Raw genomic sequence first — 144179 nt, forward strand, 5'->3', positions numbered from 1 at the left:
TTGTGGCATCAGTGTGGATGTAAGTGCTTGGTCAAGTGCAGCTTTTACCACAGAGACAAAGATGTCTGCGTCAGTGTGATGTGTTGTAGTTTCAGGGGTCAGTATACAGCTACAAAGCTTTTTCTTCATGTTCTACAGTATAAATTTAACCTGTGCAGTTGCATGTAAAACAACAATTGTAGTTTTTGTAGATATTGTCATAGAAAGCTCTGCATCAACCCTCTGAGGTACCCAGGGGGAATCACAGTTACCGCTCAGCCTGTACCCAAAAGAATAGAATAGAATAGAAAAAAAAACCTTTATAATCCCACAGATGAGAAATTTCGGTGTTACAGAGCCTTTAAAGCAAAGGAAAATAAAATATAAAAGGGAGACACAGGGTGGTCCTATAAACATAAGCAACTGGAGTTCGTATATACAGGTAACAGTGTACAGAATATGTAAAGCAAAATTTTAGAAAATTGTTCGGAGATATGTGTAAAATGTACAGGGTAATGTATAAAATCTATAGAGCTATTTATAAAATGTACAGTAAACAAACAAGCTGGTGAGTAAGATGACCAAAAGAATGTTAAACTGTATTATAGAGTCTGACAGCTGCTGGTAAGAATGACCTGCGGTAGTGAGCACTTGACATATTTTACCTACATAACCCGCCAGGAGGTTACTGACGTCCATTCATTCATTTGCTGATCAGAGAATACAAATGATTGAATCAGTGGATTGATTAGTTATGATGCTTCCTGTGGAGAGAACAGAAACTGTGTACGTGGCGGTTCTGTTCTCCTAATCTTAAGGAGCTTCATTATTCCTTTATTGCGCAGTGTAGTACAGGGGCTATCAGTTGTTTATCAGACCATCTGTTCAGTTGTACGATACAGTTTGCATTAGTTATGGCCTTTGCTTTATTGATTATCATAAATTTATGTGTGTGTCTGTGTGTGTGTGTGTGTGTGTTTGGGGGGGTTACAGAAAAACATGCATCACAAATATATAGCAAATGAGCGCAACGCCCCCTGCTGGACATAGAATAGAATAAACCTTTAATATCTGACCTGCAGTCAGCTGAGACTGAAGAAGTCACTTGGATGAGTGACGAAACGTTTCTCCCACAAAACGCTACGTCCAGATGAACAGAATCAACTTTTGGAAAACCTTTAATATCCCACGAATGAGAAATTTGGCTGTCGCACAGCTCTTATAGCAAGATGAATATGACATTTAGAAGGAAGACACAAAGTGGTCTTATATAGATAAGCAACCGTATGCACAGATAAAAATGTACAGAGATTTGTACATGTAAGTGTGGTGGGTGTATGGATGCTCCTGGTGAAATAAACAGTGTACAAACAAGCTGCAAATAAGTAGCAGCAATAAAAAACATGGGATCCGTCAATTAAACAGGTGATGAGTAAGATAACAGTGTTAAACTGTGTTATAGAGTCTGACAGGTGCTGGTAAGAATGACCTGCAGCAGCGCTCCTTCCTACACTGTGGGTGTAAAAGTCTCCTGCTGAACAAGCTGCTCAGAGCTCGTACAGTCTCATGCAGGGGGTGGGAGGTGTTGTCCATGATGGATGTTAGCTTACACAACATCCTCTCTCCCCAACCTGCTCAATGGACTTCAGCGGAAAGTCCAGCACAGAGCTGGCCCTCCTGACCAGTTTTTTGAGTTTCCTCCCATCCCTCTCTGCCATTCCACCACCCCAGCAGCAGCATAGAAAATAGCAGACACCACCACAGTGTCCTAAGTGTCCTTAGGAGAGTCCTGTTCACCCCAAAGGATCTCAGCCGTAGCAGATGGAGATGACTTAGACCCTTTTTGTAAAGTGTATGTGTGCTTGTAGACCAGTCCAGTTTGTTATTGAGGTGAATACCCAGTTATTTGTACTCCTCTACCGTATCAAACCCTGGATGTTTACTGGTGTAATAGCGGGTGGCTCCTTGCTGAAGTCAATCACCAGCTCCTTCGTCTTGCTGGCATTGATGCGAAGATGGTTCTGTTCTGTTAATCTGGACGTAGCATTTATAGATGAACAGAATCAACCTTTTGGGATTTATTTACCTGGATGATTGAGCATCCTTCAAAACTCTCAGCCTGTGCTGTCAAAGTGTGACATTTTTGGCTTTTTAAAAAATGTTCTCCAAACTAACTAACAAAAATTCTTGCACGTAATTAAAAAAAAAAAGTAACTACAGGTTGTCCTTTAACAAGAAGAGAATACTTCACTGTCAACAGGACTACAGTATCAGCAGATCTGCTGATGCAAGGAGGTCGGGGTGCCTTTGCACTGCAATGCATTGGTAGCATTTGCCCTGATGCTGACAGTCACAATGAACAATTCACATTTTCTCCTCTTTCTACTTATTTCCAGTCTCGAGTCCTGGCACCTCCTCTTTATTACCTCACCATAGGCACACTCAGTGCCATCAACTATCTCATGCGTTAAAGAGAAAGCCTCCCAAATAAGTTAGAATTAAAAATAAATGATTAGTGATAACAGAGAAAAACATAGTCTGCAACTCTGCTTTTTGGTGTTTCCACCTTGTTCAGGTGAACAGTTGTACTTCGACCTTTCACCTCTCTGCTCTGTGTTGTTTCCTCTTTCAGAACAGAAACACATCAAAGCTGAGTCTGGACAGGACGTCACTCTGCCATGTCGAGCTCCAAACAACAACACCATAGTTGTGGAGTGGAGAAGAGCTGACTTGGATGAGTATGTCCTTTTGTACAGAGATGAGGGGTCTGTACTTGAAGAGCAGCATCCATCTTTTAAGAACCGGGTGGATCTGCCGGACAGATGGATGAAGGATGGAGACGTGTCTTTGATTGTGAAGGATGTGACGATTAATGACACTGGAACATACGAGTGTCGTGTCGTCCAGAGAGAACCCAGCCTCAAGAAGAGACTCATTAACAACAAGCCTATCTGTATCATGGACGTGAGAGTTGTTGATCCTCCAGGTGAGTGAGTAGAGTTGAGTGTGTGTGATCAGAGGTGAAGCTGCTTCCTGGTTGTTGGTGTTTGTTTCTAAAGATGTTGTTGATGAGACTTTGTAGAAAGCAGCTGGTCTGAGTGATGTGATCAGAGTGCAGTAGATAATGTCTGACAGCAGTTTGAAGAGGAAATGGATTCTGTTCTGTTCTTTACTCATCACCTACCTGACAGCTGACACCTCACACCTGTTTCTCACCTGCAGGTCAGACAGGAGGAGGCACAGAGGATGGAGGGAAGGAGGATGGAGGGAAGGAGGATGGAGGGAAGGAGGATGGAGGGAAGAAGGATGGAGGGAAGGAGGCTGGAGGGAAGGAGGATGGATCTGTTGGACTGGTCGTTGGTCTGTCAGTTTCTGCTGTGCTTCTTGTTGCTGCTGTTGTTGGTTTTCTCATCTACAGAAAACATAAACAACAGCAGAGTCAGGATTCATACCAGCCTCCAGTTGAAATGCAGCCTGTTTGAAATCTTTGGAGAAAATGGATCTGGTAACGTCTTTCAATTCTTATGATTATGGTGATCTGTGATGGTTTAAAAAACAAACAAATCAACAAGAAAAAAAATGGCAATGTGATTCAGAATGGCAAAAATCCAAAGTAATTAAAAAGAATACTATTGCCATAGTAACTAAGATATGTGACAGTCTAAATTAAGATCCAATAAAATAAGAATGTCTATAGGAGATATGGTTCATATTTGCTGGACTGACAATTTTTGCCCCAGTAATGTTTTTGAGTTTTAATCATTTTCACAGCAAAGAGTATGTTTACTATGTTTACTGTAAACCTTTAAAATAGATGATTGCTGACAGTTTTTATATCAGCAATAAAGAGAGATATCATCATGATCATATCACTGACTATTTTGATGAGTTTCTCATCCCTAAAATTAGTTTTGTCTAAATTAACATTTATTTCTTGACTCTCAACATTTTTTTGCAATTTGCTTCCTGCAAATTTGTGATTTATTCTCAGGAATCACCCCTCATTCCCTTTAAGTGCATCATATCAGTAAAGTCTTATCTAAAATAAAAGTGCTGTCTGCTACACACACACATATGTGTCAATTGATGCATTCAAATGAAATCGTACTAGCAGACTTAACAAAACTGGAGCAAAGAATCAGATTTAGTTGATTTTTTTCTGTTTAATCAAAACATGAAATTACATTTTCATGCAGCTTTCATGCTGAATTGAATTGTAACATAAAAAGAAAAAAATGGTATAGAAATATTATGGATTTTATGAATCAAATTCCTGATTTGAAAACAGTGAAAGCTGCACATATTAATCTCTGAAGGTTTTTGAATTATTATAAAATTATTTTTTTGTTATTTTTTTGTGGTACATCTATATTTGATCATTAAAGCATTGAAGAAAAACAAGTGAAAACACTCAAGCTCTTTGACAATTTTGTTATCGTGATTTTCTGCTGGCTGGGTGCAGCCATTAAAACAGAGAAGCAACACTGCCACCACGAGGTCAAACTTGAACATGACACCTGACAGCTCTTATCAAACAAACTGCCATTAAAAGAAGACATTCACACATTTTTTTAAACATTAAAAAAGACCAATATGTTTGATCTCATGCGTTTTATTGTAGCAGGAACTGAGAATTATTCATTCTTTAATCTACTCCCGTGCATTTTTTGTGAGTCAGTGAGAAATGTAACCTCAGCTTCCAGTTAGCTGACAGGAGTGGAACCTGCTGTGATCTACTGAAAGGCCACTCTGAGCTTAGAGTAAATGTATTATGCTTTGTAGTCAAAATCCTTTTGACTACACACTTCCACCATATACATATGTAATTTAGAATCACCAGTTAACCTAACATGCATACGTGTGAACTGTGGGCCGAAGATGAACACGTGAGGAAGCACACACAAAAAGACCCCAACTGACATTTTAACCATCGCTAACTACTCCACCAGCATCCCAACCAGTTACAGATCTTTTCTTTATGTCAGGGCCCTCTCTGACCTCTGCTAGTATGGCCTCTGCTCTTTCTATGGACAGCATATGATCACTCATATGCTGTTTAATTGTTTCACTGGCTGTGGATTCCCCCATGGTCCTCCATGTGCACGTAATACATTATTTTATATTTAAGTAAACTTTGTGTGTGGACTCCCTGCTTGTCACCTACTTTCAGACAGCTTGTTACACGCATTTAAGACTCAAACTATTGATTCTGGTCTCCAGCCAAGCCTTTCAACCCGGACTATGAAGTTTCACTATTTAAAAGTAGAAAATGTCATTTTCTGTACATTAACATGAAACAGTACATCTATAAGAGCTCATGTGGAAAATGGTGTTCAGAGAAACCACAATAAGGGATCAAACTCTTGTCTGGAAACAGAAAAAAAATGGAGAAAGTGTGTTTGCAACGTGAATCAACAGATTAAAAGTCTTGACTGTGTAGTGCCTCTACTCAGGATCAGTACAATATCAATTCAAATAGAGACCCCAGACATTTATTGAAGCTAGGTTCAGAAGGTTTTGATTTCACACAAGGGGCTTAAGTGAACAATTAAGGACCAATTTGTCTCAGTAAAACTCCTAAACACTCATAATTGCACAATCAATTGCAGTAAACAAACTTTGCACAGTAATAGTGCTTCTTTAAAAAAAAAAATACAATAAAATAAGAAGCTAATGAAAATACTTAAATTGGTGCTCCCTTAACTGAGTGCCAATAGAAGCAAATTAAAGTTTTCCTGTAGTATGAATTGTCCTTTAGAGAAAACACAAACTATTGTCTACTACCTGGGTAGGACTGATAGGGCTCATTTGATATCCAAGGTATGGCTTGAATCATTTCTTCAAAGACTTTCCGATTGCATGGTTGGCATGGTCACCTTCCGGATCAATTACTGCAAATCTCTTCTTTTTTGTCTTAGTCAAAAGTCCATCCATGAACTTCAAGGTGCCCACAACTCTGCTGCCTGTATTATCACCAGGACCCCTTCTATTCACCACGTCACCCCTGTACTGCAGCAGCTCCATTTACTTCCAGTCAAATATCACATCAATTTCAAGATACTTTTGTATACATTTAATGCTATTCATCATCCCTTCATACCTCGCTGATCTGGTTCAGATCACCATTACTTCTCAGTGTTTTAGATCCTCGTCCTCTCTTTCTTTTTCCATCCCGTCCCCTCATTTAGCCACCATGGGGTGCAGGACTTTCTGCTTCCTCAACTTTGGAATTCCCTTCCTCTTGATATAGGAAAATATCACTTCCCTCTCTCTTTTTAAGTCTAAACTCAAAACTCACCTGTTCATAATAACCTATTAATGACTGCCAGCCCTGGCAGTTGCCATTGTAGGGCCACTTCTTCGATGCACGTTCTCATAAAAAACTCGGCTATGTGAACTGGTGGTCTTCAGGGATGCTGCGGTGTATAAGGAGAAGCTGGATTTGGAGGAGTATACATCTGCTGTCCTAGGCTACATGAGTAAGTGTGTGGAGGATGTTACCATCATCAAGTCTGTGATGTGCTATCCAAACCAGAAACCCTGGCTGAATGCAGGAGTCTGTGCCCTGCTGAAGCCGGGGACGCCACCTTCAGGTCTGGTGATGCACAGAGACTCTGGTTAGCAGAGAACTGACTGCAGGTGTAATAAGAGCCAAAGCCACATACGCACGGAAGACTCACGGTCATCTTTCTTCCCAGGACCCACAGTATGTGGAGGGGTATCAAGTGCAACACTGACTACAAAACCAGGGACGTACAATGCCCCAGGACCCTTCTCTGCCTGAGACTCTCAACCGCTTCTACGCCCACTTTGAGGACCCTATCCCGCTTTAAATACAACTAACTTGTTGACAAATTACTAACCCTGGGACTGAGCTCCTCTCTTTGTAACTGAGTCCTGGACTTCCTGACTACAGACTGCAGTCTGTGAGGATCCACAATGTCTCCTCATCTTCCAGAGTCCTCAGCACTGGCTCCCCTCAGGGCTGTGTGCCAAGTCCCCTCCTGTTTACGCTGCTTACATATGACTGTTCGCCCAACCATCCAGGCTGTCATATTGTAAAGTTTGTGGACGTCACAGCTGTGGTTGGTTGCATCACAAACAATGATGAGACTGGCTTCAGGAAGGAAGTGGAACTCTTGGAGGACTGGTGCAACCAAAACGATCTCTGTTTAAATGAGAAGAACACAAAGGAGATGACTGTGGACTTCAGGAGGGGAAGACACACACACACACACACACACCCCTGCACGTCGGAGGATTTGTAGTCAAAGTAGTACCCAGCTAGAAGTACCTGAGTACGTACCTGGATAGCAGCCTCACCTGGAAAAATAACACTTTCAGCCTGATCAGTAAAGTTACTTCCTGAGGAGGTTGAAGCGTGCAGGAAATGAGAGCTCAGTCCTCATCTCCTTTTACAGCAGTGCGGTGGAGAGTGTTAATGTGTGGCACGGAAACTGCACAGTGGCAGAGAGGAAAGCTCTACAGAGGGTGCACAGAGAGTTGTCGGAGGCAGCCTCCCAACCGTCACATACATATACACCTCCAGATGCAGAAAGAGGGCAGCCTGTATCATGAAGGACCATTATTGACACTTATTATCACTTTATCAATGCAGGTCACCATGCCCTTTGCTGCTAAAGTCTTTCTTTACACCTATATTTATACCTACACTCTAAACCCATACTCCATACTGGTACTCAGGTTGTTACATTTACTTATAGTATTATTTATTGTATTGTTTTATTACTTGTCATTTCTGTTTGTTCAAAAAAAGAAAAAAAACAACCCAACTATTTATTTATTACTTAAAAAAAATCTTTTTCGTCATTATTTTTGTTTCTTTTCACTCCGGGACCATGTGTACACAATTTTGTTCCACCTCATGTTAACATGTGATGCGAATGTGTTGAATCCTTGAACCTTGTTTATGGGTGAAGCAAAAGCTGTAAAAAACTAGTTTACATAGTTTTAGCTATGTAGAATACACCAGGCACAGACACACGCACACACAGGTAGGTACAGCCAACTTCCACATTTATTCAAGTGTTGTTGTTTTGACAGCTGACTCAGTCACACAGTCCGACAGCTCACGAGCCCAGCTGATCTTCCTTCTGGCCGCTGCTCCTCGTCTCACTATAAACACAGCGGAGGGAGTCCATCATCAGTCCATAAACAACATCAGCTGTTCCTACCGGCCTCGCAGCGCCGCCCTGTTGAGCCTTCCGCTCCACTCCTCCCCTGCAGCTGCGCCCGGGGCCACGCCTCCGCCACAAGCTACTTGCAGGATGACATTTAAAGTCTGGAATGAAACACCTGAGTTACAAGTGAAACAACATTTTTCTCCACAGCCCTTAACCGACTCTAACCAGGAAACAGGCTATTCGTCTTTCTTAGTAAAGACACACATATGATCAAACTGAGTTCAGACAACACTATCAGCTTCCTCTGAGTGAGTCCAGCTAAAGGACAGAAAAGCAGAAAACTCCAACACTGCTGCTTGAAGCTGTTGACGGGAGAGGAGCCAGGACTGACTGTACTTCCTATCTGCTGTTTTCAGCTTTACTCACAGAATGGCTTCCAGATCAGAGGAGGATCTTTGCTGTCCAGTGTGTCAGGAGGTCTTTACAGATCCTGTTATTCTGTCATGTAGCCACAGCTTCTGTAAAGACTGTCTGAAGAGATGGTGGAAAGAGAGACCAACACACGAGTGTCCAATTTGTAAGAGAAGGTCTTCAAGGCCAGAACCTCCTTTAAACCGGGCTTTAAAAAACCTGTGTGAGTCATTCTTACAGGACAGAGATCAGAAAGCTCCAGAGGCTCTCTGCCGTCTGCACTCTGAAAAATTCAAACTCTTCTGTCTGGACCATCAGCAGCCAGTGTGCGTTGTCTGCTGTGCTTCAGACAAACACACCAATCACAGATTCAGACCCATCGATGAGACTGCACAACAACACAAGAAGGAACTTCAGGAAACTCTGGAGGCCTTAAAGGAGAAGTTAAAGGTTTGTGAAGAAGTTCAAGTGAAGTTTGATCAAACAGCAAAACACATTAAGGTCCAGGCCCGACACACAGAGAGGCAGATTAAGGAGCAGTTTAAGAAGCTTCAGCAGTTTCTAGCAGATGAAGAGGAGGCCAGGCTGGCTGCACTGAGGGAGGAAATAGAGCAGAAGAGTGGGATGATGAAGGAGAAGATGGAAGCTCTGAGAAGAGAGATAGCAGCTCTTTCAGACACAGTCAGAGCCGCAGAGGAGGAGCTGAGAGCTGAAGATGTTTCATTACTGCACAACTACAAGGCTGCAGTGGAAAGAGTCCAGCGCTGTTCACTGCTGGATGATCCACAGCTGCCCTCAGGAGCTCTGATAGACCAGGCCAAACACCTGGGCAACCTGACCTTCAACATCTGGAACAACATGAACGACATGGTCTCCTACACTCCTCTCATTCTGGACCCAAACACTGCTCATCCACAACTCATCCTGTCTAAAGATCTGACCAGTGTGAGACGACGAGAAGAGAGGCAGCAGTTTCCTGATAATCCAGAGAGGTTTGATTATTACATCTCTATCCTGGGCTCTGTGGGCTTTACCTCAGGGACTCACAGCTGGAATGTGGAAATTGGAGACAGTACAGGGTGGGTACTGGGTCTGTTAGCAGAATCTGATGAGAGGAAGGGAGATAAACTGTCTGGATTATGGGGAATACGGCACATATTAGATAAATACTACGCAGTCTCACCATTGGCTCCAAAAACCTCTCTCTCAGTTCAGAAGAAGTTCCAGAAAATCAGCGTGAATCTTGACTGGAACAATGGAAAGCTGTTGTTCTGTGATCCTGACACTAACACACACATACACACCTTCAATAACACTTTCACTCATAAAATAATTCCATACATTTACACTAATGGTAAAGTGAAGGTGTTGCCGTTGAAGGTGTCAGTGTCAGTGGAGCAGATGAGTTTAGGATGATTTTATTTCTAATCTTGTTTCCTGTCAGTGAATTGAATCTGGTAAAGTGCAGCTGTTGTCCTGCTGGTTCTGTCTGGGGGTTTGCTACGGAGGGGTTTCTTGGGTGATCGACGCAGGGCTGTTGTCATGACCTGTCCTGAACAGAGTAAAGCAGTGAAGGAATGGTACGCAGTAGGGGGCAGGTGACTGTCCAGGGTAGCTCCTTCAGCCCTGCCACTGACAGCCAATTCCAGCTGCAACTCCACTTCACAGTAATTATAATACTGCACATTCAGATTCCATTACTTGTTGAATACCTTCATAAATACCAGTCTGGAAATGTACAAAGCTCAGATAATAAAATCATATATTTCACATTTGTATTTGGAAATGTTGTCTTCATCGTCTTCGACATTTAATCTCTTTATCCCTGGAACATAAAGGCCTATTATTTTCTGTAAAATGACCTAAGCGAGTGAAATGTTTATGGCAACAGCTGTGTGCAGATCAAAAATGGATTATATAATGAGTGCGTGAGAGAGTATGACTGTGCAGGGTTTAAAGCGTGGAAGTACTGACCTTACTTTGAGTTTGATTCCTTAAAATGTGACAAAAAGATTAGCGTTTGCTGTTCACTGCGTGGGACGAAAACTACAGTGAAAAAACCCCTGAACTTCTGAGCAAGCATCGAGTACGCTGTCACAGGAATATAAAATTCACAGAGAAACTCCTGAATCCTGCCAATGGCCGCTGCAACACACCTCCACCAGGGCAAACCTCCACCGACCCTACCCCTGCTAAACAGGTGAAAATAGAGCAACAGGATCGCTGAGTCTTTGATTTTATTTATTTTTTACTGTGTTTTACTTGTATCTATTTGAAAGACTGAGTGTAAATACAAAAGAACTGTTCAGGGTGTAAATCATATTTTTAAAAAGTAACTAAGTAACTAGTTACTTTTAAAAATAAGTAATCAGTAAAGTTATCGGATTACTTTTTTGGGGAAGTAATCAGTAATTATTCGCTGATTCCTTTCAAGTTAGTTGTTGGTCAAGAAACTTGCCCAACACTGATTACAGCAGTAACTGTAACAATTATTTATTTTTACTTTATTCATCATTTTTGATGAATGACCAAAACAAAACTCCTATGTGGCACGTTAGTGACCAGAAATTGTCGTTTAAGGGCCAAATGACCACTAAAATGACCTAAATTTGTTTTTCATTTTGTGCGCGTGTGTGCATTCTTGTTAGCTGTGGGGTGCACTAAACACAGTAGAGTGGTTTTTGTAGGCACACTCTCCACAGCTGGAGCAAGTGGTTGCTGTTCTAATCCTGTATTCTACACCTTCTTCTCATTTTGTTGGTGAGGTGAGGGTCACACTGGCTCAGACTTCCAGGATCACTCTTCATTTGTAGGTTTTAGAGGAATCCCACTCCTGTTAAATGATTTCACGGGACAAAAGCATTGTATTCCAAGACACCCATGAGATTGTAGAAAAGAGGCAGCAGCCATCAGCAGGGGCAGATCTAGAACGGGGGCATGGGGTAGCATGTGCCACCCTAAAATGATGTCTTGCTACCCCTACTTCCACCCTAGTTTTGCATATGACAGTTGTTTAATAAAATAGCAGTAACACAGTAACAGTTCGAGCTTAGCTACAGGTAACACTGAATGTAAATTCTAAAACTGAATATGTTGCATATCCCCTTCCCCCTCCCCCCCAATTAATAAATTGTTCAGCCCATAGCATGGGCTATGCATAGCATCTTGTTTTCAGTTGCTACCCGATCTTTACCGGAAACATGATCTGTACCACGCATGCCCAAATCTTACATCACTTCCTGTCGTTGCCAACATTGCAGCAGTTAATATATTTGAATGACATGGTTAGTGCCCAGTTAGCTCCTAGCATTTCTCGACAGCTCTACCTCCTTTTCGATTCCCTGGGACATTAAACAATGGATACCTCCATATACAAACAAATTCACGCTTTTTTCCTAAATGGAGAACTTCAAAATATAGCCTATTGTGTATAAAAATAAAAAAAAATGTAATATGTCACGTGAAGATTCATCAGCCAGATTTAGTGTTTACTGACAATTGACAGTGATAGCGGACATCATCATCACAATTCCAATCAATCCTCTCCACACAGACAAGCATAAACACACTTGACTATCACTACATGATTTGTAATGACTCAAGTTCAGTTTACAATAGGTCTCATTCGCTCAGTCAGCAAGTGGCTTGTTTTTCAAGCCTGATACTTCTTTTCTCCTCCACTGGTTCATTTTTCTCTTTCTTAGTTCTTAAGGAAATCCTGCACACTATGCTGTGATAGTCTCTTCTCTTTGGGAGTCAACTTGTGCACCTTCCTGCCAAACTGTATGAAACATTCTTATGAAAATAGCTGGATACATGGATGGGACTGGAAAAAAGTGAAAAATCTGCTAATGTCCAAAGAAAAAACTGAAAAACCTTTAGAAAGCCTATAAATATCACTCAAGAGCACTTTAAAAAATTACAAAAATGCTGTTTGGAAGATGACAATTATGAAGTGACAGGAGGCTCAAGAGTTTTGCACAGCACTGTATGACTGTATGTGTTGTTTCTTGGCATCAAAACTACACGAGTTACAAGGAGTGGAACATCAGGCTCTGATTTGACTGATTTGTTTGCAGTGCAGCTGTTAACAGAACGACAACTACCATTGTAATAATTTTATGATTTGGCAGATTCTCCCTTTACATTGGCTTTATGCTGGCTAAGAGCTCCTAAGCAGCCACGATTGGCAAACTGCAGTTCTTGGTTAGTTCACACTGCAGTTCGACTTTTAACTTTATTTGCAATAGTGAAACCAAAGCCGTAGGACTCATGAACCTCATAAAGAGGCACAAACTGGTATTTGTAGCACAGTGTCTGTTGTGCCACAACCAGGCTGACAGATGGTTTGTTCCATATTCTTCGCTTTAAGTTCAATAAATACCACACATATATATTACACATACAGCAGGTGAAAAGCAGGGTTTATGCACACAGTGCTACTGCTCACTTTAGCACGAGTAAAAGGAATGCACCCCTGCTCCAGGAATCGTCGCTGACTTATCACTGAAGCATCTTCTGAGCGACAGAATGCTGCCGCTCAGGTCGTCACAGTGCTTGGCAGGTTAAACTTTTCATAATACGGGTAAGGGTTGGAAATCTGCCAAATCCCACTTTAACTGTGATTACACTGACGTCTGATGATGACTTGAGATCTGTGATCTGAGATGCCTCCACCCATCCCATCCTGGGCATGAACAAAGGCGAGGACTTACATAAACAGAGCTGTCCTCACAGACATTCCTGCCCAGCTGCACCAGGATCGCCTTCTGAACAGCAGCCTTCATCAGAGCCAAGGTAAGATGAGCTGCAATCTACTCCTTTGGTGGGAAGCTGGGACAGTCTTTGACTGTTAGCAGCAATATGACGGGAGATGAGTGGGGGTTGGTGGATCCTGCTAACTTCTTTTTTCTTTTCCCTTCTTTTTTTGATCGCCTCTGTCAGTAAGCCCCACGGCGGCTGTGGCTACAATCTTGTAGAGGAACATAGACACTTCAATCCATCCATCTTCGTCCGCTTTGTCCGGGGTCGGGTCACGGGGGCAGCAGCCTAAGCAAAGAGGCCCAGACCTCCCTCTCCCCAGCCACCTCCTCCAGCTTGTCCGGGGGAATACCAAGGCGTTCCCAGGCCAGCCGAGAGATATAATCTCTCCAGCGTGTCCTGGGTCTGCCCCGGGGCCTCCTCCCAGTGGGACATGACTGGAACACCTCACCCAGGAGGCGCCCAGGGGGCATCCTTGTCAGATGCCCGAACCACCTCAGCTGGCTCCTTTCGATGTGGAGCAGCAGCTGCTCTACTCTGAGCCCCTCGCGGACGGCCGAACTTCTCACCCTATCACTAAGGGAGAGGCCAGCCACCCTTCGGAGGAAGCTCATTTCTGCCGCTTGTATCCGCGATCTCGTTCTTTCGGTCACTACCCACAGCTCGTGGCCATAGGTGAGGGTAGGGACGTAGATCGACCGGTAAATTGAGAGCTTCGCTTTTACACTCAGCTCCCTCTTCACCACGACGGACCGGTGCAGCGTCCGCATTACTGCAGCTGCAGCCCCAATCCGTCTGTCGATCTCCGGCTCCCTTCTCCCATCACTCGCGAACAAGACCCCGAGATACTTGAACTCCTCCACTTGGGGCACGAACTCATCCCCGACCTGGAGTGGGCACTCCACCCTTTTCCGGCTGAGAACCATGGCCTCAGATTTGGAGGTGCTGATCCTCATTCCCGCTGCTTCACACTCGGCTGCGAACCGTTCCAGTGCGAGCTGGAGGCCCTCACCCGATGAAGCCAACAGAACCACATCATCTGCAAAAATCAGAGATGAGATTCTGAGGCCACCAAAGCGAAAGCCCTCCGCCACTTGGCTGCGCCTAGAAATCCTGTCCATAAAAATTATGAACAGAACCGGAGACAAAGGGCAGCCCTGGCGGAGCCCATCACCCACCAGGAACGAGTCCAGTGACCTCGCCCCCGGAAATTGGCGGGTCATTCCCCTCATCCCCAGACTCTGCTTCCTCTTCGGAAGACGTGTCAGTGGGATTAAGGAGGTCCTCGAAGTATTCCTTCCACCACCTGAATATTTTCTCAGTCGACATCAGCAGCGCTCCGCCAGCACTATACACAGTGCAGGTAGAGCACCGCTTTCCCCTCTTGAGACGCCTGACGGTTTGCCCGAATCTCTTCGAGGCAGTCCGAAAGTCTTTTTCCATGGCCTCTCCGAACTCCTCCCACACCCGAGTTTTTGCTTCAGCCACTGCCCGAGCCGCATTCCGCTTGGCCTGTCAATACCTGTCGGCTGCCTCCGGAGTCCCAAAGGCTAACCAAGCCCGATAGGACTCCTTCTTCAGCCTGGTGGCTCCCTTCACCTCTGGTGTCCACTATTTGGTTCAGGGATTACCACCACGGCAGGCACCAACCACCTTGCAGCCGCAGCTCAATGCAGCAGCTTCGGCAATGGAGACGCTGAACATGGTCCATTCGGACTCAATGTCCCCAGTCTCCCTCGGAATGCTGTTGAAGCTCTGCCGGAGGTGTGCGTTGAAGATCTCGCGGACTGGGGCCTCTGCTAGACGTTCCCAGCACACCCTCACTACGCGTTTAGGTGCACCAGGTCTGTCCAGCGTCCTCCCCCGCCACCTGATCCAACTCACCACCAGATGGTGATCAGTTGACAGCTCAGCCCCTCTCTTTACCCGAGTGTCCAGAACATTTGGTCGCAGGTCTGCTGATACGATTACAAAATCGATCATCGACCTACAGCCTAGAGCGTCCTAGTGCCACGTGCACTTATGACTTATGACACTTAGGACTATAGAGATAAAAAAAAAACCATTCAGTTAGTTTATTTCCTATTACAGGATTTTACAAACATGCAAGTGTAGTGAAAGTTAAAACATCAGAGTCTGGCAACAGCTTGCTGCTTGCTGCTTTTACACTGTGACTGTCACAACTGAATCCATGACACAGGCAAGTTCTGGTAGGTGAAGCCTCACACCTGCATTCTTTTTAATGACACTTATTAATGGCAGTAAAACATTCACGAAGGTTGTTTGGCTCAAACACACACATATGTGTGTTTGACTCAAACACACACTCAAACACACACATATGTGTGCTTGAGTCTGCGGTGGTTTTGGCTCAGGTGGTAGAGCAGATCAGCTACTGATTGGAAGGTTGGTGGTTTGATCCTTGGCTTCCCCGGTCTGCATGCCCCATATCCTTGGGCAAGATACAAACCCCAAGTTGCCCTCCGATGAGTTCATCGGAATGTATACAGTGTTTTGAGTACTCTGGGAGAGTAGAAAGTGCTATATAAGAATCAGTCCATCTACCATTCACTATGTCCTGACAACCCTAATAGATGAATGTTGGTTGTCAGGACATATTGTTGTCCATGGTCTCAGCCCCACTTTACAACTGTGATATTGTTAACTGGAGCTGCTTATGCTGGAGGGTGGGGCCTGGGTGCAGTACAAGCATTAAAAAAATAAAAAAGAATTAATTAAAAAAGAAGCTATCTTTCCAGCAGCTGGTGTGTACTGACCTCAGGACACTTACATTTCATTTCATGGTTCTCTTTGTTGTGTAGTGGGAGCTCAGTTGGATGTGTAGCAGTTCTCTGGGGCCTGGGGTCCCATCGTAGTCTCGCACTGGGGCCATCAACATCTGCCAGGTGTAACTTTTTAGATTGATAACAGTGGACAAATTCCAGCGATAAAGCTGCCGCTACTAACCATGTGGATATTTAAAATTAAACAACTTATTGTTGTTAAATAGAAATGAGATATAATATCCAAAAAGTTGGGTAATTGCTCTTTTTTGCTGAGTTCAATATAGTCTTCCGTCTTCTTTCAGTCCTATTTGTTTTTGTTGGGTTTTTTTTTTTACTTACTTCGACAGCTGAGTCTTAAGAGTCTTCACTCCACATTGGCAACTTTTGGTAGCTAAAACATATGAAGCGGCACATAAGGACGCTGTCAACAACTTTATTTAGCTGCATATATACGAATGTAAACCGCATTATTGGCTGGAGCAGCCAGCCAGTCACCGGTCACTTACTGACTCATACTGCATAACAGCACAGAAAGAATTGTTACGTATTTATTTTGATTTCAATGCAGGTTAGATTTTTTTGGTGTGCAGCACAGATTTTCTGTTCGCAGAGACCAGCACTGCGCAATTGCACACACTTAGAGGTTAGAGGGGACATTGTTGCAGTTATGCTCATAGTGTCTTTTACATTGCACATGGACTCTGACTTAAAAATTAGTGCCTAAAATAAAAACAGGGACTCTGGTCATCATTTCATTGATCATTTTGTGTATTATGATTGTGTTCTGGAACTTAAATGTGCATGTTTTTCACAGCACATGGTGAGTGTTTTAATGTTCTGTAATCCAATTTTTCACTGTTTAAGTTTACACTGAACACACAGAAATGGAAATATTAAAAAATGGAAAATAATATGATGCCTTTGATCCATTTAACGTTTTCCCTGGCACAATGGTGGTGCTCTTGAAGCATGCTGGTAATACTGCCTGGGCAAGCAAGAGGTTAAAGATGTCTGTATCAGGGGCGGAGCGTGGGGGTGGCTTACTGGGCTTAAGCCCAGGTTGTTTTGTCAGAAGCCCGGGGTATTTTGGAGTGCAATTTTTTCATAGTTAGATGCCTGGCTGACAACTGTATAAAACAAAAAGTACACACAATATTCGAAGCACATAGTGCACACTGTGGGAATTTACGACTGTGCGTGAATCCCCCCCTGATATTGGTATGATCCAAGCTCAGGCACTAAGCGACTGAGCGAGGGGGCGGGGCAGCTGCTGCCCGTCAGTGCGCTGTTGGAGAGACGGAGCCAGCCATACTAAGGAGAGCTTAAGTTTGACCAGGTACCAAAGCAAATCATTCGTACCGTACAAATAATGTAAATATGACGGTGCATCACGAAAGATTGATATCAAACTGATCACTTGACCAATATTACGTTACTTGCTCTTCAAGTGAATCAACAAATGGCGAAATGAAAAGCCGAACAAATGCTATTTTTTTTTTAGAGATTCTTAGCTTACGTGTGTTTATTTCATATTTTCAGTTCTTACCCTCCCCGACTAAATCGGTTTCAGTTATGTACTGAAATATAAGAATGGACATTAGAGGGTTCTTTCAAAGAAAAACTCAGGTAAATGTTATTTTATATATTATGCTTTGTATGTTGTTCAGTATATTTGTATGCAAAACAAGAGGAATTTCAGTACACAGCAGGATATTCACATTTGTAACCAGATATTTACACTTTAGGGAGAAAACATAAAACATTTTTACTGTACAACATCAATTTAGAGTAAACTTTTGTTTTAGATAAATATTGAAATATCTTTTGAATTAGTTAAATGTCACAATAAAGAGAGACAGAGCTTTCTGTTTTTTATCACTTTCATCAAATTTAGGAGTACATATACACTAAGTTTATTGTTAATTAATAAGAAAACTCCAGACGATTCCATTCTGAGCTGAAGAAGCTTCTGATAGGTTAGTAGAGTCCATGTGAGTAAACAGGTGGCACAGCTGTGGATGCATATAAGGCAAAACACAGAGCCTGTTTCTGTGACATGGGAAAATCAAGAGATGTCAACCAAAACACCAGGAAAAGAACTGTGGAGCTCCATAAGTGTGGCTCAATTTTGAATACAATTTGGTGCCATTTGCAATTAAGAAATACAGACGATTTCTCTCTTTACTCTTAAAGTTAACAAATATGTTTTTTATATTTATCAATCTAAAAAAATAAACATTTAGTCTGATTTGATGTTACAATTAAAAAGTGTTTGTGTTTTTATCTGAAGAGTTTGTAAATATCTGTATATTTGATGATTGTCAGCACAAAGAGGGAGAGAGGAACAGAGAGGGAGATGGAGAATGAGGACAGAACAGAGGTGGATCAAGAGCAGGTGAGACACACATGTTAGTCAAATGGTTGTTTACCAAAAGTATCACCGTATCATAGGTCCTCATGTATCTCATACCTAGTGTTTCTTTTTAGGTTTGTTATTTTTCAAATTCTATATTTATTAAGTTATGAAGGCTTGTTTGCACAACAAGGCTAAATAATTATATAAACCTTTCTCAATCTAAATATTGTACTTTGGTAAAATTAAAAAATAAATGTAGTGCAGGTCTATGATGATTTTTAGTGCTACTATCATCTAGTTCTGATTCTGGTTCTGTCTTGGTTAAGTCCCAAGTAGTGCTGATTTTGAACTGTTGTAGTCCTGTTTTAATTCTGGATCAGTTCTTGGTCTGGTTGAATTGGGGTTTAGTCCTCGTGTCTTGATACAGCCCTGATTTTGTTCTGCCTTGCTGCTTAATTAAAAAACTAGTTTAAGGTGTTCTGCACATGTGATATATATTTTTCCCTATATGAAGTCATTCTTTTTTGAACAAAACTCAAAACAGAGCCAATTAATCTTTCAGTCATTTCTACCCCCCCCCCCCCCCCCCCCCCCCCCCCAAGGGAAAAAAAATCCCACATGCATACTATCCTTTTGGGCTAAGCCCCGGGTGTTTCAAATGTCTGGCTCCGCCTCTGGTCTGTATAGACCCCCTGCTCAGCAAGTGCTCGAAGCACACGTCCAGGAATGTTGTCAGGGCCAGCACCTTTGCGAGTGTTGATTCTGCTCAGTGCATTATGGACATCTGTGATGGTAAGAGTGAGTTTTTTCACAGTTTTTTGGGGGTAGTGTTTTCAGGAAGTCAGTGGTGGTCAACTTGCCTGAAGCCTTTCAGCCATGACAGCACATCAGTGGTTAAAGCAGAGAGATGCAATCAATCAAACAGCATTCGTACCACCTCCAGCTCACTTCCTCTCAGCTGAACTGTGGTCAGCTACAGGAAGATGCAAGTTGTTTCCACGAATCAACAACATGATCAACACAACCAATGTCTAAGATAAAAATTAAATAAATCATTGATGATGATCATTATTGAGATAAGAATAGTTTGCCCTGTAATGACAAAGACATAATCCTGTCAGTGAAGGCACCATGCGGGCGATCTATAAATATCTTTTTTTTTGTTATTTACATGTTTTTGGTGGGGATTTGTGTGTGTGTGGTTTCCTAACTGACTTCAGCCACTCACAATGTTTTTTTTTTTTTAAGTCAGTGAAGGGATCTGTTCCCCTTTATGTCAACTAAATTTGTTGGGGCCCATGTCTACAGTCACTTAACAGTCAGTTTGACCAGTTTAAAGTTTTTTTTTCTCTTGTATTTGTTGCAGTCAGACAAAGAAACTTTGCTTCCTCTAAAAACCACAACACTTACATCCTGTCACAGAACAGAGGATTACGGTTTGACTTTATCTGACTGTGAACTGGTTAAAGTGTTGACCTGATATCACAGAGAGTAGGATGAAGAATGCATCTCTGCTGTGGCTGCTCAGTAAGTACACTGAAATGATTATATATGGAAATCTGTTATTTCTTCAGGAACATGCATTCAGGTTAGATTAGAATAGGAGAGCAGTAGATGAGTTTTTATCAAGGACACCAAAAAGAAGGAAGAGGGTCAACAGGAAATCAGAATATTTCATAATAAATTAATACAGTGCAGAAAATTGACATGGATACACTGATTTACAGTTTTGTGTACATCTGTCATACAGATGCATGACATTTAGTGTAGTTTAATGTGGTTTGTGTTCAACAGCAATTTAAAAAAATTCTAAAAGAAGCTACTTTCATAAATATCAGAAAGTATAAAGGTACAAAGATTTCACTATTTCACTAGATTTCACTTCCAAAAAGTAAAATTCCTCTGTTTAAATTTCTCAGCTTTTTGTGTATTTGTATCTTGGTTCTGTATTTTGCACTGTTGACATTTAGCTTGTTATTATTTCTTATAGTTCATTGGTCTTTATATCAGTTTACTTGATACTAGTTCCTTTTGCTGTTATTTCAGTTCTTTTGTCCTGATGCTCATTTATTCTGTGTGTCGTGGGTTTGTGGCTTCCTTTTTGGTTTTAAGATAGATGTTATGTTTGTGCTCCATAGTCTTTGTTCATGATGTTAGTTTTACTTCTCTGGTGCTTCTGAATTTCTTGTTATGCTTCTAGTTCCTTGACATTTTATGACGAGCCTTTTGTGTTCTTATTCTGTTCATTCCATGTTTGTCTTCTCTCTCTATGTTAAATTCACATATGTGAGCTTATTATCTGTTACTTGCTGTTGTATTTTATTTCATTTTGGTTGACTTTTGTCTCTTAAGTATCTAGTTAATTCACCCTGTTCTTGTTATTCCTGATTTATTCCCACCTTTATACTCTCCCCTTGTCTGTCACCATGCCTGCAATGCAGTGTGCTCCTGTTTTTTGTGTCTTTCCCTAGATTCCTAGTTTTGTACTCCTGGCTCCAGCACTGCCCTGTTTTGTTTTTTGTATTTTGAACAATTTCAGCATTAAAGCTGTTTTGAGTTTGTTTCCCTTGTTGTGAGTCCAGCATATGTGTCCAACCAACTGTTTTAATGAAAAATCGACTTAATATATACTGCTCGGTAAGTTTATCTATAATAATATAACAACATATGGTACTTAAATCTTTAAAATATCTGGTGTGCAATACAATGTTTTAATCCAAGATACAGCTGAGCTGAAGTTGAAAGGTGCAAAGCAAAGAAATGCTTAAACATAGTATAAAGTATGTAGAATTTCCATTAACTACTCGAGTAAATGTATTACTTTACACCGTGTCCCTGCTGATATTAACAGATTATCAGCACTATAGTCCAGCACACATGCCTCTGTGTAGGACACGAAAGAGAAAACTGTTTCATCCTTTCTATGCTTATCAGTGGACAACTCAGAAAAAACCCCGTCTGTCTCCACAGTCTGGTGGATTTGCTTTTACTCCTGTTTAGTTAAATGTCAAACTCAAATCAACCTGAGTGTCATTTCTCTTTAGTTCTGATCTCACTGCTGAGCTGCACAACAAACCAAGGTCAGTAACCTTCTTCTGTCACAGTTTAAAGCTGACATGAACTAAACCTCACTAAGTGTCCTTTTTTGAGCTTTCTTGTAGCATGACATGACAATCATGCAGAAACAGATCACTTCAGCCTGCTAAATATTTAACCCTCATAGGTATAAAGGAAGTAGAGTCACATCATTTATTTTATGTGATAGAAATTACTAAATATTCTCTTCACAGCTCGTCTGACTGTGAGTCCCAGCAGTTCTCAGTTTTTTATTAGAGACTTTGTGTCTCTGAGCTGTGAGGAGGACGACAGCTCTGCTGGATGGACTCTGAGGAGAAACACAAGCAAACAACAGAGGACTCAGTGTGGAGATGGGTGGGGAGAAGCAGCTGGTTCTTCCTGTAACATCAGCTACATTTACACATCTGACAGTGGAGTTTACTGGTGTGAGTCCAGAGAGGGTCCCATCAGTAACATGGTTAACCTGACAGTCACTGGTAAGCTGAGTGTGTGGAGTTAGTGTTGATGAAGCTGTGTGTAAATGGATGAAATGCTGTAGTTTGTCTCTGTGTTGAGGTGGATCAGTGATCCTGCAGAGTCCTGTCCTCCCTGTGATGGAGGGAGATGACGTCACTCTGCTCTGTAAAACAAAGACCACTCCCTCCAACCTCCCAGCTGCTTTCTATAAAGATGGCTCCCTCATCAGGAAGCAGCCTACAGGTCACATGACCATCCAGCATGTTTCCAGGTCTGATGAAGGCCTCTACAAGTGTGACATCAGCGGTCATGGAGAGTCTCCATCCAGCTGGATCACTGTCACAGGTGAGGATTTTCACTCTGGTTTCACCTCTTATTTTGTCCATATATTCACTGACCAGAACTCTCTGCAGGGAGACCTACAACCACAACCTCGCCCACCGCCTCTACAAATATGTACCCTACCTCTGCTTTGCCCCCTTCCTCCACCACCCTCCCTCTAGTGATCAGACTGGTCTGTCACCTGGTGGTGTTCTGTCCATACTTCATCTCCACTCTCCTCTCTGTGTCTTTATATCAACACAGAGCCAAAGGTAAGACTCTGAGTTTCCTTGATTATTTATCAAACTCAATTGCTTTTGCCTCAAAAATATCTGATGACCTCATGTTACAGGAAATGACCCCACCGTCATCTTGGCAACAGCAGCCAATGCTGAGCAGAGAATGTGTGAGGACTATGATGATATTGCGGCGGTGACCTCTGAGCATCAGTTCTGAGCTTATGCTCCATCAAATTGTGGTTTTGAGTGAATTTTATGTGACTGTGTGAATTTTATGTGACACCACAATGCGAGTCTTTGTTTGTCTGAACTTTATGAATACATTTTGATTGTTCTGTCAGCTTTTTTTTACATGTCAGTATAACAGAAAGAGCTTGTTGACATCCGGATGTTGCTGTGGCTGTTTTTATATTATAGGTTTTATGTTAGCACCAGGCAGGCTTGATCAACAACAACACAAGAACATGTCAGCAGTTAACATGACACCCGTATCTTTATACTGTGGTAGTAAATGCACACAACCTGTGTTGTTTTCTACAGACTCATGTACATCACAGCCTGCAGACTCTCGTTTGACACGTCTCTGTGTAACTGAAACTTTGACTGTGTCTCTATTTTAGCCATTTGTGGTGTGTTTGCTCTCAGCTTTTTCTGTAGCACCACCACTTACACCTAACCTCCTCTTGACCTGAAGCACCTTCCAAAGCTGTGACCTAGACTCCACTGGGACCCTAAAACATTTATATTTTAGTAAATCAAAATACAAAGCAGAAGTAGAAAACAGTGTTCTGTGGGAGAAAATGCCTTATTGATGTCATAGGTCTGACGTGAGTGATCTGATTGCTTTGATGGCACAGTAGGTTCATAATAACTCAGATAAGCACTTGTTACAATCAAAGTATGCAGGATAGCATCTATGACAACGTTTACACTATGAATCAGATGGGCTACAACAATGTTATAAAAGCATGGATCCATCCTTTTATCAGCAGTTCAGGTTGATGATGATCATGGTGTAGAGGTGTGGGCCATATTTTCTCGGCACACTTTGTACCCTAACTCTGGCAAAAATGTCAACCCCAGAGTTTTGCAGTCTGAGTATAAGATGAGTATAATTTTCTTTCAGATGGCGTCCATCATATTTTACACAAATTTGCATAATTTCGTGACTTTGTGGTGGCTCACGGTCTGTTTTGCATGAGCTCAAAGTGTGGTCATAAATATTTTGTAAATAACTGAGTGTAAAACTCTGCCTAACGCACCCCTCCAACAGCCAAACCCATCTGTTCTCGGACTGGATTGTTAAATTTCTGATTGACATGACATTGACCAATCAGCTGAAAGGAAGAAAAATCAAGTCAAAATTTGTACGTGTAAGTTGAAAGCCACACGCAGCCAGGAAACCTGAGTGCAGATGTTTTACATGCAGGTTTTTGCTTTGTATCTGTAAACAGACCTTAAGCAAAAAATGTGTAACTCGTGTAAATATTTTTTACAAACACACAAATTCTCATCTGTAGACACACAAACATTGAATTTTCACATATTTTGTTTTACGAGGTTACAAAACAAAAATATGCATTTGATTTACAAGTACAAAATATTTATGACCCAGTTTGAGCCCATAGTTTGTTTTCTGTGTAGTGCTGGCAGGAAGGCTGCTGCAGGTCAACCTGCATGAAGCGTTTCCTGTTTTCTGGCTAAAACAAAGACTTTAGAAATGTGTTTCTCCCACACTGATGGCAAGATCCTGTCACGGTTTTGGTCTTTGTCTCAGTGTCTCAGTTTTTCTAACAGCAAGTCTGTGGTTAAAGCAGACTGATTACTGATGCAGTCACTCATCAGTAATCAAACCATCTCCAGCTCACTTCCTCTGTGCTGAACCACAGTCAGGTAGAAAAAAAAATGTGTCAAAAATGTGCAACACTGTCACGGTGAGTGAGAGGAGCCGTGTGGAGGAAATGAAGGAGGATCCAAACGCAGGCAGTAGTGGGGAAGTGAGGGTGGTTTATTAAGCACGAAATAAATATGGACAAACAGCAAATGGAGCACGAACTAAACTAGACTGGAAACAACTAAACTACAGAGCACAAACCTGGACAAGAATGAGAACGAGCAGAGGAGATGGACAGCAGGGTGAACACACGAGCGAGACACGGTGGTTACACAGACGGACCAGCAACTACAATAACTTAAGGATACGACTTAAGGTGGTGGACACAGCTGGGAACAATCAGTAAGATGAGGCAGAGGTAAAACTGAACACACTCACATGAGACGCAGACCTTCACAATAAAACATCACACGCAGGCTCGACATCGAGAGACAGACAGGAAATGACATATGAAACTAAACCCGCATCTTAAACCCAGATAAACAGAAACATGGAACTCTAATAATAGACATCATAATCATCATCATTAACACAACAAGAGAACAAGAAAACAATCCCTGATGCAAAATTACACCAAAACATAATAAACTCAAAATACTGGGTCCCAGGGACCCAGAACCGCGACAAACACAAGAAAATACTAAGACAAAACTTAATCAAAGTAACTAATAAGTACTGTTGAAATTCTCTTATATTAAAACAGAAAGGTTTGCTATCAAATAGTGAACATAAAGAACTGCCAATGAAGGCATCTTATTGGTACTGACATGTTTTCATGTATTTAATTTTGTGTGCGGTCTCCCAACTGACTTCAGCCACTCACCCACAATGTGTTTTTTTTTTGTCTGGCAATAATTTATAATTTATAATACCTGGTGGCAGTCAGGTTATCTAACTTTTAGAGATCTGTTTGTCGCTCCACTGACTCACCACCAAATCTGTCACGTTGAGCAATCTTACAGGCATAAATTAGCTGTAATAAATCCTAAAGTTTGAAAACTTTACCTGCTTAACAAAATGGGATCCACCTTCAATAGACAAAGTCAAAAACATGGTGCAAAAGAGGTGTTTAGTCTACAAGTGTTTAATGTCTTCTTGCTGTAGAAACATATCTACTAACATTACTCCCACTTCTTTCTCTAACATTACTTAAAAAAAACAATGCAGGCACCTGATTAGTGGAAAAGAAGCAATACTGAGCACATAGTTTCTTACAGGACCCTATTCTCTGTTATTGAAAGAATTATTGAAAAAAATATCCAATTAATTGTGAAAGGCAAAAATTACACAGAGGTCCAAATGATTATTTTTTTAACCAACCTACAAATATGGTTATGTCTGCTGTGCATTTGGACAGTTTAACTCACTGGTGAGATCGCCTACTTAGATAACGAGTGAAATCTGAGTCTGTGTATTGAGGTGAGAACTATTACTGAAGACCACTTAAACAAATCTACTAGAACATCTGGCTGCTTGGAAAAAATTAGAAAGACACAAACATGAGCTTTAGACTTTTGTCTCCTGTTGTTCTCTTCAGGAAAATAGATCAAATGATGGCAAACTGGATGCCAGGAATGAGTTGTCCCCCCACTGACTTATCTCTGAGTGACTGAATGCTGCCACTCAGGTCTTGACAAAGTGTACAAGCTTGGCATGACATAGTTTGTGTTGCACTTTGTTTTGGTACATAGCACTGAAGTCAAATGTTTCACCAAGGAAGAATGTACAGCAAAGAAATGCACAGTAGTGTTCAGTGTTCTTGATCCACCCCTCACTTGTCACTTCTTCATCTTTTCCTACCAAGAAGCCAGACATTCTTCTCTATGTTTTCAAGTAGTGTTGATAAGCAGTTCCACCGGGTTTCTGGAGGTCTTTCAAAGTGTTTCTTTGGATATCGGCAGATTTATTTTATTAATTTTCCACATCATCCTTCTACTTGATCATATTCTTAATTTCTTTTTCTTCCTTTTCTGTTAAAGATTATATTATATATGCTCCTGAGAACCAGCCTACATTTGTATTTATTAAATTTGTTTTTCAAGCCTGACACTTCTTTTCTCCTCCACTGGTGAATTTTTCTCAAAGTTCTTAAGGAAATCCTGCACACTATGCTGTGATAGTCTTCTCTTTGGGAGTCAACTTGTGCACCTTCCTGCCAAACTGTATGAAACACTCTTCTGAAAATAGCTGGATACATGAATGGGACTGCAGCAAAGTGAAAAACCTGCTAATGTCCAAAGAAAAAACTGAAAAACCTTTAGAAAGCCTAGAAATATCACTCAAGAGCACTTTACAAGTTACAAAAATGCTGTTTATGCTTTATGCTGGTTACGGGTTCCTAAGCAGCCATGACTGGCCGTGCAACCAATTTCATACCACTTTAACCCATGATCACACCCACATCAAGTGCAACATTAGAGTTTGGGGGGGGGGGTTGGCACACTAGTGTGCGTCACTTAACTACGTTTAACTTTAGTTGCAATAGTGACACCAAGGCTGTAGGACTCATGAACCTCATAAAGAGGCACAAACTGGCATTTGTAGCACAGTGTCTGTTGTGCTACAGCCAGGCTGACAGATGGTTTGTCAGCCTGGCTTTATTAAACTTAAAGCCTTTGCTTTAAGTTCAATAAATACCACACATATATATTACACATACAGCAGGTGAAAAGCAGGGTTTATGCACACAGTGCTACTGCTCACTTTAGCACGAGTAAAAGGAATGCACCCCTGCTCCAGGAATGAGCTCTGTCATCGCTGACTTATCACTGAAGCATCTTCAGAGCGACAGAATGCTGCCGCTCAGGTCGTCACAGTACTTGGCAGGTTAAAGTTTTCATAATACAGGTAAGGGTTGGAAATCTGCCAAATCCCACTTTAACAGTGATGACACCGACATCAGACGTAACTTATAAAGCAGATGTTTTTTTTATTTTATTTTGACTTTACATATTACAAAATCTTAATGGCTTTAGTGACACTTAAGCCACATTCTTACAATTACCTAAAAGTAATTTTAAAGGCCTCTCATGTCCCAAAGCCTGCCCGCCCACCCATATTATTACCTTTTTAAGTTTTTCAGGATCTGTTGATTGCTATGAAGTCTGGCGATGTGCGATGTGTAATTAATATCACACATAAACCAGTCACAGCCATCAATTTAGAGGCGTTTATCTACAGCCATCAGTTGTATATGCTTCAGTCAGTCACCAGCTGATCGGTAAAAATGGAAACTGAGGCACTAAAACAGAAAAATGAAGGTGCAATATTTGCAGGAAACACTGGCAAGACTCACAGTACTGTGAGTTATAGAAGTTATCCAGCTAACTCTGTTGCTACCATTTCAGGCAGAGGTGCCATTAATTATGCTCTCTGATTGGATCAGTCAAGGCCTCGTTTTTACATAATGAATCATCAGTGGGAGGTTCCCATCAGGCAGCTCAACTGTGAACTACACCTCCACCCATCCTATCCTGGGCATGAACAAAGGCGAGGACTCACATAAACAGAGCTGTCCTCAGAGACAAATCTGTCCAGCTGCACCAGGATCACCTTCTGAACAGCAGCCTTCATCAGAGCCAAGGTAAGATGAGCCGCAATGTACTCCTCAGCACGCCGGTACCTGTACTTTATTTATTCTAATTCAGTTTTAACATGAATCTCTTTTCAATATTGTCTTTTAATTTGACACTTTTATATGTGAAATATGTGAAAAGCATTATTTAAATAAACTTTACCTACTTACTGACATCCACATTGCAAAGTTTTACTTGAAACACATCAGGACTGTAAACAAGCTGCACAAGCAAAACAATAAAAACACAGAGATCCAAAGGCAGCTCTGTGGTGTCATCCGGAGAAATAACATGAAGTGACTTTTTAAAAACCCTTTTAAATAATGAAAATATTTTACTGAACTCCATCCCTCTGTGTAAAAGTATATTTTAATGATTGTCTGGAATTAATCTGTGACTTTTAACAGAGTCAGTCAAGGTATATGTAGATCTTACAAAAACATACAGCCAGTTTAGCATTTTAGTCCAAACACAAGTAGAGCAGATAATAATGGTTCTTTTATGCATTGTTGCCTTAATGTTAACGTAGTTAACCATGTCATGATAATGATGTAAAGTTGGGTGAATGTAAAATATAATGTTATTAAATGTACAACCTTCAAATGTAACATATTCAAAATGTCATTTTATAATGTTCCTGTAAAAGGAGCCTCGGGCTGCTTACATCTTTATGTTAGTTTTCATAATTTGTTTATAATTGCTTAATTATAAGCAAATTATAATTTTTCATAATTGCTTAATCCCAGTTTTGTTTGTAAGGAAGGATGGCATTAAAAAGAATTGTTTGCTCTGCAAAGACTGAAACTTCAGGAGATTTGCAAATGAGAAGTGACCCATTTAAAAAATGCAATTTGTTTTTTATCCATGTTGTTTTAGGCAGAATCAAGAAGTGACTTCTTTACCCACATCACAAGTGTGTTTATCACAGACACACAGCTGGTTGTGTTTGAGGTAAACTCCAAACTCTACATCCCAGAAATGAAACATGCCTGGTATTTATTGAAAAAAATCAAGTGACTGTGTGACAGAGAATTTATAGTAAATATGCTGGGCGAGGAACACTTGAAACTTTTGGATTTGATTATGAAATAAAAACAAAAATAGCAAACTGAGTTCTCTTCCAGTCTAGAGAAATGTGTGAAATATAAGTGTGAGGAATCAGATTTTAGAGATGAATTACAATCATTACACTTTCTTTGTTCAAACACTGAGTCTGTTCGCATGTTATGATTTTTTTTTAATAATGTGCACTGTTCAGACTGTGGCTTTGACTTTCTGTTTAGTGGTTTCGATCTTTGTTGTCTTATAGTTCCCTATCTGCTAGATGGCTCCCTACAAGATGCTCCACCCCCTGCTCTTCCTGTCTGCTCTCATTGCACTTTCAGGTAAACACATGCATCAGTCGTTTTGAATGTGTCCTTACAGAGGAAAGAGGAAAAGCGAATCAGGAGGGTTGGATTATGATTTAACTTTCCATTGAGTTACATGACGACTGTTATTAGATGTTGGTTTTACATGTAATTCAAATAAGTAATTCTTTGTAAATATCCTTTTTTACTTTTTATGTTGAATCTTGATGCTGCAGTTATTCAGTTTCATTTTCTCTTAATAATCTACTCTCAGTATCTCATGATGACAAACTGTAATCAAAATGAAATAAATGAATTGATCATTGCTATAAGATGCTTCCAAAGCTTGACTGGAGTACACCTGTTGACCAAAACTGATTAGACATGATGTGGAAAAGCATACACCTCTTTATAGAAGGCTTCACACCTGATTATCCACATCAGAGCAAAAATAAGGCCATAAAGTCAAAGGAACTCTCTGCAGAGGTCAGAGATGAGGTTTTACAATGCAAAGCTCTGTGCAAGGCTGCAGAAAATGTTCTGCTCTACTGACGGTTCCCAAGAGTGTAGTGAGCTCCATAATTTTCAAATGGAAGAGGTTCAGCACAAATAGGACCCTTGTGAGAACTATTCAGCTGCCCAAACTGAGCAGTTGACATAGACTAGCTTTAGTGAGAACGCTGACCAAGAACCCGATGACCACTCTGAAATCCAAAGATCCTGTGTGGAGATGAGAACAAGAACCCACTGTGACTACAGCCCTCCAGCTGTTCTTCAAACAAGAAAAAAGCTTTTGTAAAACAAGAGTAATTTTTTTTTCTTTATTTTCATAAAATTTTTGAATATATTTTGATTTACATATTTTAGGGTTATGTTTAGCAAAAGCAGATTTTTGTTATCAAAATACTGCTGTTCCAGTAACACAGTTATGTCAAAGGTGTATTTATGTTAATGAGGTGGGATTTAATAAATGGCATCATTGTCCCTTTAAAGTCCTTATAAACTGCTTATTTTGACCTTATGAAAGACATATTTGCCCAAATTCAAAGTGTCCAGTTGGTGTGTTTTAGATTTTATTGACTTCCATACACAGTGTAAGAGGTCTGAAGTGACCCATTTTTTTCCCCATACTTTTTAGAACAGCGCAGCCATCCGTTCAGGAGTCCAGGACCTGTGCAAAGACTACTCCGTCTAGACCAACAATTAGCAGGGTTTGAGAAAAGGGCAAAGCATACAACCCATACCAGTATGTGTGTGTGTGTGTGTGTGTGTGTGTGTGTGTGTGTGTGTGTGTGTGTGTGTGTGTGTGTGTGTGTGGCAGGCAATCTTTTGTAAAGTTTCCTTTTTCCCATCGTTTAATGATTTTGATAGTCTGCTAATTTGATAATGCCCTAATTTAATCTTTGCTACAGAGCTTGCAGCACTTTTCTCTGACGATGCTCAAGGTAAGAAGTTGTTTTCTTTCTCTTTTATAATATATAAACTATCCGCACTCTAAGTTACAATTAAAGTTACATTTTCTCTGTATTTATATTTTACATATGTAACAGTTAATTCTATGTACCTGCACTGTAAGATGAGTTGCTTGTCTCAAATTGCAGTTGCATGAAGAGTATTTTTAATACTGGCTAAAGTGTCCTATTATCACGAAGACACCTAAAGCCGCTGGAAAGACCTCTACCTGTCAGATAAAAACTACTATTGGGCAGGGGAAATATGACAACAAAAAAAGAAACCTAGTACAAAATAAAGACTTTAAATTTAAGTTGTCTTAAAAACAGTAAGACAACAACACATGCAAAAATAGTGACCCAGCTAGCTGTCTTGCATTTATTCGTATGTTATAAAGACCAAAGTTTTTTTTTGTTTTGTTTTTTATCTCCTAAATGGATATTTTTATGTAAACAGTTCATATTCAGTTTATTGAAGTCCTAGACTCATGATAAAACAGCCACTGTTATATGTGGTGCTAGGCAAAGCTAACAAACTGTTAGGATGCCTGGGTCGTTGACCCAGGGTTTTTGAGTTTATGATATTATTTATACTTTCTAGTTTTTGGTTTCTTTGAGTTCTGTCTTATGGTTTATGTCTCTGTCTTCTTTAGTTGCTCTGTCTCCCCTATCACCTGCATCCCCTTGTCTAGTTCGCGTCTATGTGTATCCTTAGTTCCTATATCCCCGTGTCCAGTCAGTGTTTGTGTCTGCCCTGGTCCCACGTCTCTGTTCCCTCTGTAGTGCCTGCATGTGAGTCTGTGTCTTTGTTCAGTCTGTGTTATGTGCTTCCTGTTTTACTTTGAAGGTCTCTGTCTTTTCTCAGTGTGTTCAGTTTACGCTTCTTTGGTCTCGTCAGTTCTGATTTGTCCCAGCTGTGTTTCCCTCCTGTTATTCATTCCCTGATTGCTCCCTCTGTATATTTAAGCCCTGTGTTTCTCTGTGTCTGTGTCGCGATCTACTGTTTTCCTAGCTGTGTGTTCTGTCAATCCGCCGGTGTTAGTTTATTTTTGAGTTTTTCCAGTTATGTTATGTTTGCGTTCAGCATTAAAGCTGTTTTGGTTTAAGTTCTGTCTCCGGAGTCTGCACCTTGGGTCCTATTCCTGTTTGCACACAGCCGTCACCTAACACAAACTCAGAGTTGTGCATACATACCCCTAACATCCGAATTTGGACAATTTCAATTCAAGTTATTATTTTAGCAGAATAAGTTGAACATTGTGTTTTATGCTGCTTTTTCACACTGTTTTGTTTTTGTGGTGAAAATAAAATAACTGAAACAACAGCTTTTAAAATAAATCTCTCTCTTTCTGCTTTTCTCTAAATCCTACTGGAAAAGTTAAGTACCTTTTTGACACACCCACTGCCACACTGAGACCAACGAGGTATGAGATACCACTAGGGGGCAACGTGACACTGAGCTGCTTTGTGGACGGCTCTGACAACTGGACCATTTTGTGGTACAGAGCTGCCACATATGGCTCTAAAGACGAGCCTATGACAGAATATGAAGGGAAGAAAGCTATTAATGTGTCACAGGGAGGTATCTACCACTGCAGAGGAAGAAGCGATTCAGGTAGCATCACACACCAAAGTAATGCTGCCATCATTGAAGACACTCGTAAGTTCCTCTATTTATCTCTTAGTTATGGAAGTTAAAGTTATGAGATTATGTGATCTGTCCTTCGTTTTGTCTTCCTCTCAGCCAGACAGAGAGACTTTGTGTGTGTGTGTGTATATATATATATATATATATATATATATATATATATATATATATATATATATATATATATTTATATTGTTGGCATCATTTGGTGCTATGTAAATAAATTTAATTGGACTGAATTAGATGATGCTTCTGTGTTTCTTTTAATTTCATATTTTATGTGAACAGTTCCTATTACGGCCATTTTGACCCTGAAGCCCAACTGGACTAAGATATACATGGGTGAAACATTCACTGTCAGATGTGACATCCAGGGAGGTGAAGGAACTTACTGGAGCTATGATTGGAGACCAAAAAGGTTTACCACATATTATACAACCAATGAAAGAACATTCTACAATGTTGGTTGGGATGACAATGGAGATTATCAATGCAGAGGCAAAACGGATCTTTCCTTCACACAGTGGAGTAATGTCATTCCAGTAACTGTATCATGTAAGTTGGGCATCTTTCATCCATATAAACTGTTTCATCCAAATTAGCATTAAAAAAAAAGAAAAAAAAAAGACATACAATAACTTGTCTGTGCAGATTCTCATTCATCCAGGCCATGGTAACCTAAGGAGCTTGGAAAAAAAAGCAACTCGACTTCTTTAAGTTTATTGAATGGACTTAAAGAAGTCCAGTCACTTGACTGATTCATTAAATAATGACCCAGTATTTTGAGTTTGTTCTGAACATGTGATTCTTTGCCTTGGAGTTAAGAAATTATTTATGTTCCAGTTCTAGAATGTGTGTTTTTTCTCTGAATTTGGTAGCTATAGCACTGGACTTCTTGTTTTATGTTGGTTCCCTTTTTCATGCCTTGTCTGATCTCCATGTTCTGTCTTCAGCATCTTTGTGCAAATTTCCCTTTTTTTACTCCCTCTCAGTCTGTCAAATCTAAATGTCGTGTTTTTCCAGTTGTATCTCAGTGTCTGTTATTGTGTTCTCCAGTGTGTAACTTTATGTGTGCCACACACAGCTTATTGTGACATGGTGTGGTTCAAATGACAACAATTACAAATTAGTATTATGTATGACAGTGGTACAGTTTGTAATTCCACTGTCAAGATTTGGTGATATTTATTTACATGTTTTCATCCAGTTATTTAAATGTTTTTGTTCAAAAGTGAACAGACACTAAACCAGATGATAAGATGAGTATATAATATATATATACAATAAGATGAGTGTTCAAAAGGGCAGAGTGAACCTGGCCTGATTTGCAGACCTATCATCTAGCAATATTATTTTAAAAAATACATAAATATATAAGCCTAATCTAAAAAAAAATTGTAATAATAAAAAATCTTGTTTCAACAGTTAAACTGCATCCTGTCCTCACTCTGTCTCCCTCATGGCTCAGTCCTGGAGCCTCAGTAACTCTGAACTGTGAGGTTGAATATCCTTCTGAAGGATGGAGCTTCTCCTGGTATAAAGCTGTTCCTTATTATAAAATAACAGAGGAGCCCTACACATATGAGCTGCTACCTGATGGCAGCAAGACTGCTCAGAGTTTGTACATCATTACTGGGCAGACAAGCACAGCAGCATATGTGTGCAGAGCGGAAAGAGGAAGCAACTACTACTACACCTACTACAGCGATCCAAAGTTTGTCTGGTCTGCTGGTCAGTTTCTTTCTGTCTCTCAATACTTGTAATGATGCTTAGTTTTTATGTGTTCTTCCTGTGCTTTCACTTATTGATCCATGTTGTTTTTCAGATGCTTCATCAGCAGCGTCTCTCACAGTCGGCCCTGTAGTGCAAAGATTAGGCTATGACTTTGTCAAACTGACTTGTAAGGGAAACTCCTCTTCATGGAGAGTGAGGAAGTTCCCAGAGAATGGCCGGCCATATTGTAGCAACTTTTGGCTGTCAGGAGAATCTGTATGCACAATCGACACAACATATTCAGATGACGGAGTGTACTGGTGTGAGTCTATGTTAAAAGAGTTCAGCAATGCAGTCAACATCACTTTACAGGGTTTGTAGAAGGTTTTTTCCCCTTTTGTGTTATAATGTTTCATGAATATTTCTATCACTATGTATGTTAAGCAATTCTGTTTTATAAATTAATTTACCAAAATTTATATATATATATGATTATGATGTAATTGTACTCCCCATTCAGCTGAGGCTGAATAGCATCTCACTGAGACACACTTGACAGTTGAAAGGGCTCTATGAGCTAAAAGAAAGGACGATTTTGTTGTTTTTTTTTATAAGTCGCATATCAGATCTTTAGCTATAAGCTATAAGACATTTGATCAATCAGTAATTATTATTGCACATGTTTTTTCCCTCTTTTTTATTTTCTAAAATCCAGCACCAGCTGATCCATTTGAAACAATATCTTCTGTATGTTTTGCAGACTTTTATTCTGGTCCTCTCATGGTGGTCCCTGCTGATCCTGTGAATGAGGGAACTTTTGTTAGTCTTAGTTGCAACTTGAGAAGAAAAAAAATCTTTCCCAATGTGGCTTTTTATCACAATGACAAACTTGTCCAAAATGATTCCCGAGAGGAGCTGAACTTCTTGGCAGTGTCAAAGTCTGATGAAGGTTTCTACAAGTGTCAGTACTCAGGAAAAGAGTCACCATCGCGTTACATGACAGTTAAATGTGAGTAGCATTTGAAAATGTGACTTCTTTTTTAAATAATCGTAATCTTTGAGAAGGAACTCAGTTGTCATTTGTTGTATTAGCACATATATGAGCATCGAAATAATCTTGTTCTGTTTTGGGAGAATGGTTTTAAAATTGTATTTTGAAAAATGTCTCATATAGTGTCATTTAATACTGTTTAAATGTTTGGTATCACAATAGCTACTGTACCACCTGAAACCTTCAGCCAGAATGAAAGTAGTGAAAACAGCCCCCTTCATCCTGGTCAGTACTTAAATTTGTTATTATTAAAATTTTAATTTTGATTGAGGCTGCGTTACAAGTCAAATTTTTATGTGACATGATATGGTGTCAAGAGAGGAACTGTGGATCTGCTGGAGGAAGTCAGAAGTGACAGAGAAGTTTGTGAGGGTGGAGCAGGACATGTTTGACAATGTGTCAGGGGTGATTTGTGATATTAAGATTTTCATTGGGAGTGACCAGGATAGACAAGAGTAGAAATGAGTACATCAGAGGGACAGCTCAGGTTGACAAGATTGAAGGTGAGACTGAGATGGTTTGGATATGTGCAGAGGACAGTGGGCATAGTGGACAAAGAAAGTTGAAGATGGAGCTGCCCTAGAGGAGGTAAAGCAGACGACCATAGAAGAAGATTCATCAGTGTGTGTATAGCTTAAAAAAAAAAAATCATATGACCGAGCCAAATTGACTGCAATTTCCAAATCACCAAGAGGAGAGGTGCTAGCTTTTTATCCTCCATTAAACAATCCAAGTTGAGAGAAAACATGATTTTCTCCAGTCTGGGATCATCTGGGATCCCAGTAGCCGGAAATGTTTTGGGGGGTTTTTGTTTTGTTTTTTACAATTCAGCACATATCGAGTAACACGCCAACACAGTATTGACACAGGTGACATAAGGTGCATAAGGTGTCATCTATCCATAACTAGTCGAGTATGTAGAGGGTTGGTGTGACTGTGGAGAATGATAGGGAGGCTGAGATGGAGTCAGATAATGTGTTGTGGTGACTATATGATAATGTGTTGGCAGCCGGCAGCCAAATGAAGAATATTTTAATTTAAAAAGACTCACAGTATGAAAATATTTTGAATTATGAAAAATTGCATAGTTCTGGATTTATTTATACAATAAAAGTTGTTGTTGTTGTTGTTGTTGTTGTTGTTGTTGTTGTTTATTCAGTCTAATGACTTTAAAATAATTGTTGCTGGATTTATTTATTTTTTTAGGTAGTGCCGCTGTCCATGAATCAGCAAACAAAAATGGAAGACACTGGAAATGGTACAGTACAGACACACACACACACATATATATATATATATATATATATATATATATATATATATATATATATATATATACAGTGGGGCAAAAAAGTATTTAGTCAGCCACCGATTGTGCAAGTTCCCCCACTTAAAATGATGACAGAGGTCAGTAATTTGCACCAGAGGTACACTTCAACTGTGAGAGACAGAATGTGAAAAAAAAATCCATGAATTCACATGGTAGGATTTGTAAAGAATTTTTTCGTAAATCAGGGTGGAAAATAAGTATTTGGTCACCTCAAACAAGGAAAATCTCTGGCTCTCACAGACCTGTAACGTCTTCTGTAAGAAGCTTTTCTGTCCCCCACTCGTTACCTGTATGAATGGCACCTGTTTGAACTCATCATCTGTATAAAAGACACCTGTCCACAGCCTCAAACAGTCAGACTCCAAACTCCGCCATGGCCAAGACCAAAGAGCTTTCGAAGGACACCAGGAAAAGTATTGTAGACCTGCACCAGACTGGGAAGAGTGAATCTACAATAGGCAAGCAGCTTGGTGTGAAAAAATCAACTGTGGGAGCAATCATCAGAAAATGGAAGACATACAAGACCACTGATAATCTTCCTCGATCTGGGGCTCCACACAAGATCTCATCCCGTGGGGTCAAAATGATCATGAGAACGGTGAGCAAAGATCCCAGAACCACACGGGGGGACCTGGTGAATGACCTGCAGAGAGCTGGGACCAAAGTAACAAAGGTCACCATCAGTAACACACTACAACGGCAGGGAATCAAATCCCGCCGTGCGAGACGTGTTCCGCTGCTGAAGCCAGTGCATGTCCAGGCCCGTCTGAAGTTTGCCAGAGAGCACATGGATGATACAGCAGAGGATTGGGAGAATGTCATGTGGTCAGATGAAACCAAAGTAGAACTTTTTGGTATAAACTCAACTCGTCGTGTTTGGAGGAAGAAGAATACTGAGTTGCATCCCAAGAACACCATACCTACTGTGAAGCATGGGGGTGGAAACATCATGCTATGGGGCTGTTTTTCTGCCAAGGGGACAGGACGACTGATCCGTGTTAAGGACAGAATGAATGGGGCCATGTATCGTGAGATTTTGAGCCAAAACCTCCTTCCATCAGTGAGAACTTTGAAGATGAAACGAGGCTGGGTCTTCCAACATGACAATGATCCAAAACACACCGCCCGGGCAACAAAGGAGTGGCTCCGTAAGAAGCATTTGAAAGTCCTGGAGTGGCCTAGCCAGTCTCCAGACCTCAACCCCATAGAAAATCTGTGGCGGGAGTTGAAAGTCCGTGTTGCTCGGCGACAGCCCCAAAACATCACTGCTCTCGAGAAGATCTGCATGGAGGAATGGGCCAAAATACCAGCTACTGTGTGTGCAAACCTGGTAAAGACCTATAGTAAACGTTTGACCTCTGTTATTGCCAACAAAGGTTATGTTACAAAGTATTGAGTTGTATTTTTGGTATTGACCAAATACTTATTTTCCACCCTGATTTACGAATAAATTCTTTACAAATCCTACCATGTGGATTCATGGATGTTTTTTTTCACATTCTGTGTCTCACAGTTGAAGTGTACCTCTGGTGCAAATATACTGACCTCTGTCATCATTTTAGGTGGGGGAACTTGCACAATCGGTGGCTGACTAAATACTTTTTTGCCCCACTGTGTGTATATATATATATATATATATATATATATATATATATATACTGTATAACTATGCATGTGACAAATAAAGAACCTTGAACACGCTGCTGTCTGCATTACACTGAGTGATAAATTCACTACTTCTCTTTTCAACATATGATCCTGTCACAGAGGAAGCTCTCTGTCAAACCTTATTCCTGCTTCAGACTGAGGTGGCAGAGCTGTAGCAGCTACACTCTTTGATCAGAGCTTCATGTTGTCTCTGATTACAGTAACAGGTCCAATGCGACGGAGTGAAAGCCCAGATTATGTGTGTGTGCTTTGTTATGTATGGATGGATAGATGGTTAGATAGATAGATAGATTACCAACTCACAGGAACATATCAAATACCACGTGATGATGATTATCTCCCATTTGTCTTGCAGATATATCTTAGCCTATATTTCATGTAGCTCTGGATCTTTAATGGATGTTTCTGCCTGCATGTGTAGAGGATTGAAGTATTTAGCAAAGAAAACACAAAGTGACCATATAAGAGGGTTAAATTATTGTCAGTGTGACTAAAATCTTATGTGCAAATTGACAGGTGTTTTTGACAATGTCAAAAATTGTATATATTTCACTTAATATGTCTTTTATTTCTTCTATTTTTAACATTTGGGAAAACTTAAGTCTGAAATCCAAATGAAACATATTTTAATAGTGTTTGTGTCCCACACTTTGACTGGATCACTGGCAGCTGATCAAGGTCAGTTTTCAGTCACACACATATTTATTTTACAGCTCCAACATATTGACACTGTTCCTGCAGTCCTCTGTAGGTGACTATGGTAGCACTAAGACAACACTGCCACCTAGAGGTCAAACTGAAACATTTTTCTTTCCTTTTCTGCAAAGTTTTTAAGATTCAAAAGAAGATTAAACAAGTAAAGTTTGTTTTGAAATATGAACAATGTTACTGAGGAAAAAAGTAGGAAAAAACAGCAGCTGGTGATAAACTGGACTCACTCAGACTGACACAAGTGCAAAAATATAAACAGAATTTTATAGTTTCTACTCTGTGGCCACTTTATTAGGTATAAGATGCTTGTTACATGTTTGACGCCTTTTTGTCACCTGAAACTTTGGAAGCTGTGATGTAATTGAAGTTTGTGGAAAAATGTGCATGTAGAGCAGCAAAATGCATGCGTGTGGGTTTCCTCTTATAATCTAAAGATGTAAAATGTAAAGACAATAAGCTGGCCCAGGGGATCTCCAGGCCCCAAGGTTTTAGATGTGTCCTTGATTCAACACAGCTAATTTAAATGGCTAAATGACCTCCTCAACATGTCTCATAGCTCTTCAGAGGCCTGCCAATGAACTAATAATTGGATTCAGGCTGCCGAGGCCTGGAGTTGTTCTACTTGTTGCCTGGTCTAGTTGTTTGTCTGTCTGTGTCAGCCCTGTGAAGGTCCAGGATGTACCATGTCTCTCACTCTGTGACAGGAAATAATCCAATACTTTGATCTGCAGGGCTGTCACTTCAGTTTAACCCAAAACTAATTCTATGGATGTGAAGGAAGGTAACAACATGTTACCTGGCCAGTAAAACATGTCAAAAATTATTTTTCACCATCAGATCCTGAGTCGTCTATGTGCTAATGAAGATGATATTATTATGTTCTGTGAAGGCCGTTCGAGGCAACAGGTAGGCCTACAGGACAAAGTCAACGTTACGATTCACACTAGAGTTTTAGCTACTGATCATTTTATTTATCATCTATTCATCTTCAGCTTTAGCTTTCAGGCCCATCCACCAAGCTGCTGCTGACTTCCCCTATACGCACTGAGCATTTATTTTCCACTCACCATTTTCACTTTTTCATTCTGCAGATGTTTACATATCTCAACTATGCTAGATAGTCTCTATTTTGTCTTCCACTGTTTGTGTTTGTTTCTTTACACCACCTCAAAGATTCGTGCAAGATTGCTTCTCCTCCCTGAGTCTGGTTCTGCCATAGATTTATTGAGGGAGTTTGTCCTCCCCACTGCTTGCAGGTGCTTGCTTGTATATAAATAAACTTTCAATGTGGGATTTTTTTTTTATTCATGGTCATAACAACAACAACCAGTCACATCAAGAAAGTTTAGTTTGGACTTCATGACTTTTGTTCTGCACAACAGCAAAGCTGTATTCCAGTATTTACATAATCAAGTATTTATATTTCCATTTCATGGATCAGGAAGATGTGCAAAGGTTGTGATATCTCTGTTGCTTTCTCTTTCTCCTCTCTTGCTTAGCAGAAGTGCTTTAAATCACAAGATTAACTCACGCCCTCCTTCCCTCCCATGTTCTCAGGGCTGTTCGCAAAATACTTCTCTGTTTGGTTCAGACTGCAGACAGTCTTCTCTCCAGGGATAAATTCTCTTAAAGTCACGTTTTTGGGTCTGATTTTCCAATCTGCAGGTTAGTGAAGAAGATTTTCAGCTCAGGCTACAAATCTGCAATCTGCTCTGTTAGTATTTAGTAAAAAATAACTGCAAAAATTCGTTGTGTGAATAAGAAGGGAAATTAAATGCATTTGACTCTAAATCACCGTTTAGGCCTGTCCCTGTCAGACAGCAGAGAAATACTGAGTCGCCATGATGGTTTTGTGGTTGGAAGCTGTGCAGCAGATTGCAGCACTTCCTGCACTCTGGATACAAAACAGAACCAGCTTCCTCGGTCATGTCTCTTCAGTGTTTCCCACAATCCTTTCTTAGAGATGTTTCAGAGTTCAGGCTAAATGACTCTGAAGTCTTCAAGACGTCAACAAAATTCATCAGCTATATTTTTTTATAATCAGTCTCTTCTTTAAATAGTAAATGATAAATGGCCTGTATTTGTACCCCAAAGCGCTTTACACTACATTCAGTCATCCACCCATTCACACACACATTCACACACTGGTGATGGGAAACTACAGTGTAGCCACAGCTGCCCTGGGGCGCACTGACAGAGACGAGGCTGCTGGACACTGGCGCCACCGGGCCCTCTGACCACCACCAACTCAAAAACAGAGTTAAAGTAACAGAGTCTCCCTCTTTTGCTTCTTTGTAATGCTACTCTCAACCCATACTCTTTATAACACATGTCCACTTAGATTAATATCATACAACTGCAGTCAAAGCTTCTTCCTCTACGACAGCAGAATTCCTCCTCCTCTTTCCTCCACCCACAGACAAAGCTGTTGATGAAACCTCTCTGTTCAGTTCAGACTACAGTCATGCCACGAACTCTCCATTTGTCATGGATGGATTCTCTTGAAGTCGTCTTGTTTTTGTTTGGGATTTGTGACGCTACATGTGAGTGAAACTGAGCATCTAATGTGTTTCATGTTTGTTTGTGTAAGAGCAGCTTACTTCATCTATGGCAGTGGTTCTCAAACTTTTCACAATGAGTGCCACCTCATAAAATATATGGCTCTTGAAGTAACACCCTTATGACCGACATTAAAGTACAGTAGTATAGGCCTATTTAACACCACATACAGTTTACACGAGACAATTTTATTTCTTATATGAATGTTATTTATTTTAACTGTCATAAGCAGGAGGTGACAACCGATAATAACAACTGTACTGCATTAAAACATTCTTAGCAGGTGGAATATCCAATCTTTCAAATCAAATCAATTCAATTTTATTTATATAGCGCCGAATCACAACAAAAGTCACCTCAAGGCGCTTCATAGATACAGAGAAAAACCCAACAATCATATGACCCCCTATGAGCAAGCACTTTGGCGACAGTGAGAAGGAAAAACTCCCTTTTAACAGGAAGAAACCTCCGGCAGAACCAGGCTCAGGGAGGGGCGGGGCCATCTGCTGCGACCGGTTGGGGTGAGAGAAGGAAGACAGGATAAAGACATGCTGTGGAAGAGAGACAGAGGTTAATAACAGATATGATTCAATGCAGAGAGGTCTATTAATACATAGTGAGTGAGAAAGGTGACTGGAAAGGAAAAACTCAATGCATCATGGGAATCCCCTGGCAGCCTATGTCTATTGCAGCATAACTAAGGGAGGATTCAGGGTCACCTGGTCCAGCCCTAACTATATGCTTTAGCAAAAAGGAAAGTTTTAAGCCTAATCTTAAAAGTAGAGATAGTGTCTGTCTCCCGAATCCAAACTGGAAGCTGGTTCCACAGAAGAGGGGCCTGAAAACTGAAGGCTCTCCCTCCCATTCTACTTTTAAATACTCTAGGAACAACAAGTAGGCCTGCAGAGCGAGAGCGAAGTGCTCTAATAGGCTGATATGGTACTACAAGGTCATTAAGATAAGATGGGGCCTGATTATTTAAGACCGTGTATGTGAGGAGCAGGATTTTGAATTCAATTCTGGATTTACCAGGAAGCCAATGAAGGGAAGCCTTCATTGTATAATATATGATATATTATATATATGATATAAGTATATATATATATTGATTATTATATTATTATTATAGTATTATATTGATATTGAGATTGTGGTATCCTGTTTGGTCAGGTTCTGGATACACTGTAAAACAGATTTTTTTTCTATGAAATTTTAATGAATTTTAATGTTATTTTTAAATACTTGAAATATAATTACAAAAGTAGATTGTGAATTCAGGCATCACATGAGGTCATAATTTGAGTGGAATATATCGATCCAAAATACTTACTCCAGGCAAAGAATTTAAAGAACAAAAATACACCTTTATTTTGGGACGGGACCCAGATATTTGGATATGTGTATTTTGTATATATTCATTTTGTTTTCTTCTTTAAAATGTACTTTAAGAAGCAAAAACAAGTGCAGACTGCAGGCTTTTTTGATCACAAGTTTACTTTGTACTTTAAGCACTTATACATATATTTAAATTGTTACTTAAACAATTATAAGTTGTTGCTGTATCTGCAAAAATCATGTACACTAAAAAAGTTCCCTATGCCAGCATTATTTTGTGAAATAAGCATAATTTGTCGGCAACATTAACAACTTTAGAGCAATGTATACTGGATCATGATACTATGTGACACATTGTGCTAGCTAAAGGTTGAAGCTTCATTCTGGCTGGTGTGGGATTATAATATTATTTTATGCCATGTTATATCCCTAATTATAATTATAATTAACTACAGGGCGACCGTGGCTCAGGGGGTTGGGAATCGCATCTGTAACCGCAAGGTCGCCGGTTCGATCCCTGGGCTCTCTGTCTTGGTCATTGTGTCCTTGGGCAAGACATTTTACCCTACTTGCCTGTTGGTGTTGGCCAGAGGGGCCGATGGAGCGATATGGCAGCCTCACTTCTGTCAGTCTGCCCCAGGGCAGCTGTGGCTACAACTGTAGCTGCCTCCACCAGTGTGTGAATGTGAGAGTGAATGAATAGTGGTATTGTAAAGCGCTTTGGGTGCCTTGAAAAGCGCTATATAAATCCAATCCATTATTATTATTAATTAAAGACTGTGAATTATTATGTAGTTTTAGTTTGCATTATTCTCCTGAATTAGAAGAAGGTGATAACTATTGCATTAGTTAAACTGATTTGCATTATATTAGACTGCTGATTCATTGTGAATGAATGATATTGTTTTATGATGCAGTATACTGCTGAGTTGTAATAATAATAATAATAATAATATAATAATACTGTTCACAGAGGGTCATCGCCTTATTTGTCTGATTAGAAGAGAACGGAACATGCTGGAGTTTTCTGCCCCATCTCAGCAGGAGCAGATAAACAGGGAGCCAAGGTCATAGCTTAGGCGCTGTGTGAGAGAAAGCATGTGAATGTTTAGGCTTTTATGATTAGGTGGGGGCAACTAGAGGCTATAAGAGTTTGATCAATGCGCCACCATTTTGAGATCTGATGCTGTCTGCGTACGGTGTCCATCTCCCACGCGTGTGATCATTAAAATCATTGTTTGACTCAACCCGGCTGGACCAGTGTTGTTATTGTGGTTTTTCCTCTTGTCTCCATCCCCAATATTTGAATGCGTAACACTGGCTACCTGTATGAATGTCTATTAGTCACTTAAGAATATGAAGAGAGCGAGTAGAGAAGCACTGTATAAGAATCAGTCCATTTAAATATACTGATAATGTCTAATTGTGCCATCAGCTAGGAAAATTAGATATCTATTTTGATTACACATTAAACATTATGTAGGAGCAAGTCATGGATCATAGGTATTGATATGTAAATATCTGGATGTGAATAACTTGAGCTTATAGTACAATATATTTCTAACTAACTTGGCAACTCATCATTCACAGCACTTTCTTTAAAGATTTAATTTATATTGGGGTCAAAATGAAAGAAAGACAGATGTTTAATATATATATTGGTCCCCACACTGGCTATAGAACACTTGCTCACAGATGCTTAATATTATTCATATTTTCATTCATATTTTCATACATGAGAAATGATTCAGTGATCCCTCTTTGGTTATATCATGGTGATGAAGAAGCACATGAACACAAACAGCTTCTCTTTCTGTACTTCTTCCACTTTGTGTCAGCTAACCTCGCACACGTTGCCCTGAAAGAAAAACATAAAGGGATGAAATTCACTGTGAGGCAATGTTTGACATTAACTGTTAATACCTTATCTCTGTGATCCTGTCCTTTGGAGGAAATTGATATACATATCAGAATCAGAACAAAACTAGATAAATATGTTGTCAGTGACTGCGAGTAAAGGTAGGGCTCACGATAAAGAAAAAGAAAGAAGTGAGCGTTGCCTTTGTCTAAGATTAAAATTAGCTTCAAACATTAAGAAAATGTTAGTAATACTCATTACAGGTCCTTGTAGTGGTCTTAACATTTAGATTTGCTTTTCATGTATATTTGTATTGACACCAGTTTTATTAAGAATTTAATTGATATGTTTTGTTTGTTGATAACTTGTCACATCTTATTGTGTTGATACTAGAGCTGGGCGATAGAACGATAACGATATGTATCGCGTTATAACTTTTACTCAAGAGAGAAATTAAGCTATCGCGATAGACCTCGCCGCTCTTGTCCTCTTAAAAAAAAAAAAAAGAATAAAAAAAGGTCAACCAATCCAAATTAAGTAGCGCAGAGCCGAACCAATCACAGCCGCAGCGTCACGTCGCGTGACTTGTTACGTACAGCACAAGTGCCAAGCCGCACGTGTGTTTGTTTGGGAAGCAGCCAGCGGGTAATGGAGGAAATGAGTGTGCCGACTAGAAAAATCAACCGAGCGTGACTGAAGAGAAAACAGATGATGGTTCCAATGCCGGAGAGATTGTCGAACGGAAGAGCCATAGAAGTTCCGTAGTGTGAAGGTATTTCGGCTATTTCAAGTCTGACAAAAAACAGAGTAGCGTGCACTGTAAATGTGCCGAAAGCAAGTCTGGAAATACAATAAACTGGTGCATGCGTCACACTGTGCGCCACATTATTGTTTCGGTGAAATGAATTTCTACAATACTGTTAATTCTACTCTCTGCAGTGTTTAAATGCTTACATATACACACAGTTACTGTCCCTCCACACATACGACTCGGTTCTGCTTCTATGCCCCAGCTTTGTTTACTTTTTCCCACTGAGGCTTCTAGACTTCTGATTGGCCAACATTTCTGCACGGTTAGGAATCTAGCGCCACCTGCTGCTTTGGCATGTTCATAGCAGCGTTTTCCTTCATTTCTGCCTTTATGTGTGGACGGGATTATTTTTTAAAACAAAAACGGAAAATCTCAGTTTTCAAAAATACCCGTGTACGTGTGGACGTAGCCTCAGTCTCTGACTGGAAGCGCTAATTCGTCATTTGGCTTTTGTCAGACTAAAGTAACTGTTAAAACTGTTTGAAAAGCTAAGCTATACAACAAGGAGAGATTGAGAATTTCCTTTTAGTTCTCAGTTTATTTGATATTGACAAAAGTTAGTCAGTTGTGTCTGTTCTTCTGTAAAACAAACTAAGATTTAGTAGTTAGTAGTGTTTCGTTTGTTCTATTTTTAAACTTAAACGCTTTAGCGGCTGCCTTTTGTGTAGTTTGTAATATTTGCCTTCATTTATCTGAAAAAGTCTCATGTTCCTTAAGTACATCTACCCTGTTGAACTTATTATGGGAAATAAATATTTAAATAAAAACAAGCTGCTGATTATTTCACATTTTACTTGTGAGCAACGTCACATTTAAATCTTACAAATATAGTTATTTGGCTTATATCGTGATAGATATCGTTATCGCCTGAAATGAAAAAAACATATCGTGATATGAAAAAATCTTATATCACCCAGCTCTAGTATATACTCAATTTCACTTTTCACAGTTTGAATACTAACAAATAGTATTAAATAGTAGTAAATAAAGGGGAAGTTAGGATACAGCATAATAAGACCACACCCTTAATAATCCTGTGCATCTAAAATGTTAAAAGTGAAAGATTTCCCTTAAATACCCCAAAGAGATTCAGAAGTATAGATGAGAATCGAGAAATGATTTCCAGTTGTTCAGTTCCTTGGAATTGTTTGTCAGCATGTCTGTAGATTTTCCTTATCAGTTCCAGTTGCACTTGAGCTACAATGAGCTGATTTCAGTTCACGCACAGGTGAAGAAAAATAGTGTCACAGTCTACAGCTTGGATATAGACATACTATATTTTATATTGCACAAAAAGATGAAAATGCAATAGATTTATATTAGTAAATGGTAGCTATGCAACAATGTGTTTCAGGTCATTTTAGGGAAAAACCCGAAAGTAACATAATGAGTATTATAATAAATTACCTTCTCCTGGGAGTAATTAAGTAACGTACAGCAATACTTTTTTTAAAGTGTTCTGTGTAATATGTGTAATACTATGCGTGATTACTTTTTTTGAGTGACAACAACGATCACTGTCCTACATGGAGAACTATGTCCAACACACACATTTGACCACTCAGCATGCAATTTGCATGAATGTAATGTCTTCGATGTGCTGCTTAGTGTGAACCCAATGAGAATAAAAACAAGGGATCAAATTGTTAAGTGATATTGATAATGTATTCAGAATCACTACGTTTTTATCAATTCCATCCCTACTGAAAACTTTGAAAAGATTAAATTGAGATAATATGTTTTTACTTTTCTGTAAAACTGACAGTTGTTACTCTCTTTTTCTACTGTGCTTATATTTTAAGCACCATTTGGAAGCAGTCAGTATTTTCAAATACAAAAATAATTACACCCTAAAGTCACAAGAAAACATGGTAAATACTGGGACATTACATTTTAACAGGTAAGCTGCATTATGAAGTGCTGCCATACTGTATAGTAACTGTACAGTCACACCATCAAAGTCTACTTTCCAGAGTGTACTCTTGTTCACACAGAGCTCACGTTGCTTATAAAATCATTATTGTGAGTGATTTTAAGATCCATGTAGATGGTAAAAATGACAGCCTCAACACAGCATTTTATCTGTTATTAGACTCAATTGGCTTCTCTCAAAATGTATAGATGTCTTTCTGAAAGTGCTGTCACTGATTTTTAAACTTTATAAATTATTGTAGGGTCTACCTTTCAACAAGTGCCTTGAGGTGACTGTTATTGTGATTTGGCACTGTATAAATAAAATGTAATTGAATTGAAAGTCCCTAATAAAATGTTTACAAAGTTATGATGCTGCAATGTAATGTATGTTGTTAGTCAAGTCCTGATGAACTTTCCTTGAACTAAAGCAATGCTAAGCTGGTCCAAATCTTTACCGGAATGTTGGACTTAGCTGAGTTTAACAGTTTGATGACATTGTGTCCTGTATACTGCTTAACTAGCACCAAAATTAATAACTATGTGGAATTAACATCAATTTGTAGTGGGTTTTACTTAAATGTTATCTTGTTGTTTTCTAAAATTACCATTAATAAACAGCTGTACAAGAACAATTTTACTGGGTTTTTAAGAGAAATATAGCTGCATGTTAGCTTCTTGAGTTGAAACATAATTTTTTCATGTCATCTCACAGCTCAGTGAGGGTAGGGGTATATAAAAACGGCCTTGAGGTGACTGTTGTTGTGATATAGTGCTGTATAAAAAAATTAATTCATTTGACATTTACTGATGCACTAGCATGGTTTTTATTTTAGTGTATTTACGGTGCTGGGCCGATCAGATCGCATCTTGCACTTTGCCTCTAACAATATTTCCAGAACAGCCCTTCACCCTCTATGAAATAATAAATTTTTCTCATTTTACTCACTCAATTTCATCCAGCTCTGATTTCATGGCTTCGTAAGCTTCTTGTATTGCTCCAGCCTTCACTCTCAGGTACCGACTGGCGTCTGTCTCATTGTTGTTCAGATTTTTACAGTTTTCAATGAGCTCAGGAACCGAAAACAGAAGTCCTACTGCCCCTCTGCCAATCTGAAAGTGAGCATTTAAGAATAAGAGCTCCAGGATTTACTGCACTGAGATTATTTTATATTGAAATGTTAGTTCACATCTGAGTATGTTGTTTAGTGCTCTGATTAGTGGTTCTGGAAACACAAACATACTCTGGTCTAGAGTATTTCTTAACCCCGCCCATTGTAATGGCTGTCTGATACTCACTTTTCCAACTGCTGTAGTCGATGCCTTTAAACCCAGGGCATTGGCTTTGCTGACCTTATTTTTCATGAGTGTTTCTGAGACCAACCCTGTAACAAAGTCTGAAAGCAGTGGCACCTCCGTTGTTGACTTTTTGAGGAGGTCTGATTCTGCGTCGTTCTTAAAGATCTTCTCAAGAGGCAGCTGAGATAACAGCTTGATTAAACTGTCCTTCTCCTTTAATATCAAACCCTTGCGTTTGGCCATTGCTCTCAAGATCGCCTCCTTCACATATTCTTCTGGAGAAACATTTTTACCCCGTTGCTGTCTGCCTGTTGCTTTTGTTAAGAGGGACTCCATGAGTGCTGTGATTTCTGCTGTAAGATCATCAAGGCTTTTTGAAATATTTTGGGCCTCTTTCATAGTCCTACTTGATAAGACAGCACCAACAACATCAGAACCCACACTAGTAGCCAAACCGAGACCTGATGCCACTGCTCCTGTTCCAGCTAACAAAGGTATCGACAGTCCTCCTGTTAAAACACTTACTACACCTGCTACTGTCATGGCAGCTGCACCACCCACAGACACTGAGCTCCCGACAACTTTAGTGACATTAATAGTCTTCTGCTGTTCCTCCAACTCACTGGCTAGCTCGTTCAACTTGTCTACACTGTCCTTTTGTAGATCCATCCATGAGAAGATTTTATTCACGATCTTGTCTGCATCATCCATCTTGGTGTCACACCTACGTCAGCAGCTCTATAAAAGGAAAACATAAGTACAATCAGAAATAAAATTCAAATATTTTGAGACAACAACATTTTAAATTAATAACAGAATTGTAGAATTTCCAACATTTATGAAAATGTCATGTCAATTTTTTAATTTTAAAACATAATTACATTGTCAACCGATCACCACCTGTGTGAGTTAGATCAGGTGGCGGGGGAGGATGCTGGACAGACCTGGCATTCAAGCCAATAGGCTGCCAAGCAGAGCACACCAGCTACCTGAACGCTATTCCTTTTTTTTTTTTTTTTTTTTTTTAAAGTGACATCAGAAACAGCAGCATGTGACATCACGTGATGGCGGAGCTTCAGTTCATCCTTTGTCATCTTTTTTTTTTTTTTTTTTTTTTTTTTTTTTTAAATAGGACAGGGGGAAAAGAATGAGAGAAAGAGGGGGAGAGAAAGAAAGAAAACCTAAGGGGAGAAGAGATGGTGAGAAGGGGGGGGAAGGGAGAAAAAAAAACAAACAACAAAAAGAACAAACTCCTGGGTCACCTGTATGGAGAAAAAAAACAAACAAACAAACAAACAAACAGAGGAGACAGCAAACAACAAAGAGCAACACAATAATAGAAAAAAAAAGCACCTGAACGCTATTCCAACAGAATTCCATCTATCCATCCATCATCTTCCGATGGATGGATGGCCCTTACCCAGGGTCGTTTCGCAGGGGCAGCAGCACTAAGCAAAAAATCCCAGACCTCCTTCTCCCCAGCCACTTCTTCCAGCTTGTTTGGGATAATACTAAGGCCAGCCAAGAGATATAATCTCTCCAGCATGTCCTGGGTCTGCCCCGGGGCCTCCTCCCGGTGGGACATGCCCGGAACACCTCACCCAGGTGCCCAGGAGGCATCCTTGTCAGATGCCAAAAGCACCTCAACTGGCTCCTTTTGATGTGGAGGAGCAACAGCTCTACTCTGAGCCCCTCACGGATTGCTGAACCTCTCACCCTATCTCTAAGGGAGAGGCCAGCCACCCTTCGGAGGAAGCTCATTTCTTGTATCCATGATCTCGTTCTTTTCAGTCACTTCCCACAGTTCATGACCATAGGTGAGGGTAGGGACGTAGATCGACCGGTAAATTAAAGAGAGAGCTTTGTTTTTACAATCAGCTTCACCAATTAACCAAACAATTATTGGACACTTTCTGTAAATCCAATAAACTTCATTTCACTTCTCAAATATCACTGTGTGTGTCTCCTATATCAGCGGTCCCCAACCTTTTTTGCGCCACGGACCGGTTTATGCCCGACATTATTTTCACGGACCGGCCTTTAATGTGTCGCGGATAAATACAACAAAATAAAACTAGTACCGGTACCGAAAAAAAGAAGATTTATTCATAACACACGTGAAAAGACCCAGGAAAACCGAGTTAACGATAAAAACGATAACAAAATAACCCTGAAAACCGATAAAAACCCTGAAAACCATATATTTCACACCTGAGCCCCAACTCTCGCGGCCCGGTACCAAACAACTCACGGACCTGTACCGGTCCGAGGCCCGGGGGTTGGGCCATTGGGCCATTTAACTGACATTTTTTTTATTGTAACAACACACGATTTATATAGAAAAATAATGACTGTTAACAAGGTTGCCCAAACGTTTGCATCCCACTGTACTTAAACTCCTCCACTTGGGACAGGAACTCATCCCTGACCCAGAGTGGGCACTTGACCTTTTTCTGGCTGAGATCCATGGCCTCAGATTTGGAGGTGCTGGTCCGTATTCAAGCTATTTCACACTCGGCTGCGAACCGTTCCTGTGCGAGCTGGAGGCCATCACCCGATGAAGGCAATAGAACCACATCATCCGTGAAATGCAGAGATGATATCCTGAGACCACCTAAGTGCCTTCCGCCACTTGGTTGGCCTAGAAGTTCTGTCCATAAAAATTATGAACAGAATCGGTGACAAAGGGCAGCCCTGACGGAGCCCATCACCAACCAGGAACGACTCCGACTTATTACCGGCTATGCGGACCAAGCTCTTGAAACGGTTGTATGGGGATTGAATGGCCCGTAGCAATGGGCCAGACACCCCATACTCCCGCAACACCTCCCACAGGATGCCCCAAGGGACACGGTCAAATGCCTTCTCCAAGTCCACAAAACACATGTAGACTGGTTGTGCAAACTCCCATGCATCTACAGCTACTTTTAGTACCGTTGATATTTATGTAGACTCTTTTTCTCCAATTGGTCTTTCTGATTTAACTTCAGTAATTACTTCCTCCAAACCATCAACGTGTCTTTTAGACCCCATTCCTACAAAACTGATTAAAGAAGTCCTGCCATTAAAAAACCTTCTGGGGTCGCGGGACGTGCCAGCGCGTCAAAATCACATAACCATTTTAAGACGACACAGCTACAAGATGCAGCACGTCAGAGTCTCCATTTCAACTTGGGTCAAAAGTGCGGACTTTTTGTGTCGATGGGCCACGTAAAACCAGAGTTATGATAAAAAATACACGCGATGTTTTTTTCTGAACAAAACAGTGGTGTTTACAGCGGGAAGGACGGTAAAAACAGCGTTTTCTACAGACAGCGCTAGCAAATACTCTCCCTTTGCAAGTGAAAAAAGAAAAAGAAAATACACCCCTTCCCTATTGGTGTTAGAGTTTACCATGTCAGCCAATCAAAAAAATGATACGTCAACATGTGGCACTTGGTTGTTTAGGGAAAAGGGGAAGTTTTTAGGAGTGACACCCACGACAGAAAGCGGGTGAGCGAAAGACAGAGAGAGAGACAGTTTTCATATGTGAGACATTAGGCTTCCACCTCAGCTCTCCCTCAAAACGCAGAGTGGTGCCTGCTGCAACTCATACAGTTCAGATTCGGCTGGTATCATTGCGTGTTGGCACATGAGTTGTCATTTTGTCAGGGGTCGCTGTGTGAATGCGGAAAAGAAAGGACCCAAATGCATGACTCAGGGGTTGGCGAAGGATGAAGATCGTTTTTATTAGGAAGGCAGGATGAACACAACATGAGACTGACTGAAAGAGTGAAGGATTGGCTGAATTGAACTGAACTGAAACACAAAAGCAAAATTGACCACAACCATGACAAGACAATGATCTGGAGAAAACTAAGGACTTAAATGCCAGAAGTGGGTCAAGTACCTAAAAATGGTACTGAAGTAAGAGTAGCGTTATAACAGTATTCCTCAAAAAAATTACTCAAGATTAAAAAAGTAGTTGGTGAAAAGACTACTCAAGTACTGAGTAACTGGTTGTAAAATCTGACATAATTTTTACTTTTTTTTTAAATAAATGCTGTCAGATAAACAAAAATAAATGTACAAATGTTAGTATTTTCAAAGAGAATTTATATAAAAACATCAACAAATTAAGGCACAACAATTCTAATTTCCAGATATCAGTTTTTCACAACATAAAGCTTTTTTAACCCATACCTATAGTAAGTAATATAAATATATGAACAGTGCAAACCATTTCCAGTGACAAGATATGCTGTATACTTTATATTCACTTTTACTCCAAATGGCACAGCAGCCTCAGAGAAAACATTAGAATGAGGCAACTTCAACATATGTACATAGAAGGCAGCTCACTTTGTGTGTGCATCTATCTCTGCATATTTAGCAGAAGTGTGCCATTTCGTCACTCACTGAAATGATGGTCAAGGTTCAAGGTTCTTTATTTGTCACATGCATAGTTATACATGTATAACACACAGTGAAATGTAGCCTGACACGCTCCTCGACATGTGCAAAAAGGGGGGGGGGGGGAGAGGAAGAACATTATATATATACATATACATATATATATATATATATATATATATATATATATATATATATATAGTATATACATTGGGTGAATGTGCAGTAGTAGCAGGTGAATTCTGTACATTAATATGAATAGACATCTGACTATTTTACAGAATAGACAATAGAAACATATTTAAAATTAAAGGAATTTGGAATGTATGGTTAAGCTTCAGCAGCAGTTGGCTCTCAAGGTTCTTGCTTTGAAGCTGTAATTGTTTAGCAGTGAACATGAGTACTGCCTGAATAAAATGTCCCTCACAGGCTCCAGGAGGAGCTGTATTGATTTTGATTGAGAGCTTCTTGATGTGAGGAAAGCTTGAAAACTGAAAACACCGGGTCAACGACCCTAACACATGGGAATCCCCCAGCAGCCTACACCAGGGGTTGGCAACCTGCGGCTCCGGAGCCACATGCGGCTCTTCAGTCCTTATAGTGCAGCTCTGCGTGGTTTGGGAAAATAAATTAGAAGTATTTAGCTGAAGTGTATTTTATTTATGTTAGTTCTTCTTTAACTTGTAGTTCTAAATTGGAAGATCATTGTGATACTGAAATATTAAAATAAAATTATATTCTATTATTTTTTCATCACTCAAAATAAGCGTCACACTGGCGGAAGCCGGTATACCCGCCGAAACGCTGCGCATTTATCGAGACTTTCAACCCCAGGTAGGCCAATTATGGATCTTGGATCCACATTATGTCAGCAGCTGTTCTCCACCGTGAACTATGTTAAAAACAAACCCCACTCACGCCTCACAGACGACAGCTTACAGTCCTGCATAAAGATCAAAGTGACTTCATTCAGCTCACAGCCCGACACATACCAACAACAACACAACAGCATAGATGGCACAGATGTTAAGGCGGCGAGGCGTGATTGCGGGTGCCGCTCACGTGTGTCCACCTCCCCTGCAGCAGCGCTGCAGACCATTAACCAGGTAAAATACATATTTAGGCAGAATTTTGAAAATATCTATTTTTAATTTTTTTTAGCAGCTAGTGGTTTTTTTCCAATTATTTTTTAAAAGTCAGCTCCAAAAGCCCAAAGGCAATATAAGGGTGGCGGCTCACAACAGTTTTTGTTTGCTTGATCATTTTAGTTCAGCTGGGTGTCTTTCCTTTTGTTATATTTGTTTACAAGTTCAAAATGTGTTAATTACATAAATAAAATGTAATTTTCTATGTAGCGCTTCATGGATTTCATAAGCAACACACAAACACACACAAAGCATAAAGGTAAAAAACAATATATACAGTCTTATCTTCATTTTAGATGTCAAAAAGTATTTGCGGCTCCCAGTGTTTTCCTTTGCGTGGAAACTGGGTCCAAATGGCTCTTTGGGTGTTAAAGGTTGCAGACCCCTGGCCTACACCTATTGCAGCATAACTAAGGGAGGATTCAGGATCACCTGATCCAGCCCTAACTCTATGCTTTAGCAAAAAGGAAAGATTTAAGCCTAATCTTACAAGTAGAGATAGTGTCTGTCTCCCGAATCCAAACTGGAAGCTGGTTCCACAGAAGAGGGGCCTGAAAACTGAAGGGTCTGCCTCCCATTTTACTTTTAAATACTCTAGGATTTTAGATTGTTTTTTAACAGACAGGTTTCAGAGGCTGAGAGTGAATGACAGTATCATTCCTAGTGCACTGGCTCTCCTCAAGGATGTATGCTTTTGCACTTGCTAAATGTTCTTTATACCAATGGCCGCAGGAGCTAGCGTGTGAGCAGGCATATCCTTAACCCTTTAATGCCATTTGTATCATATGTGATACATGAGTTTCTGAGAGAAAAAAAATGGTAATTTCAAAATGTTATGGATAAAACTCTTTCGTTGTCAAAAATTATTGTTACTGTTATTAACGAAAAGTTGCCAAAAACACCCAATCTATCAAATGCGATAAATAACATTTGTAATAAACAACATGATAATGCAAGGAAAATGTTTGTGGATTTTGTTAGAAGGGTTAATAAACACAAGTGTTAAAGTAAAAGATTATTTTTTCCCCACAGTCCTCAGGAGGATATGTAACAGCAGCAATAAGTTTTTATTTTGGATGATAAAGTGCTCAGCTGTATTAAATAATAAACACAGCAGTTTGTGAACTTTGTGTCGTAGATAACCGTATCAACACTCAGGTTGATATCAACCTTTCAGGATGGGGTGAGTGAGGTCACATTCAGGTGAAATAAATGTTAGTTGACTTTGTTTCTTACTGCTCCTCCCTACCTTTGCACATACGTGTTATTTTTAGTTTAACACAGGTGACCAAAGTGGTTTTGTGCAGGAAATGTGACTAATACAGAATTTGTTATAGACAGCCAACCAAACCCATATGGAAAAGAAATAGTAAAAACTTACATGATTTACTCATGAAAGTGGCCACTTTCTCATTACTTTCAAATATTGTTGTAGTAAGTATCCAAAACATACAAGTTTCATTGTATAATTTTTCAAGGGATCTTATATCTGTTTTCACTCTTGTGTGCTTTTCATACAAGTTTCACACAAGACAGATACAAACTTTATAAGATTTATACATATCTTTTCCATATGGGAAGACTGCAGTGGACCCTTACTGAGTTAAAGTCAGGAGAAAGCATAATTATTACAAATTCAATTCAATTTAAATCTCAGTTCACTTAAATTCAGTTCTAATTAATTTATACAGTGCCAAATCACAACAACATCTCCCTTAAGGGAATTTATATTGTAAACTAGACTCTACAATAAAACAACTGAGAAAACCCCAACAATCATATGACCCCCCTATGAGCAAGCATTTTGGCAACAGTGCAAAGGAAAAACTCCCTTTTAACTCTGTTTTAAAGTTCCCCAATTGTCTATAAAGCTCACATCATTTTTTGGACACCACTCAGACAGCTAGCAATTTAAGGAGAACATGCGGCTAAACATGTCATGAAGATGTCACTCCTGGTCCGATTGGGGAGGACACCAGAGAAAACTACATAGTTTGTTTTGACACATTTACACATCGATTCAATATTGATTTTAATGACCTCCGATTGATGTAACCAGGTGTCATTACTGCCAATGTGAATTACAGTTTTATGGAATTTCCATTTGTGTTTAGCCAGCAGTTTTAAATTTCCTCAGTTTTGCTCTGGCCCCTGGAAGACGATTGACTATGGTTGCTGGTGTCTCTAGCTTCACGTCTCAGAACAGAATCACCGATTACTGGGGTTTGATCCCCTGCAGGCATGTCATTGAGTGGGGAAAAGCAGTTAGACACATGAACAGGCTGATGGTGTACCTGGGGCTTCTGTTTAAGACTGCGCTTCCTTAATCCCTCAGATGGGTTTTAAAAATCTCCAAAGATCAAAAATGTTTAACAGCAAATACAACTCAGATTCAAACAAGATGAGAGCTTATTGTTGATCTAGTGATTACATGCACAGAGCAGGACATAAACATTTGAAATGACATTTTAAACTGAGAGAAAAAATTCTATTACTCACTGTGTCTCAGACTTCGTTTTCACTGAAACATCCACCTGCACTCAACTTTACTTCCTCCTGTACCCATAATATTGTCAGGCTCCACCTTTACCTGGAAATACCTGAGTGATACCAGGAATATGGAGCCTGTGATGATTTTCAAAACAAAGCTGGAAAATCAGAATAACGGTCATGTTTCATGATTATGTCTGTGAAGGTTCTCAGTCATCCAGGTCATCGTAGTCATGATTATGTCCTCCTGAAACCCAGCCTATTCATTGTGTCCTCTGTAGTAGACAAGTGTTAAAGTGAAAGACATTTTTTCCTTGGTCCTCAGGAGGATATGTAACAGCAGCAATAAGTTTTAACTTTGGATGATAAAGTGCTCAGCTGTAGTAAATATTAAACACAGCAGTTTGTGAACTTTGTGTCATAGATAACTGCGCACATAGCAAGCAGGTCTGACCCAGTGGTCCTTTGCTGTGCTGCTGTGGAATACAGCCAGAGATAAATAACAGGTATGATTCAGTGCAGAGAAATCTATTAACACATAGTGAGTGAGAAAGGTGACTGAAGAAGAAACACAATGCATCATGGGAATCCCCCCAGCAGCCTACACCTATTGCAGGACAGCATAGCACGTTGGTTCCCAAACTTTTTTTGCTGGGCCCCCCTTTGTTTTACAAGAAAAATGTTCGCGCCCCCCCTCGTGCGCGGACACATCCTCCAACCACACACACCTATATTTTGCTCCATTGCAGTTTATTTCACACCTCAAACATTTAGTAAACAATTAAGCAAACAAGTAATCTGCAATAAATTACAGGTAGTAAGAACGTAAACTCTTTTATGCTATATCCGAACCTACATGGGTAGTTTTGAAAACGCAGCTGTTTCGTCCACACGTAAACGGTGTTTCGAATCACCGAAAACTGCGATTTTTTAAAACTCCTTTTTTGCGTTTACGTGTGGATGAGGAATACAGAGTTCGTCATGCAACGTCAAAGGTATGTGCCTTTTTTTACGTCAGCTGTGCGCCACGTTATTGTTTACATGAGATGAATTGCAGATAGAGACAAAAATACTGTTAATTAGGGCTGGGCCATATTATACCGTTCACGGTAATACTGGTATAATGATAGGCAACGATAGGAAAATGAAATATCGCGATAGAATGGAAGTAAAACGCGCATGCGCCGTGCCTTTGTTTTCATACGCACATGGCCGATTGTTGAGTGAAACAGATGAACCAGAATTGGTTTGTATAAATGGTGCAACTTCAGTGATGTGGAACTGGTTTGGTGTTTGTCCGTCAGATACACAACAAAACACATTTTTTTGCAGAACATGCAAGCGGCCGTTGTTATTGTCGTATTTGTCGGACTAAGATGCTCTTAAATCTGGGAGTAATCTGGGTCCTAAACTCTGTATGCTTCAGGTCAAACAACACTGCAGCATCACTGAGAGTTAAAAACTGTCTAAATTCTTTCATCTTTAATAAAACGATCAGCATTGCTGGTTTCCCAGGTGTAACTATAAAGTTTAACTTCCAGGCATCCATGAAAACAAAAGTTATTACATTTAACGGAGTTAGAAGTTAGCAGGAAGCTAGCGGAAGTTAGCTCGCTAGTTTCGCTAGTTACCTAAGCATGATATAGCATGTTCTGACTGAGAGATTTCTGAAAAAAATCAAACGTACAGCTCTGCTATCACTTCCAACATAAATGAAGACAGGAAACTAAACAGCAGTGACGTTTGTAGGGTTACTGAAGTTGGGCTAGCTGGTATATAATGATGTGCTACGTGATCGCTAGCGACACAGCTATGTTAGCATAACATAAACAGTGAAGCTGGAGGACGAACACTAACACTTTTCCACTTATAAAAGTTAACGTGAAGGTTCCTCGTGGTTAGAGACAAATGCAATCGCATGGCAGGATGCTGTAAACGGACCAAACTTCAGTCAGGAGAACAACTGAGATAATCCATCCACATTACGAGGTTAATCATTAATATACTGCAACAACATGGGAATAGAGCAGCTGCCAGAGAATTCAACATTAATGAATCAATGGTACAGAAGTGGAGGAAGCAAGAAGAATGAGTTTAATAAAGTTTGATTTATCTGACTGCTTTGTTTTGCTTAATGTGCCTTATAATCCCGTGCACCTTATGGTCTGAAAAATACGTACTGCACACTGCAGTTTAATGTTGCAAAGCACCTCTTTTTAACTTCAGTGGATTTTATACATGGTTATACTCAGGATATGTCAGCCCATTTCTACTGGAAATGCCTTTTGGTTAAACTTTAAGCAAGGAATTTGCATTTGCACTGTTACATTTTTATAAAGCTTTAATGTACATAAAAACCAGCTTCTTGTTTAAGTGAAAATAAATGGAAGGTTGTCTTTTTGCGCTAGTAATGTTGTGGAGTTGTATTTTGTCTCGCATCAATTATATCGTCAGTTATATCGTAATCACAAATTTTCAAATATATATCGTGATAAATATTTTTGGCCATATCGCCCTGCTCTACTGTTAATCTAACTATCTGCAGGTTTCACACGCATACATATACACGCAGTTACTGTCCCTCCATTGTTTGTCCGTGATTTGAAGAGCCCAGCGCTGCTCCCGACGAAGGGAAAACCAATCCTGCAGGGGAGACCTACCTTGGCACTTGTGCAGGTGAAGCCAAAGGGAAGATATGCGTCAACATATTTTCTAGTGTTTGGCTTAGAATGAAGTTGGTCTTTGAGAACCTGAATCGAATGGATTATAGAAATCAGTGATGATACCCAGCCCTAGTGAGCAGCCTTGGCCCGACAGAAGTGGATGTAGATGTGGGTAATAAGAAAAGATGAAAAGAACTATTGATAACTTTTTTGTTAAGTTAAGGCCTGATCCATCTGAAATTCATAGGTAGTGCTCTGACACAGTGCCATCAGTCTTTGAATGCTGAAAAAGCACAGTGTATTCAGAAAACACATTATATGCTGCAATAAATGCCCAAGTGTCCCCTCTCCCCACCGCCACAGACAGCAGCAAACAGGTCGTCAGAGGAGTCAAGATGATGATTAAGTTTAACATTATCTACAATATTGATGAACTAATATTTAAGTACAGGATTGTTAGATAATCAATTACAAATCAATATTGTATGTATGGACTGCAAAAAAAAGAAAAAAAGAAGTGCACATGTAAAACTGCAGTGTTAACACTAGGAGTCCCAGGCTTCTACCTTTCTACCTATAAAACCCACCACCAGCCAAATGGCTGGTAGGCTTTTAGCAAAGCTTTAGCTTCAGCCAAGTGGAAGCTAAATTGGCTAGTCATTCATATGTATATTAGGTTGTTAAAAAGGAATTCAGGAGGGAGGGGAGTGGGGGTGTGTGGATGAGGGGGTGCTGGAGCTGCTAAAAGCTTTGAACTTCCTTTTGTGTTTCATCTTGATGCATTCTCAATCATCCAGGGAAATAAATCTCCAAAAGTCACCAACTTGGAGTGTTTCAGTTTGCCGTCTTAGGGAGAAATCAACACACATGGGTGTTTGTCCTTTCTTGCTTAGATTTATTGATAAAAACAGTACAAAAAACCAACCATTTGAACCATATGAAGTGCTTTTCATTATATTTCAGTACATCACAGAAACAACTGGGACAAAGATCTGAAAGCAGTCTAGCAGCAAACTTTGTGTAAACTAATATTTGTGTCATTCTCAAAACTTTTGGCCACGACTGTATTTTGTGTCATTTTTTTTAAATATCTGCATGTAAGAGTTTTAAATGTATAACATAATTAATTTAATTTAATGAACATGGTTTGTCATGAAAGAAAAGTGTATTCTAAACACTTTATATGTCTACTTTTATGGTTTAAATGGAACAATATGAAGATAAAACTAGTCTTGCCAACCTTTACCTAAAAAATAGCCTTGGACCTTTTTCAATATCATGATATTTCAAAATTTTTAGTGTCTGGCACTAAAATATATTTTCTAATCAACACAAACAAACATACTAATAATGTAACTGAAGCATGCGGCATGCTGTCAAAAAAAGGTTTATCCCTTGATTTTTATCGTCACTCAATGGCTTGATCTGCCTCAAGTCAGCCGTCAACTGCTGGTGATCGTAAGAACGATGTCTGAAGTGCACTTGACTGAGCGGTCTGTGATGCTGAGGAAGTTGCAACATTCCAAAAGTCCACATCTGCACGGAGGGGCTAGAAAGAGTCTCTTATAGAGTCGTGAGATAAAGAAGAAGTTATTCGACAGCAAGACGGGCAGTGACACACAAACTGCTATACAGACATGTCTGACCAAGAGCTTCTACCAGGTAAGGACATTTAAACTCACTTTTTCAATGTACATTTAAATATGACACAAAAAATTATATTTCCAATGTCTAGTTGGATAAAAAAAATACACCAATGCAATCTTAATGTTCAGGAGAACATAACTCCATGTCAACTTCATGTCAAAATCCCAGAAAGTTGATTTTGTTGATCTGGACATAGTGTTTTTGTCCAGATGAACAAAATGAACTTCTGGGGATTTCCTTACCTGGTTGATTGAGCATGCATTAAGAGAATTTGGCTAAAATATTAATTATTTTCTTTCACAATGACTTTTTGAAAGCAAAAAATTAAAACTACAGAAAAGAAAGTTTTAGCACTTTGAATAGTAAAACTGAAAACAATACTGGTGAAAAGAACTTCTGTACAGGTTTCATGTTCACAGTGTTCACAGTTCAAACAGGTAATAGCAAGCATGTATGTTATCCAAATTTAATTTGATACACTACTACATGGAAAAGGAGTTCATATTAGTTTCTCTGTAATAATTAAATAAATACATATTCCATAAAATTCCCCTTGTGCCCCTGCGGGTGGTCTGTCCTTCAAGCTCGGATCCTCTACCAGAGGCCTGGGAGCTTGAGAGTCCTGCATAGTATCTTAGCTGTTCCTAGGACTGCGCTCTTCTGGACAGAGATCTCAGATGTTGTTCCTGGGATCTGCTGGAGCCACTCTCCTAGCTTGGGAGTCACCACACCTAGTGCTCCAATTACCACTGGATACCTCTTATCTGAACACTTCATACCAAGAATGTGTGCTTTATAGATCATTGGGAATGTTTCTCAGAAAGAAGTGTCTGATTAGGAGAGAGCCATTCCAATTAGGCTTATTTCCAAAGATGTAGCTGATTCTATTAAACCTCCCAAAATGAAATGATTTAGAGTTTATTTTAACATCTAATGCCTAAAACACATGTGTCAAACTCCAGGCCTCAAGGGCCGGTGTCCTGCAGGTTTTAGATGTGTCCTTGTTCCAACACAGCTGATTTAAATGGCCAAATGACCTCCTCAACATGTGTTGAAGTTCTGCAGAGGCCTGGTAATGAGCTAATCATTTTATTCAGGTGTGTTGACCCAGGGTGAGATCTAAAACCTGCAGGACACCGGCCCTCGAGGCCTGGAGTCCGACACCCCTGGCCTAAAAGAAGAAGTGTAGAAATGCAGAAACCTGCAGTTTCTCTGTCCACCACAGGGTCAAAGACTTTCTCTCAGAGTTTTCTCTTTATTTATTTATTTATTTGTTTGTTTATTCAGTGACTTAAGCCCTAGTCTCGGCTGCAAAACAACTGAGGGAAGCTAACAAATATTTGTTTTCAGATTTTCATCTGTAAAAAATGTTAATTTTGGAGAAAGAAAATAGTAAAATGTGCCTTTTACACCAACAACAGTAAAATGTTCATAATATTTTTCTGCAGAGCTAGAGGAGCCAGAACAACAAGAAGAACCAGATAAACCAGAGTACAGGATTGTGCTTCTTGGAAAAACTGGAGTTGGAAAGAACAAAATTGGAGATGCCATTTTAGGAAATAATAGAAATGGTTTTGAGTCAAGGTCATCTTTAGAGTTTCAGAAGAAAACACAAGAGTTTGGGGGTCAGATCCTGACTGTAGTTGTTACTCCAGATCTGTTTGAGAACAGACTGACTGACGTGGATGTGAGGAGGGAAATCCATAGATGCATCTGCTTTGCTGCTCCTGGTCCCCATGTGTTCCTGGTTGTGTTTCAAACTGGCAGCTTCACAGAAGAAGATAAAGAAATAGTGAGAAGAATTCAGCACGTGTTTGGAGAAACAGCAGCACGTTATATTATGGTCTTGTTCACCTGTGGAGATGATCCAGAGGCAGACAGTGTTACCATAGATAAATTTATTAGTAATAACCCACCTCTGGATAACTTCATCAGTCAGTGTGGAGGAAAATATCCTGTGTTTAACAACAGAATGGAGGATCCCTCTCAGGTCAGAGAGTTACTGAAGGAGATCAACAACATGGTTCACAGAAATGAAGGAAGCTACTACACCAGTGAAATATTCAGACAGGCTGACTTCAGGATTGTGCTTGTCGGAAAAACTGGTGTTGGGAAAAGTGCATCAGGAAACACCATCTTAGGACAAAAAGTATTTATGTCTACACCAAATGCTTCCACAGCAACAGCAAAGTGTCAGATGAACACAGGTCAGTTTGATGGTCAAATCCTAGCTGTAGTTGATACCCCAGGTCTGTTTGATACCAGTAAGACTGAAGAGGAGGTCAAGAAAGAGATCAGTAGATCCATCCCCTTTGCTGCTCCTGGTCCCCATGTGTTCCTGGTTGTGATTCAGGCGAACAGATTCACAGAAGAAGAACAAAAGACAGTCAGGCAGATTCAGAATGCGTTTGGAGGAGATGCAGCACGGTACACTATGGCCCTGTTCACCTATGGAGACAATCTGGAGTATGATGGAGTCACAATAGAAACATTCATAAAAAATCCAGCTCTAAGTGAGTTCATCCGTCAGTGTCATGGAAGATATCATGTTTTTAACAACAGAAGTGAAGACCCTGCTCAGGTCAGTGAGCTCCTGGAGAAGATAAAGAACATGGTTCACGATAATAAAGGAAGTTGCTACACCAATGAGATGTTTGAAAAGGCAGAGAGAGCATTTAAAAAAGTGGAACCAGACCTCAGGATAGTTCTTGTGGGAAAAACCAGAGCTGGGAAGAGTGCAGCAGGAAACACCATCTTAGAGGGAAATGTATTTAGATCAATATCATCTACTTCCCCAGTGACATTAGAGTGTCAGAAGGAAACAGCTCCGTTCGACTTTCAAAAACTGGCTGTAGTTGATACTCCAGGCCTGTTTCACACCACGTTCACCTTAGACCAGTTCAAGAAAGAGATCAATAGATGCATCTCATTGGCTGCTCCTGGTCCTCATGTGTTCCTGATTGTGGTCGATCCAGAAGAGTTTGAAGATAAAGAACAAGAAACAGTGAGAATCCTTCAGGATGTGTTTGGAGACAAAGCCGCTTGTTACACCATGGTGTTGTTTACCCATGTAAATGATCTGAAGGTCTCCATAAAGGAATGCATCATTGAAAATCCAGCTCTCAGTGAGTTCATCAATCAGTGTGGAGGAGGATATCATGTTTTTAACAACAGAAGCAGAAATCCTGCTCAGGTCAGAGAGCTGCTGGAGAAGATCAACACCATGGTGAAGGAAAATGGAGGAAGCTACTACAGCAATCGAATGTTTGATAAGGCAGAGGAGGCTATAAAGAAAGAGGTGGAACGACTAATAAACAAAGAAAATATGACACCAGAAGAAGCAACATACAGAGCAGAACGGAAAAATAAGTTTATTCAAGACAGCAAGGTTGCAATTCTTATAGGATCTGCTCTTGGACTGAGTCTTGGAGTTGGTGCTGGAATTGGTATTCCAGCTGTTTTCACAGCTGCTGCTGCTGGAGCTACAGTTGGACTTGTAGGAGGTCCAGTGGGAGCTGCAGTAGGAGCTACAGTTGGAATTGTAGGTGCTTCGGTGGGAGCTGCAACAGGAGGTTTAGTAGGGTCTGGAGTGGGAGCTGGAGTTCATTATATTCCTGCAGCTAAAATAAAAAAGAAGGCTTGTGTTCTACAGTGATATGCAGTGTTATTTGGCAGCAGCTCATTAACATAAACATGAATATACAGAGTGGAAATCAAATTTTAGAATTATTATCTTATTTTACTGCATTTATTGATTATTAAATGTATTTTGATCAAATATATTTTTTAATTTTACAGAAAAAAGGAAATTAAAAATTGATTATGTCATTATGAAGACATTATTAAACTGTAAAACAATCAGCATTTAAGATGATCTAAACTCTGTTTTAAAGCTGTCCAAGTCAGTAGAACAAACATATTTTTATAATAATGTATCATGAATCAAACATTACTGATGGAAATTATTTTCTTGTGTTGTTAATCAGAATCAGAATACTTTAGAATACGTAATCTTTGTTAATATGAGAAAAAGAGGAGATAAAATGAGGAAAATTAATCAAACAATTCAGAGAAAAACATTTACTGTCAGTTTTTTTTTTTTTTTATTAAAGTCTGACATTAAAGAACAGCAGAGATATTTGATTCATGTTTCCTCTGGGCTTTACCTTTGTTCTGATCTGTTAATAAATAAAAAAATGCCAAATGAAATGGTGTAAAAGCACTGTAATAAATATATCTGAAAACTAAAAACTTTAAAAATATGTTTCACTGGATATGATTTTTTTCTGCTAATCTACAAAATATCATCTGTAAATTCAAAACAAACAGCTAATATCTTTTCTTCCTGTTTGATTAAAAAAAATTTTAAGCCGCAGTTTATGATCTGAACCTGTTTTCTGCAACCGACCCAGGACCTCCACTGATTTTTACTCTCTTCCTGCAGTTTAATACTAAACACAGAAGGTCTTTTTATTTTATTTTATTTTATAGATTATTGATCACTTCAATTCAGTTTTATTTCTACAGTGATAAACCAACTACCAGTTGCCTTAAGGTGCTTTATATTATAAGGTAAAGACTCCATAACAGAGGTCACTACCAGGCACTCCACGGTCCAGGTCCAGACACAGAAGCTGTCCCATATATTTTTGGTCAAAGTAATGTTTTTTAGCGGACTGAAACCATTACCCTCCATCACATAGTTTTTTTGTAAAACATGAAGAGTTTACAATAAAAAAAGCAGAACAGCTATGAAAAATTCAATATTTTATACAAATAACTATGCATAATTATTCTGAGATTCCTCACCTTTCACTATGAGCAAAATAAACCTGTTGGGACATGATCATCTGAGTTCCTCACACCAACAAACCCACTAATATGAAGGTTTGCTCTTGTCCACACAGAAGTGGGTTCTCCCTGAAATATGAGCCATCAAATGAGCTACGACACATCAAACGACACCTACTCTCTGAATTGGAGCAAAGTGGACTGAGGCTGTGCACGGAATCAGTTACCAATGTTATATTGTCGTCATCAATGTTACCACTGTGCTGCCTTAATAACCTTCTTACTGTATACCTGTTTAGAATCAAAGTGCCAGTTCTATAAAACTCACTGATCTCCACCTCAGTTCCTTTGATGATGAGAGTGGGCCTGTCAGCTTTGGACGGATGGTATTAAAAGCTGAACTCTAGTCCAGAAAAAGCATCCTGGCAGATGTTCTGCTACCCTCCAGATGTTGCAGAGTGTGGTATAGGGCTATTGTTACCATGTCATCCACTGATTGAGCGGATTGGTAGGCAAACTGGACGGAATCGAAAATGTCTGGGACCATGTCGTAGATGTGCGTGAGAACCAGTTTTATCAGGCACTTCATGGCAGTAGGTGTGAGCGCTGCTGGCCTGAAGTCATTACCTGAGATACTGACAGGTTAGTTATTCCCCACAGGCCTTCAGAACTCTGGGAGAACTCTGTGGTGGTTCGCCTTGTTCAGAACTTTAGGGACTTGTGTGTGTGTCACCTGGAAGGCAGTGTCCGTGGGGTCTCTTCGGGCCTTTGAGGGTGTTTCTGTGTTCAGTCTGTCAAACCTGGACTAGAAGGTGTTAAGGCTGTCTGGGAGGTTGTCTGTGGTAGTTGTGGTTCTCTTGTAGTTGATGGAGTAGATTTAATCACCTGCCACATGCTATGCGTGTTGTGGTTGACATAGTAGCCTTCAGGTTTTTGTGAGTGGGCCCTTTTTGCTGCTCTGATGGACTTTTGCAGCTCATACCCAGCTCTCTTATACTCCACTTGGTCTCCTCACTTGAAGGTCTCCCGCCTCTTCCTGATTTTCATTTTTATGTCCCTATTAAAATACAATTTTTGGTTGGGGAACATACGCACAGCCTTGGAGGGGCACATATGGATGTGCAACAGCTAATGCAGTAAATTTCAGTGTGAAATTCCTACAGGTTTTGAGGGGTAAGGCAAAGATATATGTCAAATGTCATATTTGTCAATGTCAAATTACAGAGTTGCATGCTGCTACCACTCCAAATACTAACGTAAAACTCTAAACTGGATGTGAAAATGTTCCTGTGGTTTCCAGTTCCTCTACAGAAACTTCAGCAAAGAAGTAAAACAAAGGATGTGGTATCGAAGGGACGCTGACACACTAAAACGTTGTGTGTTTGTGGTGTCTGCTGCATCTTCCTGGCTTTTTCGGTTCTCAAACGTACGTTGTAGAAGTTTTCCATTTAAAGCCGCAGACGAGTGGTGAGCGGTAGTTAATCCAAACACACAAAGAACAGACAACCAAGCTTGTGGAGAGCCTGCATGATCACGGGGCAGACAGTCAGCAGAGTCTCCTGAGCCTAGCATGGCTCTCAGTTAAATACCTTCTTCAGGAACAAAAGGCAGTACTCAGCTGTTTCACACCTTAAGGTTCACACTCCCTTGCTACCTCCCAGAGTTCTCAAAGAGACAAAAGATTATTCCTGTGGAGTTGTATTCTTCCACCCAACTACTACACCCCCACCATTTGTCTTAATGTCTGAGTGTGAGATTTCTTAAAATCCAGTGGCACCAAGGCAATATACAATAAAATAATGTCATTAATACATAAGTAAAAGAAATTCCTATACAAGTATCTCCTATCCTAGGGTGGCTGTAGCTCAGGTGGTAGAGCAGGTCATCTACTGATCGGAAGGTTGGTGGTTCGATTCCCGGCTTCCCCTAGTCTGCATGTCAAATATCCTTGGGCAAGATACTAACCTGAAATTGCTCTCCGATGCATTCATCGGAGTATGAATGTGTGTGAATGTCAGTTGTGTGAATGGGTGAATGCACAAGTTGTGTAAAGCGCTTTGAGTGCTCAGAAGAGTGGAAAAGCGCTATATAAGAACCAGTCCATTTACCATATCAGGTGCTTAGTCTGAGCAGAGTTCTTTTTTACCCTCCTTTTCCCTCATGTATTGTCAGTGTTGGGACTAACGCGTTATTAAGTAACGCGTTACAGTAACTACGTTATTATTGTGGTAACGAGCACGGTAACTAGTTATTATGCCAAAATCAGGAACACGTTAGTCGTTACTGGGATTTAGATAGGGTCGTTACTCGTTACTTCATGTGGTGGCTATCGCGGAGCTTCCACAGATTCAGTAACATTAGCAAGTGGTGGAGGCCAGCAGGTGGATGAGAGAAAGCAACACGTTCTCGGGCTGGAGAAAGGGGACGCAGAAGGAAAAGAGACCCGAGGCGGCCGCCGGTCCAAGTGTGAACTGAACTTCAGGTAAGAAGTTATGACCTGCAGTCTATCTGGGTCAGATATAAACCAAGTTTAGGTGGAGTTTATTTTCGTTATGCTGACTTTTTCCGTACTGCGTGCTAGCTAGCATGACGGAGTTTCTATACAGCTGGGTGGGTGCTATGAAGTTAATGATGTTGAACTTTATTTTGCTCATAAGTTATTAGAGTTGCCAAACGTCCCATCTGGTATTCAGAGAAAATATTACGCGTTTCTTATTGAGGTGAAAAGGAACAGTTTGTCCCGTAATTCAGCTACAATCAAAATGACACAAAGCTGGAGTTATTCTGTGTCTTTGCTGCACAGCTGCCTCTTCTCCTCTCATTCTCCCCCCTCCCTCTCCCATTTCTACTTCAATCATGAAAACTGATCAGTGATCAGCTGATCGGCTCTCTTGTTTGTTTATCGCCCACTTTGCGCCGAAAGAGGAAACCAGCGGATGTCGCACTAAACAACAGCAGCACGTTTAAGCTTGATCAGCTGTTGTTAGAATTTATTTAATATTAATTTCTAGTATCAGCTGATGTTTGCTGGAGCCACAGCTGCAAAAAAGCTGCTGGTCATGATGTCGGTTTGTATATCTGGTGAGAGGGAAACATGAAGATGAAACCAAGAGATGTCCTTACTGAATAATCAGAGCTGTGATGGAGAAACAGGTTTACCTTTTAGGTGACATGAATGAGTTGAAGGGAAGTTATGAATTGTTTCTGAGAGACAAATAACCCCAGGATCCTTTTTTAGGTAGCTGACAGCTGGTAACTGTGCAGGTGCGGATCTAGCAAAGTTTTGCCAGGGGGGCCAGGTAGGGCATTAACAGGGAGAGGGGGGCACAATGAAATACTTTTCTTTCTTATTCTCATTTAAAATGTCTAGCTTTTAAAAAATAATTATCTGAATCTTACAACAAACGATTGATAGATTGATGCATACCATCAAAACAGTGTACATCACTGTCACAACAGTGTTTGTTTTCATTCAAAGGCTTTATGATTTTTCCTATAATGGTGGGCCGGTCTCTAGTCAAAATGTCCGGGCTCACCTCTACGCATGGCTTGGGCTCTGGAACCAGTCTCCTGGAGAGGGGCTGGACTCTGTCTCAGTCTGGAGTTGCCCCTGGTGTGAGGCGGCGGGCTGGGGTGGGTATTCTAATATCCCCTCGACTTGCTGCCGGTACGTTGGGGTTTTTCCCAGTGGACGAGAGGGTTTGTTCCCTGCGCCTTAGGGTCGGGGAACGGGTCCTGACTGTCATCTGCGCTTATGCGCCGAGTGGCAGTTCAGAGTACCCAGCCTTCTTAGAGTCCCTGGGGGGGGGGGGGGGGGGGGGTGCTGGAAGGTGCTCCACCTGGAGACTCTGTTGTCCTGCTTCAATGCTCACGTGGGTAACGACAGCGAGACCTGGAGGGGCGTGATTGGGAGGAACGGCCTCCCTGATCTGAACCCGAGCGGTGCTTTTGTTTGGCCATAACGAACACCCTGTTCGAACATAAGAGTGTCCCATAAGTGCACGTGGCACCAGGACGCTCTAGGCCGTAGGTCGATGATCGATTTTGTAATCGTATCACCAGACCTGCGACCATATGTTCTGGACACTCGGGTAAAGAGAGGGGCTGAGCTGTCAACTGATCACCACCTGGTGGTGAGTTGGATCAGGTGGAGGGGGAGGACGCTGGACAGACCTGGTGCACCTAAACGCACAGTGAGGGTGTGCTGGGAACGTCTAGCAGAGGCCCCAGTCCGCGAGATCTTCAACGCACACCTCCGGCAGAGCTTCAACAGCATTCCGAGGGAGACTGGGGACATTGAGTCCGAATGGACCATGTTTAGCGTCTCCATTGCCGAAGCTGCTGCATTGAGCTGCGGCTGCAAGGTGGTTGGTGCCTGCCGTGGTGGTAATCCCCGAACCAAATGGTGGACACCAGAGGTGAAGGGAGCCACCAGGCTGAAGAAGGAGTCCTATCGGGCTTGGTTAGCCTGTGGGACTCCGGAGGCAGCCGACAGGTATCGACAGGCCAAGCGGAATGCGGCTCAGGCAGTGGCTGAAGCAAAAACTTGGGTGTGGGAGGAGTTCGGAGAGGCCATTGAAAAAGACTTTTGGACTGCCTCGAAGAGATTCTGGCAAACCGTCAGGCGTCTCAGGAGGGGAAAGCGGTGCTCTACCTGCACTGTGTATAGTGCTGGTGGAGTGCTGCTGACGTCGACTGAGAAAATTGTCAGGCGGTGGAAGGAATACATCGAGGACCTCCTTAATCCCACTGACACGTCTTCCGAGGAGGAAGCAGAGTCTGGGGATGAGGGGAATGACCCGCCAATTTCCGGGGGCGAGGTCACTGAGGCAGTTAAACAACTCCTTGGTGGCAGAGCCCCTGGTGTTGATGAGGTCCGCCCCGAGTTCCTGAAGGCTCTGGACGTTGTAGGGCTGTCCTGGTTGACACGCCTCTGCAATGTTGCGTGGAGATCAGGGGCAGTACCTGTGGATTGGCAGACCCGGGTGGTGGTCCCCATCTTTAAGAAGGGGGACCGGAGGGTGTGTTCCAACTACAGGGGGATCACACTCCTCAGCCTCGATGGGAAAGTCTATGCCAGGGTGCTGGAAAAGAGAGTTCGTCCGCTCGTCGAACCTCTGATACAGGAGGAACAATGCGGTTTTCGTCCTGGTCGCGGAACACTGGACCAGCTCTTTATCCTCTCGAGGATACTTGAGGGTGCATGGGAGTTTGCCCAACCAGTCTACATGTGTTTTGTGGACTTGGAGAAGGCATTCGACCGTGTCCCTCGGGGTGTCCTGTGGGAGGTGTTGCGGGAGTATGGGGTGTCTGGCCCATTGCTACGGGCCATTCGATCCCTATACAACCGTTGCAAGAGCTTGGTTCGCATTGCCGGCAATAAGTCGGACTCGTTCCCAGTGGGTGATGGGCTCCGCCAGGGCTGCCCTTTGTCTCCGGTTCTATTCATAATTTTTATGGACAGGATTTCTAGGCGCAGCGAAGTGGCGGAGGGCTTTCGCTTTGGTGGCCTCAGAATCTCATCTCTGATTTTTGCAGATGATGTGGTTCTGTTGGCTTCATCGGGTGAGGGCCTCCAGCTCGCACTGGAACGGTTCGCAGCAGAGTGTGAAGCAGCGGGAATGAGGATCAGCACCTCCAAATCTGAGGCCATGGTTCTCAGCCGGAAAAGGGTGGAGTGCCCACTCCGGGTCGGGGATGAGTTCCTGCCCCAAGTGGAGGAGTTCAAGTATCTCGGGGCCTTGTTCGCGAGTGATGGGAGAGGGGAGCCGGAGATCGACAGACGGATTGGGGCTGCAGCTGCAGTAATGCGGACGCTGCACTGGTCCGTCGTGGTGAAGAGGGAGCTGAGTGTAAAAGCGAAGCTCTCAATTTACCAGTCGATCTACGTCCCTACCCTCACCTATGGCCACGAGCTGTGGGTAGTGACCGAAAGAACGAGATCGCGGATACAAGCGGCAGAAATGAGCTTCCTCCGAAGGGTGGCTGGCCTCTCCCTTAGAGATAGGGTGAGAAGTTCGGCCATCTGGGAGGGGCTTAGAGTAGAGCAGCTGCTGCTCCACATCGAAAGGAGCCAGCTGAGGTGGTTCGGGCATCTGACAAGGATGCCCCCTGGGCGCCTCCTGGGTGAGGTGTTCCAGGCATGTCCCACCGGGAGGAGGCCCCGGGGCAGACCCAAGACACGCTGGAGAGATTATATCTCTCGGCTGGCCTGGGAACGCCTTGGTATTCCCCCGGATAAGCTGGATGAGGTGGCTGGGGAGAGGGAGGTCTGGGCCTCTTTGCTTAGGCTGCTGCCCCCACGACCCGGCCTCGGATAAAGCGGAGGAAAATGGATGGATGGATGGATGGTGGGCCGGTCTCTAGTCAAAATGTCCGGGCCAATTTTCTGTCCCAGTCCAGCCATGTATGCAGCTCATCTGCAGTCTGGTGTTACCAACATCTTCCTATTCAGAAGGCAGAATTTCCGAGTTCTGAGTACAATCGAAAGCACCACGACTGCAGTTTTTGTGTTGGATGTAAAAGGCGCACATGACGCTGTGACGTAGGCTAGAATCGTGGCAGCAGTCAATGACGGTCCAGGCGTGGGATTTCTCTCGTGGAAATATGCACATTATCTTTTCCTTTCTATTGGTAGGTGGCACAGTGCACTTGTGGCAAGTAAGCAAGCTAGAAGACTGGCAAAGTTATGGAAGCAACACATTAACAAGAGAATTCTGAGTAAAACCAAAGTTACTTTCCCTAGTAACTAGTTACTTTGAAAGTAACGAGTAACTTGAAGTAACTGAGTTACTATTTTATAGTAACTTACCCAAAACTGCGTATTGTGCACTTTCATTATTTTTCTTACCATCATACGTCTCTCTGGCCTGTATGGTCATATTTCACTGCATGTAACATGTAACTGTAACATTGCTAGTGGCAATTTATAAGCTCAATCAATCAATCAGATTCTTCACTTCCCCATCCACATTTATGCAGCCCAAGATATACAGTAAGAAAACTTCAGCCAGTCTGAGCATCCACTTTCCATAATGTTTTTTGTATGTTTTTGGTAGCTGGCAAGTTCAGAGGGAGGAAGAGATGGATGCAGGTGTGAAGTTCGTGTGAGAGCAGGGAGTGAATTCAGCATCCTGACGATCTGATAGACAAAGCTGTCTGTCAGTCTTAGTGATGGGTCGTTCGCGAACGAAATGGCTCTTAGAGCCGGTTCTTTGACGTGAACGACGCGAGCCGGATCCTTATCGCGAGCCGTCACGTGTTTTTTTTTTTCTTTCTCTCAGCCTCTCTCTCTCTCTCGCACTTTTTTTCTGCTTCACTCAGCATGCCAGCCTTGTGCTTTATGCTGGGCAGAGGGGGGAGGGGCGGTAGTTACACTCAGTAGCACAGGAACAGAGCCAGAGGGAGAGAGAGAGCCAGGGACAATAACGTCACATTAGAAAGGTATAGTAATCATCCACAACTATTTTCAGTTGCAGATGATAAAGGATTCAGAAAGTTTATTCATGCAGGCCCATATGATAGAAAATATGCATGTTCTTTTTGTTTTCATATTTTAATTTATATTTAATTGTGTTGTGGTTTGCGGTGTTTTGTGTTGTTTCACTTTAAATTTGTGAAAGGAAAAACCTGAAAATTTAAATAGTTAAAAGTTGAAATGTGAATAGTTGATTTTTGTATTATATGATTTATTTATTACATTTTATGTGGAGTGAATAAATAAAAGTATATTTACGGTGGCCCCTACAGACAAAGCACATACAAACTTCAAATCACATACAAACTCCAAAACATGTAAAAACATGTACAAACTCCAAAACATGTAAAAACACGTACAAACTCCGAAGCACGTAAAAACTCAGAAGCACATAAAAACTCAAAACACATACAAAAGACAACAGAAGTGCTCCAGGATGCTAGGGCACAGTGTTGAGCTTTTGTTACCTAGTGGCTACACAAGCCAGCAAGTACCAACGACCAGATTTGGTGTGTGGTAAACAATAAACAATACACACATGCTTTCAGTTGTGTAATTTAAGTGATCTAGGTAGCTCTGCTTTGGAAGTTCAGTTCATGCTAGAAATGTGTTTTGGAGTTAGTATGTGTTTTGTCTCTAGGGGCCACCGCATATATTTATATATAAACATATATAAATAAAACCACTTATTTTTACTTTAGTAATTCCTTTTGTGCATAATTTTATATTATTGTTAATAATTAATTAATTAAAGCAACAAAACAACCTGAAGAGACGTTTCGGAGCCGAAAGAGCCGGCTCTTTTTAGTGAGCCGAACCGAAAGAGCCGGATCTCTAAAAAGAGCCGGAAATCCCATCACTAGTCAGTCTGCTGGTTTTAGCCTGGGTGCAGTAGATGTCCAGAAGGGAGAGAAGAGAAGTACCTACAATCCTCTCTGCTGCTCACATTACCTGTTATAACTTTTTCGGGCAGGACCCAGTGCAGGAGTCATACCACACAGTGATGCAGCAGGTAAGGATGCTCTCAAGTATACAGTGGGGCAAAAAAGTATTTAGTCAGCCACCAATTGTGCAAGTTCCCCCACCTAAAATGATGACAGAGGTCAGTAATTTGTACCGTTTAATTAATTTAAGGTCAGTAATTTAGCATATTTTAATCATCCAAACACATGGCAAGTCAGGAAATAAAAAAATAAACAAACAAATTTGTAAATTAACAGGGAATATGAGATCTTGCAGTTGGCCTATTTTAAATTTTTATCCCAGAGTTACTTCAAAAACTCTTCATTTGTAGTGAGCGCTCCCAAAGCCTTGCATCATTTCCCTGTTGTGTAGGCTAAGTCCACTTAATTGTGTTTCAGATTAACCTGCTTTTACATCAAATGGGTGACTTATTCACATTTGTTTACTTGCAATCTTTAATCTGCCATTTCCAGTTCATGTGAATGCAGAGGTGTTGACATAATCTTCAGATTGTAATTATTATTTAAATTGCTAATGTTTTAATAAAGTTATAATAAATGTGTTTCTGTGACATAAATCACAAGCAACTATCTTTCTTCTGATTCCACCAAACAGCTCAACCAGAGTTTACCTGCATTTTGCTGATTTAGGAAACACATTTGGTGAATATTACAAAATTCCAGAGTGATAAGTTGCCATGCAATGACAAAGTATCCTTAACTTCTGTAGAAAACTTTAATGATGACATTTTTAAGGGTGCGTGTGTCGTGTTACTGCTGGACTCGAAGGATGTACATCAGGCTGTAACTGCTGATCGTTTTCATTTGCCGACTGAGTTTTCATTGATTGTTTTGTTTATAAAAATTCTAAATGACATCACTGCTTAAACTGTCAAAGAATCATCTAAATTATTATAAATGACTGAAAGGTAAGAAATAAAAACTGTCCCTCACCCTAATCGGCTGCTGTAGAAGTGAACAGTTGTACGTTTGAATCAAAAACATGAAATTACATTTTCCTGCAGCTTTCATGCTGAATCTAGTTGTAAGATAAATAGAAACATTTGTATAAAAATATAATGGATCACATTGTGATTTGTTGAATGTTAACAAAAAAACAGTGAAAATTGTACTTCTTAATCTCTAAAGCTGGGGCATCCAAGTCCTTAAGGCCCGATGTCCTTCAGATTTTAGACGTGTCCTTGATCCATCACAGCTGATTTAAATGGCTAAATTACCTCCTCAACATCGCAAATATTCAAGAAAATCATTTTATGAGTTACGATAAGGGTGTCATCTGGAAACTTCAGTATTTTGTTATCTTTGGGTTACACTAACTAGTGGTATTTTTTTTTCCCTTGTGTGTGTGTGTGTGTGTGTGTGTATTTCTATCTACACTCAACAAAAATATAAACGCAACACCTTTGTTACTGCTCCCATTCCCCATGGGATGGACGTAGAGACCTAAAATCCATTCCAGATACACAATATAACCATCCCTCCCAAACAGTGGTCACAAATCAGTCCAAATGTGTGGTAGTGGGCACATCTGCCATATTGAGATAATCCATCCCACCTCACAGGTGTGCCACATCAGGATGCTGATCTGACATCATGAGTAGTGCACAGGTGTATCTCAGACTGCCCACAACAAAAGGCCACCCTGGAATGTGCAGTTTTTTGCGCTATTGGGGGTCTGGGGACCCAGAACCGGTCAGTATCTGGTGTGACCACCATTTGCCTCATGCAGTGCAACACATCGTCGCATGGAGTCTATCAGATTGTCAATTGTGGCCTGTGGAATGTTGGTCCACTCCACTTCAATGGCTGTGCGAGGTTGTTGGATATTCGTGGGAACTGGTACACGCTGTCGTATACGCCGGTCAAGCACATCCCGAACATGCTCAATGGGTGACATGTCCGGTGAGTATGCTGGCCATGCAAGAACTGGGAAATTCTCAGCTGCCATCTGCCCTGAACAATGTGAACCATGATTCATCCGTGAAGCGCACACCTCTCCAACGTGCCAGACGCCATCGAATGTGAGCATTTGCCCACACAAGTCTGTTACGGCTGGAGTCAGGTCAAGACCCCGATGAGGACGACGGGCATGCAGTTGAGCGTCCCTGAGACGGTTTCTGACAGTTTGTGCAGAAATTGTTTGGTTGTGCAAACCAATTGTTCCAGCAGCTGTCTGGGTGGCTGGTCTCAGACGATCTTGGAGGTGAACCTGCTGGATGTGGAGGTCCTGGGCTGGTGTGGTTACACGAGGTCTGCGGTTGTGAGGCCGGTTGGATGTGCTGCCATATTCTCTGAAACGCCTGTGGAGACGGCTTATGGTTGAGAAATGAACATTCAATGCACGGGCGACAGATCTGGTTGACATTCCTACTGTCAGCATGCCAGTTGCACGCTCCCTCATTGCTTGTGGCATCTGTGGCATTTTGCTGTGAGACAAAACTGCACATTCCAGGGTGGCCTTTTGTTGTGGGCAGTCTGAGGTACACCTGTGCACTACTCGTGATGTCAGATCAGCATCCTGATGTGGCACACCTGTGAGGTGGGATGGATTATCTCAATATAGCAGATGTGCCCACTACCACACATTTGGACTGATTTGTGACCACTGTTTGGGAGGGATGGTTATATTGTGTATCTGGAATGAATTTTAGGTCTCTACGTCCATCCCATGGGGAATGGGAGCAGTAACAAAGGTGTTGCGTTTATATTTTTGTTGAGTGTATTTAGCTATTTTTGTTATCCTTGTGTTCTGCAGGCTGGGTGCAGCCATGAAAACAGAGAGACAACACTGCCACCACGTGGTCAAACTTGAACATTACACCAGACAGCTCTTATCAAGCAAGCTGTCACTAAAAGAAGACCTTCACACATCTTTTTTAAATATTAAAGAAAGAGCAAAGTGTTTGATCTCATTTTGTTTTATTTTATTGTAGCATGAACTGAGAATTATTTAGACTAGACAAAATACTTTTAATTTACTGTGGTCCTTTTTTGGGAGCTCATGAGCTCATTGTAGTCTTGGATTCTTAGCTGACAGCTGGAACCTAATGTGAGCACCTCAAATGCCACTCTGAGCTCAGAGTAAATTGACATAGTCAAAGTCCTTGTGACTACACACTTCTACCACATACACACGTAATTTAGAATCATCAGTTAAGGTGTCAACCTCCAGGCCTTGAGAGCCGGTCTCCGGTTTTAGATGTGTCTTTGATCCATCACAGCTGATTTAAATGGCTAAATCACCTCCTCAACATGTCTTGAAGTTCTCCAGAGGCCTGGTAATGAGCATATCATTTGATTCAGGTGATCCAGGGTGATATCCAAAACCTGCAGGGCACTGGCCCTTGATCCCTGGAGTTCGACACCTCTGAGTTAACCTAACATGCATATGTGTGAACTGTGGGACGAAGATGAGCACCTGAGGAAGCACACAGAACGACCCCAGCTGGCATTTGAACCATCCCAAACAACTCCACCACCATCCCACCCAATTACAGATATTTTCTTTATGTCAGGGCCCTCTCTGACCTCTGCTAGTATGACCTCTGCTCGTTCTATGTGCAGTATATGATCACTCATAGGCTGTTTAATTGTTTCACTGGCTGTGGATTCCCCCATGGTCCTCCATGTGCACGTAATACATTATTTTATATTTAAGTAAACTTTGTGTGTGAACTCCCTGCTTGTCACCTACTTTGAGACAGTTTGTGACACACATTTTTAAGACTCAAACTGACTGGTGTGAACATCTCCAGCCAAGCCTTTCAACCCAGGAATATGAAGTTTGACTCTTTAAAAGTAGAAAAATTCATTTTCTGTACATTAACACGAATCAGAACATCTATGAGAGCTCATGTGGAAAATGGTGTTCAGAGAAACTACAATAAGGGATCAAACTCTTGTCTGTCAGGGACCCTGGATCTGAGCGACCCAGGGTCCCTGAGCAGTTATGGACTTGTATTATATTATATGTGTTTTGGTGTTGCTGTCCCTCGTTCTCCCTGGTTGCAGGTATGTGTGTGGGTGTGTGTGTCTGGGTGTGTCTGGGAGCACCTGTTTACAGGCACCTTCAGGCCTGGTAGGTGTTTGGCCACACCTGAAGACCATCACACAGCTGATGAAGCCCCGTCGGAGGAGCTACTTAAGAGTGTGGTGGAGCTCTCTCCGACACTGGGTCATTGCGTGGCTTCACGTTAGTCTTTTGGCTCGTTAGCAAGTTCAGTCTGCCGCATTGTGTGTGTATTACGACTGCATCTTTGTTATTTTCCCCGGGAGAAGTGTGGAGACGAGAGGGCAGCGAGCACGGGGTGCTCAGACACTGAGGAGCGGAGACAAGGAACACTAACACTGGGAAAAGGACATGTCACGGGAGTCGGGAACGCACTGAGGATTTATTGTTATGTCTTCCATTCACTGTAAATAAACGCATTGCTTATATTCAGAGCTCCGTGCCTGGGTCCTCCTTTTCCTCCCATCCCTCCGGTTGGCCAGCGTCAGCCGTAACAGAAACCAGAATAAGGGAGGAAATTCTTGTCCGGAAACAAACAAAAAAAATGGAGAAAGTGTGTTTGCAAACTGGAATCAACAGATTAAACGTCTTGAGTGTGTAGCGCCTCTACTCAGGACCAGTACAATATCAATTCAAAAAGAGCCCCCAGACATTAAGCTAGGTTCAGAAGGAAGTTTTGATTTAGGACTAACACTGTGAGTTGGCTTGGAAGTGAACAATTAGCTTATATTGACTGAGTACCAATATAAGAAAATTAAAGTTTCCTGAAGTCTGAATTATCCTTTAAAATTTGTTGAAACCCAAACAGACCCTATGTTATATTACCTGGTAGGACTGATAGTGCACAGGGCTTATCTAATATCCAAGGTATGGCTTGAATCACTTCTTCAGAGAATTCCAAAAATCTGATCGCATAGTTGGCCTCACCATTTCACAATCATCCATAATTTGGGCGGGGCTCATGATCAGTGGTTCCCTAGAATCCTTTATAGCAGTTCAAAAACCAGTCTGGATTTTCCAACACAAATAACTCGATAGATGTTATTTCTTTTGTGCTCAGGGCCAAGATATTTTCCTTTTGCACTCCAACACATTTAACAGCCATTAGAGGGAAGATCTCACAGGAAGGGAAAGACAACGCTTCCTGGGCACAAGACACAAGGTCATCACAAACACAAGACAGCCTCATAGCGCCCCGTGTGACAATAACAATAGCGTAAAATGACGAAAAGGGGTTTAGTAGCCGTGTATTTCACATGGGTTACACCTGTTTCACAGAGTAAAGACACGGCACTCATATGTTCCAGCATCTGCAGTCCTCACATCCTTCAGAATCAAAGACATGTCTTCATCCTTCTTGGTTCCCGCTTCTTAAAACATGGATGCTGGTTGGTGGTATCAAAGTGCCCGTCCTGGTACAAAAGCACATATTCTGACTCCAGGTCAGCTCTGCTCCAGTTCACAACTATGTTCCTGTTGTTTGGAGCTTACAGTACTGCTCCATTTGTGACAGCAAGTCAAAGGGAGGAACCTGCAGCCTATATTCAGTTTGAATACAGAAATAAATGGATCTGGATCATTTTCTTCCTTTAATTAGGTTCTGTTTCACTTTTTGATCGAACTCTTGGCGACCGGGAGAGGAGGATCAAAACAGCAAAGAGAAAGAGAGGCAAAAAAAGAAACAGGTAAGAGTCGATAAAAAATGATCAATCCAGTGTAGCAGATGGGATTTGGGTACACGATGCCCTGTGCTGATTCTGCACATTAAAAGGGAGGGTATGTTTGAATTAAAAAAAAAAAAATCTTTAATGTAAAAGCACCGTTCTCATCAGTTTGCTTGTGGTCCAGGTGTTAGGAGTGGCAGTGGCACTGTTTGTACTGCATCTTTGTGAATAAGAGTCAGGAAAAAAGGACAAATCTGTGTACATGTTCCTTTTCTTATCTGCTTTACTTCAAACACTTCTTTAACTTACTTTTTACTTTACTTTACTTTACTTTACTTACTATTTTTTGGTGTATTTTGTCTATGTTATGAGAAATGCTTTAACTCTTTTAAAAACTCCTTTGGGAGTGCTGAGAATGATGTTTCTGATGTAAGAACTGCATCAAATAGTCAAAGTGACGAACGTCTAGCCAAGAAACAAAGCTGGCAGCTCTGCAGCTCTCCCTTTTTAATTCTCTCCCTCTCACGTTTACATTTTCTCTAACAATTCATATGTCCTGGAAAGTCTCACGTTATTTGCACAAAAGCAGGTGCACATGCCTTTCAGACAAGGTAGGATTTGTTTGCACATCTTTGGGATGTGCACCAGCAGCTGTGAAGCCTGTCGCCATAGCAGACAGTCTATAGTGCAGCGTGACAGAGTAAATGGGCTGTAGGGTGGATTCTGACAAGTCCTTTTACTTTTACTTTTGCTTTTAGAATATTTGAGCTAAAGTTCACCATGATGCATCAATGCTCCCTCGAGTGTGTGTGTGTGTAGAAAGAGATGGTTCTCATTTTAAAATACAAATACCATCATACCTGACCAGATAAGTCGTGGTGAAGAATGCATCCACATGCTAATGAGTTTCAAACTGTTTGTTGCACTCACAGGTAAACTTCCTAAAGTGCTACCACTCTGTGAAGCACGTTTTGATGTGAGTTTGAAAAAGATCATTAGCTTTGGGAATATAAACAAAGATAAAGTTGGAATGCAACTAAGTTTGCATTTGTGGTGAAGTAACTTAGGTGAGCTTTTTAGATTCATCTTCAGATCAGTGCAGCGCACAACAACAAAGTATGTTGCTGCCAGAATAGAATATGTAGTATAAACTAACAACTAAGACAGAAAAGTAATGAGACTGTGTGGCTGAGGATTAAATCTGTCCCGAGAACTGAGAACAAACAAACTAAACGAATTTAACTGAATTCAGGGAAATCCCATAAATTCCAGATATTTTCATATTTTCTGTGATTTTAATTATTTAAAACCTTTTAATAATATAAAGTTCGCTGTGTGTGTGTGTTTCTGATTGATCAGTACAGGGTTTGCTGTTTATTTTTTCTTTGGTAAATATGAGAATAAAAAATAATATTGTCTACACTGCTCCACCTGCAACCATCCACCCTCAGGCTTGTTTGTGTAGGCCATGAGCAGACCTCCCCCCTTTTCAGGAGTGTAAAGTGTGTTTGTGTTGTCCATGAAACACGGCACACAGTGCAAATACAGCAAGAGCAGATGGTGAGAGTTTTCAAAGGCATTTGAAACTTAGGCTGAACTAATGTCCTCGGGAGTTTGGTTCAGAGTGGAAACTTTTTTTCTACTTGGGAATTATTTCAGCATTCAGTCGGATCAGTGGAACTCACAGCATAGATGAATGCTACAACATTTTTGCTACTTTACTGGATTTTCCTGTCTCTCCTGGTCTTCTGTTCAGCTGCTTCTGGAGGTGAAATCTCAATTTATTACATTCTGTTTCATGTTTAAATGTTTTGTTTTTAATCTAGTGAATGTTTGACTATCTCAGTTAAAGTGTGTAAAATTTGTCACCACTTCTCCACTTCTCATCAGCTGATTTCAGATTGGTGTCAACTGAGTTGGCTGCAATAGGACAAACATGTTTTAGTCAGACAAGAAGGATACCCCCCCCCCCCCCCCCCCAAACATTAAAGCTTCCAATTTAAGCTACACCCCAGGGAGACTTTCAACAGTTGTCTGTGTTTTTAAAAAATAAATAAGTAAATAATAATAATAATAACAATAATAATGGAAATTGTGTGCACAATATGGATAATTAACATGGATAATCTCAACACATGGCAATAAGTAAAAAAAAACCATTTAGGTTTATTAACAGAGGATTAGACATTTCACAGTGGGCCCATTTGAAATTTTTACCACCGATTCACCTCAAAAACACCTGCAGTGCGTGCACCAAACACCAAAGTGACTCCAGCCCTGCAGCTTGTCTAGGCTGCAAGGTCACTTTTTACCTGAGCTGTCAATGTTGGTGTTCCAGATTAACTGGTTTTTACATCAGATGGTTGACCTCTGTACATTTGTTTAGCTCACTTTGTTTAGCTCATTTGTTTAGCTAGATCTTTAATCTGATATTTCCAGTGTCAACATTACACTTCAGATAACAAAGCACATTATATTGATTAAAAATATTTTTAATGAAGTTAAAATAATGTGTTTCTGTGAAATAAATCACAAGCCAACATCTTCCTTCTGATACCACCTCATCAGATCAAGAGAGACCAGAGTTTAATCCTTTTAGTTCTTTATTAAAATCACTATAGTATGCATTGTAAACATGTCAAAGGAGCTTGCAAAGAAAAGCGTCTGGACTTCTTTAAGTTACTTGAAGACGTTTCACCTCTCATCCGAGAAGCTTCTTCAGTTCTAAGGTCAAATGGTGGAGAGTCTGAGTAAAAACTGGTTCACCCGAAAGACAAATCGCCAAAACACAGACTTAACAATGTGGTGTATGCTGTACAGTGCAGTAAGGAATGCCCAGACCTCTACATTGGAGAGACCAAACAGCCACTTCACAAGCGCATGGCACAACACAGAAGAGCCACCTCCACAGGACAAGACTCAGCAGTCCATCTGCATCTTAAGGATAAAGGACACTCTTTCGAGGATGCCAATGTTCACATTTTGGACAGAGAGGACAGATGGTTTGAAAGAGGAGTGAAAGAAGCCATCTATGTCCACTGTGAGCGACCATCTTTGAACAGAGGCGGTGGTTTACGACACCAACTCTCTGCCATCTATAATCCAGTTTTGAGATCCCTTCCCAGACGCCTTAACACCCACTCACATCCTGGGCCATCTGATCTCAGGAATTCGCATGATAAGGTGGGGCCAGGTTTCACAATGAACTCACCCGAAACTCTGGCTGATTGGAGCCCACACCCAGTTTCACACTTTGGCTCAGGCGATTAGAGGATCATCAGGGGGTCCTTTTGTCCCTCTGTGGGGGGTTACTCCCACTAGGTTTATATCTGGGACTCTCCACCATTTGACCTTAGAACTGAAGAAGCTTCTCGGATGAGAGGTGAAACGTCTTCAAGTAACTTAAAGAAGTCCAGACGCTTTTCTTTGCAAGCTCCTTTGACTACGATGACCTGGATGACTGAGAACCTTCACAGACCCATTGTAAAAAGTTACTGTGGTCATCCTGATTGAAAATGCTGAAACATTTTATGAGACAGAAATTCTTAACTTTTTATGATGAACAGTGAGGTTCAGTTGTACTTTGACCTTTAACCTCTCTGATCTGTGTTGTTTCCTCTTTCAGAACAGAAAAGCATCACAGCTGAGTCTGGACAGGACGTCATTCTGACATGTCGAGCTGCAAACAACAACAACATATTTGTGGAGTGGAGAAGAGTTGACCTGGATGAGTATGTCCTTTTGTACGGAGATGAGGGGTCTGTACTTGAAGACCAGCATCCGTCTTTTAAGAACCGGGTGGATCTGCAGGACAGACAGATGAAGGATGGAGACGTGTCTTTGATTCTGAAGAATGTGATGATTGCTGACAGTGGAACATACGAGTGTCGTGTCATCCAGAGAGGACACAGTCACAAGAAGACTGTCATTAAGAACAAGCCTATCTGTATCATGGACCTGAGTGTTGATCCTCCAGGTGAGTGAGTAGAGTTCAGTCTGTGTGTGATCAGAGGTGAAGCTGTTTGATAGTCTCTGATGAGATTTTGAAGAAAGTAGCTCACACCTTTTCTCACCTGCAGGTCAATCAAGAAGAAATGAAGAAGATGGATCTATTGGATGGAAAGTTGCTCTGTCAATTTTCTGTCTACTTCTTGTTGCTGCTGTTGCTGTTTTTATGTACAGAAAATGTTAACAACAACAGAGTCGGGATTCAGAGCAAACTCCTGTTTAAAGAAATAATGTGACTAAAACTGAAACCTCTGATCAGAATCAGAATCAGAATCAGAATGGGGTTTATTGCCAGATGTTGAGGTTTACAACATTAGGAAATTGCTGCGGTGCTTCAGTGCAAACAATAAGAATTAAAGTGCTATGTAGAAAGAAAGATATGTGCATGAGATATACATGAGATATATACATGAGAATAAGAATTATGAGTGCTACGTAGAAACATATATACATGAGTGCAGGTGGTGATCAGTGCCAAACATGAAATGATGCAGTGACACAGCGTAGGGTCATGTGTTAGTGGCGGGGACAGTCATATGGTTATTGTTCATGTGTCCAACAGCAGAGGGGAAGAAACTGTTCTTATGGCGAGAGGTTCTGGTGCGAATGGACCGGAGCCTCCTGCCTGAGGGGAGCAGGTCAAACAGACTGTGTCCAGGGTGAGAAGGGTCAGCTGAGATCCGGGCTGCACGCCGCAGTGTCCTGGAGGTGTACAGGTCCTGCAGAGATGGGAGTCTGCAGCCAATCACCTTCTCAGCAGAGCGCACCACACGCTGCAGTCTCTGTTTGTCCCTGATAGTGGCTCCAGCGTACCACACGGTGATGGAGGAGGTGAGGATGGACTCCATGATTGCAGTGTAGAATTGCATCATCGTCCGTGTTGGCAGGTTGAATTTCTTCAGCTGCCTCAGGAAGTACATCCTCTGCTGGGCTTTCTTGATGACGGAGGTGATGGTGGGCTCCCACTTCAGGTCCTGGGTGATGGTGGTACCCAGGAAGCGGAATGAGTCCACAGAGGTGATGGGGGTGTCAGTCAGGATGATGGGGGGGAGTGGGGCTGTGTGCTTCCTGAAGTCCACAATAATCTCCACTGTCTTCTGGGCATTCAGCACCAGGTTGTTGTGGCTGCACCAGGTCACCAGACGTTCAACCTCCCTCCTGTAGGCAGACTCATCCCCGTCCGAGCCTCTCATTGGATCTTTGTGAAGAGACAAGCTAGACGAACACTTGTTCACACCACTTATTATTTTTTAATGTTTTGTAATTAATAGTGAACTGCAGCTATAATAAGTTGAGTGATTAGTGCAATTATTTTGACTGTTACAAAACCACAAACATCATAAGCCCAGTTTCTACATGTCAGAAAATAAATCAGAGCAAAGCAGGAAGAGCTTGCTTCAAGCACATGCTCATTAACACTCCAGCACTTTGACACAGTTTTTATCACAGTCCTCTGCAGGCTGGGAGAAGCTATGAAGTGAAACTGGGAAACAACACTGCCACCATGAGGCCAAGCTGGAACCAGACAGCTCTCATCAAGCAAACTGTACTTAATGGAAGATCTTCAACATGTTTTTTTAAACATAGTATAAACATAGCCGGCATAGTATACAGAAACATCTGTGCCGAATATGGCCTGGAAGTTCCAAGGTTAAAATGGGAGACGCCCCCAAGGGTGGTGGAGAATGACCGAGCTAAGATCCTGTGGGACTTCCAGATACAGACGGACAAAATGGTGGTGGCTAACCAACCGGACATAGTGGTGGTAGACAAACAGAAGAAGATGGCCGTAGTGATCGATGTAGCGGTTCTGAATGACAGCAATATCAGGAAGAAGGAACACGAGAAGCTGGAGAAATACCAAGGGCTCAGAGAAGAGCTCGAGAGGATGTGGAGGGTGAAGGTAATGGTGGTCCCCGTGGTAATCGGAGCACTAGGTGCGGTGACTCCCAAGCTAGGCGAGTGGCTCCAGCAGATCCCGGGAACAACATCGGAGATCTCTGTCCAGAAGAGCGCAGTCCTGGGAACAGCTAAGATACTGCGCAGGACCCTTAGGACCCTCAAGCTCCCAGGCCTCTGGTAGAGGACCCAAGCTTGAAAGATAAACCACCACCCGCTATATATATATAGCCAAGTCCTGATCGGGAGGTAACGTCAGATTCCGATCGAGTCTGAAACCACGTGATTGGGCAGATTTCCGATCACGTGATCGGATCTGGATATCCCTAGTCTCCAGTGGCCCTGCTAGCTCAGTCTCCTGTGTTCCCGCTAGCTCAGCCACCCATTCTGCCACCATTCTCGCAAAGTCATTCCATACAGGGAAAAAATTTCACATTAACCTTTAGTGTTTCTCATGAACTGGCCACCTTTGAGACTATAACTCCCCCCAGGGCCTCCCCAGAGGCTACGTCTCAGTCCTCAGCTGATTCTGGACCCCTGGAGGCTAAGAAGCCTATTGAGGATTGCACCGTGTGTGCCTTTGGGGCTCCTGTTTTGTTTCTTTAGACATGAGTTTCGAGTTTTTGTCAGTTCTGTTCTCGCCACCATCGTGTTTTGTTGTATGTCATCCTCCTCAATAAAACTCACTCACATCAGCAGTGCCTGCATCTTGGGTCCTTTAATAATTCCCACACGGCTTGCCTTGCAAACAGTGACAGATACTTTGTTACCAAGAAACTGTATGACTGTCAGAGAAACGAAAGAAAAACTAGATTAAAAACTAGATTAAAACCAATGATGCCTATCAATTCTTTCCATGACAAAGAAGTTTGCCTAGACATGCCATGACTTCAGCCAAACAGGACACACCCACATTTTTTGCTTTTGACTTTCAAGTCCTGCACTTCTGAGCAGTGAATCCAGTAAAGGGGAAGTGGAAAGTTTTAGGCTGACTTGACAACTGATTAAAATGATTATAAAACTATTAATCAAATTATTCCTTGTTGGAACAGTCACTGTTTTGCTCGTTAGAAGTACACTTTATAACTTATTTAAAGAAAGTGTCTTAAATTACAATAAATGCAAATCATAAGGGTAGGCTTGGCAGGAAATTCCCTTGTGACAGTGCCAGGGCAGGGTTTGTGAAAGAGAAACTAAAGACGTGAAATAAAAACACAGAACCAAAACAGAGACAGCAGATCCCCTGAAGCACCTTGACAAACATACATCATCTGCAATTTTTCTCATCATCTCAACAGGTCAGTATTAGATTTAAATAAAACTGCATTAAATATAAATAAAAGAACGTATTTTCTGCTCCTTCCTTGTCATAAAGGGTCACCACAACATATTATCTGTACATGTTTGATTTTTTTACACTGTGTGTGTGTATGTGTTGGATCGTGATTCTCAGTGTAATACAGTGGAGAGAATAGATGCAGGTTGCTTGGAAATTTGTAAACAATGTATTTTTATTTTCAAAGTAACAATCTCAACATATTTTACCTCTGTTTTGACCAGTGTCTTTTTCAAACACCTTTAAAAATGGATGGTGATAAAGAAATTCTCCTCCAGAAGCTGAAAGGACTGGTTACAAATATCAAATGGAGCCCAAAGGAGGTCGCTGACTTGTTTGATGCTCTTTTGAAGCGATTTGAGTCAACAACAAATAACAACTCCCATTTCCTCACATGGATGATAAAAATATTGCACTGCATAGAGATTTACTTTATTACTTCTGACTGGAAGGATAAAGATGGAAAAACACTTCTGGAACTACTCAGAGACAAAACTGTAACAGATGAAACCTTGAAGGAATATTTAGCAAATGACAGAGAGAAGACCTTGGAGGAAATCATTGATGAAATCCGCCAAGAAGAGTTGAACCAGGTTGATGTAAAGATTTTAGATGATGTCAGAGATATTGTATCAACAGTTAATGAAGACTGTGATATTAAAAATGACAGCTTAAAGAAGAGTGAACTGAAATCAATCTTAAGAAATCTGCTTTTGCCAATGAAAAAAAAATCAACTGTTGTTTCAGGACCTAAAATCATGCTTAATTTTTGTAATGACAGCTCACCAAATGCTCATTTGAAAAACATCTTAAAGATTCTCTGTTTGGCAGTGAGTATAACAAAAACTAAAAATACAAGAAAGCCATTTCGGCCACGACTGACACAGATGGTGAGCTGGTGCCTGATGGCTCTTTCAGAAACAGGGCGATTGATTCAGGTTGGCACAGGAGAGGGGAAGTCTTGCATAGTGGCCATGTTTGCAGCTTTTCGAGCTCTGAGAGGAGAAAAAGTCGACATCATGTCAAGTTCATCAGTTCTTGCAGAGAGAGCTTTTAAAGAATGGGAAGGATTTTATAAAGAATTGAATATCACTGCTGATTATAACTGCAACAGGCCTGATGTAGAAGTAAAAAAGTGCTATGAGTGTCAAGTTGTTTATGGCACTGCAGAAAACTTTGCTGGTGACTGGCTTCGGCACCACTTTCAGAGGTTGGACATATTAGGGCAGAGGAAATTCCAGTGTGCAGTAGTAGATGAAGTGGATTCCCTGATGCTAGACAAGGGTCATCATGTAGTCTATTTAAGCAGTAACATGCCTGCTTTACAGCATCTCAACCCACTCTTGGCATGTATATGGGCCACTGTTAATCAGTACAAGAAAACTGGCACAGATTTGACTGTAGGGCCAAAATTTCCTTTTTATCACGTGCTGGAAAACATGATGGAAAAAGATAGTGATGAGTTCATTATTCGTCAGATAGCAGAGGACACAGGTATACTGTCAAAAGGATCAGTCAAGGACCTGAGAAAGAACCCGAGCCTCTTAAATGAAAGTGTTACTGCTAACGAGCTGTCTGAGTTCTTTAAAACGGTGGAAAGGAAATTCCCATCTTGCCAGTTTGCTCTCCACCATTTAAATAACAATGAAATAGAGGAACTCAAGAAAGAGCTGCAGAGTGAAAATGTGGAAAGCAGAAGAGTGTCTCTGCTTTTACTTGATGGTGGCTTCTGTCAGTACATGTACTCTGATCACGACAGTGTGGTGAGAGCTGTAGAAGAGGAAGTAAAGATATCAATTCATTTTACACCATGTGAACTGAACCAAGCTAAAAGCAGCTGCTACATCCCAGGCTTCTTTTCAGAGCTGGTCAAATCTAAACTAAAGGTCTGGATTGAAAATGCATTTGAAGCTCAAGTCATGACAGAGGACCATGAATATGTGATGGAGAAACATGGAATCGTGCCTGTGGACTACAGCTGCACAGGGGTTGTTGAAAACTACATGAAGTGGTCAGATGGACTGCAACAGTTTATTGAAATGAAACACGAGTCAAAGATTAGTGACATGACAGCCGTCACAAACTACATGTCTAATGTGGGCTTGCTTCAAAAGTATAAAAACCAGTTTGGAAGTCAGATCTACGGGATGTCTGGAACTCTTGGTCAAGAAAAAGAGACTGAGACTTTGCAAAAGATTTATGACGGTATCAAAACCTGTCAGATACCTTCATTCAAACGGAGAAAGCTGTTTGAGGTTGAAGGTGTTGTTGTAGAAGATGAAAAAGAATGGATTAAAAAAATCTGTGATGTTGTCATTGCACAAACCAGCCCTACATCATACAGGGATCCTAGAGCTGTGCTCATCATCTGTGAGACCATCAAACGAGCAAAGATGATCCATCGCAGTCTAGGAGACAGAGTCCAGAACAAAAATCTTTATATAAACAACAACATGGACAACAGTGTGATCATTTCCAAGGAGTTTAAAGCAGGAGAAGTCATCATAGCAACAAACCTCGCTGGCCGTGGAACAGACCTTCAGGTTTCTGACACAGTAAAGGAAGCTGGAGGTTTGTTTGTTGTGCAGACCTTCCTGCCCAAGAATGCTCGTGTAGAGGCGCAGGCATTTGGCCGCACTGCTAGACAAGGATCTCCAGGATCTGCTCAGCTCATTATCTGTTTGAGTCATCTTTCAGAGTTGCTCCAATTAATGGTTTTAAGAATGAAACTTCTTTCTTTATTCAGAAATCTAACAGATGTGACTCCACTTAAACAACTTCTGTTTGTGATGCAGTTAAGGTCATATCAACAAAGCAACCATAATCAAGCATCTGCAGAAATGACTTCAACACTGAAGGATATTTTGACTGGAGCACCACAGCAGGAAATAAAGACAACTAAGAAGGTCAGAGACAGCACAGTGGCTGATGAGCTATCAAGCTACTTGGAGTCTCAGATCCCAGACATGAAGAAGAAGGAAGAGCTCTTCAATGATTATCTGGATGTACTGGATGATCTGTACACAAGCAGCAACAACAAACCAGAAGCTTCAGATTTGTCTGCTCTGAATGAGTTTTGGGGTATGTGGCTACTTACAAGCTTCAGTGCAAAAGATTCTACTGAAGAGTTGAAAAGTCGACTGAAAACAGACCTGGGCACAGCGAGGCAGAAACTCAGACAGAGAGAATCACCATCATCAAACCTCTACCACTACATTAGCTTTGGTAATGACCTGCGTGAAAACAGGAAGTTTACAGAGAGCATCAACATGTACACTAAAGCCATTCAGAAGGATCACTGTTGGGGAGCTATTGCATATTACAACCGTGCTCTTACATCTTTGAAGCAGCAAGACAGGAGTCAGAGTCCAGACTGCATCAATCAAGCTCTAGAAGATTTGCAAAATGCACTCAAGTCTGTTCAGCTTCACTGTGACCAACTCGAAGTCACTCACAGGTTCTTAACACAGCACACCAACAAAGACAACAGTGATTCACTCACCAGGCATGACAAACACTTAATAGCCAGATACACAGTGTTGGTGTCATTCAAGGTAAACATTACAGAGGCCATAAAGAAAGTGGACAGAGCCAGAGATACAGGTGGAAATGTAAAAGTGGAGGAGAGTCTAGTCTACTTCATGGTTCCACTGGTGTATTTTTTGCCTTTTATTTTCAATTCAAGGCAATCAGTGTGTGTTATCCGCTCTAGAGATCCTCTGATGTGCCAACAACTCATCAGCCATCCTTCTTTTGATATTCTAAATGAACTTGAGTGTCTTAAGAGTCTGGGCCTGACTCATGTCTATACCTTAGACACACTGTTTTCTCTGGGAGGCTTTTTCTCAAAGATTGGTAGAAAAATAATGCAGACAAGTTAGCTCTTTTTTTGGGGAGGGGGGGGGGCTTAAGTGAAGAAAGAGAATATTTGTCAGATTTTCAAGACTGGGACAAAAATAATGTTCGCCTACCCCTGAACCTCCTGATACATACAGCTATGGCATTAATTTCAAAATTCTATGTTTCCTTGTCCTCAAGTTAAATTCACGAGATTTTTAGAGTATTTTACCTTAGCAATGTTTTTTTGTGTGTGTTTTAATGAGTTTTAATGCAGAAGATGTGTACCATGCCTCTGCAATTCTGACATTTTATTATTACAATGTTTTAACGTGAAAATGTGTTTCTGAGTTGATGAATAAGTTAACTGCAATAACACATTGTCAAAATTGAATCATTTGTGACTGGTGGATGACAGCCAAAGAACCATCACACACCTGTTACTATGGCCAGACTTGCAGTTTTATAGAAGATTTTTGGAAGTAGAAGTAAATGGTCTGTATTTGTATTGCGCTTTACTTGGTCCTAAGGACCCCAAAACGCTTTACACTATACACAATCATCACATATCACAATCATCCACACAATCCTTGAGGACCCCAAAGCGCTTCACATTACATCCACCCATTCACACACTGGTGATGGCAAGCTACATTGTAGCCACAGCCGCCCTGGGGCGCACTGACAGAGGCGAGGCTGCCGGACACTGGCGCCATCGGGCCCTCTGACCACCACCAGTAGGCATACATGGGGTTAGTGCAGGGGTCGGCACCCTGCGGCTCTTTAGTCCTTATAGTGTGGCTCTGCCTGGTTTGGGAAAATAAATTAGAAGTATTTAGCTGAAGTGTATTTTATTTATGTTAGTTATTTTTTAACTTGTAGTTCTAAATTGGAAGATTATTGTGATATTGAAATATAAAAATATAATTATATTCTATTATTTTTTCATCACTCAAAATAAGCGTCACACTGGCGGAAGCCGGTGTACCCGCCGAAACGCTGTGCATTTATCGAGACTTTCTGCCCCAGGTAGGCCAATTATGGATCTTGGATCCACATTATGTCAGCAGCTGTTCTCCACCGTGAACTATGTTAAAAACAAACACCGCTGACTTCGTTCAGCCCCGATTTGCAGACGCTGTGCGCAGAGGTTTGGGACCATAAGTCTTATTGTAAACATATCACAGCAGAGCCGATGATGTTTCCATAAACATGCTTTTCAGCATCTCTTTATTGGCCACTTTTCACACACTGTTGCTGTACGCATACAGCCGGCTGTAGCTTTTCAGCTCACACCCCGACACACACCAACACAACAGCGTAGATAGCGCAGACGCAAAGGCGGCGAGGCGTGATTGCAGGTGCCGCTCATGTGAGTCCGCCTCCCCTGCAGCCCCGCCACACACATTAACCTGGTAAAATAAATATTTAGGCAGAATTTTGTAAATATCTATTTTTCATCTTTTAGCATCTTTTAGTGCTTTTTTCCAATTATTTAAAAGTGAGGCTCCAACAGCCCAAAGGCGATATAAGGGTGGGGGCTCACAGCAGTTTTTGTTTGCTGGATCATTTTAGTTCAGCTTTCCTTTTGTTGTATTTCTTTAAGAGTTCAAAATGTGTTAATTACATAAATAAATTACAATTTTCTCTGTAGCACTTCAAGGATTTCATAAGCAACACACCTTAGTTGTTCACACAAAGCATAAAGGTAAAAAAAAAATAACAATATATACAGTGTTATCTTCATTTTAGATGTCAAAAAGTATTTGTGGCTCCCAGTGTTTTCGTGGAACCCGGCCCCAAGTGGCTCTTTTGATGTGAAAGGTTGCTGACCCCTGGGTTATTATCTTGCCCAAGGACATTTGGCATGCAGCCAGGAGGCAGCCTGGGATCGAACCACCGACCTTCTGATTAGTGGCTACTGCCTGAGCTACAGCCACCCCATGAGCTCATTGTGAAACCTAACCCCACCATATCATTTGATTTCCTGAGGTCAGATGGCCCAGGATGTGAGTGGGCTTTGAACTTTGATCCCTCTTATCTGTGTTTGCACTTTGGGTTTTACAGTTTCTTGTGTGTGTAAAAAGCAAATAAACATGTTATTGAATTCTTAAATTTAAAGGGATGCTTACTTTGATTACGTTGCATGAATGTTCAGGCATTAATACTGTTTTTGGAAAGCTGAACTAAAAGAATAAAAAGTAAATGTGAAAATGGTCACTTCATTGTGTCGTTTTTTTCTTCTTACATTTAGAGTCTCTTTGTTGACACGATCAAATGAACTGCTGCAGTCTGAGTAATTTTAAAAGAGAAAAGTGTTTGGGTTGAAAGAGATTCCGCTAAAGTGAATGAAATGCTAATGAACTCCGAACTGAATGAAGACAGAAGTGGTACATCTCAAATATCTCAATCCGCCCGAAAGCATGAGTCACGATGGGTCACTGACAACCACGTGATGATGATTATCTCCCATTTGTCTTGCAGATATATCTTAGCCTATATTTCAAGTAGGTCTGGATCTTTAATGGATGTTTCTGCCTGCATGTGTAGAGGATTGAAGTATTTAGCAAAGAAAACTCAAAGTGACCATATAAGAGGGTTAAATTATTGTCAGTGTGACTAAAATCTTATGTGCAAACTAACAGGTGTTTCTGACAATGTCAAAATTTGTATATATTTCAGGTAATATGTCTTTTATTTCTTCTATTTTTAACATTTGGGAAAACTTAAGTCTGAAATCCAAATGAAACACATTTTAATAGTGTTTGTGTCCCACACTTTGACTGGATCACTGGCAGCTGATCAAGGTCAGTTTTCAGTCACACACATATTTATTTTACAGCTCCAACATATTGACACTGTTCCTGCAGTCCTCTGTAGGTGGCTATGGTAGCACTGAGACAACACTGCCACCTAGAGGTCAAATTGAAACATTTTTGTTTCTTCTGCAAAGTTTGTAAGATTCAAAAGAAGATTAAAAAAGATATGTTTGTTTTGTAAGATAAACAATGTTACTGAGGAAGAAAAGTAGGGAAAAAACAGCAGCTGGTGATAAACTGGACTCACTCAGACTGACACAAGTGCAAAAATATAAACAGAATTTTATAGTTTCTACTCTGTGGCCACTTTATTAGGTATAAGATGCTTGTTACATGTTTGACGCCTTTTTTGTCACCTGAAACTTTGGAAGCTGTGATGTAATTGAAGTTTGTGGGAAAATGTGCATGTAGAGCAGCAAAATGCGTGCGTGTGTGGGTTTCCTCTTATAATCTAAAGATGTAAAATGTAAAGACAATAAGCTGGCCCAGGGGATCTCCAGGCCCCAAGGTTTTAGATGCGTCCTTGATTCAACACAGCTAATTTAAATGGCTAAATGACCTCCTCAACATGTCTTGTAGTTCTTCAGAGACCTGCTAATGAACTAATAGTTTGATTCAGGTCTGTTGACCCAGGGTGAGATCTAAAACCAGCAGGACGTCGGCCCTTGAGGCCTGGAGTTGCCTACCTCTGGTGCAGTTGTTTGTCTCTCTGTGTCGGCCCTGTGAAGGTCCAGGATGTACCATGTCTCTCACTCTATAACAGGAAATAATCTGATACTTTGAATTAAATTTAAGAAGAAAAGTGTGTAATATCCAAACTAAAGCCTGCACATCTTCCACCTCACTAACGTTAACATGTGGGAAACACAAAAAAGGAACAGGTCCAACTTCACGTGTTCACAGTAATAAAGCAGGTTTTGTTATTTGACATGATGTGATAACCACCATCACACTGATGGAGCAGGAATTCTGTGCAGCTCGGAGGGGATGCTCAGTGGTCACCACCACAATGTCTTTGCAGGTCTCCCATCCGATTACAGGTGTTTTCTTTTCAAGGCCCTCTCTGACCTCTGCTCCTTCTATGTAAGAGCTCCTAAGCTGTTTTATTATTTAGCTGGTTGTGGATTCCCCCATGATCATGAAAAATGTGCAGGCGTGAGTCTCTGGGGCAACCTCTGCAAATGTGGTGGCAACACAGTTCTCATGACAGTGTCAAAGTAGACCTTAACTTCTGTCACCACTGCGCCATGAAAGAAGATAAATCTGGACTGGAACATTCTCAGTTTGCAGCTTAGGGTCACTTCAGGAAAAGTCATTACGTTAACACTAAAAGAATGACAGTTAGGCTGTTTTTGTCGAAACAGGTCAAATGTTCTGCAATCAGGAAGTAAGGATTCTATTTTCTTTTTGCTTAAAGGTGGATTACAGTGGTGTGGAAAAGTATCCCTCCACTTCCAGAGTTCTCATTTTTTTACATATTGATACATTTACATCATTCAGAACATCACACAAATGAAATTATTAGACAAAGAAATCTCAAGGAGCGCTCGCTTTGATGTTGTTTTTCTGTAAAATCAGAAAACAATTTTCAAATTCACTCCTACAGAATCGACTCCAAGCATGAAGGGTGCTAACAAAGACAAAAAAAATAACACATGAAGCAGAAGCAGACCAATCAAGTGATGGTTGTCACATTTATTCTCTTTATTCTTTTACATTTTGAATTAAAAACATGAACAAAATCTTAAACAAGTAATGAAAAAGTCCCCTCTAAGCTTCAAGCTGCATCCCTCAGCAGAAGTGCATCATAATTGTCGAACACATTCTTATTTGATTTAAAAATACAACTTTTACATCAGGATGTGAAAGTCTTCTTCTTCTTTGCTTTAGTTACATTTGGGTTTAAGTTGAAGGTAAAATCCATAATCCACAAATAATCATTTACAGCCATATTTTCTGGTTTAAATCTTTACAACTCACAACAGAGAACACAATAAAACTAATAACTGCTGCACACTGACACGTTCGTGTAATTTCCTGGGTTATCTGACAGTTATTGAATCCTTTAAAATGGAAAATAACAAAGTGGTACAAATAAATAATAATCTAAAACGTATATACAAAGAAATTGATGTTTTACACATTAGTAAGTCTCATGGACAATAGGGGAAAATAATTTTTATAGTAAATTTACTCGTCAGGAAGCAGGATGCCATCTCAAATACCACGTGATGATGATTATCTCCCATTTGTCTTACAGATATATCTTAGCCCATATTTCATGTAGATCTGTTTCTGCCTGCATGTGTAGAGGATTGAAGTATTTAATTGAAGTATTGAAGTATTTAGCGAAGAAAACACAAAGTGACCATTTAAGCCCTAAGACAGATGGGACAGGCTCCAACCCCCTGCGACCCTGAAAAGGAACAAATGGATGGATGGAAAACTTAAGTGTGAAATCCAAATGAAACATATTTTAATAGTGTTTGTGTCGCACACTGTGACTGGATCGCTGATGACTGATCAAGGTCACACCTCTGTAGGTGGCTATGGTAACACTAAGACAACACTGCCACCTAGAGGTCAAACTAAAACATTTGTTTCTTCTGCAAAGTTTCTAAGATTTAAAAGAAGATTAAAAATGTAACGTTTGCTTTGAAAGATGAACAATGTTACTGAGGAAAAAAGTAGGAAAAAACAGCAGCAGTAGGGAAAGCAGCAGATGGTGATAAACTGGACTCACTCAGACTGACACAAGGTCAAAATCATAAACAAAACATTATAGTTTCTACTTTATGGCCACTTTATTAGGTACAGAATGTTTGTTACATGTGTTACGCCTCTTTTGTCACCTGAAACGTTGCAGGCTGTGATGTAATTTAAGTCCGTGGAAAAATGTGCATGAAGAGCAGCAGAAGCATGCCTGCGTGGGTTTCCTCTTATAATCCGAAGATGTAAAATGTAAATTTTAAGCTGGCCAAGGGGATCTCCAGGCCCCAAGGATGTCGTGCAGGTTTTAGATGTGTTATGGTAAATGGTAAATGGCCTGTATTTATATAGCGCTTTACTAGTCCCTAAGGACTCCAAAGCACTTTACACAACCAGTCATCCACCCTTTCATAGCAGAGTGAAGCTGACCCCCCACCCACTTGAAACGTAAAGGCAAATAGGCGGAGGGGTTAGTGCTACATTTGTGCAGATTTGTGCAGTTAAAATTAGCGTTTGTGCTGCTACGGTTTTTGAGATATATTATTTTATAGGTCATTCAAAGGTCACCATCCCCCCAGACTGCTCCAAAACGGGCCAAAATGGTCTACTTTTTTAGTGCTACGTTTGTGCAGATTTGTGCAGCTAAAATTAGCGTTTGTGCTGCTACGGTTTCCGAGATATTAAACTTTATTTTATAGGTCATTCAAAGGACACCATCCCCCCAGACTGCTCCAAAACGGGCCAAAATGGTCTACTTTTTTAGTGCTACATTTGTGCTGATTTGTGCAGCTAAAATTAGCGTTTGTGCTGCTATGATTTGAGATATTCTGTTATGGTTTACTGCTGAAAAATGTCTTTTTCAAATGACCTTTAACTTTGTGTGTTCACTTGTTCAATAAAGTTCTGTTAAAAAACCCTCTTGTTGTATTTAATCAGCTAAATTTGTAATGAGTGTATTTTTTTTAAACTTCAATTTCTTTACTTCAATCACTTTTTGCTCATAAAACCACGATGCAAATGCTTGAGTATTTATTTTTTTTAGAGTGGATTAAAAAAACTTTATTGAAAACTACATTTGAACATTTAACACTGAGATTTAATACTGAGATTTTAGTTACTGAGTTAATACATGATATAGCTAACTGTTTGGATCAAAAGGATTTTTTTTCAATGTTAAACATTTTCAAAAATGTCCAAGAAAAAAGTTTCTAAAGCACTTTAAAACATGTAGCACACTGGACTAAAGTGCTGTACAGTACATGGGTTAAACACAATTTAATAAACTCACAAATTCAATAGCTCCATCTTAAAAACAATAATTCCACAAAATATAAAAGTGTAGATTGGTGGAGAACTTGGGGGAGGGGTTGCTCCTGGCTGTATATATAGTTCAGAAATCACGTTTTGCTCCATCATAATCATAGTGTGGTTTTTCTTTTTTTTCTTTTTTTTTTTAAAGATGCCTCGAAAGCCATCTGTAGACAAGGTTTTCATTTTTGCAATTCTTTGCAATTCAAAAGAGGCCATAGTCCAAAATGGCAAAATAACCACTCCAGCTGCATCAGTCTGGAAAGAGTTGAGTCAGCAGCTAGAAGACAAGATGTCAGCAAAGGCCCTGTACACTTTTGTGAAGCTAAATAGAAACAACATCTGGTCAGCTTTGGAAATCGGTGATCAGGAAAGTAATAGTGAAGGAGAGTTAGATTCACATTGCATTTCTCCTGGACAAGAAAACTGTCAAGCTTTTGAATTAGAAGTCCCTTTTGAGGACTGGGTTAAATTTATTCCTGAAAAGGTTGAATACAATGACAAGTTTTCTCCTACCCAAAAAAGGGAATACACAATTTTGAAACCTGGCACTTGGACTCATATCATCAACGATCTTATATGGAAGAAGATCAAAAATACATGTACACTTGTGTTTCGTAGAGCAAAGGTCCATCCAACTGTCAACAATAATTATCTGGACATCAGAGGCGACTGTAAGGAGTGTCATGGCCAGTTAGAAATGTCATGTGACAGACAGCCAGCAATTAATAGTCCAATGGTGCTCCAGTGTTTCATGAGAAATACAGATTTCTCCCTGCACACTGGCTGAAGGAAATTGCCGTCCCGGTTTCCTCCGTGGCGTGAGCGATAAGCAGAGTTTTTCCCTTTCCTTATAAGATTCCTAATTATTCAAAGTAACACTCAAGTATGCCGTTCAGCGGGTTAGTTACAGCGCCGGGAGCAGTTAGGAGAACAAAGTGACACATAGACTGTTTCAGCTTGCTCTCCACAATCAACTCAGAGGTTTATTCAGTACACAACAGCTTATATAGAGGAAAAAGGTTCGTGTGTCAGCAGGTTCTCAGTTCAAACCGGTACAGACCAAATAAGGAAACGTCTTCCTGCCTTCTGAGCAAAGAAGTATCCTTTGTGTAGTTTATCAGTTCAGCTACGATTTATGATCATCCCAGCAAAATACACTCCTAGACATAGAATACAGAGTTCTTTCATTAGTGAATTCTGAAACAAACCACCTGGCTTTTTAACAAGCTCTTTTCTAAAAGATAAGGAAGGGAGGATGGGAGTAAGGAAGTGGTCTCTCTCTGTGGTATTTTCGACCTTGGGGTACCAGCCTGTGATTCTTACACATCAATACATGGGTCAGAGAGAAAGAGAAAAACAACTAGTAAATGGGCCTTATTGAGTAACAGTTCTCCTATATAATATTACTACAAAACAATATCCTGTAAATGCTACCCTGGTATCAAAATATCACAACACTGGCCACTCCAAGCAGTTCATGTCTGGAAACCTGCGTGAACAGATCGCTAAAGAGCTGTGTGAGGGCAGAATGGAACCAGCTGTATGGAGGTCAGCGAGGGCAGCAGATCTGATGGATGTTGGAGATCCTGAGCCAAGCCACCTTCCAAATTTGGCCACTCTGCGAAAAGCCAAACAAGAGACAAAAGACTTGGAATTAGGAGATAAGGACCCCATTGCATCTCTGCAATTGTTAAAATATAGTGTTCCTCACAGTGGTAGCATCCGAGATATTGGACTGGACAAGTTTTTCTGTCACTACTGGAGTCAAACACAGATGCATGTTTATAAGACATTGTCAAAAAAATCTCCCCCAACTGTGTGTTTTGATGCAACCGGTTCAGTTGTGAAAAAACTGCTGAGACCAAATGGCAAATCTGGCCATATCTTCCTTTATCAAGGTATTCTGAAAGAAAACAATTGCCCCAGTGTCCCAGTGGTGCAAATGCTGTCAGAGAAACATGATGTTAATGCCATCGCAAACTGGTTGACAGAATGGATTCGTGCAGCTGTGAGTGACTTTTCTCTGGCAATTCTGGGAGCTCTGGTCAAGGCTTTCACTCCTCATCCTGATCTGAAGTCCTACCTTAATGAATGCTTTCATGTCCTTCTTGGAACCCAGTCTGCCAAACTCCCCCCTTGTTATATCAGGGTTGATGTTGCGCACTGCATCAAGATGCTATGCCAGTGGGATTGCCTGAAGAAGAAAACACATCGTGTTAAAGATTTCTTTAGCAAAACTTCTTCAGTCTCAATGTTTGGACCATGCAAATCAGCTCCTACATGCTATCACTGTTGTGGCCCTCAGTGAGGCAAAAGGTGATGACAGTTCTGGAGCCCCTCTTCCTTCAGAAAGGTGCAAGAAATACTTGAAAGCCCAAATTGCTCAAGACTCCATCATCATTCCAGATGAACAGACGGAGGAAAGTGAGAGAGTGAATTCAGTGGATGAGATCCAGACTGACCTACGACAGTGGGTAACAGAAATATGTGAGGAGAGCAGGTCACTTGCTGCAGCAAACGGGGATAGAGATAATATTCACTTTCTCCCTGAGATTATTCCTCATATAATAAGACTGGCAAGTTACTTGCCACTCTGGACAGGAATAATGGTCCCTCTCTTCCAAAGCACCAGCATCACAGCAAGTTCAGCCACTGTTGAAGCTGAGTTCAAAAACATAAAACAATAAAGCCTTTTCAAACATGACAACTTGCCTCTTCGAGTCGATCGCTTCATTGCTCGTCATCTTTCCTTCATCGAGGGAAATATGGTGGCTGTAGCTCAGGCGGTAGATCTACTGATCGGAAGGTTGGTGGTTCTATTCCTGGCTTCCCCCAGTCTGCATGCCAAATATCCTTGGGCAAGATATTAACCCCAAATTGCTCTCCGATGCATCCATCGGAGTATGAATGTGTGTGAATGTTACTTAGAAAGCACCTAGAACAATGTGCTTGTGCGAATGGGTGTGAATGGGTGAATGCACAAGTTGTGTAAAGCGCTTTGAGTGCTCAGAAGAGTAGAAAAGCGCTATATAAGAACCAGTCCATTTACAATGCAGAAGACAAAATAAAAATGGATGCTCACCCGTTTGTGGGATCTGATGCTGCCACAAACATTCTTCCGGCTGATGGGGATGCAGTTGAGAACTGGAGGGGCCTAGCTGTTCCACCCAAAAAAAGGAAGAGGACTTCCTACCTCTCTTCATGCAGATGAAACTTTTGGGGCCAAAAGAGTGAAAGTGGGATTATTAAAAAATGGAAACCTCCGTCAGCCTATTAGATTAGGGGAAACGACAATCGCTGTGCTCAATACCTGTGCATTTGATGCATTTTTTCAGTGCTTATGTTGTGCCTTCTGTGACAGCTCCACATTTCAAAATGCTGTTCTGAAAGACAGTGAAAACCCAGTCCTGCAGCTGGTGAAAGCCATTGCCACAGATGGTGTGACCCAACAAACCTACAGAAGGAGAGCAGAGCTGCTTAGTGTAATGTTTGAAGCTGTCTCGTTGAGGTCTGCTGCGATCCAAATCGATGCTCAGTGTAATATCTCCGCTGTAATTGCTAAGACAATGAGGAACATCTCAAGTGTTTATTTTACCAAACACTGCTCTTCACAGCACTGCTAGCTCAGCAAAGGGATGACAAGGGAAGTGCCATTTGTTTCTCCTGCCATCTCTGTCCTCAAAGAGTCTGGTATGGCTCATCTTGGCACGGCTGTGGAAGCAGGACTTGGCCTACCTGAGTCTACCTGCCTCAGGCCACTCTCCAATCCATCTCTGTGTCCATCAGAATTCAAAACAGAAGACAGCACCACAGGAAATGAGCTCTGTGCAGGGACAGTTACTCACAGCTACAACATTGGAGATATCGTGTGGATTGATACTGACCTTGCAAACCAAACAGAATTTCCACTGAATGAATTTCCCTCCAACCTGGTTCTCCAAGGAAAGTCGTTCACTTTGAGGGCATTAATTGCTTTCCATGGAAAGATGACCACTGATGGTTTGGGTCATTACACTGCATACTGCAGGAGAGCTCCATGTGTGTGGGAGTGCTATGATGACCTGGGAAATGGAGTGACAGGAGCATCTGAAAAGAAAAAAATACAACCCCATGCTGTGTTATACACAGTATAATGAGTGCTGCCTGCATTTTTCTGTTTTATTTGGTTCATTACAGTTACATATGTTCAAATGGCTAGTGTGTTATCAGTAAGTTCAGTTTTACACATAAAGTTAAAGTTCTAAATTAAAAATCTTTTAACACTCTTTTCTTTGTCAGTCTGATGTATATTTGCTTTTACACACCCAGTCACCTTCACCCGTAGCCTTGAAAGTAACCGTTCCATTTTTCTGTTAATAATTTTTCTGTATTTGTTTGGTGTGTTTACCTGGTGGCTTAAGTCAGGGGTCAGCATCCTTTTCATTTCAAAGGGCCCCTTTTCCCCCTGCTGCTACAAAACCTGTCTAGAGCCTAAAAAAAGAAAGAGCCTATAAATATCTAGAAAATGAGTTGTTGTATCGTGTAAGCTATGGAAATGTAAATAAACATTTTTATTTTTAGATTTGATAAGATAATGAATCATCAAAGCTTTATAACGGAAAAAAGTATTTGTTAAAATGAAGCCAGCTACGTGAGTCCTTTCCATAATAATAGAAAATTAGGAAAGATGGGCAACCAACTTGAAAATTACAGTAAACAGATTTGAACCTAAGAAACATTAAATCACTTTTAAAAGCCTTGTACATTCAATGAATAGTCAATGCAGATATTTCATAAAAAAAAACAAACTGTTAACACAACCCTTTCTTGTTGTCTTTATAATAAAAAAATGACTTACTTGGTCTTATAAGAGCCACAGTGGAGGGGCCAGAGAGCCACATGTTGCTTTAGAGCCGCAGGTTGAAGATCCCTCGCCTAGGTGCTGTGGAATATTCAGTTTTCTACACGTAGGTAACAATCTATCAAAGCAAACACTTCATTTTTTCTGAGACAGCTACATTAATAATAATGAACATATATAATTCAAAACAAAATCATAGAGGCCAACTGGGTATGTAAAAAATAATAATAATTTAGGTATACGTGAATCACTTCACATGAAACTCAGTTTTGCCACAGAAAAAATAAAAACTTTAGCCTACCTTGTGTACGTTTCTGCGCTAGTAACAAAAGAAATATTGACCTTTCCGCTGAATAAATTGTGTTACTAAAGTGTAAACTAATAAAAGTTAATATGCAGCAAGCCTAGAAAAAGTGCAAAACTCCACAGCTGCTGAAACTCACTGCCACAGACACTGCTGTTATACAGCGTAGGCCGTAATAATTAAAATCATTATATCTCAGATACTGTAGCAGCACAAACGCTAATTTTAGCTGCACAAATCAGCACAAACATAGCACTAAAAAGTAGACCATTTTGGCCCGTTTTGGAGCAGTCTGGGGGGATGGTGACCTTTGAATGACCTATAAAATAATGTTTAATATCTCAAAAACCGTAGCAGCACAAACGCTAATTTTACCTGCACAAATCTGCACAAACGTAGCACTAACCGCTCCGCCTATTTGCTTTTACGTTTCAAGTGGGTGGGGGGTCAGCTTCACTCTGCTCCCAAAGCCCATATACACACTCACACCCCGTTTACCTGCATGTGAATACTGTAATGCCTCCCTACCAACGCTGTACATCCTGTTGATGTCATCTGCCACCTCCTTAGTAAAGTTATTTGAACTACATCACTGTGGAGTACCATTCCTTCTGACCGAGGACGACTCAGTTGAAGCGTGATCGGCAATCAGTGCAAACATACATTACATTTGTATTGCACTTCGTTTTTTTGCAAACGGGAGCTTTCTGTATAATATTGGTGACGCTGAGCACGTTTCCAAGGCTACCGTCTGTCGGGCAGTCAGGAATGTTACAGTTGCACTGAAACGTCTCCTGTACTCGTCTGTGGTGTTCCCCGGTCACAGACCCACAAGATTCATCAAAGAGGGATTCCACAAAATTGCAGGTAGCAGGATGAACAAAACTTAATTCATGATGTGGTGATACTTGGACTACTACTTAAATGTTACATTTATTTTCACGGTTCCCAGGCGTGATTGGCTGTAGATGGCACTCACATTCCAATTATTGCTCCTCCAGTAAATGAAGGAGACTATGTGAACAGGAAGTCTTTCCGCAGCATTAATGTGCAGGTACATAGTTCCCTGTAGCATTTCAAACTAACAAATTATTGGATGCTAATTTGTGTTCTCTGCACTGTGAAGATCATATGTGATGCTGCCAACATTATCACAAATGTGGAAGCCAAGTGGCCAGGCTCTGTGAGTGGTGGTGGTGGAGGACCCCCACCTGTTTTTCGGGCCTCCGCTTTTTTTCTGTTGGCTATAACGGGTCACATTTGAGCATACAGAGTAAGCAAATATGTACTTGTAATGTGCTCAGATAATTTCAATAAGTGCTTACAGAAAGAAAATTAATGTAGCCTCTAACTGCAATTGGTTTACATGGGACAAACAGACCAAGCACTATGGCTCATAATACAATTACACCTCACCTGTTTGGACTATATTTTTATATTTCATTTTTACTTGCTGCCAGGAACGTTTGGGGCCTGTTGGGTTGCACCTGCGCTCACATCACGTCACAAAATAAAATGTATAAAATAAAAAATAAAATATAATAAAATAACGTGTTAAATGGGTGGAAATCCCTAGATCAATGTTTACATTAACACTCACGCATTGACTCTGTCGGCTATGTTTTGCCATGCATGCTGTCTTTGTTTTGCAGCTTTGGCTGTGTTACTTTTTTTCCGCAAAATTTGCGTGTTATCGGCATATGCTGCCATCAGAATTTCGGCCTCAAGCGCTGTAAAATACATTGACCGCGCCTTCTTTCCCTCCGTCTCCATGGTGACTCGCTTAATCTGTGCTCCACTAATCAGGGCTTTATGTATCCTCGTGCGCGCGCTTAACTTGGGGTTAAAGCAACTCCGCGTTGATTGAACTACTTGTTATCAGCCTTTCTGAAACCGAATATTCCGAGTTGGACAGTTCGGGGTTACTCAACCCTGAGTATCGTTTTTCACTCTGAGTTTTCCAAACCGGCTTCCTGAAATAGGGCCCAGTGGCACAAACTGATGACACCACCAACACTCGATTTGGGTGTCTTAAAGGGACACCACACCATAGTGGCTGTTACATATTCCCCCCGGGATAACAAAGGCTGCCCTCAGCCGGACCCAGGTGACCCTCCTCCTGCTACGCCCTTTCACCACACATAGCTACTTTAGGTAGTAAGCAGGTCGTGGAGGAATTGTTACACACCTGTACAGCATTGGTACAGTCCAGCTCAAGCTGGAGGGCTTCCATCTGCTGCGCGCAGACCGGCAGGCCTCTCTCTCCGGTAAAACCAAAGCTGGAGGTGTCTGCTTCTACATCAATAGTGGCTGGTGCACAGATGTAACAGTGATTGCTCAGCACTGCTCTCCCTCTCTGGAATACCTTTTTATTCACTGCAAACCGTTTTATTCTCCGCGGGAGTTTGCTTCATTTATCCTGGCCGCTGTTTACATCCCGTGAACCAGCCACAACAACCTGGTGCTGAATGCCCAGAAGACAGTGGAGATTATTGTGGACTTCAGGAAGCACACAGCCCCACTCCCCCCCCATCATCCTGTCTGATGATGGGGGGGGATGAGTCCACATCACCTCTGTGGACTCATTCCGCTTCCTGGGTACCACCATCACCCAGGACCTGAAGTGGGAGCCCACCATCACCTCCGTCATCAAGAAAGCCCAGCAGAGGATGTACTTCCTGAGGCAGCTGAAGAAATTCAACCTGCCAACACAGACGATGATGCAGTTCTACACTGCAATCATCGAGTCCATCCTCACCTCCTCCATCACCGTGTGGTACGCTGGAGCCACTATCAGGGACAAACAGAGACTGCAGCGTGTTGTGCACTCTGCTGAGAAGGTGATTGGCTGCAGACTCCCATCTCTGCAGGACCTGTACACCTCCAGGACACTGCGGCGTGCAGCTCGGATCTCAGCTGACCCTTCTCACCCTGGACACAGTCTGTTTGACCTGCTCCCCTCAGGCAGGAGGCTCCGGTCCATTCGCACCAGAACCTCTCGCCATAAGAACAGTTTCTTCCCCTCTGCTGTTGGACACATGAACAATAACCATATGACTGTCCCCGCCACTAACACATGACCCTACGCTGTGTTCACTGCATCATTCCATGTTTGGCACTGATCACCACCTGCACTAATGTATATATCTTTCTACATAGCACTTTTAATTCTTATTCTTACTTTTATTTTTTTTCATGTCTATTTAAGTGCTATTTATGACACTATGTTTGCACTGAAGCACCGCAGCAATTTCCTAATGTTGTAAACCTGCTCAACATTTGGCAATAAAACCCTTTCTGATTCTGATTCTGTGTCGCCCTCCTTCTCCCTCTTTGCCCTGTTGACCTTCTGTATTTATTGTCTGTGCCTGCCTCTGTGCTTTGCTGCATTGTTAACATTCATGCCCTCAGACCTGCCTGTGTGTTTTGGTTCTTGTTCAGTTTCTAGCCCTCCTGGTTTGTTCTGTTTTTGACTGATGCCTGCAGTAAAGCAGTGGTCCTTGTGTTTAAGTTCTGCTTCCAGGAGTCTGCATGTTGGATCCTTTTCCTGCCTCCCTGCACACGGTCATAACACTTTCATTTCTCTCCTTGTCAAAACCTTTAGCTACAACACACTGTGAGACAAACTGTTTGTGTGTTTGATGATCTTTGAGCGTTGAACGTTTGTTGAAACGTTACATTTGAAAGAACTTGTCATTTAAAAAATCCTACTCACTTTATGCTCACACCTCTTCAGTCACTTCAGCCAGATGCTGAAATATCAACCACAACTTAAGGGCAATTTGGTACAAATTATTATTTTGATTTTGGATTTTATGTATTAATAATGAATGGTGCTGATGTTGTCTGTAAACATTTCATTTATCTGCATCCTCACCAACATCAGCTACTTCCTCCTGTTGTTTTCTATGAGCTGACATATGAAGCTAAACTGGGATCTCTCATTACAGTGCTGATGATAGTGTGTTTCAAAGTGTGGGGCTGTTTTGTAGCTTGTGGTAAAATTAGTGGGTTTTTTCTTCTCCTACTGTTAATAACCAGTGACCAAATATAACCAGAGGGTGATTTTCCAAAGTAGAAAAAAGATGATCACATCATCTTTGTGCTACATCTTTAACATAAAGATTTGATTTTATTCTTCTTCAGACTTTAACTGTGATGCTCTGATACTTTCACTAACATTCTCCTATTGTGTTCATTTACTTTACATAAACATGAGTTTACAGAGCTGTTTATTCTTCTCATGTTGAACTGTGTGTGTTTGTGTTCAGACATTAAACCAGAGCCAGACGTTGTCTACTCCTCACTGAAGTATTCCACCAGTCCAACCACTGACGTCCAGCTGCTGGTCTCTAACTGGTCCACACAGCCACACAATGTTGATTTGCATATATTCTCTAGTGCCTTCTCATTAAAATATACACTCTAAGTGTTTGTATGAGTGTTTATAGTATAACTAAAATATGAATGTCATCTGTACAGCGTTGTCCTGCCTTCTCTGCAGCATCAATAAACTTTGCTGTCACATGTTGTTCCTGTCATGTGGTTCTGTGGGTTTCAGAAGTATTGCTGATGGCAAAATGTGAGTTGTGTTTCTAACTGATAACAGAGCAGATAAGAAAGAACAGACAAACAACTTAACCTCAACCACAGATTAAAAACAGCAGGAACATCTTTCAGTGGCTGAAATAACTCTGAACAAATTGTTTGTCTGAAGAGTTGAGTATCAATTTGTGTAAAGTTAGTCAAATTGGTAAGATTTTACTTCACCAAGACTAATGTTGAATTAGTTTTAACCCTAAACAGGCACTTTTTCTGTTTGCAGCTTTTCTATTTGGGGTTTCTAATGAATGTTAATCAAATCAAAACCTCAACAAATTTAAATCAGTGAGCTGCCTTCATGTACAGTCTGAGGGATTTTCTCATGTGTAAAATTGCTGAAACTGTCTCCTCTCTCACTGACTCACTCTGTGAGTCACATCTGTTTGTGCTAAAGTGCCCACTAGTGAAAAGTTGCTTGGCATGACATTGTTCTTTAAACATGGCTGCGTGCTGACAGTGCCATTATGCTGGACGAGTCGCTTGAGTCGTGGACGTCGCAAGCCAATTTTGACGTCACATCCTGTGTCAAGTAACACAATCTTTGTAGCACATTAGCTGGTTGTCACTTCTGGATTTTTATAACTTGGCATGTTGAGCTGCGGTCGCCAAAGCTGTGTTTAACTCACAAGTGTGCAACCATGTCAGTGTTTACCATAATTTTTATGCTATTCCACAGGGGTCAGAGACATGCAGACATACAGACGGAGATGTTGGAAAAGTTTGAAAATGGGAAGAAGACATCTTCTCCTAAAGCAGTGCTAAAGTGGTGGTTCTATGCTTGTGATAGAACAGCTGAAGAAGTTCATGAGTGTTTTTTTTTTTTAACTCTTTATTTTGTACTTTTTCCTTTGTATTACATACGGACAAAGCAATAATAATAATAACACAACAACAAACACAAGACAGAAAGAAAAGAAAGAAAAAAAAAAAAAAGTCCAAACCAGTCCAAATAACAGATGAACAGTTTGGTAAATGGGATAAATTAGTTAGTAGATTTATTTGGAAAGGGACAAAGCCAAGAATAAGATTTAAAATACTCCAATCAGGAAAAGAAAAAGGAGGACTTGCCCTCCCGAATTTCAAGGAATATTTCTATGCAGCCCAGCTGAGATATACTGTCTACTGGTGTTCACCAGAATATACCTCAAAATGGAAGCATATAGAGTTAAATTATTGCCTATCATGTCATCTACAAGCAAGATTGGGAGAAGAAACTACCCAGCCCACGAACAAAAATCTCATCACTGAATTTACTATTAAACTCTGGTGGACAATAATGAAGAAATATAGAATTATAGAAGATTGTAAATTACTGATTTGGCCTGCATACTCTCGAAAATTCCAAAGTGGACAATGGGATAGCACATTTTTAAGATGGGTCAATAAAGGAATTACAGCAATGTGTACATTAATAGATGGGACAACATTTAAATCCTTTGAGAATCTACAGAAACAATTCGGATTGGATAAATCAGATTTATTTAGGTACTTTCAATTAAGACACTTTTACAATATAGAAATTAGAAAGAAGCTCTTGAGAGAAAGAAATCGTATAATAGGAATAATAACAGGTGCATATAAAAGTCTTCCATCAGGAATTCTGTCGAAATTATATGATGGCCTACAAAATTCGAATAGGAATGAAACATTATATATTAAACAAAAGTGGGAATCGGAACTACAACTTGAGTTGTCAGAGGATGATTGGCGATCCTTATGTCTCACACAGCATAACTCCACTAGCTCTAGACGATGGAGAGAATATGGCTGGAAAAATGTGATTAGGTTTTTTATTACTCCGTATATCAAAAGCAAGCAGTTGAAAATACCCCAACAATGCTGGAGATTATGTGGAGACTGGGACGCCAATCACTCACATGTGTTTTGGAAGTGTAAATATATTAAATCATATTGGGAAAGAATCGCGGCAACAATGACGAAGGTGCTGGGGTATGAAGTACTGTGTGAGGCACGAGTAATGTATTTTGGAATATGGGAAAATGTAAAAAAGGAGGACTGGTATTTGTTTAAGATTATGTTGTTGTCAAGCAAAAAGGTGATAACAAAGAACTGGCTGAAAAGCGATCCTTTAAAAATGGAAGACTGGATGGACGTAATCGAGGACATATATACAATGGAGAAAATGACTTACACCCTGAGACTGAAATCTGATAAACACCGAAAACAGTGGACAAAATGGATAATTTATAAGTCTCAGTCAGCCTTATAGGGCGGGACCCCTCCCCAGTTCATGAGTGTTTATGATAGACCACAACATCTCACATAGAGTTGTTATGCCTGTGATCAGGATGTCTTTATGCAGGACAGACGTCATGACGTGGTTAAAGCAGCAGCTGCACCGTGAACCAACCTCAATGCAGTAAATTTGTCATCACTGGATGATGAACATTTGTATAAAACATAAAAACAGAACTCTTTATTCTACTTTTTTATCAAGTAAAAGACAAGATGACATTAGAACTCTGCATGAAAATAAGACTTTAAGTAAAATGTAAATGAACCACATAAACTGTCCTCTAGAAACACTCTGCATATAAAACCGCAGCAGCTCCTCCTACTTTATCCACTGAGCTGTTAATCGAAGACAAGAAGAAAACTCTCATCAAGGTGCTGACAATAATGTACAGTATATACAGTGTGAGTCTGTACCTTATGATAAAATATGTTTTTCCTTCTCATATTATTGAAAATCCACGAGTTCAGACTTTAAACCAGAGCCAGACATCATCTATTCTTCACTGAAGTAGTCCACCAGTCCAACCACTGACGTCCAGCTGCTGGTCTCAAACTGGTCCACACAGCCCATCAGACCTGAGGAATTTGACTTGTAATATTTATTTGTTTATACTGAGTAGTGTCCTCTCATTATAATATACACTCTTAATCACTCTCGTGGTTGTATAAGTCTGTCTGTATATAGTATAATTACATTAATTAGAAATATAAATGTAATGCGTTACTTTAAATGTCCTCTGTAACTTTGTGTTTTGTTCATTTCATTTATAGGCGCCATGCTGTCACTTCTGCAACATCAGTAAACTTTGCTCTCACATGTCGTTCCTGTCGTGTGGTTCTGTGGGTTTGAGAAAAAGCGCTGATAGAAAATTTGTCTCTAACTGATTCACACCTCTACTCAGCAGATAACAAAGAACAGACAACCAGCTTAACCTTGATCACAGACTAAAAACAGCACAAACATCATTCAGAAAAAAAAGATAAAAGAACAAAGTGTGGTTTTTTTTTTTTTTGGAAGTGTTTAATTCAAGGAAATCAAACCGTAAGAATTTTCTCTCTGGTTAGCTTGGTGTTAGTGTGCTCTTTTTGTAGATTTTTACACAGAGTTGATGTTACGAAGGCGATTTTTTTTCTGTCCTTGATGCAGTTTACACTTTACCAACACACACTCAGCCTCTCAGTATTATATCCACTCATTCACTCATCAAAAGTTGTAGACCTCACCACCATTTTCCTTCTCCTTGCACACAAATTGACATCAGTTGATTGTAGCAGGAAAAAAAACACATCTGATATATATTTAATCCATCAATTGTGCAAATGCAAGCAGCAACAACATTTTTATATTATTACTGAATTCAGTACAGTAGTGTGTTGTATTACTACATTTTTTTCTAATTTAAACACATCATTTTGGAAGGCATTACACATCAGTAAACCACTTACATCACTGGCCACAGTCAGTGCTGCAGTGGATTTTATTTGTTGTAACACCAACAGTGACCATCAGTACCTAAAATAACATAGACTGGTATCTGGTAACAGAAGTGACCTAAACACAGATGATAGTTTAGGTATTAACTTGAAATATTCATTATACATTTGGCACCACACAGTTTGTGTGTGTGTGTGTGTGTGTGTGTGTGTGTGTGTGTGTGTGTGTGTGTGTGTGTGTGTGTGTGTGCTTCAAGCTTGGTTTAACTGCCATCCCAAGATGAAACCATGATCTGGTGCTGCCACCTACTGACACTGAAGTGCTCTAACAAACCCTCCAGCACTGTCAAGGTTAAGCATAGCATCTGATCGGGGATGCATGCTCATTTTGCTGTGGCAATCTTAAGATTTTTTTTATCAGTCTGTGTCCCCCATAGCTTCATAGAATGCTTGCTGTATTTTTTAATGGGTTCTATTTGCAGCATTTTAATGATTCAGACAGCATATGTCCTTCACTGTTCTTTTGCACCATCACTAATTCCAAGCAGTTTGCAATTTGGTATTTTGTTCTGTGCCTTTCTCTTATTTTTATGTATATTTTTGTATATATCCCTCCTGATTGTATAAATTTCTCCTGTTTGTCATTTATTCCTGCTGTCTAATATTTTATTTTATTCCACAGTTGGAACACCTACTATTTTGTTGTAAATGTGCACTGACTATAAAAGTCTTCTATTGTTCTATTCAAGTCAGTTATTCAGTTAATAACACTGGGGAGCAGACCTGCCCGGTCTCTCTCATTTATCAGGTTGCAGTACTGTGCCAACCGCAGATGGGGTTTTTTTTCTTTTCAAGGGGGGATTGTGGCTCAAGAGTTTGTCTTGTAATCCGAAGGTTGCCGGTTCGAGCCCCAGCTCGGACAGTCTCGGTCATTGTGTCCTTGAGCAAGACACTTCACCCGTTGATGGTGGTCAGAGGGCCCAGTGGAGGAGCCTCGCCTCTGTCAGTGCACCCCAGGGCAGCTGTGGCTACAATGTAGCTTGCCATCACCTGTGTGTGAATGGGTGAATGACTGGATGTGTAAAGCACTTTGGGGTCCTTAGGGACTAGTAAAGCGCTACACAAATACAGGCCATTTACCATTTCTTCCAGCCGCTCTTCAATGTTTTCATTAAAAGGCTTTGCTGATTTAGTTTAGCAACTTTGATGAACAACGTTTAACAAGGTTTTGTTTATGTGTCTTGTATAGTTCTGATCTCTCTGCTGAGCTACACAGGTGCTGAGGTAGATGCAACCCAGTACCAGCAAGGTGTTCCTAATACAGCAGCCACTTGGTGTTTGTATAGTGTATAAAGGCATCAGTCACAGAAAGATAGGAGCCAGTAGGTGGCAGCAGAGGAGCTTCAGTTTGCCCAACACTTGATGGTTTTCATCTGACCTTTGACCTTCACAGCATCTCCTCTCAGGGTTGCCTACTTCCTGCTTGATACACCTGCTGCTTGTGTCTTCTTTCCTCACTGACTTTTATGTTGTTTACATGTATTCTATCTACAGTGCTGGGGCCAGTATAGAAAGTATACAGCTCTTTCATTTCACACAGTTTCACTCAAAAGACACACAACAGTTTTGCCACTCCAAATTATGTTGACTGAAATTAAATCTTGTATATTAAATGAACATATAAGGTAACCTGAGATTAGCATATTGAGAACGAGATGAAATATATTGAGTTAATTGTATTAACCTCTTAACACTTATTCAAACTCTTAACTGAAAATCCTTTCATTCAGGTGTATAGCTCATGACTAAATGAACACAACGTGAGTCATTAAAGCTGAAATTATTAGTGGCAGCGTGCATGTATGCTACTCTGTTTATGTCTTTTATGAAACACAGAGTGAGCTGATACATACGTCTCCTGACACTCTGCAGGTATTTTACTGGGCTGCTGGTCAGACGAGGAGGTCTTCGTCCACCTTTGGTGTTTCAGCTGCATTGATAGCAAGGCTCTTTGTCCAGCTCAGGTGTTTCAGCGTGCAGCTCTCTGAGCTTCAGCAGCAGAACTGAATCCACAGACTTTAGCAGCAGCACGAGAAGTGACACCCAACTGCTCACATGCTTTTTAAATGTTCATTTATTATTGTTTTGGTTACATTCATTCATAACCAAATTTGACTTCATCAATATTTATGACCTACCGCTCAACCTGCTGTACTCAGCTTTGAGCAGCTGACATGACTTGACAGGAGTCGATGCAAGGTGATGCCACTGTTTTCACATCAGCCTTTCAGTGTGAAAAACGATCAGCGTGCATGTTTTTAATACTGAATTCATTCTATTTTGTCAGTTTAACACGTCCTCTGTCAAAGTGACAAACATCGGGGCAGGTAAAGCTGAACTTTAAAATACAAACATCCTCCATTTTGTTCTGTGCTTAAACTCAAAGGCTCGTAACGAACTTCGCAGGTTTCAGTTTAATTTCGGTGTCTTGTAGCAAACTTGTGCTCTTCAGGCAGAACTGGGATCTGATGCATGTTTACATGTTCTCCCTGTACCTGTGTGGATTATCTCTGGACACTCCAGCTTCCTCCCACGGTCCAAAGACATGCAGTTAGTGGGGTTAGGATAAGTCGTCATTCTAAATTGCTCATAGGTGTGAATGTGAGTGTGAATGGTTGTCTCTCACCTGAAACAGGCAGAAATATGAAATATGTGGGCCCCAATCTTGTGAAGAGCAACACGATGGACGCTGGTTGACCCCTGTTGACCTCTAGAAATTTTTGTTAATATCTTTAAAATAATAGCGGCACAAACAAAAATTTCTGCAGCACAAACGTAGCACAAACGTAGCACAACTGATTGACACCAATTTAGTTTGATTCCATTAATATGGGGGGGCTGGTTGACCTTTGATGACCTATAGAAATTTTTATTAATATCTTTAAAATGATAGCAGCACAAACGAAAATTTCTGCAGCACAAACCAGCACAAACGTAGCACAAACGTTTGATACCAGTGGCTAACACTGAGCAGCACTGAGCATATTTCTAACATTTTGAGTTATTTTCCAGTGTTAGAAAATCAGCACTGCTCAGTTGTACAGCTCAGCTGTACAGGTTTGTACAGGGACGGCAGGGTGCTACAGTGATTACTCTGTGGGCCTTCATCTTCAGGTGTTTGTGAGAAACAAACTCACCCATAAGCTGTTGAACTGTATGCCAGTGAAACAAAGACATTATTACTGCCTGTCAGAACCATGACTGTTTCTTTGTTCGTCTTTACATTTAAAAATACACACCCCATGTTCACAGTCGTCACATGTTTTCTTCTGTTAATCCATCTGAGACACAAACCTTGGAATTTGTCATTGGAAGATTTAAAATCAGTGAATAAAGGCTTGAAACTTTCCATCTGACAGAAAGACAATCGTAAACAATCTCTCTCTCTTTTTTTTTTAAAGTAATAAAAGCCTGATAATACACACAACCATGCATGCACATAACTATCACAGAACAGAGGGGAAGAAATGAATGGGAAAATAATTCATGCACACACTGACATTTGAATAAAGGATCACACATGTCATCCTTATCTGTGGCTGATTCAAGGCAGTGAAAAGAAAACTTTTCTGTCAGTCAGACAGATTTCTGAGGATCTCCTGAGGAAACAGCTCACCTACAGAGGCTGTGATCCACTAGATTACAAGAATATTTAAATGTACTGTCATGAACCGAAGTTCCGAGCGCAGGCAGGACCCAGTAGCAGAACACACACACCAGGGTAGGAGAGAATAAAGAAAGTAAATTTTATTGCAACTAAAGGTGTCCCGTGAGGGTAGCCGGAAAAACAACGTATGGAGCCAGAAGAAACCGAGGGACCGCGCAGGGAACGCCGAGAGCGGGGCTGTGAGAGGCTGTAAAATAAAAAGAGAAACAGATTACTGGGGTACGGAAAAAAGGCAGCATACGAGGGAAGGTGGAGTATGCGTCTCACGGTGATAGCCGGGCCGAGTGAACCAGAGGGGGGCTGGAGCTCCAAAAGGGGTCGAGACGGCGAAGCTGATGGTGATCCAAATCACAGGCGGACAGGTGGACAGGCAGGTCGCTTGTAAACAAAACACGCCGAGTTGTGATCGCTGAGAGGCGACTACGGACTGGCGTGGAGCAGCAGGTAGGGCAGGATTAAATAGTCCACCTGGTGATCGCCTGGGATGGGATGCAGGTGTGGGGTTAGCAGCCACGCTCGTGGGCGTGGACATCCCAGCAGCACCCCGGACGCCGGGCCGAGGACCATGTAGCTCAGTCTGGTTCATCGCTTGACCTCCACACTTGAAATCTGAAAAATTCTTATTAAATTAATGAGCTATAAATAGGCTCTGTAATCATATGGGTCCAGCTTTATCTTCCTCTAATCCAGCCGATTACACAGAACTTCTGTTCTGTGTTTTTAGGACATTTTTAAAGTCATAATTCAGCAGGTTTACTTTCATCGCGTGATGATTTTACCATCTGTCTCAGAGTCAAACTAGAGAAAACAAAGAGAAAGGGCTAATAAACAAGAAGAGACAAAGAAGAGATAAGGCCACTAAAAAAAATAATCAATCAATCCATCTATTCGCTTCCGCTTATCCTTTTCAGGATCACGGGGGGTGATGGAGCCTAATGCAGCTGTCTTAGGATGAGAGGCAGGGTACACCCTGGAAAGGTCGCAAGTCTGTCACAACAAACAAAGTAAATAAGTGAATAAATAAATACATGACAAAAACAATCTTATCTACATTTTTTATGTTCAGAATGTGCGTTCAGGCGTTCTTTAGATTCTTGAATCATGAGTTTGATTTGAGTAAAAAAAGATTCTGCAGATACTTTCTGTTTGTGTTCTCTGTGGAAAAACAGCAGCTCTGACAGGAGGACATTTGTGGAGGTGAAAGTGAATAAGATCACTTTTTAATGGATATAATCACCACGTGTCCTACAGACAAGATAACTGATGTAAAACTTTATTTGTGTCTCTTTTTATATCAGATTTGTTCATGTTTAAGGATAAGCTTGAGGATAAAAGTGATCAAGTGTTTTTCACACCACAGTGCTGCAGTTTGTATCTGTGTGTTTTTCATCTGCTGTTGCCTGGAGCTCAATTCTGGTGGTTACTGCTGCTTTGTCTGGAACTGGATCGACAGTAGTGATGTGCGATACCACTGATTTCCTTTCTGATCCGATACCAAGTAATATTCAGGGTGGTATCGACGATACTGATCCGATACCGATACTTTGTACAAAAACTTATTTTATTTATTGTATCTCAAATTATAGCATCATAATGATTACAGGACATCAGATTATTTGTTCTTATCACTTAATAATGCAGAGTTCATCATATAGAAATAAAAAAACTGAAGTTGTGCTATTTGAACACTTTGCCTGCCTGCAGCACTAAAGGGCTCCGTGAGAGACGTCTGTGTCGCCCTAGCAGCACCTGACTCTCTCCTCCTCTTCAGTTCACCTCAACATACGCTCGTCATATTCTGTGATATGATTTACTCTGAGGTGTTTGACAAGGTTAGTGATGTTGCCACAACCATACATGCCAACCCTCCCGATTTTCCCGAGAGAATACCGAATTTCAGTGCCCTCCCGAAAATCTCCCGGAGCCACCATTCTCCTGAATTTCGACCGATTTTCTACAAAATTGAAAAATCATATTGCAGAATTCATAGCGGGCCCAGCCAATTCCAGTTTCCAACACTGGCAGCAGCAACTTAGTTTTAATATCACTCTTATTTCTCTTTTTGGGTCGCAAAAAAACTTTTAACATACTTTCAGGTGAGAATGTAGCTGTGTAAACTTCAAATATCTGAGCCAATCGACACATCGTCTTCAACCCCCCCCCCCCCCCCCCCCCTCTTTCCCTATTCGGGTTAAACATAATATATAAGTCACTTTGATAACTTAAAAATGTTATTGTTTGGCTTTTTCAGTGTTTTATTTGTTCGTGAGTAAATCGGTTTGGCTGAGATTAAAGTTATTAGATTTGATTAAATTAAATTTGACTTTATTAATCCTTCGGAAGGGTTCCTCACACAGCTGAATAAACGTCAAACAGAAAATGGTTAAACATAAGTGTGAGACGGTCGAGAGTTTACGTCAGTTCCCGGTTATATTTTAGATAGCAAGGAGCAGACAGCTGAGTTTCACTCCACCGAGGGAGCTCGTGACGTACTACCCGGCTTTCTTTAGACCGCGAAGGCCTGGTCCTCCTCTGAATTTGGACACCCCCGCTGTTTCCGGGCCGGCCAATAATAATGGTGACATTTAACGTATTTTATCCGATAAATAAACCCTGTAAAATGTATTTACCCCCCCCCCCCCCAACAGCCCCTTTGAATGTCTCCCTAGTATGGCCACAACACCTCACTCTTGGAGCACTTTTTTTGCCACATGTATTGCAAACCACGTCTCAGCTGTGTGTGGAGGTAAAATACGTCCGCACATGACTTCAATTACGCTCAGCCATTGTTGTGAGCGCGCACGCCAAGGGGCTGCGAGACATTTATACAGCCGTATTTCGCACATGACTATGAAAGGCGGAAGAGAAAGTAGTTCCTTTGAATGTAGACAATCCGAATGTTATAGTTTCTTTCCACTGTGTTCCTGTTAATGATAAACTACAAATTTACTCTAAATTACTAAAATATCGATATTTTAATGTGAGAATCGATTCTAGAACATAAATGATTGGTATCGGAGGAATCGATATTTCAGGATCGATCCGCACATCACTAATCGACAGGTTTCCAGTGAGTTAATCTGTGTTCATATGTCAGGATTGATGAATGTTTCCACATTCAAAGATTCACTTCTGATTTGTTAAACACAATTAAAAATCAGAAACACGTAAGTAAAAGTCCAACCTGTTTGTCAGAGGATCCTCACAAGGTTTAACTCTGAGCTCCAGAGTAATGTCGAAGTACTGCGCTTAAAATAAGATTGTAACTTTAACGGAGTCGTGCTAGGCTAACAGGCTTGCTAGCAGGTAATGTGAGCTTCAAGTAGAGTAGCGATGCTAATGAAGCACAAATGACAGTTACACAGCAAATTCAAAAGTCTTAAATGTTTTGGTGTTAATAGTCTTCTTGCAAAAGTAGAGTCACATTCTTTTAATGTAACTCTGAGGTGTAAAATGATAGTAGTTAAAATCGAGTGTTAAAAATGAGTGTTTCTATGTCAAATCTGGAGGTGTTACAATGGAAACATTAACTCTTGACCTCTTAACTCTGAACTCCTACAGGGGCTATGACACCAACAGAGTAAATTCACAGACTCCGCCCCCAGCACGGCTCCAATCGAAGCTGAAGTGAAGCCGTTTCAGAACATTTTGCTCTACATATTTGAGTTGTTCGCCATGCTTGGTAAGTCATTTTTTCAAAGATTGTTTCAATTATTATCATGAGCTTTTACTTCTGTGGCTCTTTGGAGTTGAGACAAAGCTGTGTGAAAGGCATTAGCCATGTTGCTCGGTGATAGCATAATGTTCCGTTTTAGCTAGCTGAAAGGTATTGTTTGCAGGCAAATACCACAGCCTTGAAAAATGCTTGCATGTGAATTTTCAGTCAAACTTTTGGTCAAATACACCTAAAACAATGTCTAGAATGTGAAATGTTGGCTAGCCTGAAAACGATCGCCCATAAAAAACAAACAAACGAGCAAACAGCAGTAGCAGGCGTCCTGACTGGATTCTACGTTAGCATAGATCCCTCCAGAGTTTTGTGCACACGGTTTAGGTTGAGGTTTTACATTTAGTTCAGTATTACCTGTTGCCTGTGTCTTTGTCTTTTGGGAAAATACTTTACACAAGTAATGGCTCAAAGAGGATTCCTTTTTTTTTTTTACTGTGCTACAGTTGTTTACTGGATTATTTGTGCCATTAATTAGTGTCAACTAATTTTTATTCAATCTCCGCACAGGATATGCTTGTGAAGATGGAATATGGGGAGAGCAGAAGTGCGTTGAAGTTCCACAAAGGAATGAATGAAGGACATGCATATTGTATTGAAGAAATAAGTGATGAGATGCTGTTATTTGCATTTACCAGCTCACCTATGTCAGACCTTTTGATAAACACAATTCTAATGAAAGTGAGAACATGTACACTGTTACATCTTTTAGAAAAAGTTTTGAAATTGTGGTGCACAGTTCAGAATAAATGTTTTTCAAAAACCATTGCGTCTTTTTAGTAAATGTTTATTTCCAAAAGAAATTTCTAGAAGTTCAGAACAGTAAAATTCCCGCTTTTTAGAATGAATTAGAAGATGTTTCCACACTCTCTCCACCTGTCTAAACGAAACACCCAGCGTACATCATTAGACATACACACACAATTATGGGCATTCTGAGGCTTGTCACATGGAATGTAAATGGAGCTGGCACCAGAGGAAAGAGGTTAAAGATATTTAACCAGCTTAAAAAACTACAGGCAGATGTTGTTTTATTACAAGAAACTCACAGACCTGTCACAGGTTTAAACGAACTTGAAACACCTGAGTTTCCTAACGTGTTTGCAGCCTGTTATAATTCTAGACAATGGGGAGTAGCAATTTTAATACATAAAAATGTTAATTTTACAGTACTCGATACAGTTATAGATCCAGAGGGTAGATTTCTAATTATTAAACTATCAATATTGAACAAAAAACTATGTATTGTAAGTATATATGGTCCAAATGTTGATGAACCCTCATTCTTCCATGGATTTTTTAGTGCACTCTCTGAACACCTCGATTGCGCACTCATTCTTGGCGGTGACCTCAACCTTGGACTAAATGAAGAAATGGATAGGCTCAACACAACAGGAACTCAGCGCAATTGGCAATCCACAAATATAATCAAACAGTATATGAGCGACTTTGGCCTTCGCGATGCATGGCGCTCCCTTCACCCCAACAGTAAGGAATATACAGCGGGGAAAATAAGTATTTGACACATCAGCATTTTTATCAGTAAGGGGATTTCCAAGTGGACCACTGACACAACATTTCCACCAGATGTTGCCATCAAGCCAAATATTGACGTCATACAAACAAATCAGAACATATAAGTATACAAGTTAAACCATAATAAATAAAGTGAAATGACACAGGGAATAAGTATTGAATACATGAAGATAACAAGGGGCAAAATGACATAGAAAGCCAGGAGATCACCTGAAATCTGTCAGTATTGATAGAGAAATCCTGTCCCCTATCAGTACTAATTGATATCAGCTGCTTTAGTCCTAATTGATGGCCTATAAAGGCCCCTCATTACCCAGAAGGCACACAGGAAAGACTTCATGATGGGTAAAAGCAAAGAACTCTCTCAAGATCTTCGTAATCTTATCGTTGAAAAGCATCTTGATGGGAATGGTTATAGGTGCATTTCCAGAATGCTGAATGTTCCTGTGAGCACTGTGGGGGCCATTATCCGGAAATGGAAAGTGCATCAGTTCACCATAAACCTGCCACGATCAGGTGCTCCACGCAAGATCCCTGTCCGAGGAGTCCAAAGAATAATCAGGAGAGTCCTCCAAGAGCCAAGAACCACTCGGACAGAACTTCAGGAAGACCTTGCATCAGCAGGTACTGTTGTTTCAAAGAAAACTATAAGCAATGCACTGAACCGCCATGGCATCCATGCACGCTCACCACGCAAGACTCCATTGCTGAACAAAAAGCATGTCAAGGCTCGGTTAAAATTTGCGCAACAGCATTTGGAGAAGCCTGTGGATTATTGGACGACTATAGTATGGTCAGATGAAAGCAAAATTGAACTTTTTGGCAGTCATTCTACACACCATGTTTGGAGAAGAAATGGCACTGCTCACCACCCCAAGAACACCATACCAACAGTCAAGTTTGGGGGTGGAAGCATCATGGTTTGGGGCTGCTTTTCAGCACGGGGTACTGGCAGACTTCATATTATTGAAGGCAGGATGAATGGAGAGATGTACCGGGACATTCTGGATAAAAATCTGCTGCCATCTACCAGGAAGCTAAAAATGAAAAGAGGGTGGACATTTCAGCAAGACAATGATCCCAAACACAAGGCCAAGGACACAATGAAGTGGTTTCAAAGAAAGAAAATCAAGTTGCTTGAATGGCCCAGTCAATCACCTGACCTAAATCCCATAGAAAATCTATGGAGAGAACTGAAGATTAAAGTTCATAAAAGAGGCCCAAGGAACCTTCAAGATTTAAAGACCGTTTGTGTGGAAGAATGGGCCAGAATCACTCCTGAGCAATGCAGACGACTGGTCTATCCATACAAGAGGCGTCTAGAAGCTGTAATCACCAACAAAGGCTTTTCTACAAAGTATTGAATAAAGTGTGTTCAATACTTATTCCCTGTGTCATTTCACTTTATTTATTATGGTTTAACTTGTATACTTATATGTTCTGATTTGTTTGTATGACGTCAATATTTGGCTTGATGGCAACATCTGGTGGAAATGTTGTGTCAGTGGTCCACTTGGAAATCCCCTTACTGATAAAAATGCTGATGTGTCAAATACTTATTTTCCCCGCTGTATAAACATATATAAATAAAACCACTTTTTTACATTAGTAATTCATTTTGTGCATAATTTTATATTATTGTGAATAATAAATTAATTAAAGCAACAAAACAACCGGAAGAGCCGGTTCGGAGCCGAAAGAGCCGGCTCTTTTTAGTGAGCCGAGCCGAAAGAGCCGGCTCTCTAAAAAGAGCCGGAAATCCCATCACTAATTGACTGAACCAACAGCAAAAGAAGATCCAAACTACACTTCACATAAACATCGTCATGAATTCTCTTAGTTTCGCTGTTTTGCTTCCACCACGGTAAAAATCACTTCATGCACAGCTTTCTCTCTCTCTCTCTCTCTCTCTCTCTCTCTCTCTCTCTCTGTGTATACTCCAAGAACAGTTTCCCGTCTAAAAATCTGTTTTCTGCATTATTCACTTGCTTGTTACGCACAAGTTGTTTACAGCTCTGTCAGACACTGTTTTTTCCTTTTACTTACTTCCAAAAAAAGCCCCATTTCTGCTGTTCAATGGGCTTCTTAACAAATTTAAACTTTTTAAAATTATGCAAAATTGCAAACGCTCAGCTGTGTCTCTAATAAAACCTTTGTAACTTTGCTCTGCTTCACTTCAGCAGCATCAGGTAACGTTCATATGTTGATTAATTGTTTTCTTTCGTTTTTGATCTACTGCAGAATATTTTTACAAAATCCCAGGCCAGGAAAATTATACACCTTTGCTGAAGTCTTGCAAGTGTCAGATTTCTATTTATAGATATAAAAATATAGAAATGTACTGAATGTGTCTGAATTATAATATTTCTGACTGTCTGAGGCACAATTTTCCTGATTCAAATCAAATCGAATTGAATCCTAGATTGAATTGATTCGGGAACTTGTGAATTGGAATTGAATCGATTCTAGAAATCAGTGACGAAACCCAGCCCTACTTAGGAACACCTTGCTGGTGCTGGCTTGCACCCAGTACAGAGGACAGGTCAGAGCTAAAGAGAAACGACATCCAGATTACCTCAAAGTTTGACATTTAACAAAACAATAGAGAAAAGCAGTAACTTCCAGGACACAGACTGATGGGGTTCAAGCAGAGAAAGGAGGAAACAGCTGTCTTGTTTACCTCCTACGCAAACTGGATGTTTGATATAGAGAAACAAGAGAGAGAGGACCATTACAGAGTTCCTATGAGCAGCCACAGCAGACATGATTTCTCCATCATGCTTCTTGTGTTCTTGATCCATTTCTTTTTTTGAACAGTTCAGTCACATCCAGTAAAAGCCCTCATCCTTCTTTCTCTGTGAGCGAGTGTTTTGATTGCCTCCACTGTTCTGCTTCTTATATTTCAATACATGAATAAATAATAAATAAATAAATAAAGCAATCAATTATACTGTAAATGATCATAATTATACTGTATATAAATTTTGTCTATAATTCGTAAAATCTGGATATTTTAGAAATCCCAGTAAGTGCCTTTAAACCTTTTATGGACTCCATCAAACTAACTGAACCTTCAGGGGAGAAAAGTCAATGCAGATAAAAACCTAAAACTGGATTTCAATAAAGATTTAACTTCTGGCAAAGCTGCTAAAGCAAATGAAAACCATCAACAAAACTTCATTGCTGATGAAAAGGAAACATTAAAGAATTGCTCGAAGGAAAACCATCAACTACAGCTGGTACAGTCCTGCACACTTACCAATGAGAGAGTCCGAACAGGTTGAATCTCCCGTGGTAGTACTAGGTATGGACCGATCCGATATTACGTATCGGTATTGGTTCGATACTGACCTAAATTACTGGATCGGATATCGGAGAGAAATAAAAAATGTAATCCGATCCATTAAATATCCCATAGCGTAACTCAGCTCATAACCTTAGCAGTATGCCTCACGTGATAGAGCAGCTGTGGCGTGCGAGACCTGTCGGCGGTCGGGTTGAGCATTTGGAGCCTCGCTACCAAACCAATATTTCATCTCCCAGAAAGTTATCCCAAGAAGTAAAGCAAGTTTGTCTAGCAAAGTTTTGCCAGGGGGGCAGGTGGGGCATCAACAGGGAAAAGGGGGCACAAAGAAATATCTTTCTTTCTTATTTTCATTTAAAATGTCTAGCTTTTAATAAATAGTTATCTGAATCTTACAACCAAAGTTTTAATCTGATGTAAAATGTATAGAAATCCATTACTGTATATAGTAACTATTAAGTCTAATATACCCTAGTAAGCTGTAGTACTTTTTCCTTTGGGAAGGTGCCATCTGTGCAGTCTGCAGTTCTGTTGTAGAAAGATTTTGAATCTATTTAATTATTGTAGAAATATAATCGATTTCGGTTCAATTTTTTATACATGCATTAAATTAAAGTTGGTTACGTTGATTGAGCAGGTTGCTGGTTCGAGTCCCGGCTCCAACAGTCTCGGTCGTTGTGTCGTTGGGCAAGACACTTCACCCGTTGCCTACTGGTGGTGGTCAGAGGGTCCGGTGGCACCAGTGTCCGGCAGCCTCGCCTCTGTCAGTGCGCCCCAGGGTGGCTGTGGCTACAATGTAGCTGCCATCACCAGTGTGTGAATGGGTGGATGACAAAATGTAGTGTAAAACGCTTTGTGGTCCATAGTAAAGCGCTATACAAATACAGGCCATTTACCATTTTTTTATACAAAAAGCAGCAAGATTTTAAATAAACTGTTTTACTGATTGAAAAAACACTATATCGGATTCATATCAGTATCCAAATTTATGATATCAGTATCGTCTCGGACATGGTATCGTGCCATCTCTAGTTAGTACTGGAGGGTCGAATGACTGCAGAGTGGACCCAGATCTGTACCATAGAGAGTAAGTGACACATTAAGAAAAAAAAGTTTTATTTTTCTGATTCTCCTTTATAGATGTGCACTAGCTGTACAGGAGAAAAGGGGATGACAGTTGAGTCAGTGTCACAAACACACACAAAGTTGTGTATTTAAGGGAAATGTAAAGAGAAGCGCTGAAACATTCATCTTCTCTGACACACACAAATAACAAAAATGTCTCTGTTTCACTGGCATGCAGTTCAACAGTTTATGGTGAGTTGGTTTCTCACACACACCTGAAGATGAAGTTGATGAAGTCAAATGCATTGATGAGTGCAGCACTCTGACATCCCAAAAGCTGTACAAATGTGAGAAAATGAGCCACATCTTGTCCAGAGAGCACGGCTGTGACTTCATGTTAGACCCTCAGCACTCCCTGAAATAAAACAGAGACACAGACTTTATGATCAGTTTATTTGAACATTTGATCAGGGCCTCAGTCGCAACTGTGTACTTATGTAAACCTGTGATTGTATATTCTTACGGTGCGTTCACACCGAACGCGATGGGCGCGTGAAAAAACGCCAAAACGCCCCTAACTTGACGCCTGCACATTCGCGACCTCTACGCGTGTCCAAGAAAAATCGCCCGCGCCCCAAAATATCATATTTTAACGCGCGTGAACTGGAAATGTGTCAGCTGCCGTTAAACCCCGAAGAAGAAGAAGAAGCAGCAGCAGCTGTGTCCCAGAATTCATAGCGCGGCCCAGCGCAGTTTCCAACAATGGCAGCAGCTAGTTAGTTTTAATGTTACTCTTATTATTCTTTCTGGGTCACAAAATAAACGTTTAACATATTTTCAGGCGAGAATGTAGCTGTGTAAACCTCAAATATCTGCTCAGTTTATCAGGACACCACATATTTTCATAAGCGCTCCGACGTTTTCGGAGATGTCTGTTACCCACTAGCTCGATAGCTAGCCGGGGGCTAGGTCACTAGCGCAGTGAGAACACCAGACTCCCCGCAAATCGTTTTCAAACCCACCGCCGTCTTTCGCTACTCGGGTGAAACATATATAAGTCACTTAGATAACTTAAAAATGTTATTGTTTGGCTTTTTTTTAGTATTTTATTTGTTCCTGAGTAAATCGGTTTGTCTGAGATTAAAGTTATAGTTTTTACACAGCTGAATAAACGTCAAGCAGACAGCTGATTATCAGAAGTGTGAGATGCTGGAGAATTTACTCCGGTGTCCTGTTATATTTTAGACAGCAAGGAGTTTATTAAACTTCACCCAAACTTTTGCATCCCACTGTATCAGTATATTTTGTCATTAGTATAATATGAAATAAATTCTATATGTGTCAAGTCGTGTGCCAACATTTGCTGTGTAGTAGAACTGAGACATTAGTCTTTATAAAAATTTATTTGAAATAATATTAGAATTCTCAAACAGAAAAACATTAAACATAAATATATAAAATATAAGTATTTACAGAGAGACAGGAATAAAAACGACCAGCTGCTCTCCAGAGCAGGAACAAGGCTGAGGAGGAAATGCACAATTGGAGACTGGTGTGGACTCTTCAGGGACACCAGGATGGCCAGCTCCAGCGCCGATGGACCGTCCTGGGACCCGTCCCTTATCTGCCTCGGAGCCGTCCTCCCCTGTGGGCCTGTAAAACAGCACAAAACACAAAGAAATGAGAAGGCTGCTACTAGATTTTAATTTCAACATTGGAAAAAACAAAAAAAAACAAAAACAGGATATAATCAGGGGTTCTCAGAATAACTAGCCCCTGGCCACGCACTTTATACACTTTTTTCCCCACACACACACACATGAACATTGGTCACAGTTCTCACAATTGATTCTCAAAGTGCAAACCTTTGTAGATTGCAAAACGTAAAAGTATTATTATGCCGCGGTTTGTCTTCATCTGCCTGCCACTTTCGTGCGCCTCTTTCCCTCGCGGTGCAGGTGTCTATTTCCGAATGAGGCTCATAGTTATGGGTGTTTTTGTGCTGTTTTTTCTATTGGACCAAAACCAAACATGATAAATTTGGCAAGCGCAGGCGACACCACACGGAGGAGATTTGTCAATCAGGCTGCAGAATGCAATGCTGTACGGTGCAGAAAAAAGGAAATCAAAAAAAAGAGGCAGTGACGGATGAACAGCGGGACCACTGTGTGCTGTTTATTAATAAACAATAAAATATATTTTTAAATGACAACATGCCTAGAAGCAGAACGGTATTTGTACGTCAGTGGGAAAATAGCGGTGGCTTGCTAGCTTTTGTGCGGCTTCCCCGGGTCAGTGAAAACTTTAGAGAAAACTTAAGAGAAATGAATGAACTTACCAGGTTGCCCGATCTCTTTACATATCTTCCTCCAAGCTCGGTCCTTTATATTCCTGTCTCGATCCAGAAGGCAGCTGGTGTCGTACGGCTCCGGGTTGTTTGCTACGGCATTGATTAGCCTTCCTTCTATTGAAGAATAAAGGGCTTTGGCTGGATCTGCCCCTTTGCACTAGGTAACAGCCACGTCACCAGGCTCCTGATTGGTTGTCGCGGCGCGATTTTACGCTGGAGTTCAGATTTTTCCAACTCGAGCGGGGGAGGCGAAACGCGCGTATGCACAAAATGCAACACATAAACTCACGCGCGTGGATTTTTTCGCGAGTCAAACGCCTGAAACGCCCTACACTCACGCGCGTTTCTGGCGTTTTTGCGTTTTCGCGACGCAAAAACGCTTCCGAATTTTCGCGGGAGCCGCAATCGCGGGTCAGCGCGCCTTTCCATTGACTTTACATGTAAACCTGACGCTCCGCCTGCCTCTATCGCGTTCGGTGTGAACGCACCGTTACTCTTTTCTCATCAATGCTATGTTGTGTACGTGCTTGGCTCTCTCTCTGTGGATCTTATCATAAATAAGTATGTCTGTGTTTCATTGTGTGTTTTTTTAAAGGAGGATATATATTTAGTTTCTTTTCTGTGAAAATGTGATAAAGGTTTGCAGCATTACCCATGATCACAGTAAGTTATCACAGTAAGAATCCTGCTCATCCAGTTTGTTTTGTTGTTATTTGTTGATTGTAGCTGATGTTAGAAAAGCTTTAGAAAGCAGTTCCACCTCCACTACATGCTACATCAATACGTTTTCACTCCTAACTAGTCATATACACGTAAAATCTCTGTCTTGTTCCTGTTTCTTTCATTTAAGGAATATTTCTAAACTGCAACATATGGTCTCCTTAGCTGAACTGGAAAAAATTGTCCATGCATTTGTGTCATCGCGTTTAGATTATTATAATTCCCTGTTTACCAGCTTGGATAAATCATCACTTTCTTGCCTCCAAGCTATACAAAACGCAGCAGCCAGACTACTAACTTGCTCTAGCAAGCGAGCTCACATCACTCCTATTTTATGTTCTTTACATTGTCTCCCAATAGATTTTAGAATTCGTTTTAAAATTATTGTTTTAACGTACAGCGCACTAAATGGCCAAGCCCCAGATTATTTATCCAAGCTTCTCACAAAATACACTACTGCTCGCCATCTCCGCTCACAGACTAAGAGTTTGTTTGTTTCTCCCAGAACACGTCTGAAGACGAAAGGGGTCTGTGGCACCAATGCTGTGGAAAAGTCTACCTCTACAACTACATTTGGTTGACTCTGTGGAATCTTTTAAAAAGCAGTTAAAAACCATTCTGAGAGCCTGATCTCTCGAATAAAATCATCATGTGCCAGATTTGGTGTGGTGGTGGTGGTGGAGATAGGCCTCCAAACCTTGGAAGGCCCGAGATGTCCCCAGAGAGGTGGCGTCTGATACCCAACCTGACATATAGATACAAACATACAGGCACACACAAACACAAACATCCATTCCCACCCTCATGCGCACTTCACACTCAACCGACGTGGAGACAAATATAAAGAGACGCTGTATACGCGATCACACTCCCCAAGCGTACTCTACAAACCGGGTCTAGGTACCCCTGCCCCTGGAGGGGGGAACTGCACCCAGACCCAGGTGGTGTTACCCTTTTCCCTGCGGTGAGGAGAGGCAGACCGCCCCGACTCCGCAGCAGCAGGGAGGCCCCCACACCCCAGCCGGACGGCCAACTCCTCCTAGCCCCCCCGCTCCAGCAGGCCGCAGAGAACGGGGGTGAGAGAAGACTCCAAACCTCCCTCCACCCGCTCATAGTAGTGTTGACGCATGTGTGTTCTAAGGTGCAATTAAAACCCAGGAGGGCATGGAGCTACCTGCCAGAGAGCAGCAGGTAAGCGCATAGTCCGTCCTGTTAGCCCTCAATGTCTACATGTATTTAAAATTGAGAGGTGGGATACGAAGCCAGGGGTGAGGTGTACACCCTGATGGTAACTTGGACTCCGTGTATTGTGCCCACCCCCAAGATCCTATATGTATGTGTAATGAGGGTGTGAGTAATGTGAATGTCTAAGTTGTGGGATAAAATTGAGGCAGAGGCAGCCAGAAGGGGACAGGGGGGGGGTAGCCTCCTCTGCATCCTGGTGACATACCCCTACTCCAAGGCCCTGCATGTGTGGGTGGTTGTGGTGGAGCGGGAGGAGGGAGGCAGCTGGAGATGGGGAGGGAGTGTGGGAGTGACCCCAGTAGGCACTCCCACACTCCGCGACCCGCCAGGGAAAAGGGGGCCCAGGCCCATCCAGACCGGGGCCCAGCGCAGCAGCGTCCCCCGGCCCCACAGAGCCCGGGACAGTCCACCCAACCCCACCACAGAGAAAACTACACCCACCCCACCATCCACTCATCTTCCAGATTACATGAGACAATAGACACCCAGGCTGAGATCTTCCTCCACCTCTCCTGTATCTCCCCCTCCTGCAGAGAGTTCCTGAGGGGAGGAAAGCTCCTGCAAGGTGTAACAATCTCCCCCACCGGTTGAAGAGCCCCACAGGCGACTCGACACACCGGCGGCACCCTGCGCCAGGGATGGGCTCCCAATCACCCACCCGCCCACAACCCTGGCAACACACAAACCAGGACCCAAGGCCCCAAGGCCCAGCCAGGGCCCCGGCCCAGAGATGGAGCGCCCCCAGACCCCCACACCCATCCCGGACCCACCCAGGGGCAGACAGGCTACCAGGTCAGTAACCCACGTCCATCATCACAGACCCTCCCCTAGCCCCGCTGCACGCAGCCACGAGGAAATGGTCAGAAAAGAGCCCCCAACCGGACATGACCGCTACCCCGGGTTGAGCCCCCCAAGGAAGATGCCTCCGGGGAACCCCCCGACGCCCTAAGCCTGTCCCTGCCCCCACACCAATCACAATATTAAAGGCGGGACCAAACTATGACCCCCCACCCCCACTAGGTGATAGAGCCGATCAAAGGAGCCCAGAGCAATTGATCTGATGTGGTGGCCGAGGCTGTATCAAAACTAATGTAATCTAATAGATAGTTTCTATATTGGTTAGAATTGAGATTGTTTTTATTTTTCCAGTTCATGAGGACAGTTTTCTTGGCTATGCATAGGGCAGTGAAAACCATATGGGCTATATTGTTTTCTGAAGTGACATTATCTAAGCTGCCCAACAAACACACTAAGGGGGAAGTTGGAATGTTACATTTCAGACACTTTGATAAGTCTTCACATATCTCGTGCCAAAACTTCTGCACTGGTGGACAGAACCAAAGAGCGTGAATGTAATTGTCTGGTGTATTGTTTTGACAGTGTGAGCAGTTGTTGGAAGATGTAAAGCCCATCTTGAACATCCGATGACCTGTATAGTGCACTCTATGTAGTATTTTGTATTGTATTAATTGCAGACTGGGATTTTTAATCAATTTAAAAGTTTTTAAGCATACCTGAGACCAGAAGTTTTGGTCTAAACTGACTGATAAATCTGCTTCCCACTTTGCAATAGGAAGGGATATTGATTCATCTAATTTAGAAAGTGTTCTATATATTTTAGATAATAATTTGGGGGATTTAAGAGTAAGGAAATGTGCCGCACTTGGTGGTGTTTGTAATTCAACTTGACTGAGGTTAAATTTCTTTTTTATAATGGATTTAATTTGTTGATATTCTAAAAAAATTTTCTTGTTGATCCCATATTGTGCAACTAGTCTGTCAAATGGGATCAATTCTGTTCCCTCCAATATATGTTCTAAGTATTTAATTCCTTTACAACTCCATTCTGGGAAGTTAATCATATTATTGTTTTGTAATATGTCAGGGTTATTCCAGATAGGAGTACGTTTGCATGGGATTAGTGAAGACTCCGTTATTTTTAGAAACTCCCACCATGCTGTCAGAGAGGAGCTGATGTTGATACTTTTAAAACATTCATGTCTTTTGATGTTTGAGCTAATAAATGGTAGGTCTGAAATCTCTAGATCCTTGCATAGTGCCTGTTCAACATCTAGCCAGGGCTCATCTAGGAAGGTATGTTTTGACCATTCTGAGATGAACTGAAGCCTGTTGGCTAAGAAGTATTGGTGAAAATTAGGCAGATCTAATCCTCCTCTATCCTTGGTTCTTTGTAGCGTTTTTAAGCTGATACGCGGGGATTTATCTTTCCAAAGGAATTTGGAAATATATGAATCCAGAGATCTGAACCAATCTTGTGATGGTTTGTTAGGGATCATCAAAAATAAGTAATTTATTTTTGGCAAGATCATCATTTTTATAGTGGCGACCCTTCCCATGAGTGATATGGGTAAAGATTTCCATCTAGTCAGATCGCCTTCTACTTTCTTTAGGAGCCAGAAGCTGGAGGATGTCTGGTCATTTGTTCTGATACGAGCTGTTGGGGAATTGTATAATATTCTTATCCAGTTTATAAAAGAGTTTCCGAAACCAAATTTGTGTAAAGTTGCGAATAAAAATTTCCAGTTAACTCTGTCAAATGCTTTTTCTGCATCTAGAGATAATATTATGGTTTCAATGTTTTTATTGTATGAGTAGTCTATTAAATTAAGTAATCTACGAGTGTTTGTTGAGGAGTGCCGACCTTTTATGAAACCAGTTTGGTCAGGGTGAATTAAGAGGGGGGTTATTTTCTCTAATCTCTTTGAGAGAGCTTTGCAGATTATTTTAAGGTCTACATTTAAAAGAGAAATTGGACGATAGCTTGAGGGAAATAAAGGGTCTTTGCCTGGTTTTAGCAGGAGACTAATGTTGGCAGAGTTCATATTTGGTGGTAGTCTGCCATTTTCCTCGATTTCCTGCAACATTCCGTGGAATACTGGTGCCAGAATTGTCCAGAATTCTTTGTAGAATTCTGCAAGGAAGCCGTCTGGACCTGGAGCCTTATTATTGGGCATACTTATCAGGGCTTCCTGGAATTCACTTGGTGTCAGTGGCGAATCCAGTTCCATTGCTTGACTGTCTAGTAATTTTGGGAGATTTACGTTGTCAAGAAACCGATCAATTTCATTTTTAGATGGGTTTATTTGTGGTAAGTATAAAGTTTCATAGAAATCCCTAAAAATGTTGTTTATTCTTCCAGGGTCATATATTGTGTTCCCCGATAAATCTTTAGCAGCACATATAGTTGTTTTTTCTTTATTTATTTTTAACTGGTTAGCTAGATATCGACCTGATTTGTTACTGTGTTCAAAATTCTGCAAGCGAAGTCTTTGTATAAGGAATTGTGTTTTTTTATTAATAGTTTCATTTAATTCTAGTTTTGTCTTGCATATTTTGTTCAATATTTCCTGATCTTGGTTGCACGCGTAGGCTTCTTCTAGTGATTTGATGGTTTTTTCTAATTCCTGAATGTTTTTGTTTTCTTCTTTCTTTTTGTGTGATGAGAAAGAAATTATTTTACCTCTCATCACAGCTTTTCCTGCTTCCCATAGAACAGACGCAGATATTCCGGGAGTGTCATTAAAGTCTAAGTATGAAGTCCATTCCTTTTTAAAATATTTAATAAAGTCTTCATCTTTAAGCAGTGATGTATTAAATCTCCAGTTTTTACTTGGCGTAGTATTATTCCTGTGCATTAGTTTTAAAGATACAGGAGCATGATCACTGACAGCTATAGGATAAATCTCAGTGTCTGAAATGTCACTCAGCAGTGAGCTGCTGACCAAAAAATAATCCAGACGAGAGTAAGAGTGATGAACATGCGAGAAAAAAGTACAGCGGGGAAAATAAGTATTTGACACATCAGCATTTTTATCAGTAAGGGGATTTCCAAGTGGACCACTGACACAACATTTCCACCAGATGTTGCCATCAAGCCAAATATTGACGTCATACAAACAAATCAGAACATATAAGTATACAAGTTAAACCATAATAAATAAAGTGAAATGACACAGGGAATAAGTATTGAACACACTTTATTCAATACTTTGTAGAAAAGCCTTTGTTGGTGATTACAGCTTCTAGACGCCTCTTGTATGGATAGACCAGTCGTCTGCATTGCTCAGGAGTGATTCTGGCCCATTCTTCCACACAAACGGTCTTTAAATCTTGAAGGTTCCTTGGGCCTCTTTTATGAACTTTAATCTTCAGTTCTCTCCATAGATTTTCTATGGGATTTAGGTCAGGTGATTGACTGGGCCATTCAAGCAACTTGATTTTCTTTCTTTGAAACCACTTCATTGTGTCCTTGGCCTTGTGTTTGGGATCATTGTCTTGCTGAAATGTCCACCCTCTTTTCATTTTTAGCTTCCTGGTAGATGGCAGCAGATTTTTATCCAGAATGTCCCGGTACATCTCTCCATTCATCCTGCCTTCAATAATATGAAGTCTGCCAGTACCCCGTGCTGAAAAGCAGCCCCAAACCATGATGCTTCCACCCCCAAACTTGACTGTTGGTATGGTGTTCTTGGGGTGGTGAGCAGTGCCATTTCTTCTCCAAACATGGTGTGTAGAATGACTGCCAAACAGTTCAATTTTGCTTTCATCTGACCATACTATAGTCGTCCAATAATCCACAGGCTTCTCCAAATGCTGTTGCGCAAATTTTAACCGAGCCTTGACATGCTTTTTGTTCAGCAATGGAGTCTTGCGTGGTGAGCGTGCATGGATGCCATGGCGGTTCAGTGCATTGCTTATAGTTTTCTTTGAAACAACAGTACCTGCTGATGCAAGGTCTTCCTGAAGTTCTGTCCGAGTGGTTCTTGGCTCTTGGAGGACTCTCCTGATTATTCTTTGGACTCCTCGGACAGGGATCTTGCGTGGAGCACCTGATCGTGGCAGGTTTATGGTGAACTGATGCACTTTCCATTTCCGGATAATGGCCCCCACAGTGCTCACAGGAACATTCAGCATTCTGGAAATGCACCTATAACCATTCCCATCAAGATGCTTTTCAACGATAAGATTACGAAGATCTTGAGAGAGTTCTTTGCTTTTACCCATCATGAAGTCTTTCCTGTGTGCCTTCTGGGTAATGAGGAGCCTTTTTAGGCCATCAATTAGGACTAAAGCAGCTGATATCAATTAGTACTGATAGGGGACAGGATTTCTCTATCAATACTGACAGATTTCAGGTGATCTCCTGGCTTTCTATGTCATTTTGCCCCTTGTTATCTTCATGTATTCAATACTTATTCCCTGTGTCATTTCACTTTATTTATTATGGTTTAACTTGTATACTTATATGTTCTGATTTGTTTGTATGACGTCAATATTTGGCTTGATGGCAACATCTGGTGGAAATGTTGTGTCAGTGGTCCACTTGGAAATCCCCTTACTGATAAAAATGCTGATGTGTCAAATACTTATTTTCCCCGCTGTATATAAATATATGGGGTGGTCAGTGTTGGGAAGGTTACTTTTAAAATGTATTCCGTTACAGAATACAGAATACATGCCCCAAAATGTATTCTGTAACGTATTCCGTTACGTTACTCAATGAGAGTAACGTATTCTGAATACTTTGGATTACTTAATATATTATCATGCTTTTTACAACAACGTGAATGTACTATTGCTGTGTGATTTATTACTATTACTGAAGGTCCGCGACTCCGAACTGTAGTAAAGGGACCTCTGACTAATACGGCGGGGTCCCTGTCGGCTCGTAGCCGAAAAATAGCTTTACTTTGTTGTGTGGGTCAACTTTTCTTGCGAGAGACAGAGAGAGGCGTTGAAAGGCTGCTCCAACGGAACTTATTGTTTTCGGAGGAAAACACGAACACAGCGTACAGTCGAGTCTTAATAGCTTACTTACAACTGGGCTCGTCAGGCACTCTTCTTGGCTGCAGTGGTTATTATTATATTTACATGCTTCCAGCTCCCATTTTTCCTCGACGACAACTCGTACCTTTCCACTCACCTTTTTCTCCCTCCTCGCGCTCACAGACCCATAACGTGTATGGCAGTCCATTCTCCCTGCAACACAAACTACACTGCCCATGATGCTACATTCTTTAGAGCTATGCTTGTAGCATTCTGCCTGTTAGCTTAGCACAACAACAACAACGAAAAGGCGCTCTCTCACCCAGGAAACACACAGTCGCAGAAAGAGAGAGAGAGAGCGTCGCCCTGTAACCATGGCAACCGTAACGCTGTCGCCTGGAACGACAGAACGTAGCTGTCAAACAAAACCCAAACAGTCCTGACCCGCGACAATATGAAACAGGAAAGTACCGCAGTGTAATCCATTTATTTCAACAAAGTAACTGTATTCTAAATACCACCTTTTTAAACGGTAACTGTAACGGAATACAGTTACTCATATTTTGTATTCTAAATACGTAACGGCGGTACATGTATTCCGTTACTCCCCAACACTGGCGGTGGCCCCTAGAGACAAAGCACGTACAAACTCCAAGACACATTTCTAGCATGAACTGAACTTCCAAAGCAGAGCGACTAGATCACTTAAATTACACAATTGAAAGCATGTGTGTATTGTTTGTGTATTTATACACAGGCACTCAAATATATTCAAATAATTTAAAAAAAAGTTCATCTACCTGTTACTATCACACACCAAATCCGGTCGTTGGTACTTGCTGGCTTGTGTAGCCACAAGATAACAAAAGCTCAACACTGCGCCCAGCATCCTGGAGCACTTCTGTTGTATTTGTACGTGTTTTGAGTTTTTATGTGCTTTGGAGTTTGTACGTGTTTTGGAGTTTGTACATGCTTCAGAGTTTGTACGTGATTTGAAGTTTGTATGTGCTTTGTCTCTAGGGACCACTGTAAATATACTTTTATTTATTCACGCCACATAAAATGTAATAAATAAAGCATAGCCTGTTCATAGCTTGTACTCACTACAGCCTGTACATACTTAGTTATAGAATATTCACAACATACTTCATACCGTGTACATTATAACATACCATAATAGACCCATTTCTGTAATATACTTACATATCTATACTATTGCTAATATATATTGTAATATACCTATATCACTAAAGCACTTCTGGATGGATGCAAACTGCATTTCGTTGCCCTGTACCTGTGCATGTGCAATGACAATAAAGTTGAATTCTATTCTATTCTATATAATACAAAAATCAACTATTCACATTTCAACTTTTAACTATTTAAATTTTCAGCTGTTTCCTTTTACAAATTTAAAGTGAAAACAACACAAAACACTGCAAAACACAACACAATTAAATATAAATTATAATATGAAAACAAAAAGAACATGCACATTCTCTGTCATATGGACCTGCATGAATAAACTTTCTGAATCCTTTATCATCTGCAATCGAAAATAGTTGTGGATGATTACTATACCTTTCTAATGTGACGTTGTTGTCCCTGGCTCTCTTTCTCTCTCTCTCCTTCTGGCTCTGTTCCTGTGCTACTGAGTGTAACTACCGCCCCTCCCCCCTCTGCCCAGCGTAAAGCACAAGGCTCGCGTGCAGAGTGAAGCGGAAAAAAAGTGCGAGACAGAGGGTGAGAGAAAGAAAAAAAACCCCACGTGACGGCTCGCGATAAGGAGCCGGCTCTCATCGTTCACGTCAAAGAGCCGGCTCTAAGAGCCATTTCGTTCGCGAACGACCCATCACTACAGTCAATATTGTTTGGAGAGAGATCAAACCTGCAGCTTCATAATCACAAGAAGAGCGTAAACACAAAGCGCGGACCCGCCGACGGATCAGAATCAGTGAGTTTTCAGCCATGACCGTGTCATCGGGTGAGAAAGACGACATCTCACTGACCCATCGGCAAACATGCAACCTCCACACAGAAAGACCCCGGCCTGATGTTGGAATTGAACTCAGGACCTTCTTGCTGTGCAGCAACAGTGCTAACCACCGTGCTGCCTTGGTTACAAAACATGTTCACTAAAATTAAAAAGCAATTGTTGAAGAGATAAAATGGTCCTTTCTCGTTTTTATAAATATGATTTTTAACTTACAGTTATTATGCATTTCTTGTATAAAATAAAAAAGATAAAATGTGAGTTACTGTTAATTGTTGTATGTTTATGTAATAACAAATCCCATTCACATTTAAACACTGAATTTAGGCTTGGACATTATATTTAACACTTAGTGTGGAGTTGTCATGTTTTCCCTGACAATTCTCTCTGGACACTCCAGCTTCCTCCTACAGTCCAAAGACACACATGTTACTCCTAAAGTGGCTGCATATCTGTGTACGTGTGCTGACCCTGTAACAGACCTGTGACCTATCCAAGATGTATCCTGCTTTTCACACATCAAAGTTGGGATAGGTTGATAGGTAGTGTTGGCTGAGGAAATCCAAATCATGTGACGTCACCCTGAGATGCTTCTGAGAAACAAACTCACTAATAAGCTGTTGAACTGCATGCCAGTCAAACAGATACGTTTACTGTGTTTGTGTTTCAGAGATGATGAAAGTTTCCGCGTTCCTCTTTACATTTTCCATTAGTACACACCCATCCTGACATTCCTCCTGTCAGTCAGCTCTCTGGGTGGAAGAGAACAAAACACATAAATAAATGTTTAAGACAGGAGCTACTTAAACTGTTAATGTTCCTTTATTTGTTTTGCACACAGGTTTATCATTAAAAATCTTACCAACAATGACATAAACTACTTATCTTTATAATCTTTATAGAGAAATAAATAAAGTTGAAATTCGTATGTATTTCTTATGCCCAGCAGCAAAGCCAGACTGTGACTTTAGGCCTGTCTTCTTACAATTACTTGTGTGTGTGTGTGTGTGTGTGTGTGTGTGTGTGTGTGTGTGTGTGTGTGTTCTGAGTTTTCATCAGAGCCAGAGGTCAGCTACTCTTCACTGAAGTTTTCCACCAGTCCCACCACATTACACAATATGACACACATTAGCTGGTTCAGTGTTTAAATGCTGTAGGCCACAAATGATGCATTTTTCTGATTATTACAGATACAAACACTTTTTATCCCCTCCTTGAATCGCCACCTTATCGTGGTGGAGGGGTTTGTGTGTCCCAGGGATCCCAGGGGCTATGTTGTCTGGGGGCTTTTGCCCCCTGGTAGGGTCTCCCATGGCAAATTGGTCCTGGGTGAGGGACCAGACAAAGAGCGATTCTGAAGACCCTTATGAAAAGCACATCGAGGGAACAGTTTACCCTGCCCTGGATAGGGTTACCGGGGCCCCGCCCTGGAGCCAGGCCCGGGGAGGGTGCCTGAGGGCGAGCGTCTGGTGGCTGGGCCTTAGTCCATGGGGCCCGGCCGGGCACAGCCCGAAGAGGAGACATGAGCCCATCCTCCCTCAGGCCCACCACCCGCAGGAGGCGCCATAGGGGTCGGGTGCATTGTGTGCCGGGTGGCAGCCAGGAGCGAAGGCCCTGGCGGACTGACCCCCAGCTGCCAAGACTGGCAATAGGGACATGGAATGTCACCTCTCTGGTGGGGAAGGAGCCTGACTTAGTGCGTGAGGTTGAGAGGTATCGGCTAGATATAGTCGGGCTCACCTCTACTCAGGTGCTCCACCTGGAGACTCTGTTGGCCTGCTGGGAGACTTCAATGCGCACGTGGGTAACGACAGCGAGACCTGGAGGGGCGTGATTGGGAGGAACGGCCTCCCTGATCAGAACCCGAGCGGTGCTTTGTTATTGGACTTCTGTGCTAACCACAGTTTGGCCATAATGAACACCTTGATCGAACATAAGAGTGTCCATAAGTGCACGTGACACCAGGACGCTCTAGGCCGTAGGTCGATGATCGATTTTGTAATCGTATCACCAGACCTGCGACCATATGTTCTGGACACTCGGGTAAAGAGAGGGGCTGAGCTGTCAACTGATCACCACCTGGTGGTGAGTTGGATCAGGTGGCGGGGGAGGACGCTGGACAGACCTGGTGCACCTAAACGCGTAGTGAGGGTGTGCTGGGAACGTCTAGCAGAGGCCCCAGTCCGCGAGATCTTCAACGCACACCTCTGGCAGAGCTTCAACAGCATTCCGAGGGAGACTGGGGACATTGAGTCCGAATGCACCATGTTCAGCGTCTCCATTGCCGAAGCTGCTGCATTGAGCTGCGGCCGCAGGGTGGTTGGTGCCTGCCGTGGTGGTTATCCCCGAACCAAATGGTGGACACCAGAGGTGAAGGGAGCCACCAGGCTGAAGAATGAGTCCTGTCGGCCAGCTTGGTTAGCCTGAGGGATTCCGGAGGCAGCCGACAGGTATCGACAGGCCAAGCGGAATGCGGCTCGGGCAGTGGCTGAAGCAAAAACTCGGGTGTGGGAGGAGTTCGGAGAGGCCATGGAAAAAGACTTTCGGACTGCCTCGAAGAGATTCTAGCAAACCATCAGGCGTCTCAGGAGGGGAAAGCGGTGCTCTACCTGCACTGTGTATAGTGCTGGCGGAGCGCTGTTGACGTCGACTGAGAAAATTGTCAGGCGGTGGAAGGAATACTTCGAGGACCTCCTTAATCCCACTGACACGTCTTCCGAGGAGGAAGCAGAGTCTGGGGATGAGGGGAATGACCCGCCAATTTCCGGGAGCGAGGTCACTGAGGCAGTTAAACAACTCCTTGGTGGCAGAGCCCCTGGTGTTGATGAGGTCCGCCCCGAGTTCCTGAAGGCTCTGGATGTTGTAGGGCTGTCCTGGTTGACACACCTCTACAATGTTGCGTGGAGATCAGGGGCAGTACCCCTGGACTGGCAGATCGGGGTGGTTGTCCCCATCTTTAACCCTTTACAGCCGATCGGAGCGGGCACGCTCTGTTTTGCGTAACTATTTTTAAATCCCGGTAGCTCTGCAACCACGTAAGCTAGCGCAATATTTTTTTTTGCATATGAAACTGGAGGAGTTGTACTTACATCTTATGCCATCAGCTTGTCCTAGGTCACAGTTTCCTTCCACATATAGCTTTGCAAAAACTGCATAAAAATCACTTGCAGCAACAAAAACATGATATTCCAGAAACATGCTTCGCCGATCCAATCAGCTGTTTGTAACACTTCCTACTCCATCAGCGCGAACTATCACATGACCGCATGACCTGCCCGAAACCGGAAGTGACGTCATTTTGCGGAAATGTAGTTTTTTTTTACCATCGTGGCCTCATGAGCTTATACTTGTGTTTTTAAAAGTTATGTTTGACTTCATGACTTTCTGTGTCGTTTATGGGATCCTTAGGACTCATATTGCACTGCTGGAAATAGTTTATTTTGATGCATATGCTGTTATTTTGCAAATTTGCACTATAATATTTATTTTCGTTTTTCCTGCAGTATATAAAAATTGGTGTATTTCAAAAAGAAAACTATGAAGACACTTAAAATAAATTTCTTGTGGTGGGAAACTAGTTTGTGCAACTTTTTTGTATTTACAGTTTTGAGGGATAAGCCTCTTAAATTTCTCTAACTAGAAATATATGTTAAAAAAACAAAAACGATTTTCAATTTTTTTGTAGTTTATTGCACTTTTTTTCAATTTATGTAATTACTATGCACCTAATGCAGACATATTATTAAAGTTTGGGCTATAATGGTTGTATTGATGTATAGCAACTTGAAATGCTCCCAAAAATGGCTCCACAGCATGTAAAAATATAATATAAGCTCTGGCGGACTTGGTTCTATGGTAGGTCTTAAAGGGTTAAGAGGGGAGACCGGAGGGTGTGTTTCAACTACAGGGGGAACACACCCTGTAGGGGGACGCTGCAACGGTCCGTCGTGGTGAAAAGGGAGCTGAGTGTAAAAGCGAAGCTCTTAATTTACCAGTCGATCTACGTCCCTACCCTCACCTATGGCCACGAGCTGTGGGTAGTGACCAAAAGAACGAGATCGCGGATACAAGCGGCAGAAATGAGCTTCCTCCGAAGGGTGGCTGGCCTCTCCCTTAGAGATAGGGTGAGATGTTCCGGGAGGGGCTCAGAGTAGAGCAGCTGCTGCTTCACATCGAAAGGAGCCAGCTGAGGTGGTTCGGGCATCTGACAAGAATGCCCCCTGGGCACCACCTGGGTGAGGTGTTCCAGGCATGTCCCACCGGGAGGAGGCCCCGGGGCAGACCCAGGACACGCTGGAGAGATTATATCTCTCGGCTGGCCTGGGAACGCCTTGGTATTCCCCCGGATAAGCTGGAGGAGGTGGCTGCAGAGATTGCTGTTGCTTAGTGTTTAGCACTCCCACCTCACAGTCAACAGGTTTTGGGGTTTGAATCTATCGAGCCTTTCAATGTGGAGTTTACATGTTCTCCCTGTGTGGACACTCCAGCTTCCTCCCACAGTCCAAAGGCACACGTGTTAACCGTTCATCCTAAAGTAGCTGTATATCTGTGAATGTGTGCTGACCCTGCAACAGACCTATGACCTGTCCAGGATGTTTCCTGCTTTTCACACTATCACAGCTGGGAAACGATGATAAGTAGCGTTGGCTGATTAAATCCAAATTATATGATGTCACCTTCAGGTGCTTCTGAGAAACAAACTTACTAATAAGCTGTTGAACTCCTGTCAGTCAGCTCTCTGGGTTTATCAACCACAGATGTGTTGTTTATAACAAAACTCTTAATGTTTGTTTGCTTGTTTTGTACACAGGTTTATCTTAAAAAATTCTAATCCCAATGGCATTAACTGTTTAATGAAATAAATCATGTAATGTAAAAAATAAATAAATCACATTTTTTGCTCACGGTAGCTATACCTGAGCTCATTAGCTCAAGTGAGCTAATTATGTCGGTCAAAGTCAAATGAAAACAAATTGACAAAAACATTCCTGATGCCACTCAATCCACACATGCTCTTATCTCACAGGCTGTGATCCACTGAAATAAACTGAAGCTGTCTCCTTCTCTCTGATGCTCCATATTAAGGTCTGATGCTGGTTTAATTAAGTGCCTGAAACGGGCAGAAATATGTGGGGCCTTGTTCAAAACATCTGGGATGAAGAGTCAGTGAAGACAAACATGATGGAGCTCAGTCAGAGAAAACAGTTTCCAACTGCAAAATAAAAATAAATAAATCAACTGAGAAAAATTTACAATTACAGAATTGACATATTTAACATTTTATTAGTCGTTCCACAAGCACTGTGAGATTGCCTTTGTTTGTAAGTACTGAGCTCAGTTCTGTCGCACTTTTCCAAACAAACATCCCAGTTAAGTTAACGAAGTGAACACAGACCTGAAAGACTTTAGTTGCATGTTTCATTCATGATAGAGCGCTGTGCAAGTCTAATGTCATTATAGTTTACTCAGAAAAAGTGAAACAGGTGATTCATTGTCCAGAGAAAAATGATGCAAAGAGGAAATATTTAGAGGTAGGCAGGATTATGACAGCGATGCTAATCAGGTGTTGAAAAACAAAAACATGTCATTGCAGCTCAGAAACCTCTCAGAAACTAGCTCATCCAAAACCTGCTGAACTGCATTTCAGTCAAATAAAGCATGTTTTTAGTCCGTGCGCGTGTGTCAGAGGTAATGAATGTTTCCACATTCAGAGATTCCTCCTGTCAGTCAACTGGTAAGTAAAGGCAAGTAAAGTCCATGTTGTTCATCAGAGCAGCCTCACAGGGTTAAAATCAAACCTTTCAGTTTTGAACACTTTCAATTTGTTGAGCTTTTTTATCGTAAAAAAACTGTTTGTTTGTTTTTCTCCAGTTTTAACAAGGAAAACCTGCAGCATTTTTTCTGTTAATCCAAGAGAGACATGCAGACATCGTTATGTAACCAGAAGATTCAAAATCAGTGAATAAATGCTAGAAACTTTCTAACTGACAGACAGACTGCTGTGAATGTTGCTCTCACTCTGAACTGATAATAGCCTGAAAATGCACCGTGCACACATATAAAAACCAAAGAACAGAGGAAAAAAATTAATGGGAACATAATTCATGCCACACAAAAAACATAAAGGCACACACTGGAGAATAAAGCGCTCGAAAGCAGTGCAGAAGTCTGACCTTAGAGTTCATCTGTGACCTGAGTGATGAGGATTATTCAGAGCATGGCTCACAGGTGAGAAGAGTTTAAAAACTGTAGTTTGTACACAGGTTTAACTTGAAAAGTGTTGATCTCAATGACATAAACTGTTTAAATAAAACACCACACATGTCACCCATCTAAGTGTGGATCTGTGGCTCATTCAAGGCAGTGTGAAGAACATGATTAAAAACAAAGAAAAACTATTCTGATGTTACTCAGACAGATTTGTGATCCACTAAAATAAACAGGAATATTTAAATGGAACTCAGTCTGGTCCTCCACCTCCAAACTTGAAATTTTAAAAATTTTAAATTGTCTTTTTAAGACATGTTTATTAATTATTCAGCAGGTTTATTTTGATCAAATGATGATTTTTTTTTTCATCTGTCTCAGAAATTTAAAATAGAGAAAAAGAGTAAATGAGTGAATAAATAAATACATGAATAAAAACAATATTATCTTATTTTTAACATTCAGAATCTGCCTTCAGACAATGTTCTTTAGATTCTTAAAGGTTGAATCATGAGTTTGTTTTGAGTAGAAAAAGATTCTGCAGATACTTTCTGTTTCTGTTCTTTGTGGAAAAACAGGAACAGCAGCTCTGAGCAGGATTTGTGGAGGTAAAAGTGAAAATCTGATCAGCTGTTTTCTCTCACACAGCCTCACTAGGAACCACAAAACTCTAAATTCAACTTAATTTGAGTCCCTTTGTTACAGACTTTAGTCCAAGAAGATCAGTACCATCAATTTGATTTTAATGAATATTAACATCACGTGTTCTACAGACAGGATAACTGATGTAAAACGTTATTTGTGGATGTTTTTATGTCAGATTTGTTCATATTTAAAAATCAGCTTGAGCATGAAAGTGGTCGAGTGTTTTTCACCTCTCCAGAGCACCAGCTCAAAAGGGGTCATAGGTTTTCTCCATTTTCTTTGTACTATTGTTGAATCGTTACCTTACAGTATAAAGCACCTTGAGGCAAGCAGTGTTGTGATTTGATGGCTATATCAATACAATTGTATTATTTTAAATCATGCCAACAGGCCAACATCAGACCACTGACATTTCTAGTATCTATACAAATAGAAATATTAGAGCTCAGTGTGTATTTATATTGACTGGTTGTCAGTGATGCTTTATTTCTAACAGTGTGGAGTTTTTAGACAGAAAGTTGCAGCACACTCTCTGGATATGCAGGGTCAGTTACTACTTTATA

At 41.1% G+C, this 144179-nt stretch overlaps 6 protein-coding genes and 2 long non-coding RNA genes across 8 annotated transcripts; 6 read left to right on the forward strand and 2 right to left on the reverse strand.

Moving 5' to 3' along the window:
* The first annotated feature begins 8415 nt into the window (after window positions 1–8415).
* Window positions 8416–10020, forward strand: LOC146713162 (E3 ubiquitin-protein ligase TRIM35-like). Its single transcript, XM_085452304.1, has one exon. It carries the CDS (start codon window positions 8553–8555, stop codon window positions 9948–9950), a length of 1398 nt encoding a protein of 465 aa, XP_085308430.1. The 5' UTR covers window positions 8416–8552; the 3' UTR covers window positions 9951–10020.
* Window positions 10021–17150: 7130 nt separating this feature from the next.
* On the forward strand, window positions 17151–18470 carry LOC146713163 (uncharacterized). The gene is made up of 3 exons (XR_014919120.1): window positions 17151–17417; window positions 17621–17707; window positions 18407–18470. It is a non-coding gene; the product is annotated as an uncharacterized LOC146713163 (long non-coding RNA).
* A 1449-nt stretch (window positions 18471–19919) lies between these two features.
* LOC146713164 (low affinity immunoglobulin gamma Fc region receptor III-like) lies at window positions 19920–22748 on the forward strand. Its single transcript, XM_085452339.1, has 6 exons — window positions 19920–19964; window positions 21482–21517; window positions 21728–21991; window positions 22071–22316; window positions 22385–22564; window positions 22645–22748. The coding sequence occupies exons 1-6, from the start codon at window positions 19934–19936 to the stop codon at window positions 22746–22748; spliced, it is 861 nt and encodes a 286-aa protein (XP_085308465.1). The 5' UTR covers window positions 19920–19933.
* A 6565-nt stretch (window positions 22749–29313) lies between these two features.
* On the forward strand, window positions 29314–38736 carry LOC146713165 (sialoadhesin-like). The gene is made up of 10 exons (XM_085437629.1): window positions 29314–29385; window positions 30762–30794; window positions 32179–32460; window positions 32737–33003; window positions 33874–34179; window positions 34274–34534; window positions 34922–35170; window positions 35375–35437; window positions 36419–36470; window positions 38727–38736. Exons 1-10 carry the CDS (start codon window positions 29325–29327, stop codon window positions 38734–38736), a joined length of 1584 nt encoding a protein of 527 aa, XP_085293755.1. The 5' UTR covers window positions 29314–29324.
* A 5366-nt stretch (window positions 38737–44102) lies between these two features.
* Window positions 44103–56844, reverse strand: LOC146713166 (uncharacterized). Its single transcript, XM_085452328.1, has 4 exons — window positions 56731–56844; window positions 48695–49432; window positions 48345–48508; window positions 44103–44673 (listed from the first exon to the last, which is right to left on the reverse strand). The coding sequence occupies exons 2-4, from the start codon at window positions 49403–49405 to the stop codon at window positions 44586–44588; spliced, it is 963 nt and encodes a 320-aa protein (XP_085308454.1). The 5' UTR covers window positions 49406–49432; window positions 56731–56844; the 3' UTR covers window positions 44103–44585.
* A 4177-nt stretch (window positions 56845–61021) lies between these two features.
* LOC146713167 (GTPase IMAP family member 8-like) lies at window positions 61022–64755 on the forward strand. The gene is made up of 2 exons (XM_085437642.1): window positions 61022–61046; window positions 62480–64755. The coding sequence occupies exons 1-2, from the start codon at window positions 61022–61024 to the stop codon at window positions 64684–64686; spliced, it is 2232 nt and encodes a 743-aa protein (XP_085293768.1). The 3' UTR covers window positions 64687–64755.
* Window positions 64756–88881: 24126 nt separating this feature from the next.
* LOC146713168 (uncharacterized) lies at window positions 88882–91079 on the forward strand. Its single transcript, XM_085452278.1, has one exon. The coding sequence runs from the start codon at window positions 88938–88940 to the stop codon at window positions 91077–91079; it is 2142 nt and encodes a 713-aa protein (XP_085308404.1). The 5' UTR covers window positions 88882–88937.
* Window positions 91080–101503: 10424 nt separating this feature from the next.
* On the reverse strand, window positions 101504–102780 carry LOC146713169 (uncharacterized). Its single transcript, XR_014919125.1, has 4 exons — window positions 102712–102780; window positions 102262–102344; window positions 101759–101960; window positions 101504–101647 (listed from the first exon to the last, which is right to left on the reverse strand). It is a non-coding gene; the product is annotated as an uncharacterized LOC146713169 (long non-coding RNA).
* Between the last annotated feature and the right edge of the window lie 41399 nt (window positions 102781–144179).

Source organism: Copadichromis virginalis, linkage group LG3 (assembly GCF_057382275.1).
Source record: "Copadichromis virginalis isolate Kocher_CV1m ecotype Utaka linkage group LG3, C_Virginalis_male_GT1.1, whole genome shotgun sequence".
NCBI lineage: Eukaryota > Metazoa > Chordata > Actinopteri > Cichliformes > Cichlidae > Copadichromis > Copadichromis virginalis.

Coding starts and splice junctions, on each gene's coding strand:
- LOC146713162 (XM_085452304.1), top strand. CDS start 8,553: ATGGCTTCCAGATCAGAGGAGGATCTTTGCTGTCCAGTGTGTCAGGAG.
- LOC146713166 (XM_085452328.1), bottom strand. CDS start 49,405: ATGGATGATGCAGACAAGATCGTGAATAAAATCTTCTCATGGATGGAT. Junction 48,509..48,694: donor CGACTACAGCAGTTGGAAAA/GTGAGTATCAGA, acceptor GCTCACTTTCAG/ATTGGCAGAGGGGCAGTAGG. Junction 44,674..48,344: donor TCAGAGCTGGATGAAATTGA/GTGAGTAAAATG, acceptor TTTTTCTTTCAG/GGCAACGTGTGCGAGGTTAG.
- LOC146713167 (XM_085437642.1), top strand. CDS start 61,022: ATGTCTGACCAAGAGCTTCTACCAG. Junction 61,047..62,479: donor TGACCAAGAGCTTCTACCAG/GTAAGGACATTT, acceptor ATTTTTCTGCAG/AGCTAGAGGAGCCAGAACAA.
- LOC146713165 (XM_085437629.1), top strand. CDS start 29,325: ATGGCTCCCTACAAGATGCTCCACCCCCTGCTCTTCCTGTCTGCTCTC. Junction 29,386..30,761: donor TGCTCTCATTGCACTTTCAG/GTAAACACATGC, acceptor TCTTTGCTACAG/AGCTTGCAGCACTTTTCTCT. Junction 34,535..34,921: donor AGTCAACATCACTTTACAGG/GTTTGTAGAAGG, acceptor TATGTTTTGCAG/ACTTTTATTCTGGTCCTCTC.
- LOC146713168 (XM_085452278.1), top strand. CDS start 88,938: ATGTACTCTGATCACGACAGTGTGGTGAGAGCTGTAGAAGAGGAAGTA.
- LOC146713164 (XM_085452339.1), top strand. CDS start 19,934: ATGAAGAATGCATCTCTGCTGTGGCTGCTCA. Junction 19,965..21,481: donor ATCTCTGCTGTGGCTGCTCA/GTAAGTACACTG, acceptor ATTTCTCTTTAG/TTCTGATCTCACTGCTGAGC. Junction 22,565..22,644: donor ATATCAACACAGAGCCAAAG/GTAAGACTCTGA, acceptor CTCATGTTACAG/GAAATGACCCCACCGTCATC.